Consider the following 103,348-nt stretch of genomic DNA (forward strand, 5'->3'; position numbering starts at 1 on the left):
GATGAAGGGCTTTTGCCCGAAATGTTGATCTTCCTGCTCCTCAGATGCTGCCCGAACTGCTCTGCTTTTCCAGCACCACTCTAATCTAGAGTCTGGTTTCCAGCATCTGCAGTCCTTGTTTTTACCTTTACTGAAATCAGTTGGGCTTTCCCTAACTTCAGTCAGGACTTCATCTTAACAGTGGTTAAAGGAGGCAGTACTTAGTGGGCTGCAGCGTACAGTGGGCATTAAGAGCTGTTTTCGTAACACCACAGAAATGTATGGCTAAGGCAACAGATGAAAAGTTCCCACATTAGGTAACTAAACAGAACAATCAGAATTGGTGGCTCTGTGATGGAAGACCAGGAAACATGAATGAGAAAACAAATGCACATTCTTAATTTCAATTGCCAGTCACATTATTATTGTTGTAAAGTGAGTGCATAGGAGAATGTTGGTGAGAACACCACCAATTAAAGCTGTATTGTCTGCTACTTGTGTGTCAACCAGAGCTCAGTTTGTAGCACACTGGCCTCTGCATCACAAAGTTCCAGGTTCAATTCCTACTCCAGCACTCAAGCAGAAAACGCATGGCTGAATCTTTAATGTAGTACTGAGGGTGTGTAATGCTGTTGGGAATACTAGTTTTCAGGCAAGATGTTAAACCATGCCCAATCTATTTGGTCAGATATAAAAGATCCCAATATTGCCGTCACCAATATTTATTCTGTGATCAATGTTCCAAAACGATTATCTGTCGTTACCCCCATAGCAGCACAGCTCAGCATTCCTCCGTCTGTGTGTCTTTTTCCCCAAATGACTGTGACCTAGGAATAGTTCCTCGGTAACCTTTGAACTGTTTGGAGTGTCCTGTTTAAAAACCTTTCATAAACCCCGTCTCTATTGCTTGGCAGAGTTGAATTCAGCAACCCAAATACAAAACCATCTCTTTCCTTAAATGTTACAAAGTTCAACAAGTGCTGGCTCATACAGCACTCACTGGATGCACCAAAACAGAATTATCACACACCAATCTCTTTTTCCCTTAAAAGGAATTGCATCGAATGCAGTCTGCTGAGGCTTCTACAGGTTGAGTGACAATTTGAATGAAATACTGGCAAGAATTACTTCAGGGAAAGGGACAAAAAGCACTGGTTACACAAAAAGAAACCTTTCTCATCAGCCCGTGCAGTATCACTGGAAGGCTTCATATCCATGATTGAGAGATTCAGGCCAGGATATGCAGCCACTGAGCCAAAGTTAACACCCTCTTTCTCCCTGCCTCCATTTGCTTTAAAGCTTTATATCTATCATCTTCCCACTCTGAATGAAGGTCATCAATTTGAAACGCTGGCTGCTCGGTTAACACCACAGGTTTGCTTGATCTGCTGAGCATTTTCTGATGCTTTCTGTTTTTATTGCAAAATTTCTGCCGAAATGTAGGCTGAGTGTGGATAAACACAACCCCTGGGGGAGAAATAAAAGAGTATTGATTAAATGCCCTTAAACCTCAGGAAAATAAGCTGGTCCTTGACATTATTAAAACTGAATGAAGGGGAAATAACTGCTGCTGAGTTCATGTTATTTCTTTTATTGAAGAAGAGAGGCAGTCTCTATTGCTATACAGCATTAAAATGACTAACAGAACATCTTCCACTTATTATGCATTCCAACTTTACTTCCACAATTCTGTACTTCTGCGACAGTCCAGCACATTTTCACATTGATGATTCTAATGTTACAAACATAACATGCACAGGTGTAGGAGAATGAGTACTTCATTCTAAGAGTTGAGGGAGCCCGATTCTGTTAACTGCAATCATTGTACATTTGTTAAGGTATTCTTGTACATTCCTTACACACGTTTTTATTTTGTGGTTTTAAAAAGATGCAGTCAGTTAGAGTCATAATTCCTTCAAAGTGCAAGTTCAACTTAGATCAGCCACAGTTGCAGTTGAGATTTACATGCACATTTAAAAAATAAATTAACACAAAAAGAAAGCTCAAGGGAAAATCCTGTTAGGAACAGAAAAGTCACATTCTGGCTAATGCATGGTTTCAATTTTACGGAACATTCCTTCGAGGCACATGCTAAGGAGAATGGCTTCAAATGATCAATTCAATCAGACTGTGGTGCAAGAGCAATTAGTCAGTCCAACAAGCTGTGGACCAATTTTGCATTGTTTACATAACTGAGAATAATCAGCTGCACTTTTAGTGGAATACTTCCAAGAAGTTTGACAAGATTCACATTTATCAGTCCAAACCCAATAGGTAGAGGCTCCTTTTGTTGTGGATTGAAGTTTACACCGTTACTGTGATGAGAAATTTCTCTTTCGTGTTGGTCCGTGCAATGGGAAGCCCATGGATTAATGACAATATCACTTAAGTTTATTTCAACCAATTGGCAATTGGGTTTTGAGTCATGATGCTCCGGCCATCATAGAGGCCAGGGAAGGCTTATGGGACCAATCAGCCTTTTCACTACCTGTCACCTCTGTACGTTCAACCCCAGGGATGGTACTGAAAGCTGGAGAAAGGAGACTCTCTCACTTGTGGCATTTAGAAACAATGTTCAGAGAATTGGTGTGACAAGATTCCAGTTGCAACATAGGACTCAATGTGTTGGAGAATATATCAAGAGAGATGTGTCAAACACACCAAAATGCTTTGCTTACAGTGAATTACTTTCGAAGGGGAGTGGCTCAATGTGACTGAAGACAATTTTCACACAGCAAGAACCCAGAAAGATCAAATTGAATATTGATGAAAGTTTTAAAAACTGCAGATGCTGTAAATCAAAAACAAAAACAGAAATTGCTGGAAAAGCTCAGCAGGTCTGGCAGCATCTGTGCAGAGAAATCAGAGTTAACGTTTCGAGTCAAGTGACCCTTCCTCAGAACAGACTTCTCTCTACAGATGCTGCCAGACCTGCTGAGCTTTTCCAAAATTTCTACTTTTGTTTTAAATATTGATGAAACTGGTTAGGTCTGGATCCACTGAAAACTGACTTGATGAAATAATACTTTGAACTCTTGCCTACCTAGACTAAAAGGATCCCAATTGAACATTCCATTTGTATCATATATTGACTGGATATAAAGTTGGCTGAGCGACAAGGGACCAATAGTAGTGATGGACAATAGTAATACTGCCTGAAGGAAGCTTTATAGTGGGTTTCCTAAAGATTTGTGCTGCAATAATTGTTCATCTTGATCGCAATGAATAACTTGGGCTCAGTTGTATGGGGCATACTATCAAAAACTATAGATGAGACAAGGAAGGATTGTGAACAGTGAGGAGATAGTTTTGGAAGAGGACATAGGTTGTTGGAATAGACACAGGTCACATCTGATGCAAAATAAAGTGACAAATATTTGGTGATGATTCCTTTCTGGGGAGATAGTGAGGTAGTGGTAATCCAGAACCCCAGGCTGTTCAGGGGACATGTGTTCAAATCCAACTTTGACAAAATTTAAATTCCATAAAAATCTGGAATGAAAAGACAGCCTTATCAAAGCCACATAGCTACTGCTGAGTGACATGCAAACACATCTAATTCACCAATGTCTTTTAGGGAAGAAAATCTGTCATCCTTATCTGGTCTGGACTGCATGTGAATCCAGGGATTGGTTGGCTCAGTTGGTTGGATAACTGGTTTGTGATGCAGCATGAGGCCAACAGCACGAGGGCAATTCTTGGACCAGCTGAGGTTATTATGAAGGAATCTCCTTCTCAAATTCACCTCTCACCAGCAGCATGGTCACCCTCAGATTAAACCACACCAATTCTCTCCCTCTCTCTCAAGCAGCCCTATGGTTTGGTAAGACAATGGCAACCATATTTCAGGAACGATGCACTGGCCTTAGAGCGTGTTCAGAGGTGGTTCACAAGAATAGTCCCAGGAATGAAAAACTTAACATATGAGGACTCTGGGTCTGTACTCGATAGTGTTTAGAAGGATGAGGGGGGATCTAATTGAAACATACAGAATACTGAATGGCCGGACAAAGATGTCGGAAAGATGTTTCCATTGGTAGGACCCGAGGGCACAGCCTGACAATATAGGGAAGATCTTTTAGAATGAAGATAAAGAGAAACTTCTTCAGCCAGAGAGTGGTGAATCTATGAAATTAATTGCCACAGATGACTGTGGAAGCCAGGTCATTGAGTATATTTTAGACTGAGGTAGATAGGTTCTTGACTATCAAGGGCTACGGGGAGAAAGCAGGAGAATGGGGTTGAGACACTTAGCAACCATGACTGAATGACAGAGTAGACTTGATAGGCTGAATGGACTAATTTCTTCTCTCTCTAACTTCACCTTTTCCATGTGAATCCTGATCCACAGCAATGTGGTCAATTCTCAACTAGGTATTTAGAGATGGGCAATAAATGCTGGCCTAGCCAATAATGCCCAAAATTCCATGAATGGATTAATGTAAAGAGGTTATATAAACTGAAGGATATGATTCAAAAAGCAGTGTAGAAAGAGGCGCATGGGGTACACGTGCATGAATCATTGAAGAAGAACAGGTTTAAAAAATGGATTAAAAATGCTGGGCTTTAAAATCATGGCACAGAGTACAAAATCAATTAGGAGAAAGTGAGGACTGCAGATGCTGGAGATCAGAGCTTAAAGATGTGTTGCTGGAAAAGCGCAGCAGGTCAGGCAGCATCAAAGGAGCAGGAGAATCGATGTTTCGGGAAGGGCTTATGCCCGAAACGTCAATTCTCCCGCTCCTTTGATACTGCCTGACCTGCTGCGCTTTTCCAGCAACACATTTTTAAGCACAGAGTACAAAAGCAAAGAATATCAATACAGTTACAGGTCAGGATGCTGTGCTACTTTGGAGGGAGTATTTCAGTTGTTAGTGTTCCTATACATCTGCTATCTTTATTCTGAGGTGGTGGAGGTCACAGGTTTGGAAGGTGCTGAACGAGCCTTCTAGAGTTAGTGCCGTTAATCTTGGAGATGATACTCACTGCTGCTTATGGTACACCATTCGCGTGTGTTTTAGTGGATCTAGTGGTGGCTTCTTTTTGAATGACATCTTTGTTCTGAGAGGTGACAAGCCTAAATGTTGTTGGAGTTGTACTTATCAAGATAACTGGAGAATATTTCAGTTCTGAAGGGTTACTGGACCCAATTTCTCCACAGATACTGCCAGACCTGCTGAGTTTTTCCAGCAATTTCTATTTATGTTGGAGAGTATTTCATCACTGTCCTGATTTGTACTTTTCAGATGGTAGACAGATGGGAGTCAGGAGTCAAATTGTTCACCATAGAATTCCCAACTGCTGACCTACTCCTGTAGCTACAGTATTTACATGGCTGGTCGAGTTCAGTTTCTGGTCAAGATATTGTACTGCCATTGAACGTCAAGGGGTGATAGTTAGATTCTCTTCTGTTGGAGATGAGCATTGCATTTTACAAATGTTACTTGCCACTTAACAGCCCAAAACTGAATGTTGTCCAGGCCTTGAGGCATGCATGCAGGCACTAACTGCTGTCAGTATTGGATGTCATAACCTTAGTGCACAGAAAGAGGCCTTTCGGCCCATTATATCTGCATTGGTCATTAAGCACCTGTCTACTCATTTTCCAGCATAGGGCCCATAGCCTGTGTGTTATGGCACTTCAAGTGACAGATGTTACAAAATATACTGAACATCCCATCTTCTGAACTTATAATGGAGGAAAGGAAATTGATTAAGAAACTGAACATGGTTGGGCCGAGGACATGTATCCTGAGAAAACTCGCACTCGCGATCTGGGTCTGAGAGGGTCGCTGCTCAACAACCGCAACCATCATTCTTTGATGTCATACTTGGTCAAATAGTACCTTACTGTCAATGACATTTACTGTCGCCTAACATGTTCCCATTGGCAGAAGGGTCAAGAAACAGAGGATATGGTTTTATGGTGAATTGTAGAGGAGTGAAAGGCAGCACGCTGGGGGTGAAAATACTTCCAATGCTTTAAACAATGTTATGAAATTCATAAAGTTAGGTGAAGGTGGCAGATTTAATTGTGGTTTTCAATACAGAACTGGATGAGCATCTGTAAGGAGAAAAATAATTATATGTCAACAGGATAAGGAGGGACAGTGGAATTGGCTAAATTACTCAGTGTGCAAAAGGGGCTCAGCTGGGCAAATGGGCTCCTGTGCTGTAACCATTCTATTCAGTTGACAATATCTTAAAGTGCTCAGTTGTACACTGGATAGCCAGCAGAGAACAGTGACAAAGGAGGATCCTGATGGCACCTTCAACAATGCAGCAATTCAGTCAGTCCCAGCCCTGATTAGGTGTTCACATCTGTAGATGGGGTTTGAACCCACAACCTACTGACTCAAGAGGTTGGAGTATTCCCAATTGAGGTGAATCAGCATATATTCAGATAAATTGCCCTGCTAGAACAGAAGCTTTTCAATATTGTGAAAGCTTAGTAAACGATGAAAGGTGATTTCTATTCGTTTTCAAATTTGTAAAGTGAGCACAGAATTCAGATTAGAGAAGAAATTTTCTCCAGAAAACAGGAAGTGTTTATTACAAGTGGCTACTGATGTAGAAATATTGAAAACAGAAAACAAACATTTTAAAAACATAGTAAAGTAAGAAGAGGATTAGAAATTAACTAGTGTCAAACAGTTAGCGCTGGCACCAATGCAATGGCTTTCTCTATTGCTTCTAACGTAGCTGAACACAATACTGCTGGTTAGCCTGTACCCCTCATTGCATTTAGCTTCAATTTTTGCAAGCTCTCCTGAGAATATTCCTTTAACAGCTTACAGTAGCATGGTCAACAGTTGTGAAATCTTTGAATTTTCATCTACAGTACAGTGCAAACAAAAAGATATCAGTGCTTTCCTGAGTCAACTTAATATTAGCAACCCATTTCACACTAGTACACTTTTAGTGTGTGGGCCTATCACAGATCAAAGCTACATCACATACCACGAGAAAACACCTCCAACCTTTCAGGACAGTTTGTCAGACAAACCAAAAACCTATGTCAAACAATTTTACATAACAGGGTTTGATTGTCCCTAAAACACAAATCATTAATGCCACTGCAGAAATTGTTTTTCAAAAAAAAAATATATCACACCCTGGAATGCTTAGAATCCAGCATAATTCATCACAGTTGTAGTACTTTTAAATATTTCCTTTGACATTATTGCACCGGACGGATTTCGACCTCTACTTTCTCTTCAACACACGATGTATCAGGATGGCTTACATTCTGCCGCAGGGTGATCTCTGGGCCCCCTCCATAAATTGTGCAAAAGTAGTACCAGGTCTCTTCTGAGATCTGGCCGGAATCAGCTCCTGGATAAGAAATTAATGAAACATGACTTTGTATCAGAACACAAGATTCCCTTTAACACCACACAGGACTGCTAATCTAGTAAAAGGCACCCACCCAAATAAAATAACCCAAAATGTTTTCAAGATTCCTAGTGTTCACTAGGACAGGATGAGACTGGACAATCAAATCCTTCACATGGCCTAGCTGGTTGGTCCACTGTTCTGGACTCACTGCAGATAATTTGCCTGGGTACTGCACTAGAGTAGTGAGGTGGTTGTTTTTGATTGGCACAGACTTGATGGACCAAAGGGCCTTTTTTTCCTGGACTGCAGACCTCTGACTCTCTGAGACTCATATCATAGATATTCAGATAAATAAAGACTCCTTGAGAGGCTTACTTCTTAAATAACTTCCATATTTGCAATGCATGTGCAAACCTCATACCATACAATGACGATGCTTTAAGCATGGTGTTGGTTGCAAAATGTTCCAACGGAGATTACAAAAAAAGAAACACTATGTAAATACAAGCTTGTTTCTCTTGACTGCCTTGGACTTTAGACAAATATGAAGTACCACCACAAGCTTGCTGACTGTCATATTGTGTATTCAAAGTCACTTAATATTAACTCTCAGAACAGTATGAGCACTATTTTGTGTCCCCTCCCTATAACACTAAATGGATTTATTTAACAGTTGGCTCAGAGTTAAAAGAGCAAGGTTTGGATATTTTATAATATGCTGAATACATACATATAATTCACGGCCATGACTTCAGGTCTTTTTTTAAAAATTCACTTATAGGATGTGGGCATCTCTGGCTGCCGGCTTTTATTGCCTGGTTTGCCCTTGAGAAGGTGGTGGTGAGCTGCCTTCTTGAACCGCTGCAGTGCATGCATGTGCTGTATATAAATCCACAATGCCATTAGGGAGTGAATTCCAGGGTTGTGACCCAGAGACACAGCAGGAATGGCAATATATTTCCCTGCTAGAATGGTGAGGGGAACTTATCAATCATGGTACTTGTTGCACTATCTAGATGGAAGTGGTCATGGTATGGAAAGTGCTAAGGAGTCTTGGTAAATTTGTACAGTACAGGGCAACCGCCATATCTGCAGGTCTGGTTACCGCGGTCTGAATATATTACATGGAACATTCCAGAACCAGGGACCAGGGGGCTGCTGAATGGGTCCGCTACTATCCATGGTTTCAGTCATCTACGGTAGGTCTTGGAACGTATCTCCACGGATACAGGGGACTATTGTACTTCTTGGAGATAGTCCAATGCTGCGAACTGAACATCAGTGGAGGGGGGAAGCAGATGTTTAAAGATGTGGCACTAGTCAAGCAGGCTGCTTTGTTCTGGATGCTGTAAAGCTGCTTGGAGCTGCACTCCTGACTTGTGCCTTGATGATGACGGACAGGCTTTGGATTCGAGCGGTGAGATATTCACTGCAGGATTCCTAACCTGCTCCTGTAACCACTGTATTTATATGGCTAGGAGAAAATAAGGACTGCAGATGCTGGAGATCAGAGTGGAGAGTGTGGCGCTGGAAAAGCTCAGCAGGTCAGGCAGCATCAGAGTAGTAGGAGAATCAACGTTTCGGAAAAAAGCCCTTCATCAGGAATGAGGCTCGTGGGCTAAGGGAGCTGAGAGATAAATGGTGGGGAGGGGGTGGGAAGGTAGCTGGAAATGTGATAGGTAGATGAAGGTGGGGGAGGGAAGGTGATAGGTCAGAAAGGAAGGTAAAGCAGATAGATGGGAAGGAAAATGGGCAGGTCAAGAGGGCGGTGCAGAGTTCGAGGGTTGGGACTGAGATAAAGTTTGGGGGGTGGGATGAGGAATTGGTGAAATCTACATTGATTCCATGTGGTTGGATGGTCCCAAGCCAGAAGATGAGGTGTTCTTCATCCAAGTGTTGAGTGGTTTGGTGATTGAGGGTCCCAGGACCTACATGTCCTTGGTGAAGGCTAGTCCAGTTCGATGGTAACTCCCAGGATTTGATGATAGGAAATTCAGTGATAGTAACACAATTGAATGACAAAGGACAATGGCTAGATTCTTTGTTAGAAATGGTCATTGCCTGCCATTTGATGGGGGACAAATGTTACTTGCCACTTTTCAGCCCAAGCCTGGATATTATCGAGATTTTTCTGCATTTGGACATCAACAGCTTCAGTACAAGAAGTTGCGAATGGTGTGGAAAATTGTACAATCACTGACCTTACGATGGAAGTAAGGTTGATGAAGTAGCTGAAGGTAGTTGGGCCTGGGACACTACCCTGAGGGACTCCCAGAGATGTTCTGGAACTCAGATGACAAATTTCCAACAACGCACCATCTTCTTTTGTACCATGTAAGGCTATAAACAGTATTCCCCAATTATATCAACTCCAGTTTTGCTAGGGCTCCTTAATCCCACACAGAGTAAAATAAGGCATAGATGTTAATGGCAGTCACTGTCACCTGACCAACTCTTTTCCCAAGACATTTTCCAAGTTTGAACCAAGATTTTATTGAGGTCAGGAGCTGACTGCCCCGGTTAAACCCACACTGGGCATCACTGAGCAAATGCTGATTGACAGCACTGTTGATGACACCTTCCATCATTGTACTAATGATCAAGGGTAGATATTGCATTTGATCCCAATAATGCCTCCAAGATTCTTCAAATATGAAACTGCAGTTGAAGATATGTGTGGAGATAGACAAAATTTCAGGTCTGGAATAATTTTCCTTGATAATCAATTCAGGAAAGCTACCCATATAGAATTTACAATACTGAAATAGGTCTCTTAGCTCATCTCCTTTGAGTGCTCAATTTAATCATTTTCAGGGTCAACCTTCACTTGATTATCCACGAGTCTAAAACCCTACTTCCTTCTACCTCTTTCTCCATTATGTATTTATAGTTTCTAGTTTTGGACTACCACAACCTGGACACATTTTCTTCATATCTATTCCAGTAAACACCATTATGCTTAAGGCCTTTATTATTAGGTCACCACTCAACTTTCCCTTTTCTCGGGATAACAACCTCAAATCTTTCAACATTTCCTTTCAGACTATTATAATTAGAAAGCTTTGTACTTTCTCTAATCCCTTTTTATCCATTTCTTAACAGAGACCAAACCTACACACACTACCTCACATATGTCAAAGGTCAACACAAAGTATAAATAACATCGATCACTTTTAGTTTTAATAAGAACAATCTGTGCAAAATTAAAAAAAGAGTCCTACCTTGTTTTAAAGACATGTGGTTGCTTTTGCCAATAGCTATCTTGGCATTATCAATTGGACCAGGAGGCTCTAAGACATAAAAATAATTAAAAGTGTATTAAATCAGAGAAGACCCTTTGAAGTTATGCATAATCACTTATTGACTGGCCTTTTATAGAAATGGTGCAAGACAGGTTTATCTATCACTATAAATGCATTTTGTAAACAACACATGTTGCTTTTTCTCATATGAAGTGAGATAATAATTTTTGTCTTGAAACAGATCTAGCCTCCACTAGATCTAAGATGCCCAACTTTAATTCTAAACAGACTTGTTTTGAATCATATGAAACCTGAAACTGCAAATACCTAAATTTTTGAAAAAAATCATACTTATTGTAGTAACCCACAAAATTGGTAAATTTATACTTCAAGACATATCACAAATAAATCTGTTTAATTTAGAAAGCAGTTATTTTACTTTTAGCTTACATGATTTCACAATTCCAAATAATACTTCAAAACATTTGCTCTACATGAACTTATAAAACACATCTTCTGTTAGAAGAACTGCAAGGCTATACTGAGAAATCCAGACACTAAACTCAGGATAACAAACAACTTCCTTGTGCTTAGTACGTTAGTTTGAGAGATAGTATTTCTGCCAGGAAATACTTCGGGAGTAAATTGAGAAACTGCAGTCCAAAGTCTGAGGAGCAGGTTGAAAGTAAACAGAGATGAGATAAAGCAGCAAAGGGGACATTAAGTATTTTTTCAAACATCAAAAGTTGTACTGTGCAGAGAAGCCAGATGCAATAAGTGGCAAAGTTGAGCCCTTGAGAATAAACATACTGAGTGTGTGAATGCTGCGGCAAGTCTGGCTTTCAACACAGGTCAGGATTTAAACACCGACAACATGAAAATATTTAAAAGGAAATTTCTGAAGCATATGGACATTTAGAACACAGGCTTACCAATTAACGTGATTATTTCAACTTGCAACTATCTGCATTATAGCCCTTGAATGAAATCTCTCATTAATCCAATTTGGTACAGATTGGACACAATATAGCCTAGCCTATGTTTTATAGAAAGGATGTAGAAAGGGAGTGCAGAAGATGCGAGAGAGATTTCCTAAACATGATAACAGAACAAAGGGGAAATACCATTTTGTAAAGGTTGAACAGGGTCTAGGAAACGGAGGACTGAGGAGTGGCCTAATAAGAGGATTTGAAGATTCATGAAAGAAGTTGGTAGAATATACGCAGGGCAGATGGTTACACTTGCAGGGGAGTCTCCAGAACTAAGGGGCTATAAATATAAGGCAGTCATTAATAAATCCAGCAGGGAATTCAGGAAAACCCTGAATTGTTGAGAATGCAGAATTCATTATCACAAGGAGTAGCTCAGGTCAATATCACAGATGCATCATGGAGAAGTTAGATAACAGCGAGGAAGAAAGGAACACACAGATACATTAATAAAGTTAAAACAAGAGAGATGGGGGTGGTTACTGTACAGTATAAACACTGGCATTGACCATTTCTGCACTGAAGACTTTGCAAAATGCTTGGATTGCAACTTCAACACATGATCGCCCTGTCAGACCAGATACAGAAATCCATCAAGGGTAAAATCCTGGCCTGTCTCCTGTCCGGACGCTGAATTTTACCCAGAAACCCAGTATGCCTTCCGGTCATCCTGGAGAACTATAGACATGGGTCTTCACGGCGACGCAAATCCAAGAAAAACATTGCGAGCAAAATCTAGAATTGCTCCTCACCTTGACTGCCCTAACTGAAGCACTTTATGTTTTCTATATCATGAAGGCCGAGAATTTGCCTCCCGCCTTAGGATGGTGACGAACTTCAACAGCCAACTAGAGATGTTTGCATGACAACATGACTGCTGCTATCCTGTATGGAGGATCAGAAACTGATACCTTTTACATCCAGACCAGGTTCAAAACAAGGTTACGTAAATAGCTCCCACCTTATTTTATTGAGTGTTTTAATTCACCTCATCTGAGGTGACCACTCAGCGTCAGCGTCCAAAGTTTCCAAATGGGAAGCTCTTCAACTTTTGGTCTATTCCAGGTAGAAACATGGTGCCTGTCCACCATGGACATGCGCAACCTTCAGTTTACAGATATTGGTGCATGATGACTCCTTTCACACAGGACCTGCCAAGCTTGCTTAAACTTTTCAACACCTTGCACATGATGCCTGGCCTGCCCTTCAACATAGCTAAAAAGAAGGTCCTCCATTAAACTCTCCAAGGCCAGGCGAGAATCAGTTACACCACCTTAGCTGGGCCCTGGAGTATGTGAAACATTTCCCGATCTCAACAGCTACTTCTCCGAAAAGGGATCACTACCATTGAAGAAATCCAACATCAGGTCAACTGTGCCAGCACTACCTTGAGTTCGTGGCAAGCATTTGAAAACAGGGATCTTTGGAGGTCAAAGGTCCTGGGCCATAAGACCATGCTCTAGATAGAAGTTTGCTCACTGAGCTGGAAGGCTTGTTTTCGGACGTTTCATCACCATACTAGGTGACATCATCAGTGAGCCTCCGGTGAAGCACTGGTGGTATGCCCCACTTCTTATTTATGTGTTTAGGTTTCCTTGGGTTGGTGATGTTATTTCCTGTTCTTTTTCTCAGGGGGTGGTAAATGGGATCCAAGTCAATGTGTTTGTTGATAGAGTCCTGGTTGGAGTGCCATGCTTTTAGGAATTCTTGTGCGTGTCTCTGTTTGACTTGTCCGAGGACAATGTGTTGTCCCAGTCGAAGTAGTGCCCTTCCTAATGAGAGGGGGTCATGTCGTTTTGTGGCTAGTTGATGTTCGTGTATCCTGGTGGCTAGTTTTCTGCCTGTTTGTCCAAAGTAGTGTTTGTTACAGTCCTTGCAAGGCAGTTTGTAATCCTCCCTGAAGGTATGGTCTAGCAGATTTAAACCCTGCTCTTAAAAAAAAAACAGTTCGGATGGATAGACCATTGCTAACAGATGTGTGAAAACTGCCTTCCTTGGCAGGTTCTCTTCTTCCAGCTCTTCACAGGCCAACACTCAACACTCATTATCCAAAGGAAAAGATACAAGGATAGGCTTTAAGTTGCCCTAAAGAGATGGGACTGATTGAGAGGAAAAAGCCACTGACTGCTCAGCGCAACCTGTCTTCATCCATCGGGGCTTTAAGCCATGAAAACACTCAGTGACTTGACTGTGGAATGGCAGCAACGAGGCAGAGATTGGCGAAGGAAGCCAACCTGAGACTGCAAATTTCATTTCCCTACTTTCAAAAAACAAATTGTGGATCCAAAACTGGGCTCCTCTCTAATCTGAGGTCACACCTTGCCTGAGAGAGGTCATCCTCAATTCTGAGGAACCACTGATGGAGATGGTCTGAACATTAAATCTGAACCAAACTAAAGGCTCTGAAGAATGGATAGATCAAACATTTAACTGCACCAATATATCTAAAATGGATGCTAAAAACGAGCTGCTTTACAGCCCTGGCCAGAGGAGATATTTTTGTTTCTGCTCCTGTATTTATATATTCTAATGCCAAGTTATTCTCAAAGCATCATCTACTTGGAAAGCAAACAGGAGTTTAAAAAAACATTTCTGGATTACAAATTAAGACAACTGCCAAAATAACCAATACGTTAGTCAATATTACATGCTTACCATATTATAGTTTACATACCATTTTCCTTGCCTTTGACAAATCCTTCCCATTCTCTAAACCAATGCATGCTAATACAGTAGATAACAGAAGGTGATTCTTCTTCCTGGAAGGCTTTGTTTAGCTTTATTAAAAGAAGCAAAGTTTCAATTATTTTATCTGTCGCACTTCACAAACTTGCCAAATGCAAATAATGCAATAACAATGTGAACGAAATAAGCGTTAATTTATTAAAAAGATAGAACAGTTTCATTTATGACTTGAGGATGTCCTAATTGATAGCCAATTAAATATTTTTATAAATGCCTGTTGGCATTTAACTAATGTAGGAAAATCTGTAGTCAATTTGCACACAGCAAGGCCCCACAAAGAATAATATGATCTGATCAGTTAAATAGCTTTGAATTATGTTGAATGAGGGGTAATTGTTGGCCAGAATGGAGAATCCCTCTCATGTGAAATAATTCCATGTGATCCTAGTTTACCCGACAGCAGAAAACGTGACATCTCATGTGCACATGCTCTGCTGTGTCCACTTAGAATACGCACTTAGCTCCCTGGAACAAGAAGTGAATCAACTACCTTCTGACTAAGATATAGACAGCTGGAGGCAGAGCTGTCTATGTACATGTGTGCAAGTGGCATGTAAAATGCCACATCGTATTTCTTATGCTTGCCTGCCTGAATTACTTCCTAGAAATAGAGAACAGAGAAACAAGAGGATAATAAGTCGAAATGACACAACTCACTGGGGCACAGTGTATTATGGAGGAAAGTGAAAATCAAGATTGGAGGGGAGAAAAGACAAATTAAACAGATATTTTGGGGGAAGAATTCAGATTCAGAGGATGCAGCAATTAACAAAAAGTCAAGGGTGCATTGGAATCAAGTGACAGATCAGAGAGCAGGATGCAAAGCTGGGGAGAGTTGTTTAGACACTTTAGTGGAGAGGCTACAGAAGAAGAAATTCAAAATGATAATGTTAAAATTGGATTGTTGGATAGAGTGAGGTAATACAACCCAAGGTGGATTGAAGTTATTGTTAAAATGGGGAAAATCAAAAATAAACAAACAGTGGTTAGCTTGTGTAAAACATGAAGATTGTCGAGAAGAGAAACAAGTTGCTGAAGGTTTTGTTCTGAACCCATCGAGACGAATGGAAAAATGCCAAACTCCCAGAATTTATATCACAACAGAAAAAAGGCTCTGATGGGTTGCCAAGTTGACTCTGATTGGCATAGGCGTTGCTTTGGAGAAACCAAGCGGCTCACCTTGCAAACTGAAAAAAAATGTTCAAGATTGGAATACATTATTTTTGTTGCAGAGAGCAGGCCCTGCATACAAATGCATGTTGCTTCCAGAGTGTGTAAACGAGTGGCATTACTGATTATCTTAAACAGCTATTAATGTGCTCAGGATTGTTGAAATTTGGCAATCTTGAGTTGGTCCTACTGAGTGCAAGACAAAAAAGCTTTGACATCAAGACAAAAAGTTTCAGCAAAATCAAAAAGATCAAATCTACACTTCAGTTTAACAGACAAGTATGCTACAGTTTTATGGCAACATATCTTACTCTAATGCTTCAGCAATTTCAAGATTTTAAAAATATCATGCTCTATGGGCACCTCCGGCAAAGTCAGGATTCATTACCCATTACTAATTGCTCTGTGAAAAATGATGAATAACCTTTTTGAACCACTGTATTTACTGATCAGTTCACCCACAATGCGTTCAGCAGCATTTTCCCTCATGCAAAAGATTCCCAACCTTCACAAATTTTGATTTGCCCAAAACCCAACAGACCAATTTCCCACAAATAAATGCAAAATACTGTGGATGCTGAAAATCTGAGATGAAAAGTAGTGCCGGAACAAGTCAGCAACTCAGCAAATCCAAAAGACCTTTAGACACAGCAGGAGAGGTAGGCCATTCAGCCGAATGAGTCTGCTCCATCATTCAATGAGATGACAACTGATCTGATAGTCTTCAACTCCACTTTCCTATTTCCCATAACCCTTGATTTCCTTACTGATCAAAAATGTTGAATATACTCAACATGCTGACTTTAACAGATGCCCATAGGAAAAAGAAATGCATAGATTCACTACTCACAGAAAAGAAATTCTTCATCTGTTTGAAAATGTGTGACCCTTTATTCTGAGATTACGCCCACTTGTCCTAGACTCTTCCAAAAGGGGAAACAACCGCTCTGCATTTACCCTGTTAACTCCCTTAAGAAGCCTGAATGTCTTAATAAGGTCATCTCTCATTCCCTAAATTTCAATCAGTATAGGCCCAAACTACTCAACATCCCCTCTAAAAACCACTATCTTTTATCAGCCCAATGAACCTTCTCTGGATTCCTCCAACTCTAATTTTTCCTTAGATTAAAGGGGCCCATGACTGATCACAGTATTCCAGTTGTCACTGACAAGTGTAAAATTTCTCTGCTTTTATATCCCATTCCCTTTGAAATAAAAGCCACATTTTATTTGCCCCCCCCCACCATTACCCATTAAATTTAGATGCCAGCTGTGATTCATTCACAAGGACAAATCTCTCGGTTTAGTAGCTTTCTGCAGTCTTCTCCATTTAAATAATATTTAGCTCCTCTGATCTTCCTCCCAAAATGCACAATCTCACATTTTCACACATTATAATTCCATCTGCTAAATTTCTTCCCTACTTGCTTAACCTGTTTTGATCCCTTTGCAGACTCTGTCACACTCACCATTTGCCTTCCTACGTATTTGTGTTACCAGGAGCATGGGTGGAGAGAGAAACAGTCAATCTTTCAAGTCCTGCATAATTCCTCTTCAGAACTGTAGATTCCAAAAAAAAATGTCGCAACGGACTCGAAACAAGTTAAATGTTTCTCTCTCTCCACAGATGCTGTCAGATCTGAAGTTTTACAATATTGTTTTTATTTTAGCCAGATTCCTCATTGAATTGAATTAATTGTCACGTGTACTGAGGCACAGTGAAAAGCTTTGTCTTGTGAGCAATACAGGCAGGTCACAGAGTTAAGTAGCAAAGACAAGTAAATAATAGGTAAACAGCGGCAAAAACACAGGTACAGGCGAATGTTAAGAGTTTGTGAGTCCATTCAGTATTCTAGTAACAGTAGGGGAGAAACTGTTGCGAAACCGGCTGGTGTGTGTGTTCAGGCTTCTGTACCTTCTCCCTGATGGTAGAGGTTGTGGAAAAATATGGCCAGGGTGGGATGGATCTTTCAGAATGCTGGCGGCCTTTCCTTGACAGTGGGTCTGGTAGGTAGATTCTATAGATGTGAGGTTGGCCTTTGTGATTTCCCAGGCCAAGTTCACCACTCTCTAACCGTGTCCGACCTTGAATGGTACAGTTGCCATACCAGGTAGTGATACATCCAGACAGAATGCTCCTGATGGCTCACCTATAAAAATTGGCAAGGGTATTCGCCGTCATGCCAAATTTCCTCAGCTGTCTGAGGAAGAAGAGACGTCGTTTGGCCTTTGTAACAAGTGCGTCCACATGAAGAGTCCAAGAAAGCTTGTTGTGGTTGACCACACACAGGAGCTTGACACTCTCCTCTCGTCCCACCTCTGTGTTGTTAAGGCGTAGGGGGGAATGTGTAACATCGCCCCGAAAGTCAATAATGAGTTTCTTGGTTTGCCGGCATTGAGAGCTAGGTTGTTCTCCATGCATCATTTTTCCAGGTCTTCCCCACCTGTCGTCTGTAGTCTGTTTTGTCGCCATCGGAGATTCGAACGACTAGGGTGGCGTCATCAGCGAACTTGTAAATGGCATTGGTCTGGTATTTGACGACAGTCATGGGTATACAGTGAGTACAGTAAAGGACTGTGTATGCACCCCTGGGGGACCCCAGGGTTAAGTGTTAGTGACAATGAAATATTGCCCTCAATCTTCAAATGATTGTGGCCTGTGGGTCAGGGAACTGAGGATCCAGTTGCAGACAGTGTGGCTTAGTCTGAGATCACTAAGTTTAGTAATCAGTCTTGAGGGGATAATAGTGTTGAAGGCTGAACTGTAGTCAATGATAGGATTCTTACGTAGCTGTTCTTGGTGTCAAGATGTTCTAGGGAGGAGTGAAGGACAAGTGATCTGGCATCTGACGTGGATCTGTTGGTCTGATAGGTAAACTGGAGTGGGTCAAGAGTAATGGGGAGGCTGGAGTTGATTAATGCCATGACTAGCCTTTGAAAACACTTCATGACCACCTAAGTTAGGGCCACTGGACGGTAATCATTGAGACATGTTGCATGAGCCTTCTTTAGGCACAGGGATGACGTTGGCCTCTTGAAATAGGCAGGGACAGTGGCCTGCTGCAGGGAGAGGTTGAAGATGTCCAAGAAAACGTTTGCCAGTTGATCTGCATATGCTCTGAGTGCACGGCCTGGTACTCCTTTCTTGTGGCATAGCTTTCCTTGGATTCACACAAAGGAGAACTGATCTGACCTCTGATGGAGTGACTGTTGGGATAAGTTCGGCAGGACTTGTTGGAACAGGTGTTACCTGTCCATCAAAATTCTGCTCAAAATGAGCGTAGAAGGCATTGAGACAATCAAGGAGGGATGTGTCATCATCTGCTATCTTGCACTGTCTCTTTTTAGACACTGTGATGTCATTCAGTCCTTGCCATAGTCGCCGGGTATCTGTTTGGGTCTCTAGTTTGGCTCAGTATTGGTCCTTGGCTGTCTTGATCGCTCTGCGAAGGTCATGCTTGGATTCCTTATATTTGAGTGGGCTTCCTGAGCTGAAGGCCTCATGCCTTTAGCAGATTCTGTTTGGCCGGATTCATCCAAGGTTCCCTGTTGGGGAACATGGTGGGGGTGTTAGGGCGGCACGGTGACTCAGTGGTTAGCAGTGCTGCCTAACAGTGCTAGGGACCCAGGTTCAACTCTAGCTGCGGGCAACTGTCTGTGTGGAGGTTGCACATTCTCACTGTGTCTGCATGGGTTTCCTCTGGGTGCTCCAGTTTCCTCCCACAGTCCAAAGATATGCATGTCAAGTGAATTCGTCATGCTAAATTGCCCATAGTGTCAAGTGCATCAGTCAGAGGGTGGGTTACTCTTCGGAGGGATGGTGTGGATTTGAAGGACCTGTTTCCACATTGTAGGGGAATCTAATCTAAAAAAACACCCGGATTTACTTCCTTGGTATGCAGTCCTCCACACACTTGCTGATAAAGTCTGTGACGGTGGTGGTGTACTCATCCAAGGTACCTGCGGACTGTTTGTACACGGCCCAATCAGCTGATTCCAGACAGCACCAGAGTTGATCCTCTGCCTCCTCCGACCAGCACTGGACCTGTATTCATGAGGCCGGGGGGGGGGGGGAGGGGGGGGGGGTGGTCTCCTGCTTAAGATTTTGCTTGTAAGCCGGGAGAAGAAACACGGCATTGTGGTCGGAGTTCCCGAAATGAGGGCGGGGGATGGAGCAGTCAGCATCTTTCACAGTGGTGTAGCAGTGGTCTAAAATGTTTGAGCCCTTGGTGGGGCAGGTAATGTTCTGGTGATACTTGGGCAACACCTTCCTTAGATTGGCTTGATTGAAGTCGCCAGTTACAATAAACAGAGCCTCGGGGCGTTCCATCTCCTGGGTGTTAGTGGTGAAGTATAACATATCGAGAGCTTCCTCAACCTTTGCTTGTAGTGGTATGTACACAGCAGTTAGTATAGCAGTGGTAAATTCCTGTGGCAGATAGAAGGGGTGGCATTTTATGGTGAGGAGTTCAAGGTTTGGGGAGCAATGGCTACCCAGGGTTGCACCACAATTTACTGATTAAAAAGCAAACCCCTCTACCCTCGGTCTTACCCGAGGACGCTGTATGGTCCATACAATGGATAGAAAAACCATCAGCCTGAAATGCACAGTCGGGAATGGATGGGTTGAGCCAGGTTTCTGTGAAGCAGAGTGCGCAGTAGTCCCACAATTCATGCTGGAAGCTGAACAGTGATCCGAATTCGTCTAGCTTGTGCTCCAGAGATTGTACATTTGCTTGGAGTAAGCTAGGAATGGGGGTCTTGAAACTGCTTCCGGTTAAGTGATATTTCCCAGGATCCTGTGGAGCAGGTAGGTTGCAGTTTAGTGTATTTTTGCAGAGGGTCTGCTTCAGACCCAGTGTAGCAGGTAATCTACAGAAGAGCAGGTGCTCTTCTACACTCAACACCTCCATTGTCACACAACTCTATTAGCTCCCTAAAACACTGCCATAACAATTTCATCATATACAAATCCCTTAGTCTTGGACTGCTGTTTGAAATGTCAAAATCTCAGATACCGCTTTTTCTCAATTGAAGTTATTGGTAGATCCACAGATTTTCTTATATGAGGAGAGTTATACACTACTGTTAGATACAATTCAATGAGAAGAAGTTATCCAGTTAAATAGAAACCAAATTGCACTAGAAACCAAGAGGCAGAATCATCTGTTCTGTAGAGTTTAACCATGCCAGATTGTTGAGGAAGCAATATGACTAAAACAAAATAGAAACAAACACAAGTTTTTCACTTTCAATGAAAGACAGAAATAACTTTTTATACCCAACCCTGAAAATTATTTAAGCCTATTTCATGACAGAGCTGCAAACGGCATTTTTAATGAACTAAGCAAGTTCATGCATTTCACTGATAAAAGATTATTTTTGTGAATGAGCACATTTATTTTTGGATTCCTGTAGTTAATTATTTTAGTATAAAATACTACGGTACAATTGAGAGCAGACATGCTATTAATAGCTAGTTCACAAGGGGGGAGTGAAAACCTTTCTTCAGAAAAAAAACATATCTGAAATATTAATACAAATAATTTTCTGGCTTTTTACTGTTCCCAATACAAACAAATGACATGAGACAGGAGAGGGCAATTTTATTAAAATTACTGGTAAGATCCTTAATCTATTTTTGCCCAGGTTAACTGCGAACCATTAGTCATGTGTACTTAAGTACACAAATGACGCACAAACATGAAATCTTATAAAACAGAAACCAATCAACTTCATACATTATGCACAAAAGGGAACATGGGTGGGAATTTCCAAGTGAGGTGGGAAACAAAAACTGCCATAACCAAAAATTGGAAATAAAAGCTGAGGGTCTGAGAAACACAAATTGTATCCATAGCGCAGCACTCATAGCATCCCTCCATTGCAAAATGAGAGGCCATTCAGCCAATCAAGTCTGCACCGACCCTCCAAAAGAGCATCTCAACCAGACCCAACCCTCCACTTTATCCCTATAACCCCTCATTTCCCCGGCTAATCCAATTAGACTGCACAACCCTGGTCACTATGGGGCAATTAAACTTGGCCAATCCACCTAATCTTTGGACTGTTGGAGAAAACTGGAGAACTTGGCAGAAACCCACACAGACACAGAGAGAACATGCAAACTCCACAGCCAAACAGTCAGCCAAGGCTGGAATCATACCCTGGTCCCTGGGGTTGAGAGGCAGCAGTGCTGACAACCAAGGCACCGTGCTGCCCTATAGTCAGTTAGCACTGACTACACATTTGATTCAATTCAATTTATTATTGTCACATGTACCTAGGTACAGTGAAAAGTTTTGCTTTGGAGCAGTACAGGCTGATCATACCATTCAAAGTGCATTAAGGTAATAAAACAGAATGAGAAACGACTGTAGAGAAGGTGCGCATAGAGAGATCAATATTAAATTTAAAAATTGAGAGGGCAATTAAGAAGTCTAATAATTGTGGGGAAGAAGCTGTTTGACCAATTTAGATTGGATTTCTGACTTCAAGGCTGTTCATGCAAATTGGAAGCCATCAGGGTTCCATGGCTGAGGCACTTAATACTTGTTCCACCATAACATTCAGTCATTTTATTACCCTTTTACAAAGCTTTGCTATTAGGTTCTTTGTTTATAAATTCAAATAGACATCTGGACAACATCCCGATGTGGAACCATACAGCTGGTCCTTCATTGCTGAGGCAAAATCCTCAAACTCCATTCCAAAACAGCTCTGTAGGTGTACACATATCAGATTGCTCTGCAGCATTTCAAGAAAGGGGTTCGTCATCGTTTGCTCGTGAGGCAATGAACAACAAGTGCTTGACTTGCCAATAATACTTGTAACCCATGGAAGAACTAGAAAAGTTTTTTTTTAAAAAGTTTACAATGCAAGAGTTCCCAGTTATCTACAGTGGCTGACTCTTAGGATCATCACTTCCCAATTTGAATACTGCATTTTTTAGTTCCAGGGAAGTTGATCTCTTGTTTTTTTTTGCTTGTGTAACTTTGCTTCTAATCTTGACCTTTTCTTTGAAAAAATTGTGTAGTTTGATGTGATAAGGTTTATTTACTCACTTAGAGGGGTTAGGACAGGATGCAATCCAAATGCTTTCCAGTATAAAGTAATTCCATAAAAAGAAGAGTTGGATAAGCACCTAAAGAGTAACAAAATTGCAGACTAGGGGGAAAAAGAGCAGGGCAGTGGGGCGAGTTCATCTGGTCTTGTGGAGAGCCAACACAGATACAGGCTTCCTGAGTTCTTGTGACCATTATGATGCCATGAAAATAATTCATTACTAATTCTGCAACAAATTAACCCATTTAATTTTTCATAGTTTGAGTAAGGCATGAAGTTTGGGATAGAAACTTGATCATTTTCAATGACAAAGGAAAGTATACAGCTTAATCAAACCTCACCACCTCAACTTTTGACATGTGGGTTGCAGGCAGCTTTAAGCAAGATAGGCAGATACATGCAGAGAGTAAACAAGCTGAGATTGTGAATTTCACAGTATAGAAGGCTAAGGGGAGAGGTGCTCAAAAGTATGCATAGATTCGACAGATTAAGTAAGGAAAAATGTTTTCCACTCTCAAGGAGGTTGGTAATCAGAACACACAATTTTACAATGACTGGCAAAAGAGTTAATGCAAAACCTTGCAGAGATATGGGAATAGCGTAGGAGTGAGGCAAACTTTTGCCTCACTCCTACGCTGTTCCCATATCTCTGCAAGGTTTTGACAAACCTTGGATAGCTTTGACAAAGCCTCCATAATGGATTGAATGGGCTCCTTCTGTGTTGAAATGATTCTGCGTTAGGTATTCGGGTTAGTTAATGATACCTGATAGCTGACTTTGAAAAGTTTAATATCATTGTTCCTATATAACAACATCGCTGAAACGACATGACATCTCAATGCTTTTTCTGTTTTTTCCTTCCAGAGACTACACTTCCCAAACAGCCAAAGTATCGCCACTACCTCGCACTAACAACTCTTAACTATCTATTCTGCAGAAGCCCAAATGCCCTCACTTATCTTCAGAGACCATGCTAAGGACTTAACTTGATTTTGTTCTAATATTGTTTGAATAAAATGGAAGCCAAGATGTTTTAGTGCAACCAAATAATCAGCCACAACAAAAATTTCCAAAACATCGAATGTTTTCAAGAACGAATTAGATATCGTTCTTAGGGCTAAAAGGGATCAAAGGCTATCGGGAGAAAGGCAGAAACAGGATACGGAGTTGGATGATCAGCCACGATGGTACTGACTGGCCCACACCGCCTCCTATTTTTGATTTTTCTATGTTACAGGTTTCAATATTTGGGTGAACTCATTTCAGAAAAAATGTAGCACAAAACCTTGAGATGCTGAACAAGACATTTGTTTCCTTACTCGTAAGAACATTTCCAGCTCCACCTTCCTTCTCTTTTCTAATTTTTCAATCTCGATCTGACAGGTTTGGCAGGTGTAGAGATGATTGACTGCTGGCCCCCCTCCATACCTGTCGGGACAGCAAAGCAGAAATTCTAATTTCCATAAAACCTGTAAGCTACAAGTCAAGTCAAGAAAGAAGAACCAACTTCAATATAAATGGAACTTCAGAACAGGCCTAAAGTATTTTATAGCCAATGAAATACTTTTGAAGTGTTGCAATCCAGGGAAATAAGAAAACACAAGAAGCTCCTACAAACATCAAGTTAGTTGTCAAGTTAACTTTTAAAAAATGAACACAGGTTTATAAAATGCTCGGAGGTGCTACACAGAAGGATTAAAATCTAACACCGAGCCAAGGTGATATTAGTGAAGATGCCAAGAGTTTGGTCAAGGAGGTAAGTTTTAGGGAAAAAGACAGGTTGTGGTGCAAAGGGGTTAGGGAGAGGTAGAGGGGTAGCTAGCTGAAGGCACAATCAGCAAGGTGGAGCAATTAAAAAAAAAAATCAACAATGCTCAAGAGATCAGAATTCGATGATCCTCAGTGGGCAAAGGCTAGAACAGAGCAAGACAACATGCACAGGCTAAAGGGTGGGTGAGTGGAAATGGGTAAATAAGACCTGGCACAAGTGACAATGAGTTTTGGTTTGGATGACCATATTTAAGGAGAGTAGAATGTGAGACCCCAGCTCGAAGTCGGTTGAAATTGTAAAGTTTTGAGGTAACATAGGTGGGGATGAGGGGTATCAGCAGATCCGATGCAAGGGAAGGGGGGGGGGAAATTAGGCAATCATGGGTGGCTTCAAGGAAATGTTACAAATGCACAATAATACGTTTGCCCATTTGACTTTGAAGTAGTTTATTTTAAATTGCATTTGCAGGTTATCATCCAACATTTTAACTGACTGCAGCTAAATTTACTTCAATTATTCAAATGCCAACAGTTACCATTGCTTAACAGAAATCAAACCAAGGTCTTTAACATTCTAAACAATAGTGATCCAAAATGAATTACAATTTTGCCTTCCATTAATTTATCATGTTCTTTTTTGAACAGTTATTTGAAATAGATTCCACACTTAACTTTTCTCTATCACAAACTGTCTTATAACCAACTTTATTTTTGTTGAAACAGACCAATTTAGTGAGTCATAATGCAGCATATTTAAATAGAAAAGATGGCTCCAGGTGTTTCACAGTAGCATAAACTGTATGAAAATTAACACCAAGACAAAAAAGTAAAATAACTGGGGATATGGAAAATCTGAAATCCAAAATGAAAATGCTGGAAATACTCAGGCAGGTCTGGCAGCATTTGTGGAGAAAGAATTGGAGTTAACATTTCAACTTGGATATGACTTTTTCTTTAGAATCAAAAGTGGAATTTTAAGGATTTTATGCAATGAAAGGGCATGGGGGAAAAGAAAGATCTTAGGTAGGGTAAAGGGTGAGAGAGATTAAATGATAAAGCTGTCATGGAACAAAAGGCAAAGGGAGAGGTAGTAGTTTTTGTAATGAAACAGAGTACTGTATTGCTTTACAGTTGCTTACCATACAAAGTGCCAGGAAATCACATATAATTGGAGATGTCCTGTCCAGAACTTAGTGACCCACTTGGAACTAAAGAAATAACATTGACCAAGGCTAGGAGAATCAAAGTAGGAGTGTGTTCATTATTTATATTTTATAGTCTCTTTCTTTTGAGAATGATCAAACTGTCAATAGCATAAAACCTGAAGTTCTGAAGAAAAATCATATTCAACTTGAAATGTTTATGCAGTATGTCTGAAAAAAAAAAGGAAATATTGGGAGGCGAGTCCAAGAAGTTGATTTAAGGAATGTTTGAATAGGAAGAAATACAAAGTGCATGAGGAGAATGAAGAGATAGCAAACATTTGGATTGGATTCAAAGTGCAACTAGCTTGACTGGCTCTCAGTGTATTTTGCTCCATTGGTGGAGACCCACTCTTAATAAAAACATTGATGCATACAACTTGGGTGGGGCCAGTCAATAATCTGAACAAAAGAACCAAGATCATTGATGCACCAGATAAATGTTGCCACAGCTCAAAAGACACATCAGCTACCAGACAGGTATCACCATAGAGTGCAGGAATTTGAAAGAAGGAACAAGTTCAAACGTGAGACTATAAAATGGTGCCCTGGTTATGGAGGACTTCAGATAATGAGCTTTGTACTCTGTCAACCTTTTAAAAGTTCTTTTAAGATAGAATGTTAGGCATTTGCAAAAATGGAAAAATCAATTCCTTACATACACCGCATAATTGGATTTGTGTATCAAATTCCACTTCAGCAGTTCTGATACTGAATGTTTATAAGATGGTCTTGCGTAACTGTTTCCAGGATCAAGTGTCATGATTCCATTTGCTTTCCTTTTGCAAGTATGTGTTTATCATGAAAAGCAGATGCCTTGTGAAGTGCAAGTCTGAGCTGACAACCTGAACACATTATTTGGGGAAAAGATTGCCTCCTACAGAAGGAAAAGGACAAGGTGCCACATTACTCACCTGCTGTACAGATAGTCCCAGACATTCTGAGGCAACATCACAACAAGGTCTTCAATGTAACTGGCCTTCTGAGGTGGAACACCTGTAACAGATACATTTCAGTCATTAGGATGTGTGTTGAATTTCCAGGACGGCCTATTTCTATGTTTCTTTAATGAGAAATATGAAACAGGAAAACTGCAAAGCTGCTTATAGCAGCAATTTATGTTTTAGGGATTTCCTTCCCTCCTCTTGAAAACATTGACTCTGCTGGAGTGAAGTACGACAAACAGGCAGCACCATTTAGTTTTAAAAAAGAAAGCTGAAGAGCTGTGGATGCTGGAAATCAGAAAAAATTGTTGGAAAAACTCAGCAGGTCCAGCAGCATCTATGGAGAGAAAGCAGAGTTAATGTTTTGGGTCCAGTGACCCTTCTTCAGAATGCACCATTTTGGTACTTTGCAGAGCCCAATCTAGTGTCATTTGACATCTGACATCTGAATTTCCTTCAAAAAAAAAATCACAAATAGATAACTATTGGGAACATAGAACAGAACCCCTATCGGGTGGCAGCAGGCCATTTGGCCCATCGAGTCCACACCAAACCCTAAGTAGCAGCCCACCCAAACACAGCCCCCTACGCTATAACCCTGCATTTCCCATGGTTAATCCACCTAGACTGCACATCTTTGGACTGCGGGAGGAAACCGGAGGACCTGGAGCAAACCCAGGCAGACACAGGGAAAACATGCAAACACCACACCGACAGTCACCTGAGGCTGGAATCAAACTCTGGTCCCTGGTGCTGTGAAGCAGCAGCGCTAACCACTGAGCCATCGTACTGCTCTGCAATTTGCCCTGTGCTACACCTGGCAATGCAGAGATTAATTTTAAGAGAAGCTCTAACTGCCACCCAAGAGATCGGTTATCGCTACATAAAGTGGGTAATAAGCCTGGGATCTGTTACACCAAGCTTGACTCCTCTCTCCCCCCCCACCACCCACCACCATCCCTAACCCATGTCCTTTCAAAAGCACTCCTATCAGTTGCTTACAGTTGGCAGGGCTAAAGCATCACTTTACCTCCATGAGCACAAAGAAACTCATTGTTGCTAATAGGACCTGGCTCAGCAAAAGTCTTGAATTTGTTCAACCATTGGCGCGATATGTAGAACTGAAGGAGACTAGGTTCCATCATATTCAGTAGGTGAGCTACTCTCTGCCTTTCCTTCTGCATCTCCTCACTGCTTTTCCTGTGAAACAGAAACGACAACACAAGTCGGCATTGAAAATTTGGAGTAGCTGAGATTCCTGCTGCACAATCATTTCATTGTCTCCTTGGACTATTAGCACTAATATTGATGGCTTCTGCAATGGAACACTTTGAAAGAATAATTCAGTTCAAATTATTGTATGCTGAGCAATCCACTATCAGAGGTCATCATCATAACAGAAATCTCTCCCGAAAGAAGATTTGTAACTACAGCAAAGTTCAAATGGACCATACAGAATTGATGAAGGCCAATTGACTTATCATGCTTGTGCCAGCTTTGGGAAAGAACTATTCAATTCTTTCCACCCCTCTGTCTTTTACTACTACACTACAGAAACATTTCCTCTTCAACTTTCCCACTTTAAAATTATTATTGAATTTGCTTCCATCCACCTTTCAGGAAGTCAATTTTAAATCATAAATAACTACAGTAAGAGTTTGGGAGAAGATTTGTAGCTCGGGTGCTCATTGTTATAGTTCTGTTCGCCGAGCTGGGAATTTGTCTTGCAAACGTTTCGTCCCCTCTCTAGGTGACATCCTCAGTGCTTGGGAGCCTCCTGTGAAGCGCTTCTGTGCTGTTTCCTCCGGCATTTATAGTGGCCTGTCTCTGCCGCTTCCAGTTGACAACCGGAAGCGGCAGAGACAGGCCACTATAAATGCCGGAGGAAACAGCACAGAAGCGCTTCACAGGAGGCTCCCAAGCACTGAGGATGTAACCTAGACAGGGAACGAAACGTTTGCAAGACAAATTCCCAGCTCGGCGAACAGAACCACAACAACTACAGTAAGAAATACTCTTCTTTGCATCCTTTCTGGTCTCCTCTATATCCTTCCTTCCAATGCCCTTTTCCCTGTGCTCAAATCCCAGTGACATCCCAAATGGTCAGAATGGAAAAATAAAAGGAAGGGTATACAGGAGGGTATAAATCTCTTATTAATAGATTTTCATTAGCACTACACCTAAAGACATTCTTCCTCGTGAGCGAAATATTCAGACTACTTTTCTGTCAGACAGGAATAAGTTATATTCAGAAGCAAAGAGTAGTTGTTAGTTTGTTACGATCCCTATGAAGGTTCACTGAATGATCCTGCCGTGAAGAAATTACCAGCAAAGTTTACTAAGTACGAGTTTTTACAATTTTTTTTATATGAATCAAAATGACCACAGTAATTGCAGTCTTAACTGACTAAAATGATCCCTTGAAAACAGTTGAAGATGAGCAGGTACATTTTCCCAGGTTCCTGATCAACATGGATTGCTCAGCCAGAAATTATTTAATCAATTATCTTATTGCTGCTTGTGGGAGCATGTTGTGCACAGACTGGCTGCTACAATACCTAAATTTAAGCAGCAATGACATTTCAAATGATTGCACACTGGTTCTTACGTACATTGGGAGGTCCTGGTGAAAGACACTGCACAAGGGCAAGCTCTTTCTATCAGTTATGTTAAAGGCCAAGTTACAATTTCAAGGCACTCTAATGCTGTCTAATTTTCTTAACCATTACACTAGCAATAAAGAATGGGAGCACATGCATAATATATATTACTTCATACACAATCAGTTACTTTTGAAGTGCAGTGTCTTCCATATAGGCAGACCATTTTGCATAACAGATAATCAATCTTACAGCTTTTGTGGTCTCTGATCAAAGGAGCAATGTTTTCTAGTAGATGAGGATTCAACCCAGTCCTCTTCAAACTTAAAATTTAACCAGTGGCTTGTTCATATTTTTAAAGCTCATTGCCAGAAAACCACTCCAAACTGGAGTAGTGGTATTTCATATGAACTGTGTCACAGCTAAACTGCTTGACCTAGAGGCTCTATTTTCCAGTTACAAAAAGATCACCTTGATCCTGCTGTGGTATGATATATAGGCCAAGTGTTCACTTTGCTTTTCCATGATATTGGAGTATCATTAAAAAAAAAATGACCTTAACAGAAATGATTCATTTTTGTCGAGATCTCCTAAATTAAGTCTTGAATGTTGTCATACCACTTTGCCAGTCAATAGACTTAACAACCCCTTTGTTATACTATTCTATATAGGAGAAAATGTTCTCTCTTCTCCTGTAGTGCAATTCAGTCAGTGGCTGTTATTAAGGTGGTGCCCCAAGGGAAAAATCCTATTCAAACACAAACATCATGTGTCATTTGTTCGAATGTATTTTTGATTAGAATCTTTTCTTGTTGATTTAACTTTTCCAATTAACTTATTTTGCAGTTTATTCTCAACCTCCTTCCCAATTGAAGTCCAAATCAAGTGTAATTATTTTAGCAGCATTATTCTACAGTCTTCATGACTAATACGTGCGGGCGCATGATAAAATCATTAGTTGGAGGAAATGGGAAGTGTTTTGTTCCCTGCATATGTTGCAAATTTAAAAAGATATCCTGCCAAGTGAAAACATTGACACTGGGATCACCTGAAAAGTGGTTTCAAGCAAACAGAAATATTGAGAGAGAGTGTACAAATATCCAGCACAAAACTGCATTTTTGGAAAGAGTAATTACTTATCATCAGCTCAAATTAGCTTCGTACTTTAAACAACAGATGTTAAAATTAGATGATTTTTCAGGGCTTTGACAGAGAAATACTGAAATGCAACCTTAATCAGCTTTACACTTTAAAAATGGCATTAAAATACAGCATTTATCAGTTTCATACCATCCCTACAGTGTGGAAGCAGGCCATTCAGCCCATCAGGTCTGCACTAACCTTCCGAAGAGCATCCATCTTCTTACCCTATCCCTACAACCTTGCATTTCCCATGGCTAATCCATCTAGCCTGCACATTCCTGAACACTATGGGCAATTTAGCACAGCTAATCCACCTAACCTTCACATCTCTGGACTGTGTGAGGAAACCTACACAGACACAGGGAGAATGTCAAAAAGCGTGGTGCTGGAAAAGCACAGCAGGTCAGGCAGCATCCGAGGAGCAGGAGAGTCAATGTTTTAAGCATAAGCTCTTCATCAAGAATGAGGGAGGGGGCCCAAGGGGGCTGAGAGATAAATTGGAGGAGGTGGGGGCTGAGGGGAAGATAGCTGGGAATGTGATTGGTAGATGAAAGTGGGGAGTGATGGTTATAGGTCAGAGAGGAGGGTGGAGCAGATAGGTGGGAAGGGAGATGGACAGGTAGGACAGTGTCGAGTCAGAGGCTTGGATCTGGGATGAGGTGGCGGGAGGGGAAATGAGGAAACTGGTGAAATCAACATTGATCCCTTGTGGTTGGAGGGTCCCTAGGCAGAAGATAAGGCGTTCTTCCTCCAGGTGTCGGGTGGCTAGAGTTTGGCGACGTCGGAGGCCAAGGACTTGCATGTCCTTGGCAGAGTAGAAAGGGAGTTGAAGTAATCAGCCTCTGGGCTGTGGGGTTGATTGGTGCGTGTGTCCCAGCAATGTTCTCTGAAACATTCCACAAGTTGGTGTCCTGTCTCCCCAATGTGGGGGAGACCACAGAGAGCAGCGGACACAATAGATGACATGGTTGGAACTACAGGTAAATCTCTGTCAGATGTGGAGGTTCCTTTGTAGCCTTGGACGGAGGTGAGGGGGGAGGCGTGGGTGTAGGTTTTGCGCTTCTTGCGGTGATGAGGAAAGGTGCTGGGCGGGGAGGGTAGGTTGGCGAGGGGCAGCGTGAACCTAACAAGGGAGTCATGGAGGGACTGGTCTCTGCAGAATGCAGATATGGGTGGGGAAGGAAAGATATACCTGGTGGTGGGGTCGGTTTGTAGGTGTTGGAAATGGGGGAGGATAATGCATTGTATCTGGAGATTGGTGGGTGGGGGGTGGTGAGGACCAAAGGGGATCTGTCCTTGTTGTGATTGGAGGGGTGGGTTTCAAGGGCAGGGGTGTGGGAAGTGGAGATGTTATGGAGTGTATCGTTGATCACGTGGGAGAGGAAATCATGTCCTTGAAGGAGGCCATCTAGGATGCTTTATGGTGGAATTGGTTCTCCTGGGAGCAGATGCGGCTGAGGTGGAGGAATTGGGAGAAAGGAAGCAGGGGAGGAGGAGGTGTAGTCCAGGTAGTTGTGGGAGTCTGTTTGTTTGAAATTTATGTCCATGTTGAGTCCGTCGCCAGAAATAGAGTTGGAGAGGTCCAAGCAAGGCCTAAGACCATAAGACATAGGAGTGGAAGTAAGGCCATTCGGCCCATCGAGTCCACTCCGCCATTCAATCATGGCTGATGGGCATTTCAACTCCACTTACCCGCATTCTCCCCGTAGCCCTTAATTCCTCGAGACAACAAGAATCTATCAATCTCGGCCTTGAAGACATTTAGCGTCCCGGCCTCCACTGCACTCTGCGGCAATGAATTCCACAGGCCCACCACTCTCTGGCTGAAGAAATGTCTCCGCATTTCTGTTCTGAATTGACCTCCTCTAATTCTAAGGCTGTGTCCACGGGTCCTAGTCTCCTCACCTAACGGAAACAATTTCCTAGCGTCCACCCTTTCCAAGCCATGTATTATCTTGTACGTCTCTATTAAGTCTCCCCTTAAATCTTCTAAACTCCAATGAATACAATCCCAGGATCCTCAGCCGTTCCCCGTATGTTAGACCTACCATTCCAGGGATCATCCATGTGATTCTCCGCTGGACACGTTCCAGTGCCAGTATGTCCTTCCTGAGGTGTGGGGGCCAAAACTGGACACAGTACTCCAAGTGGGGCCTAACCAGAGCTTTATAAAGTCTCAGTAGCACAACGGTGCTTTTGTATTCCAACCCTCTTGAGATAAGTGACAACATTGCATTCGCTTTCTTAATCACGGACTCAACCTGCATGTTGACCTTTACAGAATCCTCGACTAGCACTCCCAGATCCCTTTGTACTTTGGCTTTACGAATTTTCTCACCGTTTAGAAAGTAGTCTGTGCTTTTACTCTTTTTGCCAAAGTGCAAGACCTCGCATTTGTTCACGTTGAATTCCATCAGCCATTTCCTGGACCACTCTCCCAAACTGTCTAGATCCTTCTGCAGCCTCCCCACTTCCTCAGTACTACCTGCCTGTCCACCTAACTTCGTATCATCTGCAAACTTCGCTAGAATGCCCCCAGGCCCTTCATCCAGATCATTAATATGTAATGCGAACAGCTGTGGCCCCAACACTGAACCCTGCGGGACACCGCTTGTCACCGGCTGCCATTCCGAAAAAGAACCTTTTATCCCAACTCTCTGCCTTCTGTTAGACAGCCAATCCTCAATCCACCCCAATAGCTCACCTCGAACACCATGGGCCCTCACCTTGCTCAGCAGCCTCCCATGTGGCACCTTATCAAAGGCCTTTTGGAAGTCTAGATAAACCACATCCACTGGGTTTCCCTGGTCTAACCTACTTGTCACCTCTTCAAAGAATACCAACAGGTTTGTCAGGCATGACCTCCCTCCCAGGAGGACCAATTCCTCCACAGAACATCCCAGACAGCCTTCTCCTTCTCCCTACTGGGAGAATGTGCAGATTCCACACAATCTATCCAAGGCTGGAATCAAACCAGTGTCCCTGGTGCTGGGAGGTAGCTGTGCTAACCACTGAGCCACTGTGCCACCCATCATTGTTACAGATAGCAGCAAAAGAAAGATGTTGACTGCCTATAATGTATAGTGTTGATTTTACTCCAAACTAAAATTTATTTGCAAGTTGGAAATAAATTACTTTGGAAGTAATGTTAATTATACACATCCCCACAAGGCATTCTGATTCAATGCAGCTGCAAATGAATTGGATCAGTTTTTACTGCAGAACTACGTGGCAGATTCAAATGAATTTGCATTGTAACATTTGAATTGCTGCCAGGTGAGCTGACTTCACAATTACCTTCTTTCTGCAGCACAGTTGTAAATTTAATTAGCTGGACTTTATGCAGAAAATTCATAGCTTTTTGACTTTCAAATGTTTATTCAAGACCATTTTGTAAGATGCAATAAACTAATTTTAACACAATGTCTGGGAGCCCTGCATGATATGCATAACAAAGTCAGGTTGCTGCCAAAGCTTTATCACGATGTCACAATTATTATAGTGCTTTAACATACGCTGAAGAGCACAGTGACTTTATAGAGGCATACAAAAGTGAGAAAGGTACAAATTCAGAACCATATTTTGAAGGTTAGCAATGACATCAAGACAAGTTCCAGCTAACAAAAAGCCAAGTTAAATCCAATAGGAGATATATTGAATGACAGAGCTAAAAATGAATGTAATTGACCAGAGTAGTGTAGTTAAAACAAAATTCTAGAATCATTTAGGTAGCAGCTTTTTTTCCCCCCAAGAGGTAACCTGAACTCTAATAGCTAGACAACACACGGACAGCATGTAGAATTTATCACTTTGTAGAATCAACCCATTTATGGCAGCTTGTCTGGATCAATATTCAACATCTTTACAATCAATGTTGCACCAGTAATTTATGCATCATCTTACAGTATAATGTCACCATCTAGTGATTAACATTCCCAAATGCTCCAATTGATACATCTAAGTATTCTTCAAAATCTATCAATATCCTTAACTAAAACAACCATGCGAGACTCCACAATAACTGCTGATGCTCGAAACAAGTTAAAGCTCAAAATAACCACACCAGTCTAAAATACATGAAGTTACCAACTAAATTTTTGCTTCTTATTGTTACTTAGCAATTTACTTATAACTTCTGTCAATAATACAGGCACCATGGTACTGCAACTGATAACACTTTTCATTGTATTTTTCTTGTAAAAGTATAACAATAAATTCTAAATTCTACACCACTTTAAAACCGAGCTATGTCTGACTAAAACTTTTTACCACACAATATTTTCACATTTATTATCCCAAGTTTACATACCTTGAGTCATAAAACAACTATAAAACCACAAACCCATGAACTGACATTTTTGCTGGAAGCATGGCTATTTTTCCTGACAATTAATCCCAATTAAACCTGACTAAGCGATGGAGAAATTAAATATCAAAATTATTAAATATTAAAAATAAATCAAACTATATTGGAAAGGGGAGAAAGGTACAAATTCAGAACCATATTTTGAAGGTTAGCAATGACATCAAGACAGGGGAGAGTGACAGCTGGATTGTCCTAATTGGAACAGTTCTGAAGAACCAATCATCGTTCCTTACTCGTACCCACTACCTATGCAAATCACTGGTTAGATATTACCTGTACTTCAGTCTCCAACCACTGAGGATTTGCATAAATAGTGCACGTACTCTATAAACACAATCTTTTTAGATTTAAGAACTTTAAGGTCAGAAAAATTCAATGTAAGAATAGAAACTGTGGAATGAATACATATATATTTTGTTCAGACATTACAGACCAATTTAACTTGTATGTTGAACAAGATGGGCTGCAAAGGAGGGAGAATGAAGACAACTTCAGAGAGATTTTTTTCGTGATGTAACTTGGCCACATCATAAAGACCAAAAATAATTAATACCAAAGCACTGCACTAAAGAGGGCCCCAAATAATAAATTAAACAAAAAATAAGGCAAAGAATTAGGAACTGTCCAGTCAATGAATTCTTTCAGGTGAGCTGACACATATGATTAGTTGGTTAAGAACGGGATCAGGCACAGCAAGCTCCCACAAGCACCGTCAAAATGACTTGATAATTTGTTTTCAGGACGTTGATTAAGATGGTGATTGCATCAGAACTAGAACTTTCTTCCCACAGTTGCAGCCAGACCCACAGATTCTCCAGTGATTTCTGTCTTTTCACCAGGAGAACTCCTTTGATCTTTCAAAACTGACGAGGTATATATGGTCCCTGTTTAAAATCCATTGTAAAGATGGGAGATTTGGCCTGGACTTTGTGCTCAAGTGATACTGTATCTCTCAAACTTCTGATCAAAGTGCAGATATTACTATAATTACAACCAGGCCCATTAGGTTTCCTCATCCAAACAGATCTTTTCATGACTTACATGCCTCAAATACAGATATAACATTTAAAGTCATGAACTGGCAGCATTACTGGTTTGCAGGGTTTGGGATAAATCAAAATCTGTTTGAATACAGGACTACTATTCTACATGCCTTTCTACAGAAAACAAAGGAGAAAGTGAGGACTGCAGATGCTGGAGATCAGAGCTGAAAATGTGTTGCTGGAAAAGCGCAGCAGGTCAGGCAGCATCCAAGGAGCAGGAGAATCGACGTTTCGGGCATGAGCCCGAAGAAGGCCCGAAGAAGCCATTCCTGAAGAAGGGCTCATGCCCGAAATGTCGATTCTCCTGCTCCTTGGATGCTGCCTGACCTGCTGCGCTTTTCCAGCAACACATTTCCAGTACAGAAAACAAAGCACCAGCCATCAAAAGTTACCTGTAGAAGAGCACATAAGCTTCTGCATTCTGCACAGTTGATTCAGACACTTCCATCACACTCTGGTCATCAAACTCAAACCATCGATTATTCAGATCATTTAGGCAATAAGCTGTATAATGACCACCTAGAGTTAGAATAATACAAACATCTGTAAGTTGTATGTGGGGGAACTGAAAAATCACAGATTAGAAATTATGACCACTGGCTTAGTGATAGAAAAGCTTGACTGTGTTGTTGAACTGAGGATCTTAAATAACATTTTTGAAGGCCTGAAACCAACAGTCTTCAACAATACTACTTCACCACAAATGCAGTGAAGCAGGCATAACCTCCCTCTTTCTCTCCTCTCAGCAAACTATAAAGAAGTGAGCAGTGAGCAGTTTCCAAAGTCATAACCTAGAAGATCAAGAACTTGATTAACTTCACCTTCAAGACTTGGCATCATATCCCATACAAGGTCCAGTATCTTCGGGCCCCTTATCAAAGGAACATATACTGGCCTTTGCAGCAGTCCAGTAAAGGTTCACTAAGTTGATATTAAGTATGGAGGGACTATCTTAGTAGGAGAGGTTGAGTAGCTTGGGCCTGTAGTCAATGAAATTTAGAAGAATCAGCGGCGACCTTATCGAAACATTCAAGATTCTTAAGACACTTGACAGGTTAAATGAGGAAAGATAGTCTCCCTTGTGGGAGAGTCTGGGACCACAGGGCATAATCTCAGATCAAGAGGTCGCACATTTAAGATGGAGATGAAGTTTCTACTTCAGATGGTTGTAAATCTGTAGAGCTCTTTACTCTCGAGGGCTGTCGAAGCTGAGATGTCAAGTACGTTCAGGGCTGAGATAGACAGATTTTTAATCAGTGCGGAGATGAAGGGTTATAGGGATATGGCAGGAAAATGGAGTCGAGATCAACCCCCAGGATATAATTTCGTGGTGAAGCAGATTTGATGGGCTGAATGACATATTTTTGCTCCTATATCTTATGATTACCCAATTCATCCTCTTCCAGCAAATGATTTCTATTGTTTCCACAGTGCTGATACAATACCAACTTCAACCAACCTCTCTGGCAATTCATTCTATAAGCAGATGAAAGCAGGGTCACCCAAGATTTAATGCTCTCCTAATCCTTCTTTTACCCCAACACCCATCCTTTCTTTTATCTGTTGGACAGCACTGCAATGAATGATTACAGTTCTTAAATAATAACTTGGGTAAAGTTGAAAAGCACCACGAAATAAAGGAATTTGGGTATTCCAGCTTTATATATATTTGGATTTGTGAAGGGTAGGTCTTGCCTTACAAGTCTTATTGAATTCTTCGAGGAGGTGACCAAGCATGTGGATGAGGGTAGAGCAGTGGATGTAGTGTACATGGATTTTAGTAAGGCATTTGATAAGGTTCCCCATGGTAGGCTTATGCAGAAAGTCAGGAGGCATGGGATAGAGGGAAATTTGGCCAATTGGATAGAAAACTGGCTAACCGATCGAAGGCAGAGAGTGGTGGTAGATGGTAAATATTCAGCCTGGAGCCCAGTTACAAGTGGAGTTCCGCAGGGTTCAGTTCTGGGTCCTCTGCTGTTTGTAATTTTTATTAATGACTTAGATGAGGGAGTCGAAGGGTGGGTCAGTAAATTTGCAGATGATACGAAGATAGGTGGAGTTGTGGACAGTGAGGAGGGCTGTTGTCGGATGCAGAGGGACTTAGATATGATGCAGAGGTGGGCTGAGGAGTGGCAGATGGAGTTCAACCCTGCCAAGTATGAGGTTGTCCATTTTGGAAGAACAAATAAGAATGCGGAATACAGGGTTAATGGTAGGGTTCTTAGTCAGGTGGAGGAACAGAGGGATCTTGGGGTCTATGTACATAGATCTTTGAAGGTTGCCACTCAGGTGGATAGAGTTTGTAAGAAGGCCTATGGAGTATTATCGTTCATTAGCAGAGGGATTGAATTCAAGAGTCGTGAAGTGATGTTGCAGCTGTACAGGACTTTGGTTAGGCCACAGTTGGAGTACTGTGTGCAGTTCTGGTCGCCTCACTTTAGGAAAGATGTGGAAGCTTTGGAGAGGGTGCAGAGAAGATTTACCAGGATGTTGCCTGGAATGGAGAGTAGGTCGTACGAGGATAGGTTGAGAGTTCTCGGCCTTTTCTCGTTGGAACGGCGAAGGATGAGGGGTGACTTGATAGAGGTTTATAAGATGATCAGGGGAATAGATAGAGTAGACAGTCAGAAATTTTTTCCCCGGGTACAACAGAGTGTTACAAGGGGACATAAATTTAAGGTGAAGGGTGGAAGGTATAGGGGAGATGTCAGGGGTGGGTTCTTTACCCAGAGAGTGGTGGGGGCATGGAATACGCTGCCCGTGGGAGTGGTAGAGTCAGAATCATTGGCGACCTTTAAGAGGCATTTGGATAGGTACATGGATGGGTGCTTAATCTAGGTTAGAAGTTTGGCACAACATCGTGGGCCGAAGGGCCTGTTCTGTGCTGTATTGTTCTATGTTCTATGTTCTAGATACTGAATATAATACACATGTGGTTAAAGTGAATTTATATAAAGCATTGATTAGGTTCATTAAACTACAGCATGCTTTATACAAGGTCAGAGTTCAGGAAAACAGCAAAGTTTAAATAGCTATGTAGAGAGATATAAAGTATTTCAGGGTTTTTTTCACCAGAAACGAGAGGAGATTAAATCAATGAAAAGCTTACAGTGATTAAGAAGCAACAGAACATTTCCACTGATCAGCAAACTCTAAAGTTGAATGGTCATTAGAAGATGTTCAATGGAGAAGTTGGAAGAGGCATCAAATGAATGTATAATTATTTACCAACATTGGGACAGGTGCTACAACATTGAAAATTGAGGGTATCACAGACAAAATGAGCAAAACCACTTCTGGAATTTCTACAGATCTATGAAACATATTTTACTACATAGCAACAAAAATGACTTGCAGACATAAACCACATGACCATATGACATTCAAAAGCTCTCGGAAGTATAGTTACTGTTGAAATGTAGGAAATATGAGAGCCAATTTGCAGAGACTTTGCTGAGTAGTGAAATAATCACTAATAATCATCATTCGGGAGTAAATAATGGAAACAAAAGATTGTTTGTTAGTCTAAGCAAGTTGTAATCAGGTGAAGAAAACCTGCAGAACAGCAAAATGTAACAGATTAAACCAAAAAAAAAAGCATCTTAATGCAGCATGAAAAGGTACAGATAATCAATCTTTAAGTGACTGGGTCAAATTATTAGCCATACAACACGAGAACTCTTTACTCTTCCAATGTTGAAATGGGACTCAAAAAGATTCCAACTCAATTACTAGAATATGCAGATGGGTCCTCAGTTTTGGACTCCACCTGAAGCAAATTACACTGCCTTTAATTAAAAAAACTTGCAATACCTTTCATAACAAAGCAACAGTTTGAGCACTATTAAAAGCACTACAATATTACAAGATGACATATTGGTGATACTCACAACTGGCAGTGCCATGATGACAGATTATTGATAAGAGATTATAAGTTGTGATTTGAGGCGAGCTGTCTTTAGCAAGGAAAGGTTGAAGATCAAGACCTTCTAAAGGGAATGACACATGGCTGTTGATTTTGGTGGAAAACATGAGCTCATGTCTGAATCGCTTCAAGTGAATGCACAAAATCTACAATAAAGTAAAGCAATTACAACAACGTTATTAGATCTCTGATGCACTTGACATATAAACAATTAGTTTAAAATGAAGTGATTTATATCAGCAAACATGGCAGACATTCTGTGCAAAACAAGATTCCACAGATAGCAATAAGATAACTGGCCTCAGCTTATATGTTCAAGTACTGAAATGGGGTTTGAATACACAACTTCTGACTCAGGAAGAATGCTACCACAAAATAAAATGGACATATGGCACGCAGGTTCACCAGTGGGAAACCCACCGGCTCAACCATTATGATAGGAATCTTCCACAAACTAAAAGTAGTGGAAATGGATTGATTGGTAGTTGTGCTCCCTCATGTGTCAGAGTTGAAAAGTGTGGCGCCGGAAAAGCATAGCAGGTCAGGTAGCATCCAAAGAAGCAGAAGAATCGACGTTTCGGGCATGAGCCCTTCATCAGGAATGTGGAGGGAGAAGGGGGATGACAGATTAATATAGGGATGGGTGGGACTGGAGGGAAGGTAGGTGAGATGGTGACGGGTGGATGCAGGTGGTGGGGGGGGCATAATTGTGCTACGTTGGTAGGGAGCATACAATGGATAGATAGGACAGATAGGACAGGCCAAAAGGGTGATGCCAAGATGGAGGGTTGAATCTGGGATGATGTGGGGGGAGGGAACAGGAGATTTGGAAACTGGTGAAGTCAATGTTGATGCCGTTGGAGGGTCCGAGGTAGAAGATGAGGCTTTCTTCCTCCAGTTGGTGGGCGGCTTTAATTTGGCAGTGGACGAGGCCCAGGATGTGCATGCACTTGGGGGATGCGTGAGGGGGAATTGGAGTAGTTAGCCACAAGATGGTGAAGTCGTTTGGTGTGCAGATCAGAGATGTTCCCTGAACCGCTCCACAAGACTGCATCCTGTCTCCTCGACGTAGTCTCCTCTACATTGGGAGCAACGGATGTGGTAGATGAGGTAGGTGAATGTGCAGGAAACTCTCTGCCAGATTTGAAATGACCCTTTAGGGCCTTGTGAGGGGGGAGGGTTGACAAAAATCAATTTTACTGCCTGGCTTGAAAATGATCTGGGATCCATGATTGAACCTTGAATTTTCTGATCTATAGAACAAAATACTGAGTGCTACCTCCATCCTGTACATCAACAGGACAATGCTTACTGTGTTCCCTTTAATTCTGATACATCCCTGCAATTATATAATTGGCAAAGAAATCACAGATTAGTTATTGCTTAGGGATGAAAGAGAAACAACAGCTCAGGATTCTCCATTATTGTACTGAAATCCCAAAGATTGCTGAGCTAAATTTTAAAAATGGAAACATAGGATTTAAAGTGATTAAAAATATTTACCTCCGGTAACTTCTGCACTTTGCAGAATTTAACACCATTTCGCAATCTGGAAGAGGAAAAATAGTGAAATAAGAAAGCACAGAAAATACAATGGGTCACCTTGCACAGACCATGCACAATTTAGGGATAGATTCAATTGACTGTCAGCTTCCCACCAAAAGATTCGAACAAAACACATTAATTCATCCAAACAACTCAAATGTTCAACAATGGTGCAAATTTTTCTTCACAAATATATCCTTTACACTACTGCTCCATGGACAGCTTGGTCACACAACTCTATGCCTGACCTATCACTTCCAATACACCTTTGCACCATTCCCAGTGCTGTGAACAATAACTGCTTTTGGTGAAAGCCTTTTCACAAGATAGCAATGGATGAGAAAGGCGATTTGGCATGTCCTCTCTCATCCATTAATTAAGTGACGACCTCACTTGCAGCAGAGTATTAAACGTCTTAGCTGCACGTGTTTTTGAGTAGTGTATGAAATTCTTCCTGACATTTCCTACCCCTCATGGCAGGCGAATCCAGTATTCTCTTGTTTTGTTACAACTAACTAGAGGTAGTATTTAATATATACAGAACACTTAAAAGATATTTGTGCAAATGTAATCATTTTAGACATATACATAATATAGAAGCAAGGTGTAAGCCAGGGAATCTGGGACCAGGGGGTCACAGCCCAAGGATATGGGATAGGTTATTTAGGGCCGAGTTGAGAGATTTCATCACCCAGACAGTGCTGAACCTGCACAATCCTCTGCCACAGAAAGCAGCTAAGACAAAAACATTTTTTTTCCAAGGAGTTAGATATAGTTCCAGAGCTAAGAGTACAGGGTGAAAGCAAGCACAGGTACTGAACTGGATGATCAGCTTTGATTATGAAGGGCTTCAATGGAGGAATCTATTAAGTCTGTACAAGAAAACGTTCTTAGTCAGTATGTGGATGTACCTACTTGAGCAGGAGCAATACTTGACCTTCTGTCGTGCAATAAGTCAGGGCTAGTCATTGAGGTGTCAGTCAGGGAGTACTTTGGGGCAAGTGATTATAATTCGATCAGATTTAAAATATGATGTGGAGGAGCCAGTATTGGACTGGGGTGGACAAAGTTAAAAATCACACAGCACCAGGTTATAGTCCAACACGTTTATTCGAAAGTACAAGCTTTCAGAAGCACTGCTCTTTCGTCAGGTAGATAGTGGGGCAGGATCATAGGAATTAGAATTTATCGTATAAGATCAAGGTGTCATACAACTGATGCGATGTACTCAGCAAACCTAGATTGCTGTTAAGTCTTTACTAACTTGGAATGCGTTGCAGGTGATCTCTCAGCTCAGACAATGCATTAAAGGTGTGAGGTTAGAGCCTGTCTGTATTCCAATCTTGAGTCAGACTGGTTCTATTTCCAAAGTAGGAATTTATAAGATATCAGACAGACTGACTGCCTACAGATTGTGCACTGTTTGAACCAGACCGAGAGAGAGAGAGAGAGAGAGAGACAGACAGACAGAGAGAGTACGCGCCTGAGAGTGTAAGAGTGTGACGCCGCATATGCCTGTTAGAGGGTGTGCACGAGTATGAACGTGGGGGTGTCTGTGTGTCTGAGATAGAGTGCGTGCATGAGACAGAGTCTGTGTTCATGCGTGTGAGAGAGAGAAAGAGAGAGATCAGATTGATGAGAAGTTAGCTTGCTGAGCTTCAAGGCTTGTTTTCAGATGTTTTGTCACCATACTGGTGAACATCATCAGTGAGAGTCTCCAGTGAAGTGCTGGTGGTATGTCCCACCTCTCTATTTATAGGTCTTGGTTTGTTAAGGTGGGTGATGTCATTTCCAGTTTTTTTTAAAGGGAAGGTAAATAGGGTCTAAATCGATGTGTTTATTGATGGAGTTCTGGTTAGAATGCCATGCCTTTAAGTATTCTCGTGGATGTCTTTGTTTCGCCTGTCCAAGGATGTGTGTATTGTCCCAGTCAAAGTGGCCTCCCTCTTTGTCTGTACGTACAAAAACTAGTGATAGTGGGTTGTCTCTTTTGGTGGTCACTTGGTGTTCATGTATCCTGATGGCAAGTTTCCTGCTAGTTTGTCCGATGTAATGTTTTCTTTTTACAGTTCTTGCACGGTATCTTGTTAGTTTTGCTAGTATTATCTATTGGATCCTTGCGGGGTGTGCGTGTACATGCGTGTGTAGTGGGGTCATCTGTAGTGTGACACAAATCCAAGATTCCAGTTGAGGCTATCCTCATGAGTACCAAACCTGGCTATCAGCTTCTGCTCAGTGACTCTGTCTTGGTGTTTGAGCTGAGAGGTCAATTTTTCTTTTGTAAAATCTTAAGTTATCTCAGGAATGTCACTTGAAAGAAGTTCTGGGATTTACATATTAATGAATCAAAACCTGCAACGCATTCTAAGTGATTAAAGACTTTTATTGCATCAGTTGTATGACACTTTGGTCTTTTACTGCAAACTCTGTGTCCTATGATGCTGCCCCAGTAGCTACCTGATGGAGGAGCAGCGCTCCAAAAGCTTGTACTTCCAAGTAAACTTTTTGGACGATAACCTGGTGGTGTGATTTTTAACTAGCTTTAAAAAAGTTATTGGAACAGATAGAATTGATCAAAAGTTAAAGTTCTAAATTGGCGTAAGGCCAATTTTGACAGTATTAGACAGGAACTTTCTAAAGTGAACGGGGGAGGCTATTCACAGGTAAAAGGGATGTGGGAAGCCTTTAAGAATGAGGTAACGAGATCTCACTAACAGTTATGTTCCTGTTAGTGCAAGCAGCAAGGCCGATTAGGTGTAGGGAATGCTGGATGACATTCCCTACACCTATCCCTTACAGCATAAGGACTTTAGGAGTATACTTAAGAGGGAAGCCAGGAGGGCAAAAAGGGGACATGCGATAGCATTGGCAAATAGAGTTGAGAATTCAACATGATTCTGTAAGTACATTAAAGTACATTAGGAGACAATAGGGCACTTAACAATCAGTGGGGTGGTCTGTGTGAAGCCGGAGATGAGTGAGCTAACCAACGAATATTTCACATTAGTATTTACAGTGGAGAAGAGCGTGGAAGCTAGGGAAATAAATAGTTTTGTCTTGAAAAGAGTTCCTATTATAGAAGAGGAGGTGCTGAATGCCTTCAAACACAAAGGAGAGAAACTCCCAGGACCTGATTAGGTCTTTCCCAGAGCTTTGTGGGAAGGTAGGGAAGAGACTGCTGGGCCACTTGCTGAGGTATTTATATCGACAGACATAGGTGACGTGCTGGGAGACTGGAGGTTGGCTGACATGGTACCATTTTTAAAAAAAATTCCCTGTCGTTTCCTTCAGCCTATAGACTGGTCAACCTTACAATCACTGGATGGGCAAGTTGTTGGAGGGGATTCTAAGGAACAGGTTTTACATGCACTCAGAAAGACAAGGACTGATTAGGGAGAGTCAACATGTGTGAGGGAAGTCATGTCTCATCAACTTGACTGAATATTTTGAAAATGTGACAAAGATGATTGACGAAGGCAGAGTGGTAGGCTTTGTCTATATGGACTGGATTAAAGCATTCAACAAAGTTCTGCATGGTAGACTCGTTAGTATGGTGAGATTGCATGGGATCCATTAGATACAAAATTAGCTTCGAGGTCGGAGACAGAAGTGATGGTAGAGGGTTGTATTTGGAGGCCTGTGACCAGGGGTGTGCCACAAGGATCAGTGCTAAGTCCACTGCTTTTCATCATTTATAGAAATTATTTAAGATGTGAATATAGGAGGTGTGGTTAGTAAGTTTGTAGATGATACCAAAATATTTAATGCAGTGGACACTGAAGATGATTACCGAAGAGTTCAAAGGGACCTTGATCAGTTTAAAAGAACAATCACTTCAAAGGTTTAAACATGCATGTCACTTAAAATTATGCAGCATGCACAGGGAGTTAGAGTTCTGTGAGGCCGAGCAACTTATATGGCTAATTACTTCAGAATTTTATTATTCATTACTAATGCTGATTTTAATAACACTGCAACATTATATCAGTTCTACAACTTGGCCAACACCCAGCAAATTAAATTGGAGGTTGGTAAGCATTTTAAAAATAGAAATAAATATCATTAAACCATATTGAGGACTACCATCCATGCAATGAGGAAATGACTTGAAGTCAGCAGATAAAATGCGTAATAACTTGGAAGCACAGAATTTCAACTGGGCTAAATAGCCTCCATCTGTACATCGAGTCTGCACCAATCCTCTGAAGAGCATCCCACCCCCTCCAGCCTCTCCCCACAGCTTCAGATTTTCCATTGCTACCCCTGGATACCAAGGGGCAATTTTGCATGCATGTTGCCACGTACTGAGGTTTTGAAAAAAATAGGCTGATAGGCTGGGACCTTTTTTCACTGGAGCATAGTGAGGATTGACCTTACAGATGTTTACAAAAACATGAAGTACATAGACAAGGTGAATATCATGGGTCTTTTCCCTAGGGTGGGGGAGTTCAAACCTTGGGGGCATATTTTTTAGGTGAGAGGAGAAAGTTTTAAAAAGTACGAGGGGCAACATTTACTCCTACTCTTGCTCTTTTTTGTTATGTTTGTACACAAGTGGGAAGACTTAACAATTTTAAAATGTTAATATTGTAATGCGATATTAATGATGCTGAAATGGATTAAAGATGACAGAAGGCAGCACAATCAACTGTTGAAAAACCGATTGAACGACATACCACGAGTGGCTATTATGCTAAAAACCTAGAATTTGAACTGCTTTCATGTGTCAGGTACACTTTGCTTTTACCATGTATATATCCAAAGTTATTTAAGTTTAAAAATTAGACAAGTATATGAACACTCTAATTATCAAATTGTTTACTCTATGCACATAAATATAGTTTCTACACTCAGTTGTTTCTCTTGACATTCGAAGTTGGCCTAGTCCCGAGTTTCACTGCAAACTCCCAATGCTGAACAGCAATATTTTCTCAGAGTCTCATATCACGGCAGTTCATTCTTAACTGCTCTCTTCTCATTTGTGTCAAGCCTGCTAACAGCGAGACAGTGGCACACAACCACCTTCTCCGGATATGGAATTAAGTACCAAGACTTTGACAGCTGAAGGCACCGGATGTTACTTGCTGACAAGGTTAAGTTTTGAAATTCCCTCAAGCTCTCTGCCTCTTTCCTTCTCTTCCCTCCTCTAAGATGACCTTTAGAACATTCCCCTTTTGACTCGATGTTTGGCTAATTACCCCATTAGCAACTTGTGTAGTTCAGCATTGAATTTTGCTCCTGTACAGTGCCTTGAGATGATGGCACCCTGTAAGTGGAAACTGTAATTATGTGGAATAAATATATTTTACAAGAGATGACCCTGGTGTACTCCCAGTGTGCCCTGCTGTATTTCAGACCCTCTATTTTTGCCACTTTTCCTTATCATTTTACTTCTGCATTTCCTTTGGGGATGTCAGCCTTCAAGTGTGCTGTTCTTTGTTCTGATTTGTTTCCTCTTCCTGATCATTGTTTATATCTTCATTTCGAATGAAAATTTACACAACCAATATTTTTACTCTCAGCTCTGAACTGACAAACTGTGGTTACTAGATCATTCTGTTTTATTTTCAAATTTGTTTAGATTTTTCCTCTTAGCTACTCGACATACTTCTGGCCAACATATCCCCAGGAGTGTGGGAAACGCATGAGTAACCCAAGTGAAAATTGTGGAACTCCCTACCTAATAGCACCATGGTTGCACCTTTGTGAGCAAGTACAAGAAGACAGCCCATTACCAACACTTCAATGGCAACTAGGGATGGTCAATGGGTTGGCTGTTCTAGTAATGTTCATATCCCCAGAAACAATTCCAAAAGCTTTGGATACTCAGTGCAAGGTGGTTTGATAGTTATTCATGAGCAAAGTTCAGAATGACAAACATTGCTGAATGGAAGCACAAAAATCTGTTTAATAGAGATCAAATAATTCAAGCCAGATCATTGACCATAGAAATATGCATTGTACTTACTTTTTACATTTTTCACAGCTGTACATGTTATCACCTGCAATATTATAAAATTGTTTTATAAAGTATATAAAACAAAGCAGATTTTAAAAGCTTTAGATACTCAAATGAAAGATAGTTTGATATTTATTCATAAGCAAAGCTCGGAATGACAAACATTGATGAATAGATGCACAAAAAAACTGTCTAATAGAGATCAAATGCTTCAAGCTGGATAGTTGGAATTTAGAAGAATGAGGGGAGATCAAATTGAGATATTCATGACGATAAAAGGTGTGGATAAAATAGATGTGGAGTGGATGTTTCCTCTTGTGGGGCATCCTAGGACAAGAGGTCATAGTCTGAGGATAAGGGATAGCACATTTAAAACAGAATGGAAGGAAACTACTCTGCCCAAAGGGTTGTGAATCTGTGGAATTCACTACCCCAAAGTGTGGTGGATGCCGCAACAGTGAGTAAATTCAAGGAAGAGTTAGACAGATGTTTAATTGATAATGGGTTGAAGGGATACAGAGAGAAGGCAGGAAAATGGGGGTGAGGGGCATATCAGCCATGATTGAATGACAGTGCAGACTTGATGGGCCGAATGGCCTAATTCTGCTCCTATATCTGATGAACTTCTAAAACTTCCTTCTGTTTGCCATTTGTGAACAACCACATTCTCGTTTTGCAAACTGTCAAATTTTACCATCCAACTGCTGGATTTAAAACAGTGATTGACACTAAATTTTGTGGCAAATTCAGAATACAGCAGGCTATTATTCAACTACAGTATATCAATTTATAACATTGCCTCCCGTGGACACGTTTGTTGTAATCTATTCGAATGGTAAAAACCAAAAGAACTGAGGAAGGGTCACTTGACCCAAATCATTAACTCAGATTTCTCTTCGCTGATGTTGCCATACCTGCTGGGCTTTTCCAGCAATTTCTGTTTTTGTTACTGTTTGAATGGTATCTGAAACTACATCAAATTCTGCCTTCGCTACAAGGGTGTAAGTTGGGAGCTTGAATTTAGCTTGATATGATGCACTGCACAGATACTGGTGCTGACACAAATGGTCTCCAGCTGAACTGTAAAATTAAATGATTCCATTTGATTATATAATTCAGATTACCATGAAACTACTGGATTGTTTGAAAACTCTATTCAATTAGTTAATATCTTTTAGGGAAGGAAATCTACCACTCTCACTTGTTCTGACTTATATGTGAATCTGGACCAACAGCAATAAGATGAGGGGCATGGATAGGGTAAATAGACAAAGTCTTTTCCCTGGGGTAGGGGAGTCCAGAACTAGAGGGATTAAGTTTAGGGTTAGAGGGGGAAGATATATAAGGGACCAAAGGGACAACTTTTTCACACAGATGATGGACCATGTATGGATGAGCTGCCAGAGGAAGTGGTGGAGGCTGGTACAATTACAATACTTAAAAGGCATCTGGAGTGGTTTAGAGGGATATGGGCCGAGTGCTGGCAAATGGGACTAGATTAAATTAGAATATCTGGTTTGCATGGATAAGTTGGACCGAAGGGTGTGTTTCTGTGCTGTACATCTATATGACTCTACGACTGATTAGCAAATGCTCTCGGAAATGGCTCAACAAGCCATTTGGTCATATTCAAAATGACAGATCACTCATGTCTCTACAAGGAGGACTGAAGATGTACAATAAAGATGCTGACCTCACTAGCAAAGCTCACATCCAGTGAATGAAAGTGTCTCTGGACAACTAGTAGGAAATAAAAAAGGTAGATTTTTAAAAATCTCCCTCCTTCAGCCCAGTGATACACAAGCCATTTGTATCTTTCAGGGTTCCTCTTCAATCCTTCAACACTCGAGCTTGAAGTGTACAAATTCTACCCTGGACTGTACCTTAATACTCAGACTTTGGCCAATGTAAACACATTATGCTAGCAAATTATAACATATGCTTTCAAATAATCTTTGAGATAGAACATATCTGTCAACATAACTGATTCAGAAAGACAGCTCAAGAGTGAGAGAAGTTATTGAAATTCACTTTTATGGCAGTGTACAGATGTCATTATGTCCACCTCATCATTCTTCCAACAACTATAAAAATATTTTAAGTATAAACAAAATCCTTACTCACCTTTGAGCTCGTCTCTGGCGAAGAAGGCAGTCAGACAATCCTGCAAGGATACCACAGGACCCCAGAACCAACTAAGAACACAAAAAATAATAAACACAAAGATATTAAATTCAAAAAGCTTGCAACTGCTTCACTCCCATAGACAGAGCAGTTTTAAAATAATTTTAATTACATTTTTATTCCCTTCCTCTTCCAAAGTACAAAGTACAACACACACCTTTTAATGTATTCCATGACATATGCTATCCAACCTTGTGGAGTATATGCTTCACCACATGACCCTGCCTTCACTAAGGACATCTGGTGACTTGACGAATGCAGCTTGGCCAGGTCTTCTTTCCCTGGGATAGGCAGGGAGAGATCCTGAAAGGTCTCCAAGGTGGTGGATACCTGCAGGCAAAAGCAGAGATCGAAAAGATTAGAAATTTTAAATAAAGCAAAACGAATTTGGATTTTTAGTCTCCAAGAGAAATGCAAGGGTCACATTCCAATTATAGACCATACGTCAGTACTGACAACTCAAGGGAAGCAATCAACACGAACAAAAAAGAGTGGCAGAGGAGTGGGCATGGTGGTGAAGAATAGTGAGAGGCTATCAGAGAAATATGTGCAATACTAGTGCAAACAGGTAATGCTACTGGATAGCATTCGTAGTTCTACTAAGCCTTATAATTTAATTAGATTCTCATCACACCCCCACATATTGCATACACCATTTTGCAACCCTAATATCTCCATACATATACCTGGATTTTTTTAACAATACAAAAAGGTGCATCATAAACTAGGCATGATCTAACTGACAAAAATAATTCACTGATTTTTGTGATAAACGAAAGAATGACTCTGCTTAGCAATCAAATGGAAGTGGTGTCAGCAGTGATTAGCAATGCCAAGGGTGAATGACTTATACTGGTTTAGAAACAAGCAATTTCACTAGCTATGATTACATTGTATTTGCAAGAATTCAGCAGCAGATCGCTGTACATGGTAACTGTATACAACATGATTCAAGTCTCTTGCTTCCAATTTATAATATAGGCAGTCCACAGCTGTCCCTGGATCACCATTCAGATCTCAAGCCCAATTTCATGGTCATTGCTATACCAATACAATATCTCGAGTTCCACTTCAACCACCTGCCTATACTATGGGTGACCGCCATTGTTTAAATGTAAAGAATGGTTTAAACTAAGGGGCCTCCTGTGTCACGTTAGTTTCTCTACTTCTAGACGACGAGGCCTGGGTTTAAGTCCCATCTGTTTCACATGGGTGTCATAACAACTCTGAACAGATTGATTTAGAGAGAAAAAAGATTTAGCCCAGCAGAATCCAGATTATTTACCAATACAAGAATGACTCAATTGATAGAAAATATCTAAATCTGTCTGTCAGCTAAGTATTTAGATTTTAACGCCTCCTTGTCTGGTCAGGGTCAAGAATTGATTTGATAAAATAAATTCAGTTTATTTTGTTGAAATACCATTTCATATTGCGAGTCAGTGGGTTTTCTACTCTAACATCAATAGGATCGTGGTTTAGGCTGGTGTTCACTTTTTAGTACTCAGAAATTACTGATTCCTAATTATTCTATAATGGAGTGGGCCCAATCAGATGGCAAGCCAGGGGGCAGAGTGTCTCTGTGGTTAAGTGCAGAATTACTCTGGGAATGACCAATTTTGATTAGATAGTTCTGTTTTGAGATAGGTGGGCAGCAATTCTGACAATTAGAAGCGAGTTTACAAAGCTGAATAAAAATAAAATACATTGTGTTCCTATTGATATAACCTTGGGTCACCAAAGAACAAAACTGAAGAAGCAATGCCAAACGTGGGCGGCACGGTGGCACAGTGGTTAGCACTGCTGCCTCACAGCGCCAGAGACCCGGGTTCAATTCCTGCCTCAGGCGATGACTGTGTGGAGTTTGCACATTCTCCCCGTGTCTGTGTGGGTTTCCTCCGGGTGCTCCGGTTTCCTCCCACAGTCCAAAGATGTGCAGGTCAGGTGAATTGGCCATGCTAAATTGCCCGTAGTGTTAGGTAAGGGGTAGATGTAGGGGTATGGGTGGGTTGTGCTTCGGCGGGTCGGTGTGGACTTGTTGGGCCGAAGGGCCTGTTTCCACACTGTAAGTAATCTAATCTAATCAATGAAAATCACTGGTTGAGATCCCTGCATTAAGGTTGGGTACTCTAACAACATAGGCCATTCAGCACCTCATTGCTGGTTCACAGCTCATCAATATATCAACTCCATTTACACATCTTAGATTTCCGTTGGGCAAAGTTTCTCAGGGATATTGATCAACCAATCCATCTCAAGTGACTGTAGCAGGGAATGTTTGGAACAGGAAGACAATTCCAGATCTGCATTACTTAGCGAGTTTTGAGAAGGTTTGTAACTCAGGTTGGGGTTCTGGATGTAGGTTTGCTCGCTGAACTGGAAGGTTCATTTCCAGATGTTTTGTCACCCTACTAGATAACATCTTCAGTGGGCCTCAGGCGAAGCACTGCTGATAAGTCATGCTTTCTATTTATATGTTTGGGTTTCTTTGCATTGGTGTTGTCAATTCTTCTGGTGATGTCACTTCACCACATGAAATGACATCACCAACCCAAAGAAACTCAAACATATAAATAGAAAGCATGACTTATCAGCAGTGCTTCGCCTGAGGCCCACTGAAGATGTTACCTAGTAGGATGACAAAACATCTAGAAATGGACCTTCCAGCTCAGCGAGCAAAACTCCACCCAGAATCTGCGTTACCCTTTGCAAAAATGTCTTCTTGGTTCATTCAAACAGATGAACTAGAGTTTGAAGATTGTATTCTGGATTCCATTTTTGCAGGAATTACACTTTCTGTATCTACTCCATCAAAACCTTTAGTCTTTTAAAAGCAGCACAACTGGACTATCTTTCAACCATTTAAACTCAGTGATATACAAGTCAAGTTTATATAATGTTATTCAAATTGGCCTTTTAAAGCATTGGTAACATTCAATTGCACTGAAGCACCTCCAAGGTCAACTGTCTGAGAGGCAGTGTGCAAATGTAGAATGTGATACTCAAGATGGTATGCGAATATAGTTTGCTACAACTGAAAGGAAAGATGGTAAGGCCATGAGGGGTATACAGAAGTGAATCATTACAAAGCAACATAAAAAGCTATGGTTAGGAGACACTGGAGGAACTCAGATCTTTGCATTAAAACAGAAAGAGGCCAAATGAGATGAAAGCACCTTTTAGAAGTCAAAAGTTGAAAAGGACGTTATATCCACTGATCAGTATAAGATTTTCAGCAAATCAGGTTATTTTGCATTAAGACATAAGATGACCCACCAGACCTAGTGGTGAAAACACACCTCGTTACAGAACTTAAAGTGGATAACATTTGAAGAAAAAACTGAGAGTACATGAAGGAGAATCAGATTGGAAGATGGTAAGTACTATACATTAGCTCAATGGACTTCATAAAATAGTATTTTAAATATAGAAAGATAAACCTTCAACTGTAGCAAACAATGGACACACATACAACATGCCCATTTTACAGTCATTGACATGCAGGAGCATAACACTGCTCCCTTTTTAAAGGCAGACTGACATGGGATAGGTTAAAATCTGGCAACCTTATACTTATAACTGTCAGTAAAAAGCAATAAAAGAAAAAGGAGGAAAAGCCCATGAGCTATTTGTGGTTTGAGGTCTCTACAAGCTTTATATATTGTTAAATATAGGCCATATATTATATTGGAATTGCCACGAGTTGCACACTTACCCGATCACAGGTCAAACATTGCACCGAGCTTACAATCGTGCCATCAAAGACATCAGAAATAACACTTCTGTACTTCACCTGCTTTCTCTTTTTAAGAGGTGTGAAAGCGGTAACTAGAAATAAAAAAAAAAGGAATTCCATATTAAAACAATTTTATAAATTGTGCATTTTAATAAAAGCATCACTATCTTTACTCCAATTGCTTTGGTTGGATAACAGAAGAGAACAGTGGCAGAAAGGTTTCTCAGTTCATTGGAACTGCTTGGGATTAAATCAAGCAGTCAGATAGGAAGCAAGTCAGTCATGCGATGAGAGATTGACCAGTCACACTCCAGATCCACAGAATGAGCTTCCAGTGAAAAAAAACTGCCCTAATTTAGTAATTTTGCCCAGGATGCCAATGGGAATCAAAAAATTGCAGCAAGTGATGGTGGTGGGGTGCACCTCTGTTAACTACAAGCTAAAGCTGAGCAGAGTACAGTCCTCTCGTCTGCAACCAAAGCATGGAGCACTTGCGTGCTTAAGCAGGAAAGTGGTCCATTTGTAATGAGCATAAGGTTTCACAAAAAAAAAACACCCATAGTTACATTCTCCCCCAAAAGTAAACAGAACTTGTTTGTTGGTCACTATCTAAACATTCCTGGCAACAGCATTTACTTGTGGAATTTCATCCTCTTCCCCTTTCATCAAAACTGTTTGACACCACAGAATAATAATCAATGCTGCAGTTTTTATCTCTTTCATTTTACTTATTCTGAAATGTAGGCATTAAATCCAAACACATTCTGATTTTAGTATCAAAATGACAGATTACCTCTCTTCCTCTCCTAAAGATAAAAATGTCAAACTTAACAGTTCAAAAACGCTGACATTTCTCTTGTACATCCTCAAAATAGCCATTCTTCATTCATGAAGGAAGTGTCAACATCCAAACTGGCCATTTACTACACCAATCTACATCACTTGACCAATGATCAAAAGTTAAAGCGTCAACTGTGCTATACAGAACCACCTCACCAATGATCAACTTATCAATGCTAACTTTGCATTTTGCAATAACTAATCAGCTCCTGACCTTATTTCAGCTTTGGTCTAAACATGGCCAAAGCATGTACTTTCCAGAGGTTAGACTACTACCCTTGTCTTGAAGGAAGCATTTAACAAAGTTGGCATCAAGGAGCACAACAAAACTGGGAACAACAAGAATCAATGAAAAACTGATTGAAGTCATTCTCAAAGGAAAATGGTCACAGTTGTTGGATCCCAATCAGTTCCATCCCAAGACCATCACAGCAAGAGATTCTCATGGGAATCAGGAATGGATAATACATCTTGGTCTAGCCAAAGATGCCCACACATCCTGTGAGTGAACGAACGAACGTCTTAGGCTCAACATTTATCAGGTGAAAGTGAGAACTACAGATGCTGGAGATCAGAATCTAGATTGGAGTGGTGCTGGAAAAGCACAGCAGGTCAGGCAGCATCCAAGAAGCAGGAAAATCGACTGCCCTGATGAAGGGCTTTTGCCCGAAACGTCGATTTTCCTGCTCCTCGGATGCTGCCTGATCTGCTGTGCTTTTCCAGCACCACTCTGATCTAGATTTTGATCTCCAGCATCTGCAGTCCTCACTTTCACCTGGTTGATTTTATCCTTACTGCAAATCCTCTTGCAAGGATGCCTACCTTGAAGTTCTCCTCTCTCTACAAGAATCTCAGTGAGTCGCTCTCTCACTGCAACCCCCCGGTCATCTCCTCTGCCCTGAAACAGACTTGCTACCACACCTGAACATTTTTCAGCTGCTTTGTTGATCACATTCCATCTATCCATTCATCACAAGTAGAAGGGTTTATCAGAGATTGCACAGTACTCAGAAGAGCGCAGCTTAGAGGGAACATTGATGATAAATGGCAATAATATGTGCAACTCAGATGCCAGGCAAAGACCATCTTGAACAACAAAGAATGGAACCACCTCCCCTTGACAGTCAAGTGAGTTCCATATGAGGATAGGGTTCTGTAAGTCTGTACAGTTCAGTATGCTGTTGATTCCACACACTGGGAATAACATCTTTCCATGCAAACCTTCAAATGAGTGTGCACCTTTTCTGTGTGAGGAAACAAGCCCTCCCCACACTGAAGTGGATCGGGGTGGACTGCTGGACAGCCTTGCATTTGTTGCATCATTAGACGTAGAACTGTTTGGCCTTGAGGGACTGCGCATAGACACATCAGAGGCAACATCTAAAAAGGAATGAAAGCAAAAATTAGCTGTCTTGTAAAAATAAAGTAATTTTATTATACCTTGAGTACCCACAAACATGATTTATTCTTGATGAATGACGTGGGCATGACAGTAGAAGTATTTTGACCCAAACTTGGTTAGTACTGGCAGCAGTGCCTTCAAATACCAAGGCCCTCAGCCTCTGGAATTCCTTCCATAAATCTCTCCAGTCTCTATTCCCCTTTAAGACACTTCCCAAAACCTTCTTCTGACAAAGCCTTTGGTCATTTATCTCAACAATCCTTTACAGAGCTTGGTCAGATAACCAGTGAAGCACCTTCAGATATTTAACTACAAATCGTACTTGATAGAGACTTGAAGCTGTACCCATACACCTGCTTCCTTATTGTCCAAGGTAGCTCAAGTGTCTGTTCAGCTCAAGCGCTTAAAAGTGACGCACATATGAATATTTCAGGGTGACAGGTCTAAATCCAAAATTAAGTGTCCAAATTGTCAAGTTGGTGGATAAGTTGTGGAAGATTACTTCCACCAGTTGCTAGATAAATATTACAAGAATATAAGGCTACGCTTCGAACTAGAAACTTAAAAGAGGTATTAGATGGAACTTCTTTAGTGCCGAAGGCACTTGACGAGTTCAAATGGCTACTAAATCAAACAGAACTGTTTAGAGGGAATTTGATTAACATTTCAAGAAGATTAAAAAAAACAAAAGGTATGGTAATGAGGCAGGGATATGGATTAGGGTATCAATGCAACCAGGAAGAGCATGTTGGGGAAAATTGTTTCCTATGTTTATTTTAGAATTTCAAGAATGTCAAACAGAATCTTTCGCAGTCGTGAAGTCAACACTCAAGATGGGAGAGAAGTGAAGCATGACTTTCAGGACAATAACAATTGCTTGTTTATGAAGTGAAAGATTACTCAGGGGACAGCAGAAATCCAGGAAACTTAATGAGGCAGCATGTTATCTAAGTCTGCACTTAATATCATACAACAGGTTTAAAGATCAATACTCACAGGGCAACTTACAGGCAGCAAGAGTAAAGCTGCAGGCTGCCAATTGTACCCAACTGACAAGAAACTGTTAAACACCTCAAAAATGTAGGTGAAAGCAACCCAAATAAAAGAAAAGCAACAAGAAATTAAACATTGTCAAAGGTCTCATAATATTGCAATGCACATTCAGTTACAGGTATTGATGCAAGGCTTTTGACACAGCTTCTAGTACAGTAATTATTTAAATTGAGCAGGAGCCAAGTGTTAAATATTTGAAATTCACAACCAATCTTTTCTGGAGAAGGACTGAACTAAACTAAACTATACAGGCTCAGTTTATGTCATCAATAGTATATTGCTGTTACCTGCTCAACAGTAACACAAAAAGGAATAATATAACTCCATCCTCAGACATGTGTTACTGGATTAACAAAGTACTTCTAATGGGATTTTGACTCTACACCAGAAGATTGGCAGAGCAAGGCACACTCCATAAACTTCTACAAGGGAAGCTGCAAAATTAGAATAGGCAACACAAAATATTTCATCCAGACAGAGATTCAGACATGACCAGGAATTTAGTTCTCAATTAAAAGAAACTGACTATGATTTCCAAATAACAAACACCCTGTGTGGTATTGCTATCTTTTGCATAAAGCAGGAAACTCTAGCTAATGGTGCGCTCAAAGTTGGGGCTGAACTGGGGCAAGAGTGCAAAATATATCAAAAAACCAAATTCTTGCCTTACTAACCATTCAAAAATTCAGTTCAGCCCCAACTTTGAACACACCATTAGCTAGAATTTCCTGCTTGATGGAAAAGACAGCAATACCACACAGGATAATATACACCCACGAGTAAATGCTGGGATCCTTTCTGCATTTATTTCCTCAAGTTACTGTTTCCATCGGCACAAGAGTCCTACTTGGTCCAGCAGCAAGAATGTACAACAGAATCCTATGCCTAGAAGCTGTGTGATCTTCCTTCATTTAACTCCAACAGTAAACCAATGCATTATTTGTGATCCCAAAACAAAATTAGTCCAAGCGCTTTGTCTCCCTCTTGAGAAAACAAGAATCTAGCGTATCAAGAAAATAGGTACATTTGTGAATTTCCTAGAAGGCAGCTTTGGAGATTCTCATGAATACATTTCCCAACTTCTACATTCCCATTTGACACCCACCTCCCTCACAAAAAATGGACAAACCTATAAAGTTTATTTTGAGGAAGAACTCAAGTTCCACAACAACTTTCTACCACGCTAAATTCTGTACCATGGGGAACATTCATCAACAAGTATAATTAATTAAATCTTCAGTGAGGTGATTCATATTGGTAGAAAGAATGTGGAGACAACGTAAAATAAGGGTACTACGCTAAAGGAAATGCATGAGCAGAGAGACCTTGGTGTTTATGTGCACAACTTATGGAAAAGGTGACAGGACAGTAGAGAGTATGATTTTAAAAAAACCATATAGTATCCTAAGTGTAATTAAAATTGACCTAGAGTATAGCAACATGGAGCTTAGGCTGAATCTGCACAAGACGTTAGGGAGATCTCACAAGTACTCTGTACAGTCCTAGGCACCACACTTTAGGAAGATTGTGAATGCTTTGGAGGGGATGCAAAGAGATTTATAACAACGAAGTGTCTTATCCCTGGAACCAATTAAGAGGATCGATTGGAGAAGCTGGGTCTGTTCTCCTTGGAGAAAGGAAATGCTGAGAGGAGATTTGAATGAAGTTTTCAAAATCATGAAAAGACAGGACAGAGTAATCAGGGAGAAACTGCTCTTGCTTATAAATGGATCAAAACAGGAGGGCAGAGGGGCATGGATAAGGTAAATAGCCAAGGTCTTTTCATTGGGGTGTGGGAGTCCATACTAGAGGGCAAAGATTTAAAAAGTACCTAAGGGGCAACTTTTTCACACAGAGGATGATCCACGTATGGAATGAACTGCCAGAGGAAGTGGTGAAGACTGGTATAATTACAATATTTAAAAGGCACTTGGATGGGTATACAAATAAGAAAGGTTTATACTGGCAAATGGGACTAGATTTATTTAGGATACCTGGTCAGTGTGAATGTCTTGGACCAAAGAGTCTGCTTCCGTAATGTATGGCTATATAAAAAAAGAGAATGGAGTCACAGACTTAGTGAGGTCATTCTATCATGCATGAAGGCCACCAATAATGGACTGATTAAGGTCAGAAGTGCTGAAGAGGAGCTCAGCAATTGGAGGGTTTTAAGGCTGGAGAAAATTAGAGATGTGGATAGGATGACACGCTAATCTGCAAAGAAAAGAATTTTAAAATTCAATTGTGGCAAGACTGGGACTCAGTGCAGATCAACAAACACAAATGGGTCCACAGGCAGATTTTGAATGACTTCAGCATTTGAGGGTAGAACATGGGAGGCCAGCAAGGGATGTATCAGAACAGTCAAGTCACAAAGGTCTGGCTCAGGGTTTTGGCAGCAGACAAGCCAAGGCTGTTGACGCTATCAAGATGGAGAAAGATAGCATACACTTTCACACAAATGCATGATACGTTGCTCATCGCAGTGTCAAAGTCATATTTCATTGCAGGTTCAATCTTATTAAAAACACTCACCATTTGTTCACTATTGAGGAATGAACATTTAAAGCGTGGTAGTGGTTATTTAAGTTGTACAGATTCTGTGATTGAGAATATCTGCTGCCTTATTCTCATCTCAGACTTGTCTGTTCACCTTTCAAATTTTAACCACATATTGCTTACAAATTGCACTACTCTTGCCCCAAATAGAACATAGAACATAGAACAATACAGCACAGAACAGGCCCTTCGGCCCACGATGTTGTGCCAAACTTCTAACCTAGATTAAGCACCCATCCATGTACCCATCCAAATGCCAAATACTTCCCTGACAAAAAGAAAATCCTCTCGACGGCCTGACTCCACATTTGCAACAATTAAAGTTGATGATCCTCCTCATCACCAACTCTTCAAGAGGAAGAAATCTTTCCTCGTTCTTTATTAAAACTTCTGAAAATTTTATTAATTCGCATTTCAATCCTCTCCAATAGAAAAACAAAGTCTCAGTTTCCCAACAATCCCAGTATCTCAAGCTTCTCATGGTTGGTTTCCCATTTCATACATAATTTTGGTAATTCTGTATGGTCTGTAAACACAATGTGGTTATAAATGACATTTTTACAAAGAACAAGTAATACTTTGTGGCCTAAACCAAAAGGTTTCATATGCATTTACTTATTTTTAAGTAATTTTTATATTTCTGTTTATAAGAGCAATTGTAATTAGCTTTTGTTATGACTTTACCTGTCTATATACTCTCTTCTAGAATATTAGATATTTAAAACCCCAACCCCATTTGCACATTTTCACTACTTACTTTGGAAAGCATGCCCCTTTGTCTGGTTTTCACCTCAAAGTACCAGTACACTCAGTTGTCATAAACTGCATCCACCACCTGCCTGGTTATTCAAATTACCAGTGTGTCTTTCTCAAGCCTGCTATTGTCTTCCTTGCTATTTGTGACATTTCTTCTGTTAGTACATTAAGCACAATATATTTTAACAAGTAAAATGTTGCGTTATAAGTAAAAGGCTCAAATTGACCAGCCGGGCAGCCGGGAAGGAAAGCAGTGACCATATATATCAGCAAGGCGACTAAACCTGAGACTCCACTACTGTAGAGTCTCCCACCCGCCCTCCTCCTCTAACCTAGTTAATAAGGTAACGTTCATTCTAAACTTCCTCTATTGAATATAAGTTTGTTATTAATTTTATAGCAACTTGAACTAAGCTTTCTACTTTAGTACTGAGTGCGTGTTCAGATAAGTCAGGTATGGATGCTAGGGCTCTTCCTGCAGAATGTGGCAGGTGAGAGACATGGCTCACATCTCCGTTGGCTACATCTGTGGGAAGTGCACCCAACTCCAGCTCCTTGAAAACCGTGTTAGGGAATTGGAGCTGGAGCTGGATGAACTACGGATCATTCGGGAGGCTGACAAAGAAGGGAAGAGGTCAGAATAGAAAAGTACTCGTGGTAGGGGACTCGATAGTTAGGGGAATCGACAGGAGATTTTGTGGTCAGGATCGGGATTCCCGGAAGGCATGTTGCCTCCCTGGTGCCAGGGTCCAGGACGTCTCCGATCGGGTGTATAAGGTTCTAACAGGGGAGGGCGAACAGCCAGAAATCTTGTTACATATTGGCACTAATGATATAGCCAGGAAAAGGATTGAAGATATAAAAAGTGATTTCAGGGAGTTAGGATGGAAGCTGCAAAGCAGGACGAACAGAGTAGTGTTTTCTAGTTTACTACCTGTGCCACGAGATAGCGAGGCGAGGAACAGGGAGCGGGCACAGCTTAATACGTGGCTGCGCAGCTGGTGTAGGAGGGAGGGCTTCAGATATGTAGATAATTGGGATGCCTTCAGGGGAAGGTGGGACCTGTACAAGAAGGACGGGTTGCATCTGAACTGGAAGGGGACCAACGCCCTGGGAGGAAGGTTTGCTCGAGTAGTTCGAGAGGGTTTAAACTAGTATGGCGGGGGGGTGGGAACATAAGCTGTATACCGGAGGTGAGAGTTGATGCAGATGAGGCAATAGCAAGAGGTAGACCAGCTAGTGGGAAGGATTTTCCTGGCAAGGAACCAAGGTATCAGTTAAAGTGTGTTTGCTTTAACGCAAGGAGTATCAGGAATAAAAGTGACGGACTTAGAGCATGGATCAATACCTGGTGCTATGATGTTGTGGCCATAACAGAGACATGGGTTTCTCAGGGGCAGGAATGGTTGCTGGATGTTCCAGGGTTTAGAGCATTTAAAAAGAATAGGGAGGGGGGGAAAAAAAAAAGAGGAGGGGGTGTAGCACTACTTATCAGCGAGCATTATCACAGCTACAGAAGCTTCGATTGTCGAGAAAGGTCTGCCTACCGAGTCAGTATGGGTGGAAATTAGGAACAGCAAGGGAGCAGTCACCTTGTTAGGGGTTTACTACAGGTCCCCCAATAGCAGCAGGGAGATGGAAGAAAGCATAGGTCAGCAGATTTTGGAAAAGCGTGGACGTAGTAGGGTTGTTGTAATGGGTGACTTTAACTTTCCCAATATTGATTGGAACCTCCTTCGAGCAGAAGATTTGAATGGAGCTGTTTTTGTAAGGTGTGTTCAGGAGGGTTTCCTAACTCAGTACGTTGACAGGCCGACGAGGGAAGAGACCATTCTAGACTTAGTGCTCGGAAACGAGCCGGGGCAGGTATCAGATCTTGTGGTGGGAGAGCATTTTGGAGATAGTGACCACAACTGCCTCACATTCTACATAGCTATGGATAAGGAGAGGATTAGGCAAAATGGGAGGATATTTAATTGGGGAAGAGGAAACTATGATGCGATTAGACATGAGTTAGGAAGCATGGATTGGGAGCAATTGTTCCAAGGTAAAGGCACTATAGACATGTAACAACTGTTCCTTAAACAGTCTCCACAAGTGATGAATAAATATGTCCCTCTGAGACAGGCAAGAAGGGGTAAGATAAAGGAACCTTGGATGACGAGAGCGGTGGAGCTTCTCGTCAAAAGGAAGAAGGTAGCTTACATAAGGTGGAGGAAGCTAGGGTCAAGCTCAGCTCTACAGGATTACAGGCAGGCGAGGAAGGAGCTTAAAAATGGTCGGAGGAGAGCCAGGAGGGGGCACAAGAAAGGCTTGGCAGAATGGATGAGGAAGAACACAAAGGCATTTTACACTTATGTGAGGAATAAGAGAATGGTCAAAGAAAGAGTAGGGCCAATCAGGGATAGCATAGGGAATTTATGTGTGGAGTCTGAGGAGGTAGGGGAAGCCCTAAATGAGTTTTTTGTTTCTGTCTTTACGAAAGAAACGAACTTTATAGTGAATGAAACCTTTGAAGAGCAGGTGTGCATGCTGAAACGGATAGAGATAGAAGAAGCTGATGTGCTGAAAATTTTGTCAAACATTAAGATTGACAAGTTGCCAGGCCCGGACCAGATTTGTCCTCGGCTGTTTTGGGAAACGAGAAATGCAATTGCCTCGCCACTTGCGAAGATCTTTACATCCTTGCTCTCCACTGGAGTTGTACCTGAGGACTGGAGAGAGGCAAATGTAATGCCTCTCTTCAAGAAAGGAAATCCCCGGCATTTACAGACCAATAAGTCTCATGTCTGTCGCCTGCAAGGTGTTAGAAAGAATTCTGAGGGATAGCATTTATGACCATCTGGAAGAACATGGCTTGATTAAATGCAGTCAACACGCTTTGTGAGGGGCAGGTCATGCCTCACAAACCTTATTGAGTTCTTTGAGGATGTGACTAGAAAAGTTGATGAGGGTCGAGCTGTGGATGTGGTGTATATGGACTTCGGCAAGGCATTTGATAAGGTTCCCCATGGGAGGCTCATTCAGAAGGTCAGGAGGAATGGGATACAGGGGAACATAGCTGTCTGGATACAGAATTGGCTGGCCATCAGAAGACAGCGAGTGGTAGTAAAAGGAAAATATTCTGTCTGGAAGTCTGTGGTGATTGATGTTCCACAGGGCTCTGTCCTTGGGCCTCTATTGTTTGTAATTTTTATTAATGACTTGGATGAGGGGATTGAAGGATGGGTCAGCAAGTTTGCAGATGACACAAAGGTTGGAGGTGTCGTTGATAGTATGGCTGTTGTAGACTGCAGCGGGACATTGGCAGGATGCAGAGATGGGCTGAGAGGTGGCAGATGGAGTTCAACCTGGATAAATGCGAGGTGATGCAGTTTGGAAGGTCGAATTTGAAAGCTGAGTACAGGATTAAGGATAGGATTCTTGGCAGTGTGGAGGAACAGTGGGATCTTGGTGTGCAGGTACATAGATCCCTTAAAATGGCCACCCAAGTGGACAGGGTTGTTAAGAAAGCATATGGTGTTTTGGCTTTTATTAACAGGGGTATTGAGTTTAACAGTCATGAGATCTTGTTGCAGCTCTATAAAACTTTGGTTAGACCGCACTTGGAATCCTGCGTCCAGTTCTAGTCGCCTATTATAGGAAAGATGTGGATGCTTTGGAGAGGGTTCAGAGGAGGTTTACCAGGATGCTGTCTGAACTGGAGGGCTTATCTTATAAGGAGAGGTTGACTGAGCTCGGACTTTTTTCATTGGAAAAAAGGAGAAGAGGGGACCTAATAATGAGAGGCATAGATAGAGTCGATAGCCAGAGACTATTTCCCAGGGCAGAAATGACTAACACGAGGGGTCATGGTTTTAAGCTGGTTGGAGGAAAGTATAGAGGGGATGTCAGAGGCGGGTTCTTTACACAGAGAGTTGAGAGAGCATGGAATGCATTGCCAGCAGAAGTTTGGAGGCAGGGTCATTGGGGACATTTAAGAGACTCCTGGACATGCATATGGTCACAGAAATTTAAGGGTGCAGACATGAGGATCAGTGGTCGGCACAACATCGTGGGCTGAAGGGCCTTTTCTGTGCTGTACTGCTCTATGTTCTAAATATCCAATTTGAAAAGAAGTACTTGGATTGTTTTCTGGAAACAGCAGAACAGGATTAAATCCACACAATGTAAATAAGAATGCCTATTTACCTGGCAACCTACTTTGGATCTGCACTTTGACTGTCCCATCACAGTCTACTATTTGATCAGCACCTGTTAAAGTATCCATGTCTTTATCCAACTCATCTCTAGAATTGGGCCTATAAAGCTTATGCAGCAGATTTCGCTCCCGTTGCCATCCTTTAGCTGATGCACAATTCTTCATTTCTTCATGTACTAGCATCTCTGCTTCCATGCAGTCTTCTGCCGAGATCTTAGAGTTTGTCTCAGGGTCAGCCTTGTCACTGCCAGAACATGAATCACAAGACTGAAATTCATTGTCAGACAAGTTTTCTTCTTCCATTTGATCTTCCATAGTTGCAGATACAGCGCCCTCAATCTGCTCGACAATTTGTTCTTTCAATTCTTCGTGAAGTTGATCCATTAAGCAACGCAGAAATTCTTGGGCATCCTGAAAAAGAGTGAAATAAGAGTAGCTTAACAAAGCTAACATTTGGGGAGTCAGAACCACTGCTTAAGTTTACAAGATAGCAACTTGCAGTGGCTTTTGGCGTCCATTAAAAATTATGATTGAAGATCTGTAACATGAAAAGTTACACTCTCCCCTGAACGAGAGTATTTTCAGCATTTTGTCCATATTTTGAAGTTCCTACATTCACAAGAATTTACATCTGGACAGAAGTGACTGGTTCTATATTTTCCAAATACATAATTTAAAATGTTAACCTGTAATTGAATAAATTAAATTAGTCACTTTATGGTTCAATTACTTGCTTAAAAAAAAAACAAATTGCCCCAAAACCACCTTGATGATGACGACAGGGGAAAATTAAGCTCAGTGCCAGAGACTGTTTCATGTAGGAAGAGTAACAGGATGAGAATATTTATCTACTTGAACCTGATCCATCAATTAGATCAGTAGTGATCATCGAGATTATTACAGATCTTTCAGGCAATGGATTCAAGATCAGTGAGTACTTTGTTAAGATATTCTTGTTTCCGCTCGCTTGCTGTCTCAAGTGGCCTCTTTGACTTCCCAGCCCACCCTTCAGGTACTCAACCTCCAATAAACACCAGCATAAAATTCTTACAGAAGGCGGCACAGTGGCTCAGCGGTTAGCACTGCTGCCTCACAGTGCCAGGGACCCGGCATCAATTCCCAACTCGGGCGACTGTGTGGAATTTGAACATTCTCACATCTGCTAGGTTTCCACCGGGTGCTCAGGTTTCCTTCCACAATCCAAAGATGCGCAGGTTAGATAGATTGGGCAATTTAGCATGGCCATAGTGTTAAGTGCATTAGTTAGGGGCAAATGTTGGGAATAGGTCTGGATGGGTTACTTTGCAGAGGGTTGGTGTGGACTTGATGGACCAAACAGCATGTTTCCATACTGCAGGGAATCTAATCTAGTCAAAAAAAATCTAATCAAAGTCAATAATGAAATCCAAGCCTCATTACAGACAGCTTTTTTTCGAGAATATTCTTTCCACAGCACCCCCCCATAATAAAAATGACTTTATATCTACACAAGGTAAAAACAACGACTGCAGATACTGGAAACCAGATTCTGGATTAGTGGTGCTGGAAAAGAACAGCAATTCAGGCAGCATCCAAGGAGCTTCGAAATCGACATTTCGGGCAAAAGCCCTTCATCAGGAATAAAGGCAGTGAGCCTGAAGCATGGAGAGATAAGCTAGAGGAGGGTGGGGGTGGGGAGAAAGCAGCATTGAGTACAATGGGTGAGTGGGGGAGGAGATGAAGGTGATAGGTCAAGGAGGAGTGGGTGGAGTGGATAGGTGGAAAAGGAGATACGCAGGTAGGACAAGTCCGGACAAGTCATGGGGACAGTGCTGAGCTGGAAGTTTGGAACTAGGGTGAGGTGGGGGAAGGGGAAATGAGGAAGCTGTTGAAGTCCACATTGATGTCCTGGGGTTGAAGTGTTCCAAGGCGGAAGTTGAGGCGTTCTTCCTCCAGGTGTCTGGTGGTGAGGGAGCGGCAATGAAGGAGGCCCAGGACCTCCATGTCCTCGGCAGAGTGGGAGGGGGAGTTGAAATATTGGGCCACGGGGCGGTGTGGTTGATTGGTGCGGGTGTCCTGGAGATGTTCCCTAAAGCGCTCTGCTAGGAGGCGCCCAGTCTCCCCAATGTAGAGGAGACCGCATCGGGACTAACGGATACAATAAATGATATTAGTGGATGTGCAAGTAAAACTTTGATGGATGTGGAAGGCTCCTTTAGGCTCTTGGATAGAGATGAGGGAGGTGGTGTGGGCACAGGTTTTACAGTTCCTGCGATGGCAGGGGAAGGTGCCAGGATGGGAGGGTGGGTTGTTGGGGGACGTGGACCTGACCAGGTAGTCACGGAGGGAACGGTCTTTGCAGAAGGCGGAAAGGGGTGGGGAGGGAAATATATCCCTGGTGGTGGGGTCTGTTTGGAGGTGGCGGAAATGTCGAAGGAGGATTTGGTTTATGCGAAGGTTGCTAGGGTGGAAGGTGAGCCCCAGGGGCGTTCTGTCATTGTTACGGTTGGAGGGGTGGGGTCTGAGGGCGGAGGTGCAGGATGTGGACGAGATGCGTTGGATATCTACACAAGTCAGGTACTGCTATACATTGTTTGTTTGCCTTGGAATGGAATAGTGTAGAATAAAAAAGGCTTCAGATTGGTTCCACAGGTTGGCGCAACATCAAGAGCCGAAGGCTGCTCTTACTGCGCTGTAATCTTCTATGTCCTTCAGCACGTCAACTCCATTTTCCCCACTTTTGATCCAGACCTTGAAAACCATAACCTAATAAAAAGCTCCTGATCTGAGTTGCAAGAGCTCCAAATGTCTCAGCATCCACAGCCTTTTGTGATAAATGTTCAAGATTGCCACTGCTTTTTGTAGGAAGATGTCCTTTCTTATTTCCCCACTTAATGTGGGAGAATGCAGGAGAATGGCACAAGTTAACGATTCTCGTTTGAACAGCTAGTGCAGGCATGATGGGCTGAATAGCCCCATACCGCGCCAGAACAATTGTGAAAAAAAATTAAATTCTCGAGAACATCTTTGAACAAATGTCGAAATTGGGATCATTTCAGGTGACAAAGCAATGAACTGAAACTGGATCGAGCTGATCATTTGATCATCTGATTGAAACCAGCTAACATTACTCAGAATCGGAAATTTCTATCCTGATCTCTATGGCTCAGCTGCATGGAGGTTTATTTTTGCATTCAAATACATTACAAACATCATGGGTTCATAAATGAACATTGTTGAGAAGAAAATTTATAATCACAAAAAAAATTCAATGAAAATATTCCTCAGTGATAAAGTTCTCACCTGTTGAGAATACCCCCGAAACATTGGATTCACTGTTTTAATCCCCTGGAACAGGCTTGTAGGCACAACGTAGCTGGGACTGGAGAAACACAGTCATGTGAATGAAAAGAAATAACATTGCTTGATTTAAACCATACCTTGTACGCATATGCCCCAACAGTAATGACTGCTGAGCTCACATAAATACAGTTTTCCCATTATATACATTGATTGAAAAGGTAAAGATGACAGGAATAATGTTATTCCACATTAGTACTGATAGTTCCATGAATGACCTACTTGCTGAAGGACTCTTCACTGTAAGGCCTCAAGATTCAGTGTACCAGTCTCATCCTGGCAATCAGAAGTAAACGAAGGAGCAGTTTCCATCATTCAGAAACAAGCCATGAGCAAGACCCAGGGAGAAGGAACACACAAAACTCTTTTTCCACAAATGAAGGTATTAAAATATATTTGCTGGGATTGTTGGGCGTGAACTGTTATGTTAAACATAAATTTCAACAAATTTACATTAGTTTTTCACTTCACCCCAACAAAAATACAAGAATGATTACAGAAACCAGCTGATTCTGTGCCAACTTTGAACTCGTCATTAATGAAGCTAGAGAGCAAACACCACCATTTCCAAATAAATGGAGTGTTAAGACACAATAATAGGCCATAACCACTTTGAAACTGAATTTAATGCAATGTGATCATTGTTGATTTTTGGAGAATAGAAGCAGTTGCACATTTTGGATTTGGATGGATAAATGGTGGAAACAATATTTACAGGTGCTGCCAAAAACTTACTAGTGCTTATGTAGTTCTTCCAGGACTTACTGTCCTGATTTGCTCCAACCAGATAGCCCATCCCACATTACAGTTCATTCCCACTCATCTGGTTCCATCATTGGGGGTAATATTCAAACTCCTTTGAAACCATTTCTGCTTTATTATTTCTCTTGCTTCCTTCAAGACACTTAAAAAAGAAAAATAGCTCTCTCTAAACGTGCCTTTTCCAATATGTCCAGTGTCTTCCTCTTCCTATTATCCGGCGCTTCATTAACTGTGGAACGTGCTATAAAATGTTGTGTGGCTTACCGATTCTTGTGCCATATTTCCGCCATCAACTTTTGGTAACTTTTCGAAAGAGCTGGTTTTTTAACTGTCTGCGCCAAGCCTCCACATTCAAGGAAAAATAGAGTCAAGGGAGGGCTGGGGAAGAAAGAGATAAAATGATCTTCACCAGGAAAGTTCCAGTTTGCATCAACTCAGCAATGCTGCCCAATCCCATGATCTCCACCACAATGAAAGAGAACACTAGCTATAACACAAGGAATAGCACCTCTAATTTCTCCTCCAAGTCACATATCATCTAGACCTTGACATATATTGCAATCTCTTCCCTGTCACTGGGTTAACATTGTTGTCTCTCCATACTAAGTCTATTGTGGGAGCACCGTCATCACAAGGACTCCTGCCGTGCAAGGAGATGGCTGAACATCTCAGAGCAACCAATAATAATCAACCAACCCGCTGGTCTGCGTGAACAAGGAGTATCCGATAAGCGCAGTCCACCGATTCCTACACAACATGCCCAGAAACTCCAACCACCTGCCATACTTTAAAGACATCTTGAAGATGACAATCAGACTACTCCGACCCCTCGGCATCATGGTAGCCCACAAACCGACAACCACAATGAAACAGCTCCTGATTAATTTAAAGGACCCTGTATGAACAACCAGCAGAACAAACGTCATGTACAAAATACCCTGCAAGGACTGCAAGAAACATTACATTGGACAGATGGGCAGGAAACGAGCCACCAGGATACATGACCACCAGCGAGACACCAAAAGACATGACCAACCATCACTAGCATCCTTACACAGACGAAGAGGGACACCATTTCGATTGGGACAGTACATCCATCTTGGGACAGGCTAAACAAAGACACGCATAGGACTTCCGAGAGGCCTGGCATTCAAACTGGAACTCCATTAACAAACATATCGAATTGGACCCCATTTACTAACCTCTCAGAAAAAGAACCGGAAGTGATATCACCCACCACGACAGACCAAGATGCATAACTAGCAAGCAGGACAGAATACCAGCGCTTCATTGGAGGCTAACTGATGATGCTACCTAGCATGGTGATGACATGAAACACCCGAGAACAAACCTACCAGCTCAACAAGCAAATTTACAACCTGCTTCTAACATAATTATACAATTTTTAAATAAGGAGATTAAAGCTATACATAGTACTTAGATGCTGTCTCACCAATGCTCAAAACTGCTCGTAAAAACTTTCGTACTTTAATATTTCATCCTTAAGAACTAGAAAAGACAGACTTAAAATCTTTTTCAAAGTAAAAAAATACAAGGTGAGAAAAAGCTGTGGCATGCAGCGTGTGGTCCAGGCTTGGAATGAACTGCCTGAAGGTCTCGTGGAGGCAAGTTCAATTGAAGCATTCGAGAGTATTGGATGATTACTCAATTAGAAACAATATGCCGGGCTATTGGAAAAAGGCAGAAGTTTGGCACGAAGTCAAAATGCCAGAAAGACAGTGGGCTGCATGATATTCTTCTACACAGGAACAAATCTATGATTCCGATTCTCTGTAGGAAACTATTTCTCTCTGTACTGCAGAGTTTTGCAAACCCTCTCCATTTAAATAACATACTTCACTCAAACTGAAGATAATCGCACATTACATCATTTGCCAATTTTGTCCACTTACAACCTATGTCTGTTTGCAGACTCTCTACCACCTCTTGACAGCTGATGATTTTGCTGCTCCTCGGATGCTGCCTGAACTGCTGTGCTCTTCCAGCACCACTAATCCAAAAGCTGATATTCCAGTCAGTTTTGGTGACAGGAGCAAATTTAGGTACCACTCAGCATCTTCGTCTAAGTTATTGATATAGATGAGAAAATCCCTGTGGTACTCTGCAAGTTGGCTTGCCAACATGAGAAAGACCTATGTTATGTCTCCTCCTTGCAGCCTATGAGCTAACCAATCTTTTATCCATGCTAATGTCTCTTCCACAACACACACAGAGAAGAAACTCCCCCTCATCTCAAATTAGTGCTCCTTAGTTCTGAGACTAGGCCCTCTGGTTCGAAACTCTCTCACAAGAGGAAATTTCCTCTCAGCATTTACCCTGTAAGCTCATTAACAACTGTACATGTTTCAACGAGATCACCTCTCATTCTTCTAACCCTAACTCATGAGATGATCCCTTCATATCAGGGATCATCCCAGTGAACCTTCTCCAATAAAACAATATATTTACTTAAATAAGGGGACCAAAGCTGTTTACACTACTTTAGATATGGTCTCACAACTTAAACTCATTGTAGCAAGACTTCCCTATTCTTATACTTTGAAATAAGGACCAACATTCATTAGCCTTCCTGATTATCGACTGTACCTGTGCGCTCGCTTTCTGTTTTGAACGCAAATACTCCCAAATCCCTTTGCTACAATTTTTTTCCACTTAAATAAATACTGTTTTTTGTTCTCCTTTCCAAATAAACAACATTACATTTCTCACATTATATTCTATTTGCCAATTTTTTGCCTATATACTTAACCTATCAATATCTCTCCGTAAACTGCTTGTATCCCTCTCTCAACCTGCCTTTCCACCTATTTCTGTGTCATCAAAAATTTGGCTGAAGTACATTTGCTTCCTTCCAACAAGTTGTCAATATAAAGTAAATCCTCTTTATCCATGAAAACACAAAATCTTCTATCCGTGCCAAAAAATAACAAAAATTAATATATGCCGGCAAAAATTTTGTTTTCGGGATTTTTAAACAAGCTTCTCACTCACGAATTTCATCATTCGCAGGGGTTCTTAGGAACTGAACTCTCCCGGCTATCAAGGAATTGCTTTTATCTTTGCATTCACTTTAGTGTGGTACCTTATGAAATGCCGATATTTATCAAACACAATTATTTTTCAGCTCAAAATGGAACTCGATTAATAGTTTGGATCACATTTTAAAGGGACAATGGAATTTAATCTTCCATCTCTCAAGGGTGAAATTCTTGTGCAGTTCCATTATGGTTATCCTCACGCAACACATAAAAGTTGTTCTTTTGGAGATGACCACAGACAACAGGTTTGACCGATTGGAAAATGACACGCTGAACCCGACCACACTCCTATCAGATGTCCATACACTGTCTCAGCCATATTGATCAAGGACTGCGATCCCAATTGACTTTCTTTTACACAGGTCAGTAACATCGCTTGTAGTGTCTCGAATTGATAAAAACATTTGTACACCACAGGCTACAATTGAAGCTGTGATCAGCCAGTTCTTAATGACTCAGCTAGTCATTGACCTTTAGCAACGCAGAGAAGAAGTGAAGACTGAAGATGCTGGAGATCAGAGTTGCTGATCTCCAGTCACCGGAGATCAGTGCGGCGCTGGAAAAGCTCAGCGCATTAGACAGCATCCGAGCAGTAGGACAGTCAACGTCTCGGGCATAAGCCCTTCCTCCCACTTGTCGCCTGTCTTGTCCGAACAGGATTTTATATGTTTCTTATGAGAACCCCACTTATTCTTCTAAATTCCAGTGAATACAAGCCCAGTCGATCCAGTCTAACCTCATATCTCAGTCCTGCCATCCCAGAAATCAGTCTGGTGAACCTTTGCTGGACTCCCTCAATAGCAAGAATGCCCTTCCTCAGACGAGGAGACCAAAACTTCACAGAATCCTCAAGGTGTGGCCTCACCAAGACCCTGTATAACTGCACCAAGACATCCTTACTCCGATACTCCTATTCTCTCGCTATGAAGGCCAACATGCCATTAGCTTTCCTCACTGCCTGCTGCACCTACATGCCAACCTTCAGTGACTGTTCCACCATGACACCCAGGTCTTGTTGCACCTCACCTTTTCTTAAACTGCCACCATTCAGATAATAATCTGCTTTCCTGCTTTTGCCACCAAAGTGGATAACCTCACATATATCCACATTATACTGCATTTGCCAAGTATGTGCCCACTCAGCCAGTCTGTCCAAGTTACCTTGCAGCCTTTTAGCATCCTCCTCACAGCAGACACTGCCACCCAGCTTAGTGTCATGTGCAAATTCCTTCATCCAAATCATTAAGGTATATTGGGAACAGCTGGGGTCTCAGCACAACCCTGCAACACCCCAGTCGTCACTGCCTACCACTCTGAAAAGGATGCATTTATTCCAACTCTCTGCTTCCTGTCTGCCAACCAGTTCTCTATTCATGTCAATACATTACCTCTGATACCATGAGCTTTGGGTTTCCTTGCTAAGCTCTTGTATGGAACCTTGTCAAAGCCTTTTGAGAGTCCAGATACATATCTGCTGATTCACCCGTGTCCACTCTACTGATCACATTCTCAAAAAACTCCACAAGAATTGTCAAGCGTGATTCCCCTTTAGTAATCCATGCTAACCTGGACTGATTCTGTCACCACTTTGCTCAGTTACTGCATTCTTAATAATTGACTCCAGTATTTTCCCCACCACTGGTGTCAAGCTAACGAGCCAATAATTCCCCATTTTCTTCTCCCTCCTATTTTAAAGAATGGGGTTACATTAGCTACCCTCCAGTCCATTAGAACTCTTCCAGAATCTACAGAATGCTGGAAAATGATCACCAGTGCATCTGCTATTTCAAGGGCCACTTCCTTAAGTACTCTGGGATTCAGAACATCAAGGTCTTATTGGGTTTTAATCCCATCAATTTCCTCATCACCATTTCCAGAAATAAGGATTTCCTTCGGTTCCTCCTTCATGCTTGACCCTCTGTGCCCTAGCATTTCCTGAAGGTTACTTGTGTCCTCGTTAGGGAAGGCAGATCCAAAATATTTGTTCAACTGGTCTGCCATCTCTTTGTTGTTCACTATAAATTCACCTGAATCTAACTGCAAGGGACCTATATTTGTCTTCACCAGTCTTTTTCTCTTCACATATCTAAAGAAGCTTTTGCAGTCAATTTTTGTGTTTTCCGCAAGCTTACTTTCACATTCTAATTTCCCTTTGTCCTCCTCTGCTGAATTTTAAATTTCTCCAAGTCCTCAGGTTTGCTGCTTTTTCTGGCCAATTTAAAACATACGACAAGACAGTATAGCACTCCTGAGTACAGGGAAGAAACTTTCAGCTGGATTCTCAACAAGTGAATGCATTCTAAGGGTTCTCAGAAAGCTTGTCAGAAGTTCATCTTACCAGTTAGAAAGAGCTTGAAGAGCTGCATTCATATAACAAGTATTTCCAATGTTTTTCAATCCAGTGAGACCTGGAAGGACAACATACGCAGGTTCGAAAAAAATCCAACTTTTTACAAGGCAATTTTGTGTTCAGAATGTTACTTATAAGGCAGTACACGTACTTTCACTGCTCATTTCATTTAAAAAGACTGCCCCAAATCAAGGACTTTTTCAGGGAGGAAATAAAACAAAAGTGGGAATAAAAAGTAGCAGAGGTCCACAGAGGGAACTTAAAGCAGCAACTCTGAATGACCAAACCTCTTGTTTTCATGTCATCATATTCTGCATCGAGGTCATGTCCCACTAGAGTAATAGGAGCTTTCAACATCTGTTCACAGGGAGAGGAATCCTAGAATAAAACACACAAGGGCATATATGTAAAGACAAGAACAACTTGACACATAAGACAGCAAAAGACCAGTCAATTATAATCAGGAACAGCACAGAATTAGAGAAAGTAATTCTAAGCGTCAAGTCAACCATTACCATCACATTCTCAGAGTGACAAAGGATGTAGCCTCAATGTCCCCTTTACTAAGAACAAATATAATTCTGCAATAATACCCCAAGTACAATCAGCAGACTTTGCATCTTAATCTTTCTGCATTCTAGAGGGGAAGCTACTTTAGTGAATGCATGAATTGTAGCCATTCAAACAGAACAGAAGTGGTTTTAACACTCTCAAATTTAAGTCTGACTGATAAGTTTGTGTGCATACATTTCATCTCCTCTGACCCAACCAAAGAAGTAATTTAGATTCATAGTTTCAGTGAGATAAATAGTTCAAAACATGAATTGTACCTGAAGTCAATATCCCTGTTGTAATACTTAAAAACAGTACCTGACATTCATGCACTTAGGGTCATAGAAATGTACAACATGGAAACAGACCCTTCAGTCCAACCCGTCCATGCCGACCAGATTTCCCAACACAATCTAGTCCCACCTGCCAGCACCCGGCCCATATCCCTCCAAACCCTTCCTATTCATATACCCATCCAAATGCCTCTTAAATGTTGCAATTGTACCAGCCTCCACCACATCATCTGGCAGCTCATTCCATACACGTACCACCCTCTGCGTGAAAAAGTTGCCCCTTCGGTCTCTTCTATATCTTTCCCCTCTCACCCTAAACCTATGCCCTCTAGTTCTGGACTCCCCGACCTCAGGGAAGGACTTTGCCTATTTACCCCATCCATACCCCTCATAATTTTATAAACATCTATAAGGTCACCCCTCAGCCTCCGATGCTCCAGGGAAAACAGCCCCAGTCTGTTCAGCCTCTCCCTGTAGCTCAGATCCTCCAACCCTGGCAACATCCTTGTAAATCTTTTCTGAACCCTTTCAAGTTTCACAACAGCTTTCCGATAGGAAGGAGACCAGAATTGCACGCAATATTCCAACAGTGGCCGAACCAATGTCCTGTACAGCCGCAACATGACCTCCCAACTCCTGTACTCAATACTCTGACCAAGGAAAGCGTACCAAATGCCTTCTTCACTATCCTATCTACCTGCGACTCCACTTTCAAGGAACTATGAACCTGCGCTCCAAGGTCTCTTTGTTCAGCAACACTCCCTGGGACCTTACCATTAAGGGTACAAGTCCTGCTAAGATTTGCTTTCCCAAAATGCAGCACCTTGCATTGATCCGAATCAAACTCCATCTGCCACTTCTCAGCCTATTGGCCCATCTGGTCCAGATCCTGTTGTAATCTGAGGTAACCCTCTTCACTGTCCACTACACCTCCAATTTTGGTGTCATCTGCAAACTTACTAACTGCACCTCTTATGCTCGCATCCAAATCATTTATGTAAATGACAAAAAGTAGAGGGCCCAGCACCGATCCTTGTGACACTCCACTGGCCACAGGCCTCCAGTCTGAAAAACAACCCTCCACCATCACCCTCTGTCTTCTACCTTTGAGCCAGTTCTGTTTCCAAATGGTGAGTTCTCCCTGTATTCCATGAGATCTAACCTTGCTAACCAGTCTCCCATGGGGAACCTTGTCGAACGCCTTACAGAAGTCCATACAGATCACATCTACTGCTCTGCCCTCATCAATCTTCTTTGTTACTTCTTCAAAAAACTCAATCAAGTTTGTGAGACATGATTTCCCACGCACAAAGCAACGTTGACTATCCCGAATCAGTCCTTGCCTTTCCAAATACATGTACATCCTGTCCCTCAGGACTCCCCGCAACAACTTGCCCACCACCGAGGTCAGGCTCACCGGTCTATAGTTCCCTGGCTTGTCTTTACCGCCCTTCTTAATCAGTGGCACCACGTTTGCCAACCTCCAGTCTTCCGGCACCTCACCTGTGTTGAAGAGTCTGGTGTTGGAAAAGCACAGCCGGTCAGGCAGCATCCAAGAAGCAGGAGAGTCAACGCTTCGGGCATAAACCTTGTACTAAAATCAGCAATGTCCAGCTCTTTCACATCTTTGGTATTATTTGAATGAAGCCTTACCTGGTGTTCGCACATCTGTGGTGATGTCCCATGTTGCACTGTTGGTGGAGGTCCAAGTTTTCGCTCCAGAAATACCTCTTTTCCGCATGCATAACACCAGACTCTCAAGGTGGTAAGGTTAACAGTGAGATTGTGCCTGGTTTCCTGAAAAACGATGTATAATTCACAAGAAAAATCAGATTCTATATAAACATGCCAAGACTTAACACTTACATTTCATGTCCTCTCACTAATCAAAAATTCATTGTACAAGTTTTGCCAAATACTAGTGTGGACATGAACTCGCTGCACAATAAATCTCGACATATAAAAACAGGAGCTCTTCCCTAGTTAGTGTCAGAACTCACTACCATCAACTATTTCTGGGCTTCTACTAACTTTTATTTCCTATTGTAGCAGGAACACTTATCTCCCACAAGGTGGCATATGCTTTCTAGAAACTGGATTATATTTTATTTTACTTGCCCCAAACAAGTTCCACAGAGACATTCACTTTTGCACAGTGCATTTCTCCACTATCACAGAAAGAGGAGGCCTGCACTGACATCACTCAGTTACAGTCAGCTTAATTTGCACAGAAGCATCAGTTATATACATCCTCGAGTTTGAAAACCACATGTCAGTGACTTACACAAAGCTGGACAAATAGGGTGCTGGAAAAGCGCAGCAGGTCAGGCAGCATCAAAGGAGAAGGAGAATTGACGTTTCGGGCATAAGCCCTTCTTCAGGAATCTTCTTTGTTACTTCTTCAAAAAACTCCATCAAGTTTGTGAGACGTGATTTCCCACGCACAAAGCCATGTTGACTATCCCGAATCAGTCCTGAAGAAGGGCTTATGCCCGAAACATCGATTCTCCTGCTCCTTTGATGCTGCCTGACCTGCTGCGCTTTTCCAACAACACATTTTTAAGCTCTGATCTGCAGCATCTGCAGTCCTCACTTTCTCCTGGACAAATAAGGTCACAGGATACAGTAGGAAATGTGAGGGGAAGGAGAAGGAATCTACAGACAAGTTGCACTGGAAAAAGATTTGGTCAGATAGTTCCTATTTCCTCTCAGTGTGCCCGGTTTAAACTGCAAAAACATACTACTGTCAAGCTGCAATGTTACAGACAAAAGGCAGAAAAGAAAATGGTGAGCGACACTACAGTGAAGGAACTAGAGAAGGTAGGAGAATCTTTCAAAAAGCAAACTACAGCCAACATGAAAAAAAAATTACTAAGTCCCCACATCTGAAGACTATCCACTGACTCCTGCTGAAAAATTAGGTAAATATCAGGGTTGGGCTCAGTTGTGTCTGACCCTTCCAGCAACTATGAGCCTGCTATCAACAGCTTTTATAATACTCTACTCTACTTGCAATGCCACTTGTAAGAAAACATGAAAGAATCACTGAAAATAGCTGTCGCATCCACAAATTATATCCAGTCGGAAAAGACTTCACCACCACGAACCAGCAGCTCTTACTGGAGGGCAAAACATTCCATCGCTCACTATATTGTTATTATTTGTCTTTTCGATTCCACACAACCTCCGCCAAAACACAAGATAAAACAAAATCGCAACCCTGTAAATATATGAAATTTGATTTTAGGAGATAATCAGACAAGTATCGCTACTTTCAGATGAAGATGCCAATTCAGCTCCCACAAAACCACCTAAACTTGTCCTCCCATTACCACTTGCACTCCTCCCTACCTTCCCCCACCCACTTTAAATTATCAATTTGCCAGTTGGATGAGATAATAGGAAATCAGTAGCAACTGTGGACTTACAAACCAGTGTCGACCACTGTCTTGAGGCAGGTAAGGGAAACAGTCAGTGATTCACTTGTATCATCACAGTTTGATAGGAATCAGTTTTAGTATTATTCTAACTGACAGAATAGGTTTTTGCATCAATGATGAATGAGATGACCTTTTAGCCTGCCATTTGCAGCATCCAGAAAATAAATTATGGATTTCTAAAGCTTTGAAGAAATAGTAATCATCAAGCTTTGGCAACCCGGTACTGAATACAAATATATCTCTCTTCTTGCTGCTCCCAAAGTTGGAAGACACACTGCCACATAATAGTAGAGATAAAATGCAATGTGGAACGCATGATAGAAAGTTCAATAGTCTGCATTTTGTCCTGATAATACGCCTGAAGAATTCATGCAATGTTTTATGTTAATTGACATTTATGTTAATTTTAGTTGCTCAAAAGGTATTTTAAAGAATAGGCATCAAATTAGCATTTAGATCAGAGTGGTGCTGGAAAAGCACAGGAGGTCAGGCAGCATCCAAGGAGCAGGAAGAATCGGCATTTTGGGCAAAAGCCCTTCATCAGGTCGATTTTCCTGCTCCTCAGACGCTGCCTAACCTGCTGTGCTTTTCCAGCACCACTTTGATCTAAGCTCTGGTTTCCAGCATCTGCAGTCCTCATTTTTTCCTATCAAATCAGCATGACAAGGAAGAAGAAGAATTGAAAATGGACAATAAATGCAGTAACAACTTGACTGTATGGCATGTATCATGTAATAAATCATCAAGCTACTTTACAATAGCTTCATAAAACTAAAGTATGACAGAGAGATATCTCACCAACATTTGGTCATCAGGCCTAAGAGGTAGGATTAATAAAAAAGGTGCCTTAAAAAGGAAGAAAGCAAGGTAAAGAGGCAGAGAAGTTTATGGAGGATGCTAAACAGCTGGGGATAGTAGTTGAAGACACAACCACCAATGGTCGAGAATTAAAATTGGGCATACACAAATTAGACCAGCACAGATATTTGAGAGGATTGAGACCCTGAGAGTGATGAGGGAGTTAGGGAGGGCTGAAACCATGGAAATATTTGAAAAATAAGGATGAGAATTTTAAACTCAAAACGTTGTTTGATTGGTTGCCAAACGCTAACGAAACAATGTTCTCGAGTGAACAGACACCATGATTAATGCAAAATACCAGTGGTGGTGGTGGTGAAGTGGGGTGAACAGAGAGAAGAGCAGTGAATATGCAGGAGAGGAAGCCGTAAACAGCATAGAGACATTTGTAAGCAAGGACTTTTGAAACCCAAGGACTGGGTAATAAGGAGCAAGACTAGTAAAAGAGCAGCTGTGGTAGGCTGATAATTCATAGTCTGGACTGTAACCATTAAAAACAAAGATTAATTTTTAGTTTTAAAGTCTAAAACAACTAAAAAGTTGTTAAAGCAAATTGTTACAACACTGGGTAAATCCTCCTGCTTAATTTACAACCAGCAACTCAGAAAAGATTTATCCCGTGCAGTAATCTGTAAAGCTCCCAAGTGGTCAAGAACTGTTTAAAGTAAAAATTAACAACTTTATTCCTTAAAGTATAACAGAGAATAATTAACTAACCACGATTTACAATTTCTCCCAAGACTTACAAAACCACACTTCCTATCTCAAAACCAGGCAGCTTTTATGCTTCTATTCAGATCTTCCTGTGTCTTCATTCCTTCTTAGGAATTTCTGCGTCACAGGTTACTGATCGAAAAGGTACTTTTAAGAGAGCTATTTTTTCACGCAGTCTGTTTACATACTGTGCTTAACATTTCTCATAGGGGTCAAAACAATGACTGCAGATGCTGGAAACCAGATTCTGGATTAGTGGTGCTGGAAAAGCACAGCAGTTCAGGCAGCATCCAACGAGCAGCGAAATCGACGTTTCGGGCAAAAGCCCTTCATCAGCAATAAAGGCAGTGAGCCTGAAGCGTGGAGAGATAAGCTAGAGGAGGGTGGGGGTGGGGAGACAATAGCATAGAGTACAATGGGTGAGTGGGGGAGGGGATGAAGGTGATAGGTCAAGGAGGAGAGGGTGGAGTGGATAGGTGGAAAAGAAAATAGGCAGGTCAGACAAGTCCGGACAAGTCAAGGAGACAGTTACTGAGCTGGAAGTTTGAAACTAGGATGAGGTGGGGGAAGGGGAAATGAGGAAACTATTGAAGTCCACATTGATGCCCTGGGGTTGAAGTGTTCCGAGGCGGAAGATGAGACGTTCTTCCTCCAGGCGTCTGGTGGTGAGGGAGCGGCGGTGAAGGAGGCCCAGGACCTCCATGTCCTCGGCAGAGTGGGAGGGGGAGTTGAAATGTTGGGCCACGGGGCAGTGTGGTTGATTGGTGCGGGTGTCCCGGAGATGTTCCCTAAAGCACTCTGCTAGGAGGCGCCCAGTCTCCCCAATGTAGAGGAGACCGCACCGGGAGCAATGGATACAATAAATGATATTAGTGGATGTGCAAGTAAAACTTTGATGGATGTGGAAGGCTCCTTTAGGGCCTTGGATAGAGGTGAGGGAGGAGGTGTCGGCGCAGGTTTTACAGTTCCTGCGGTGGCAGGGGAAAGTGCCAGGATTGGAGGGTGGGTTGTTTGGGGGCGTGGACCTGACCAGGTAGTCGCGGAGAGAACGGTCTTTGCGTAAGGCGGAAAGGGGTGGGGAGGGGAATCTCAATTATTTAATTTTCCTTGGTCTTATATCCCCAAAGCATCGGATTGGGTCTCTGGCTTTTAAGACTCTCAACATACTCAATTCAAATTGGATTGGAGTTTGATATTTTTCGGGGTATAATTTAAACTGGTTGGCCAAATTAGAATTTGTGCTTTTGTCTCATAGCAACACAGCGAGTGGTGGTTGTTCTGAATCAAATGTTACTTTGTAAATTCTCCAGCACTCTGTGTACTTGCCAGGTCCTTCACTCTCAAATGTACACCCATATCTTCATAACAAAATCAACTGAATTATAAACATAGCATTTAAAGGAGGTATTGACAACTGTCTTGTCAAGTTCAAATGAACTTTGCAAATCAGTGGTTAGACCTCAGCTAGGGCACTGCACTTCAGGAAAGATGTAAAGGCTTTAAAGATTATATGACAGGTTTATCAGAATGTTACTGAAAATGAGGGGGTATGGTTTCAAGGACAGGTTGGAAAAGCCAGGAAGGTTAGAAAAGTTGATATGGTGATCTCAGAGCTTTCTGATGTTGAGGTTCACAGTAGATAAAGAAACATTATTTCCTTTTCCAATAAAAAAAAGAGATCACAATTTTAAATCTGTTTTATAAAAAAATTTTAAATCTTTTCAAGGAAATTCCTCATCTATACTTCCCTTCTACATCAGGAAAGCAACCAACATAACCAGACGCCTCCTACACTGGTTATATCCTTCGCTACCCTCTCCCATAGGGCAGAAGGTATAAGAGTTTGCATACACGTTAAACAGCTTCTTTCCGAATTTTATTAGACTTTTGAATGAACCTCTGTAATGTTAATGTTGATTTTTCTCTGCACCTTCGCAGCAGTTGTTTTATTGTGTTCTGCACCCTGTTACCCTGTTGCACTGGTATAGTACAATCTGCCTGTAATGCAGGTAAAACATCACTTTTCATTGTACCTCAATACATGTGACAGTAATAAAGCAAATCAAATCAAATCAAATCACCCGCTCCCTCTTCACCAAACAAAAAACAAAGTTGTTAGGATCTGGAACCCTGTACTAATGAATGAAACATATTAAATATTAAAAAGATGGATAGAGTCATGAATGAAGAATACTGGATTAGTGGTGCCTGAACTGCTGTGCTCTTCCAGCACCACTAATCCAGTATTTGGTTTTCAGCATCTGCAGTTATTGTTTTTACCTCATGAATGAAGAAGTTGAAGGGTAACAAACAAGCAGGAAAACGGAGCCAAGCCTGACGGCTCTTTCAATGAGCCAGTGCAAGAAAGACAAACCAAATGACCTCTTTCTGCAAATAAGCTTCTATAATTATGTGAATGCGGCACAGAATATTACCATGAAGCTGACAGTCACAGTTATAGTCAGAGTCATACAATGCAGGGAAGGCCCTTCGGCCCATCGAGTCTGCACTGACCTAACTACCACTAAAGAGACAGACAGAAGTGAAGACTGCAGGTGCTGGAGATTAGAGTCGAGAGTGTGGAGCTGGAAAAGCACAGCAGGTCAGGCAGCATCTGATGAGCAGGAGAGTCGACGTTTGAGCAAAAGCCCTTCATCAGGTCCTACTAATGACATGCTAATCCCAATTTCCTGCACTAGTCTAATGCTCTTGAATGTTATGATATTTCAAGTGTTCATCCAATTTTTTTTTGAAAAGATTTAACATTTCCAGCTTCCACTACCTTCTCAGGCAATGTATTCCAGATTCCCACCATCCCTATGTGAAAGAGCTTTTTCTTAAGCCCCTTACCCTAAAACTATAGAATCATTGAATCCCAGTGTAAGCTCTTGAGTACACACCAACACTCCAAAAAGCAAACTCTACCCTATCCCAGTAGCCCTGCATTTTCCATGACTAATTCACCTAGGCTGCATGTCCCTGAACACTATGGACAATTTAGCATGGCTGATCCACCTAACCTGCTCTTAGAGTCAGAGTCATAGAGATGTACAGCATGGAAACAGACCTTTCGGTCCAAGCCAACCAGATGTCACTCGGTGGAAACCCACACAGACAGGGGGAGAATGTGCAAACTCCTAAGGGTGGAATCAAACCCAGGTCCCTTGCACTGTGAGGGAGCAGTGCAAACCACTGAGCCACCATGCTGCCCATATGTCCCCTCATGATTGACCCCTCAACCAAGGAGAGCAGCTGTTCTCTATACGCCTCATAATCTTATACACCTCAATCATGCCCCCCTCCTCAGTTTCTCTGCTCTGAAGAAAACAATCCAAGCCTATCTAGTGTCTTCTGATAGCTCACTCTCTCTATCCCAGGCAACTCATCCTGGTAAGTCGGCTTTGTACCCTTCCCAGTGCTATCATATCCTTCCTATAGTGAGGTGATCAAGACTGCGCACACTACTCCAGCTGTGGCCTAACCAACACTTTGTACAACTCCAACATTACCTCCTGGCTCTTATACTCTATGCCACAATTAATTATTCCAAGATTCTTCAGTTTCTCTTAGCTACTTCCCACCACTCTTTAAATACTCCCTCTTCCAAAGTACATCATCATCAGGGTTAAATACCATCTGCCACTGCTCTGCCCATCTGACCAACCCATCTGTATCTCTGTGTAACCTACAACCATCTCCTTAACTACTAACCATTCTAGCAATCTTGTTTCACATTCCTTCCACATTTTTATCTCTACCATTTATGTATATAACGAACAATAAGGGGCCCAGTACTGATCTTGTGGTACACTGCTGGACACTGGCCTCCAGTCACTTGAGCAGCCTTCTGTGATTACCCTTTGAGTCCTAGTACCATAGCAGTGTCTGATTCATGTCACCAAGTTTCCTCAATTCCATGAGCTTTAACTTTCTCCAGTCTCCTATGTGGGACCTCGCCAAAAGCTTTGCTAAAATCCATACAAACTGCATCAACTGAACTTGCCCCCTCCATACAATTGATCATAATTTCATAAAATTCTCACAAGATTGTTTGGCATTACCTCCCTCTGACAAAGCCATGTTGACCATCCCTAATTAACCCCTGCCTTTCCAAGTGGATATTAATTCTCTCCTTCAGAATTTTCTCCAATAGTTTCCCTACTACTGACATGAGACTCAGCAGTCTGTAATTATCTGGTTCATTTCTACCATTCTTCTTGAAAAGTGCAAACGCATTAGCTGTCCTCTAGTCCTTGGCATATCCCCGTGGCCAGAGAGGAATCAAAAGCTTGTGTCAGAGCCCCTGTAATTCCCTACCTCATCTCCAACAGCAGCCTGGGATACAATTCATCTGGGCCAGGAATGTCTGGGATACCTCTGTTTCCTATATCAAACAAGCTATACGTAAGCTCCTCATTGTCCCTTGACCTGAATTCTGCAACTACATTGTTCTTTTCCAGAGTCAAGACTGAGGAGATGTATTCATTTAAAACCCTTCTAACATCCTGAGGCTTTACCTATTGCCTATTGGTCCCTGTTAGTTGCCTATTGGTCCCTAATGGGACCTATCGTTTCCCTGGTTAACCTCTGCCCTTTAATGTAGTTATAAAACATCTTAGGATTCTCCTTGATCCTGTTCACAAGTCCTTTTTCATGTTAGTATCACTGCTTTGGCGAAGTTATTGCCTGTTCTTAACTACCCTGGAGAAAGCAGCTGTGAGCCATCTTGACCTCCACTACATGTGGTGTAGGTCGAACTGCAATGTCAATATTATACAGTCATGACCAAAGGTGGTTTAAAAATATTTGGTAAAAGTACTATCAATATATAACTTGGAATGATACTATACGCTGGTGGTGCCTTTCAAAAACTGATGACCTATTTACATTTTGCTTCATCTGTCCCCCCTTGGACGAACATAAAATATCCCATGGCACTCTTCTGAAAAATAACCATAAGCGTTTTATGGCTTCTTAGTCAATATTTACATTAACCGGTCATTTGTCACGTCATTATGGGAGGGAGCTCGTTTGTGCACCAATTACCTGCAACATTTATATCATAACAGTGACCACATTTTAACAAGTGGCCAGGATTGTTTGAAGGTTTTGAAATACACTATAGAAATGATTGTCTTTCTTATTTACTCATAAAAGCAAAACTCCATGTCTACCTGCGAATGAATGGTGCTGTGATCAGAGTGGGATTCTCCACAACCAACGTAGGAACAGCCATTCTGTTAACAAAGGAAAGGAGCTCAGAATGAGAATGAACAACTTTCAATACCACTCCGAATACACTGTAACCACAGACTGCATATAATCTTACCTCCAAACATGCCCATAAGTTGGGCCCTCCAACTTTACAGTCTTGACAAGTACCCTACACAGAGACAAAAAAAAAAGAGAATGTAGATACTATTGTAGGAAGATAGGGATATAAAAGTGCTCAAGTTAGAAGTAAGGTTCCACATACAATGGAACACACCAAGTGTAATTTAGGAAAGCTCAACCAAACCTTCTCATGCTCTTTTAATTCAACCCACATTCCCTAGAATGCAAAAATTGTGGTCCTAATTCCTTCTCTTCCTACAATCTCCAGGATTTTAATTGACAAGTTTGGGATCCTTACATGATATTCTCTGTGGTGATCCATATAACCCTGAACCAGAACATGGCTTATTCACTTTGTTCTTTTACATAGTGATCCCGAATTGTTTTTTTTTGGAGGTAGACAATATGAAGGTGCCTCTATGCAGATCTTGCTTCATTCAAACCCACTGTACTGGCCAGCTTGAAGGTTTTGAGAACTGGATAAGCACACAGCGAATTCATGGTCTCAACTGTTCCAGGAACAAAAATGTAAGGGATTCATCATCTCAGGTATTCTGTTGCCAGACAGAAATTGCTAATTATTCAATCTCCTTTCCATTAGCACTGGACTCAAATAATATTTAGATGTCAGTTCTGGTTCAATCATTGAAGACGTGACGGAGACAAAATTGCACTGTGTACAAAATCTACAATAGGAATCAACGCAGTACTGGGGAGTGCTACATTGTTTGGCATGCTGTCTTTTAGAGGAACCAAACTTAAACCCTTCTGATGGGTATACATGATAGCAATGGTTACATTCAAACAAAATGATTTCTCTCCAACATTTATCCCTCTTCTTGCACTATATAGATTATTTGATCACTGTTATATTGCTGTTCACAGGGCTTGGTATGCAAATTCCCAACTGTTTCCCCTACATTATAGGAATAACTATATTTGGAGAGGGTTCAGTGGAGATTTACCAGGATGTTGCCTGGAATGGAGGGCTTATCATACGAAGAGAGGTTGACTGAGCTCGGACTTTTTTCATTGGAAGAAAAAAGGAAGAGAGGGAACCTAATTGAGGTGTACACGATAATGAGAGGCATAGATAGTGTTGATAGCCAGAGACTTTTTCCCAGGGCAGAAATTGTTAACATGAGGGGGGTCATAGTTTTAAGCCGTTTGGCAGAAAGTATAAAGGGGATGTCACAGGCGGGTTCTATATGCAGAGAGTTGTGAGCGCATAGAATGCGTTGCCAGCAGCAGTTGTGGAAGCGAGGTCATTGGGGATATTTAGCAGACTGCTGGACATGCATATGGTCACAGAAGTTTGAGGGTTCGTACATTAGGTTTACCTTACATGAGGATCAATGGTCGGCACAACATCGTGGGCTGAAGGGCCTGTTCTGTTCTGTGCTGTACTGTTCTATGTTCGAATAGTATTTCACTGCTATAAAGCAGTTTGCAATATTCTGAGGTTTCAAACAATGCTTTCTTCATCCTAGTTGTATCATACCAAAGTGTTTAGAGCTGGTTAGATCTGTGAACTTACTCTGTAAAAGGAGACGCATTTTTAAAATGCAGAACGGTACTTTTTTAAAAAAACATTAGATTCTCATTCAATATAAAGCCAATTGCTGCTCTGATGTTATAAAACAAGTCACCATTTGTCTATTGCTGGTGGCTCAGTGCATTTTTCCATTGATATTGCTGGGACAGTGGTGATAGGATTTCATGAGTGAATCCCAGAGTTCACATGGGCATCAGTCAGAGTGAAGACCATATTCTGTTGAAGTGGTACTGCTCATTGTCCTCCACACAATACAGTGGAGCAGTTTGCCTGGTAACAAGGAATCCACATCTTCCCAAGGAAAACACAAATGAATCGACAAACGAAAAATAAATTTACTAGGTGTTGGAGGATGTGTAGGTTGTAAAAGATTTGTTCCCGACAATGGTGATTTAAGCAACTTACATGAGATTTCTCAATTAGTTCGTCTTTTGTTACTTCGCCCACTGATTCCAAGTGTATACAGTCACCAGCTAGATGCGACATCTTCACAGCAACACCTTCCTGCAGGCTCCAGATTCAGGACTACCCACACGACAGGAAAAATAACTACAATTAAAAAGATAGCACTATTTTGAGAAGAATACAGCTGCTTGTTAAAAGCAAAGATTTCAGAAAAACACAATATCTTAAGGTTGTAATATCAGTACTCCACTAACTGCAAGCCACCTAGCAGGGAGTCTGCCACATCCTGTATTTTATAAAAAGATCAAAAGGATGGCTCCGTAAATGATCTTACACCATACAGATACTGCACCAACTTTTAACCAATGAATATTGTGAATGGGTTTACTTTTCTAAAAAAAATTTAAGCTGTTGAAGCTAGTGTATGTCACTCTACGACGTCAGCATCAACATGAAGCTCTATTTTTAGGTGTTCATATTCTGCTTTGCTCTGCAAACAAATCACATCCAGCCACTGGATTCAAACGAGAAATTCTGCAGCAGTAAAGAACCAATTCCAAAGTATTTGTGTAAATGTACGAAGAGGAGACAGTAGCACAGTGCTTACTCCATGGGACTAGTAATTGAGAGGCCCAGGTTAATTGTCTGGGGTCATGGATTCAAATCTAACCATGGCAGTTAGTGGAATTTAAATTCAGTTGATACATCTGAATTCATAGACCCATAGAATCCCGAGAGTGCAGACAGAGGCCAATCGGCCCATCAAGTTTGCACCATACAGTATCCTATCCTATCCCCATAACATTTAGCTTGGTTAACCACCTAGCCTACACATCCCTAGACACTATGGGCAATTCAGCATGGCCAATCCAACCAAGCGGCGTATCTTTGGATTGTGGGAGAAATTAGAGCACCCAGAAGAAATCCACACAAAAAAAAAGGGAAGACTGTCTTTGTAGTGTTTGCACAGTCAATGGTCAGGACAAAAGTAACAAAAAAGAAAGAAAGGGCAAAAAAAAAAGTCCAAGATCCATTTGTGGTACGAGACCTCTCCAAGCTTTGAAAGGGAACATGCTGGAAAGGAACTTATCAAATTAATGTTGTTAAATGTAGATCACAAATCGTATTGGAATTGAAAGTTATGATGAGCATGGCAGGTATTGAGAGGCAGGATCAGCTGTTGTAAAATCCATTCAGTTCAGTAATGCCCTTTCAGGGAGGAAATCTGACATTCTTTCTCGGTCTGGGCTACATGTGATTCTAGACCCAAGGCAATAGGGCTGACCCTTGACTACCTTATGAATTGGCCGAGCAAGCTAATGGCAATTAGGGATTGTCAACAAATACTATCCTTGCCAGCAAGGCTGACATCTCCTGAAAGGATTTTAAAAGCTGATAGATCTCATATTGCTATCAGTACCATCTGCTACAAGGGTTGAACAAGAACCTTCAACGTGCCCCACATTACTTCCAAGGGATATAGGAGTCAGTGGAGTTTACAAAGTCCTGAAATAGTGAGTGTTCAGTTCCAGAGAGGAAGAGAAAACAAGCCACAGTAATGTCATTTATGGAGGGTAGAGAGCAGCAAAGGAAGAGTTGTAAAATGCAGGCTTAAAATAATAAATAGTACTGATTAATCAGCAAGCAATGAGTGTGCAGACATGCTAGCCTTGTCACTGTGAAAGCTGTGGACACTCATCATCTCCACAAAAGGAACTGGCTCAAGGGATTGAACTGCCTATTCTTCTTCTCGTTAACGTTTGTGAATCACACACACCACAGAGGACTCCCAACAAGTACTTTGCCTGACAAGAACAAGATCAACATAATAGTTAGAGAAGCTTTGAGAAGGTAAACAGAGAAAAAACAGCTGGTCAGAGTCAGAGACTACCTAATGTAAATAACAGATGGGCCGATGAGTGGCAGATGGAGTCTAATTCAGATAAATGTGAGGTGCAGCATTTTGGAAAGGCAAATCAGGGCAGGACTGATACACTTAATGGTAAGGTTCTGGGGAGTTTTGCTGAACAAACAGACCTTGGAGCGCAGGTTCATTGCTCCTTCAAAGTGGAACCTCAGGTAGATAGGATAGTGAAGATGACGTTTGGTATGCTTTCTTTATTGGTCAGAGTACTGAGTACACGAGTTGGAGAGGTCATGTTACGGCTGTACAGGACATTAGTTAGGTCACTTTTGGAATATTATGTGCAATTCTGGTCTCCCTCCTATCGAAACGATGTTGTAAAACTTGAAAGGGCTCAGAAAAGATCTACAAGGATGTTGCTAGAGTTAGAAGATTTCAGTTATAGGGAGAGGCTGAATAGGCTGGAGCTGGATCGCAGTGGCTGAGGGACGGCCTTTTAGAGGTTTATAACATCATAAAAGGCATGGATAGGGTAAATAGACAAGGTCTTTTCCCTGAGATGGGGGAGCCCATAACTAGAAGGATAGATTTAGGTTGAGAGGGAAAACATTTCAAAGGGACCTAAGGGGCCAATGTTTTCATACAGAGTGGTGAGTGCATGGAATGAGTTGCCAGAGGCAGTGGAGGAGGCTGGTACAATTACAACATTTAAAAGGCATCTGGATGGGTATTTGAATACAAGGGGTTTATAGGGATATGGGTCAAGTGCTGGCAAATGGGACTAGATTAGTTTAGGATATCTGGTCAGCATGGATGAGTTGGACAGAAGGGTCTGTTTCTGTTCTGTACATCTCAATGACTCTAATTCACTAAGGGAGGGTAGAAGATACAGGCAGTGGTTTCGATATGGAATGTCCTATTGGAAATAATGGAAAAAAACAAATTGCTGCAGCATCTAAGATAAGGGGATAACGTTTGAAAAATAAATTGGAAACAAAAAAAAAATCAGCAGACTGCAAAATAAGATTAAACTGGATAATTCTTCCAGAGAAATTAAACTAGTGAGATTTGCTGAATGAATATTGAATCAATGCTAGACACAGGAATTACTGCCCAACGTGTTAGGCTAGGATGTTGAGGATTACAAGCAGACAGCAAACTAGGTTACAGACCAACCATGACCTCCAGACTACAGCCACATGATTTAATTGAATGGCAGAATAAGCTTTTAGGGTTGCATAAATTTGTAGTTACTGCTGACATCCAATGATAAGAGGCAACACAGGAATATGGTATTAAAGTCATTGATCAGCCATGACCAAGAATGGTGGAGCAGACTGGAGAATTGAATGGCTATTCCTTTTTCTGTGGCCCTACAGCCTTTGCCAGTTCCTTGAAACATAGATATGGCTTAACAGAATGGATAAGAAAACCTGAAGAGAGGACTTCCATTTTAAAATAAGAGAAAATTGAAGGAGGCATTTGATGCCATTCCAATATTTGATTGAATTAACTGGTTCATTCTTGCATCTGAATCAGAAGGTCCTTGAGCTCTAAATCACTGGAACATGCAATCTAGAATGGCAATCCAAAACAGTACATTATTATCAGAAGCAAACATCTCTAATGTTAATCTTTCTGCTTGGGCAAGTGTAAAGCTAAAACTACAATGATAAGGCTTATATTAAATCCAGAAGACGGTGATAAACTGGCCTTTCCTTGTCAATTTAGATGGTTTTCAGACTACCATGCTGTTAGGACCATTTTCACATCCAGTTGTTTCAGCATACTAACAGAGTGTACAAATAATCATGAGGTTACAAATAAACTCCATTTAATCCTCAAACACATTAGCTAGGCAATTAACGAGCTTGGTGTTTTTGGGACCTTATGTACAAAACAGTTGCCTGATAGCCACTATTTTGTTGGCAATAATAATTCAACAGCAGCAATAGACATATTTATCTCTGTCGAGAGTGTGGTGCTGGAAAAGCACAGCAGGTCAGGCAGCATCCGAGGAGCAAGAGAATCGACGTTGCGGACATAAGCCCTTCATCAGGAGAGATGTTTCCTGATGAAGGGCTTATGCCCGAAACATCAATTCTTCTACTCCTCAGATGCTGCCTGACCTGCTGCGCTTTTCCAGCACCACACTCTCGACTCTGATCTCCAGTATCTGCAGTCCTCACTTTCTACTAGGTATATCTACCTGGCCTGCTAAATGTGATGAAACATCCAGAGGTGTTTCACTGGAGTGTTATGAAGCAAAACTGAACATTGAGCCACACAGGGCAACATTGAGAACAAATGGCCAATGGTTTGCCAAGGCAGATTTTAAGACACTTTTTCAAAGAAGGAGGGTTTTTAGTAAGGGAATTCCAGAGTTTAAGCAACTGAAGACAGAGCCAACACAGGTATTCACAATATCAGAATTAATGCAGATATTTTAGAGGATAGAGAGGTTCGAAGAGACTAGAGATAGGTAAAAGCGAGAACATTAGGATTTGAAAACAAGGTTTGGAATAAAAAAGTCCAGCTGTTGCTTAACTGGAAGTTAGTGTAAGTCAATGAACACAGGTGGCTTTTGCCAGAAACATCGATTTTACTGCTCCTCTGATGCTGCCTGAACTGCTGTGCTCTTCCAGCACCACTAATCCAGAATCTGGTTTCCAGCATCTGCAGTCATTGTTTTTACCCAATGAACACAGGGGTCATGGGTGAAAGAGACTTCCTGTAAGAAAGATGCTGCACAACTGGGTTTAAAATAACCTCAAATTTAAGAGGGGTAGAATATGGGAGGGTGATCATTAGTGCATTTGGAATGGTTAAGCTAAAAGCAGTAAAAGACACAAATGAGACTTTCAGCAACTAATTAATTGAATCTAGGGGTGTAATGAAGGTTGAAGTAGATGATCTTAAATGGTGCTGTGAATATGGAGTCAGAAGTTCATCTCAACTTCAAGATACGACACTAAGCCTGCAAACAGACTGGTTCAGCGCCCAGATGATGGTAGAGAGAGGAGCTTGCTGCAGAATGGCTGCAACAAATTTACATTCCACTAGTTGTGACTTAGGAAGTCGAGACAAGAATACCTAATTGTAATTGGAGGTAGGAACTCACGACTGCAATTTAAAGGACCTCCATTCAACACTCAAAAATTGGCATCCATAAGCGGCAGGGCCTGGTCGGCAGGACACAATTAGTGCTTGAGCATGTGATCTACTTTGATGAGAGGCTAATACTGTAGTATTCTGGATTAGTGGTGCTGGAAGAGCACAGCAGTTCAGGCAGCATCCAAGTAGCTTCGAAATCAACATTTCGGGCAAAAGTGTGCCATTTTGACCAGAATTAAAATGAACAAATAGGACATAAGTGGAACATTTTAAACGAGAAAATAAGAACAGAAAAAAAAAACAGTTTGTTGCACAAAAGGTTTGAGAGAATGTGGACTACACTGGGCCAAAGGGCCAATCAGAAATTAACGTTGGTTTAAATGGGAGATCACTTGGAGAAGACAGACAAAAAAACTAGGATTAAGCCAAGAAAAGCTGCTGCTGTGGTCCAACAGCTTTAATATGACCACATAACATGCGGCCCAATGGTTCGAAGATGGCACTGGCAAGGGAGGTAGGTTTGGGCTCATCAGATCCTGTTCGCTCCAGGCTAGTGGCATTGTTTTCTCAATGTACTTTTCATCTTTTTTCTCTCTCTTCTTTGTCTCTTCAAGACTGGGGCAGTGGTGGTGAAGCCCAGAGCCTGGATTCGTGGCAGAGCCCAGAGCAAGGACTCCTGGCGGTGGCGGTACCCGGAACGAGATCTTCTGGCCATACTAGGCCCAGAGTCTGGACTCTTGGTGGCGTCAGCAGTACAGCCAGGGTGCCCGGGGGCATGAGCACCATTGTTGCTGTTCCTGGAGTGGGACTCCTTGAGGACTGGAACACCTTGCAGAGATCTCACAGAAGCTGTGCTTGAGGCCCCAGTTTGAACAGAAGGTGAACTCTTAAGTAATTTCTTTTTATCCTGATTATAACTCAAAATGGTGGCTGATTGTGGTGACAAATCAGTTTGCACAGTATCTTCAAGATATATGTGACAACGAATCATTCACTCATACAACTGCCTACTCATCGATGAAGACCGATTGAACTCGCTGATAGAAAACCAATCAAGTTTATGTCACAGTTATTTTAAACAAATAGAAATGGGGTGATTTAATAATTTTAAGGCAAAGTTAAATCAACACCCTTGTTGGTCACAAATCTAAAATTATTAGGGGAAGCAGAAATACGCATTAAAGCATGATCTTGTTAAATGGTAGAGGAGGCTAAAAAGGCTTAATGCCCTACACCTACTCCTAATGGGTTCTTGCAAGATTATTTTAATACATTCATGAGATCTAGGTGTCACTGGCTGGGCCAGCATTTATTGACCAAGCAGGTTGCCACTGAGAAAATGGTGGACTGCATTCTTGAACCACTGCAGTCCATTTGGTTTAGACAGACTCACAATGCCATTAATGATTTGGAGATGCCGGTGTTTGACTGGGGTGTACAAAGTTAAAAATCACACACCACCAGGTTATAGTCCAACAGGTTTAATTGGAAGCACACTAGCTTTCAGAGCGACGCTCCTTCATCAGGTGATTGTCCTGATCACCTGATGTCCTGACAATCACCTAATGAAGGAGCGTCGCTCCGAAAGCTAGTGTGCTTCCAATTAAACCTGTTGGACTATAACCTGGTGTTGTGTGATTTTTAACCTAATGCTATTAATAATTGAATCCTACAGTCCTCCCTTGGCTGATGAATCAGTACTCTTCCATGTTGAACAACACTTGGAGGAAGCATGGAGGGTCGCAATGGCGCACAATGTACTCTGGGTGGGGGATTTCAACATCCATCAAGAGTGGCTCAGCAGCAGCACTATTGATCAAGTTGGTTGTGTCCGACAGGACATAATTGCTAGACTGGGTCTGCGGCAGGTGGTGAGGGAACTAACATAGAACAATACAGTGCAGAACAGGCTCTTTGGCCCTCGATGTTGCGCCGAGCTGTGAAGTACTCTCAGCTCGTCCCCCTACACTATCCCAAAATCATCCATGTGCTTATCGAAAGACTGTTTAAATCTCCCTAATGGGGCTGAGTTGACTATCTTAGCAGGTAGGGCATTCCACACTCTGACCACACTCTGCGTAAAGAACCTGCCTCTGACATCTGTCTTAAATCTATCACCCCTCAATTTGTAGTTATGCTCCCTCGTACATGCTGATGTCATCATCCAAGGAAAAGGACTTTCACTGTCTACCCTATCTAATCCTCTGATCATCTTGTGTATCTCTATCAAATCCCCTCTTAGCCTTCTTCTTGCCAATGAGAACAGGTTCAAGTCTCTCCGAAAGCTAGTGTACTTCCAAGGTCTTATGAGGTCTTTCCTCATAAGACCTTCCCTCCAAACCAGGCAACCTCCTGGTAAATCTCCTCTGCACCTTTTCCAATGCTTCCACATCCTTCCCAAAATATGGGGACCAGAACTGTACACAATATTCCAAGTGTGGCAGCACCAGCATTTTCTATAGTTGCAGCATGATATTCCGGCTCCGGAACTCAATACCTCTACGAATGAAACCTAACACACCGTGTGCCTTCTTAACAGCACTATCCTCCTGGGTAGCAACTTTCAGGGATCGATGTACATGGACTCCCCGATCCCTCTGCACACCCACACTACCAAGAATCTTTCCATCGACCCAATACTCTACCTTCCTGTTATTCTTCCCAAAGTGCGTCACCTCACATTTAGCTGCACTGAACTCCATTTGCCACCACTCAGCCCAATTCTGCAGTTTATCCCCCTGCAACCTGTAACATTCTTCCACACTGTCCACCTTAGTGTCATCTGCAAATTTATTAATGCATCCACCTATGCCTGCATCTACGTCATTTATAAAAATGACAATCAGCAGTGGTCCCAAAACAGATCCTTGTGTAACCAGACTCCAGACGGAATATTTTCCATCAACCACCACTCGCTGCCTTCTTTCAGAAAGCCAGTTTCCAATCCAAACTGCTAAATCATCCTCGATTCCATGCCTTTGCATTTTCTCCAACAGCCTAACAATAAAAGGAAATAACATACTTGACCTCATCCTTAGCAATCTGCAGACTGCAGATACATCTGTCCATGACAATATCAGTAAGAGTAACCATCATGGAGTCCTTGTGGAGAGAAGTCCTGAATTCACATGAAGAATACCCTCCATTGTGCTTGTGGCACTATCACTGTGCTAAATGGGGTAGATAGCCAGTCCAGCAACTCAAGACCGGGCATCCACGAGGTGTCGTGGCCATCAAAAACAGCAATGTTGTACTCCTGCAGTACCTGCAACCCTCATAGCCTGGCAGATCCCCAACTCAACCATTACCATCAAGCCAAGGGATCAACCCTGGTTAAATGGAGAGTGCATGACGGCCTGCCAGGAGCATCACCAGACAAACCTGAAAATGAGGTGTCAGCCTGGTGAAGCTACCAAACAGGACTACTTGCATGCCAAACAGCATAAGTAGCAAGTGATAGACACAGCTAAACAATCATACAACCAATGGTGCAGATCTAAGCGCTGTAGGCCTGCCACATCTAGTCGTGAATGGTAGATGAGGCAGCTCCACAAACCTCCCCATCCTCAATGATGGGGTAGCCTAACACAGTGTAAACGATAGCTCTCATGAAGAGTCATCTAGACTCAAAATGTTACCTTACTCTCTCTCCATGGAAGCTGCCTGACTCACTGGGACTTCTAGCATTTTCTGTTTTCAAAGCCAAGGCTGAAGCATTCAGACAGAACTGCTGAGTCTTTGATGCATCTCAGCCTTCTCCAGTGGTCCCCAGCATCACAGATACCAGTCTTCTGCCAATTCTAGTCACTCCAGGTGATATCAAGAAATGGGTGAAGACACTGGATACTTTTTATTGTTTTTCACTTATTCATGGGATGAAGACACTTCTGGCTAGGCCAACATTTATGGACCATCCCTATTTGCCTAGAGGGCAGTTCAGAGTCAACCACATTGCTGTCGATCTGGAGTCACATGTACACCAGACCAGGTAAGGATAACAGTTTCCTTGCCTAAAAAAAAAGGACATTATAGTGAACCAGATGGGTTTTTCCTGACAACAAAGGTTCATGGTCATCATTAGTGTTTTTATTCAAGATTTTAACTGTATTTAAATTCCACCCTTAGCTGTGGTGGGATTCGGAGTGCCCAGAAATACCTGGGTCTCAGGATTAGTAGTCCATAATAAGACCATTAGGCCACCACCTCTCCTATGATACTGCGAAGGCTATGGGTTCAGACAACATTCCGGTAATAGTACTTCAGAACATGCCACTCCCCTAGCCAAGCTGTTCCAGTACAAATATAACTCTGGCATCTACCTGACAAAGTTGAAAATTGCCTATTCGCACACACTGTACATAAAAAGCAGGACAAACCCAACCTGGCCAGTTATCACCCCATCAGTCTACTCTTAATGATTGGTAAAGTGATGGAGGGTGTCATCAACAGTGCTATCGAGCAACATCTGCTCAGTGATGCCCAGTCTGGTTTCCACAAGGGCCACTCAATTCCTGACTTCAATATAGCCTTTGTTCAAACATGGACAAAAGAGTTGAATTCCAAAGGTGACACAAGAGTGACAGTCCTGAGCATGGCATTAGGCCGAGCATGGCATAATAGAGCCCTAGCAAAATTGGAATCAATGGTTATCAGTGGCAAATTGTCTGCTGGTTGGAGTCATACCTCGCACATAGGAAAATGGTTGTGGATTTTGGAGGTCCATCATCTCTTCTGCAGAACATCTCTGCAAGAGGTCCTCAGGGGAGTGTCTTAGGCTCAAACATCTTCAGGTGCTTCCTTATATGACCTTTCCTCCATCAAAGGGTCAGAAGTGGGGATGTTTGCTGACAATTGCACAAAGTTCAACAACATTCACTTCTGCTCAGATACCAAACCAGTCCATGTTCAAATGCAGCAAGGTCTGGACAATATCCAAGCTTGGGCTGAGAAGTGGCAATTAACATTCACACAAATGCCAGATAAATGACTCTCACCAATAAGAGACAATTGAATCACTATCCCTTGACATTCAATGGTGCTGCCATCACTAAATCCCCCGCGATGAAAATCCTGCAGGTCACCATTGGTCAGAAACTCAATTGGACTCACCACATAAACACAGTGGCTACAAAAGCAGATTAGAGGCTATGAATACTGCAGCAAGTAACACACTTGCTGACTCTCCAAAGTCTGTCCACCATCTACAAGGCATAAATCATGAATGTGATGGAATACTTCCCACTTACCTGGATTGGTACAGCTCCAACAACATTCAAGAAGCTTGACACCATCCAGGAGAAAGCAGCCCAATTGCTTATCCACAAAAATCCACTCCCTCCAGCACGGATGCGGAGTTGCAGCAGTATGTACAACTGACAAGATGCACTGCAGAAATTCATCAAAGATCCTTAGACAGCACCTTTCAAATCCGTGACCAGGGGCACAGATACATTAGGAACATCATCACCTTCAAGTTCCCCTCCAAGCCACTCATCTTTCCAAGTTGGAAATATATCACTGTTCCTTCTCAGTCGCGAGGGAGGGAATTCCAGAATTCGGCCTCAATGCCATGGTGGGTCAGCCCACAGCAGGCGTACTGCAGGAATTCAAGAAAGCAGCGCACCACCACCTTCTTAAGAGCAACTAGAGATGGGCAATAAATGCTGGTCAGCCAATACACCCACATCTCAAAAAAAAATTGATTTTGCCAGCCACAATATCAGGTTGGCAAGTGGTTTGGAGGTGAACTTGCACGTGTGTTTATGGCATTCCCATGCACCTGCCTCTTTTGTCTAAATCAAAGCAGTCATGGGTTTGGAAGGTGCTTGTGAAGGAGGCTTGGTTAATGTTTGCAGATCAGCAGCTGTAGATCACAACAGATTTGACATAACATGCATCCAGAAATGGAAATTGCAAATCACATTCTATCTTCAATAATCCAGCTCTCAGGACAAATAATGGCACCTGTTCCTAATGTCAAGACTTAACTGGGAAAATGCACTGATAACAGAGCCCCACTGTTCCACAAACCATCACAAAATATGGAAAATACCAATGAGACCACAACAATGATTAATTTACTTGACTGATTGCTATTTAGGATAAAACAATTCACACCAGGATTCATCATTAACCTAAAATGACTACTTATTGGAAGCACATTTTATTTTAACAAATAAGAAAAAAAGGATTGATAATCTCTACTATGCAACTCAAAATATACCCATTAAAGACCCCAAATACACACACATTAATTCACAATTACGGACAGTTTGAGATATTATGGGTGTAAAAAATATAGACAGGGAATAAAACTTCGTACATCACAAGTCCAGGTCACAAGAGTAGTAAATTGTGTCTCAGTTAGTTTTGATGACACACTGTTGACTATAAAGTGATTGTTCTTCTTCATTTCAATAATCGATTGGGTGGATTCAGGTCTTTTCTTAGAATTCTTTTAGGCTTCCCTGGTTTTCTCACCCACATGAAGCAAGATGTTTTCAATTCACAGGCTCTGGATGTCTCTGGCTTTTCTGAACTTAGAGTTTAGGAAATTGCTGCTGAACCAATCGGAGGGCAGTCCTTCATGAACTGAAAAATTCTTGGTGCCTTTGACTCAATTAAATACCAATCTTGCTGGAAGAGCAACAATTCCTTGCACAACTAAAAATGGCCACAACATGACTTCTCCAAGTTGTAAAACACTTCTGGTATTTTAGTTATATGTCATTCCAACTTCTATTCCATCTTATAGTTGAAAAAGGAAAATATTTGCTCCTTTATATTGCAATTGTACCGCTTAGCTTGGAACATCTAAATGTTTGGAGATAGTGAAGGGAATAGTGTCCACACTTCCAAAATATTGACTGGGAAGTGAACAAAAGTGCCCAGAAAATAAAAGTGATCCTTGTAAACGTTTTAAAATACAATATCTACCTTACATTTATTTTGCATATCCCATGTTCAGAAAACAACTCAATGTGCTTCACAAGAACAAATCCAAGAAAAATAAACACAGTCAAAGAGAAAAATATTAGGACAGCTGATTAAAAGCTTGGTCAACAGTATAAGTTTTTAATAACATCTTAGAAGAGTGAAAGGCGGAGCTTTTAGGGAGGGAATTTCAGAAGTTAAAGCCAAGACAGTAAAACGCATGGCACCAAGAGGAGGGACAAAAGTGATTGAAGCTGCACAAGAGGCCAGAGTTGGAGGAATGCAGCATTCTGACAGATTGGGAAGGGCAAAGCAATTATACACTGGAGGGATAAATGAAAGGAGTGAGTAGTAGTGATGTTATGGAGGGGTATCACATTTCAGCTAAAGTCAGATTGTGAAGTTGACTGCATGATGAGAGTTTGGAATCCCTCAACATTGACGCTTATACAGAAGTGTAAGTCTACCCTTTGCTCACGAAATTAAGCTGAAAAAATGTGCAGTATCCTGTGAATGTTCGCCATCATTAATGTTTTACAAAGTTTAGATTCCTCAGCACCTCTCATTTCAGGAGTCAGAACAAGATTATAGCTGAATTGACCTCCCTAAGTACCAAACATTAAGCATTGAATCTGCAACATATCGACTTCTGAAAAATCTACTGTTTATAATGCCAGTGACACATTGTAAATATACAAGCTTCCTCCCAGAGCTGACTAGGTGAAACACCTGCATGTTACTCAGTAATACCTAGATTCGCGTTCTGATCTATGCTGAGGACAGATGCAATGACAATATTAGAACGCCCATTTGTGGAATTATCTTCCCCAGTTATCTTATCGATTGACAGAGCAAGCATGAGGGCTCAAGCAACCCATGTCCCATTTTCCCACAATTTCTAATCTTCCTTTCTATCAAGCAATCCACTATTGACCGACACACTCTCCCGGCAGCCAAGTGAACGAAGTGCCAGAGATCTGCTGACACCCCATAGATATGTACCTCAAAATGAATCAGCATATCTAACTGAGATGGGTGGAGCAGAAAGAATTAGGAAGTGTACAATAATCTGATAATAATAACCGAAGCAGCATCTGCTTATGAATAACATCCTCTGTGAGATCTGTAGAATATTTCTTCCTTGTTGCTATTAAACGCTATCAATTTTGGACATTCAATCTCCACCTCTGTTCATTTCCAATAGTTCACAGCTACACACAGACCAGGTACTGAGCCTGCCATTCCTCACACAAACACGTAGACTTTTAACACCCAGACTTGTCACCAAGTCACCTCTGAAACTCTCAATCGCCACTACTGTATGTAGAAGGACAGCAGAGATGCAGGATTAGACAGGATATAACAGACATAGAAACAGACCAATTAGCCCAACCAACCCATGCCAGTGTTTAATTATTGAGTCCTCATCCCTCTTTCCACGGTTAAGATTGTAACCCTTCTTCCTCATTTGTCTAGTTTCCCCCTAAATGCAGCCACACTTTCAACTGCTCCCTATGCTGATAGTTTCCACATTCTTCACCACATGCTCAAAGTCATCACCACACTCCATCTTGGAAACACTGTCACTGGATCAAAATTCTGGAGCTCCCTGCCTGACAGAACTGCAAGAGTGCTTTTGTCATATAGCCGACTGCAGCAATTCAAGAAAGCATCAATTCAGCCTCCATACATTGAGGTTTAAAACAATGAAAGAAGATCTACTTGAAACATGTAGAATTCTAATTGGGCTAGACAGACAATGCAGGGAGAATGTTTCTCTTGGTTAGTGAGTCTAGAAGAAAGTGAGGACTGCAGATGCTTGAGATCAGAGCTGAAAATGTGTTGCTGGAAAAGCACAGCAGGTCAGGCAGCATCCAAGGAACAGGAGAATCGACGTTTCGGGCATGAGCCCTTCTTCAGGAATGAGGAAAGGGTGCCAAGCAGGCTAAGATAAAAGGTAGGGAGGAGGGACTTGGGGGAGGGGCATTGGAAATGCGATAGGTGGAAGGAGGTTAAGGTTGTGAGGGTGATAGGCCAGGGTGGGGGTGGAGAGGTCAGGAAGGTGGTGCTGAGTTCGAGGGTTGGGACTGAGACAAGGTGGTGTTGGGGGGGGGGGGTGGGAAGGGAAATGAGGAAACTGGAGAAATTTGAGTTCATCCCTTGTGGTTGGAGGGTTCCTAGGCGGAAGATGAGGCACTCTTCCTCCAGCCGTCGTGTTGCTATGGTCTGGCGATGGAGGAGTCCAAGGACCTGCATGTCCTTGGTGGAGTGGGAGGGGGAGTTGAAGTGTTGAGCCACGGGGTGGTTGGATTGGTTGGTCTGGTGTCCCAGAGGTGTTCTCTGAAACGTTTCGCAAGTAGGCGGCCTGTCTCCCCAATATAGAGGAGGCCACATCGGGTGCAGTGGATGCAGAAAATGATGTGTGTGGAGGTGCAGGTGAATTTGTGGCAGATATGGAAGGATCCCTTGGGGCCTTGGAGGGAAGTAAGGGGGGAGGTGTGGGCGCAAGTTTTGCATTTCTTGCGGTTGCAGGGGAAGGTGCCGGGAGTGGAGGTTGGGTTGGTGGGGGGTGTGGACCTGACAAGGGAGTCACGGAGGGAGCAGCCTTTTCGGAACGCTGATAGGGGAGGGGAGGGAAATATATCCCTGGTGGTGGGGTCCGTTTGGAGGTGGTGGAAACGACGATGGATGATATGATGTATATGGAGATTGGTGGGGTGGTAGATGAGGACCAGTGGGGTTCTGTCCTGGATGGTGATTGGAGGGGCAGGGCTCAAGGGCGGAGGAGTGGGAAGTGGAGGAGATGCGGTGGAGAGCATCGTCGATCACGTCTGGGGGAAAATTGCGGTCTTTGAAGAAGGAGGCCATCTGGGTTGTTTGGTATTGGAACTGGTCCTCCTGGGAGCAGATGCGGCGGAGACAAAGGAATTGGGAATATGGGATGGTGAGGGGGCAGGGTGGGAGGAGGTGTAGTCTAGGTAGCTGTGGGAGTCGGTTGGTTTATAGCAAAGTTTATAGTCGGTTTCCTATAAACCAACTGAGTCCCACAGCTACCTAGCCTACACCTCCTCCCATCCTGCTCCCTGTAAAAATGCCATCCCACCCCCACTCCGGCCTATCACCCTCACCTTAACCTCTTTCCACCTATTGCATTTCCAACGCCCCTCCCCCAAGTCCCTCCTCCCTACCTTTTATCTTAGCCTGCTTGGCACACTCTGCTCATTCCTGAAGAAGGGCTTATGCCCGAAACGTCGATTCTCCTGCTCCTTGGATGCTGCCTGACCTGCTGCGCTTTTCCAGCGACACTTTTTCAGCTTAGAGAGAGTCTCGAACCAGGGTCACAGTCTCAAGGTAGATTATGAGTTGATGAAATGTGGAGCTGGAAAAGGCACCGCAGGTCAAGCAGCATCAGAAGAGCAGGAGAGTCAACATTTTGGTCAGGACTCTTCACCCTGATTAAGGATGCTGTGATGCTCTGACGCCGCTTGACCTGCTGTGCCTTTTCCAGTTCCACATTTTATTGACTCTGACTTTCCAGCATCTGCTGTCCTCACTATCCGCAAGGTAGATCATTCATGACTAAGATGCGCAAACATTTCTTCACACAGAGTTGGCTTGTGGAATTCTCTGGGCCAGGTGCTGGCAGGTGGGACCAGATTGGGTTGGGCTATCTGCTCGGCATGGGCAAGTTAGACCGAAGGGTCTGTTTCCGTGCTGTACATCTCTATGACTCTAAAAGGCTGTGGAGGCAAGTCTCTTGAGTGTATCGATTATTGAGATTGATTAATGTTTAGATATTAAAAGCATTAAGGGTAATGCAGAGAAAACAGGAATATAAGGTTGAGATAGAGGATCAGATGAATAACAGAAGAGTCAAAGGGGCAAATGGCCTGGTCCAGCTCCTGGTTTGTGTTTTCTATGTTTCACTCAAGAGCAACGAGTGGGGGGGGGGGGGGGGGGGAAGAAGCAAACCACACAAGAGAAAAATCACTCACTTTGCCAGGGTGCCTACAGACCTACAGCCAACCAATAATTAATACCTCCCAATGTATTATGCATACTCAGCCTTGCAGGGGCAACCTGTATTTTAGGGCATATCAACCTGTTGAAGTGACAACTGCAAAACGATAGGGTGGGAGAGGGAAGAGCCTGATGACAAGGGTGAGGATTTGATGGCCAGAGTAGGAGGAGGGAGAGGGGAGGATGAGGAAGGTTGATGAAGGGGGAGGGTGGACCAGGGGGAGGGAGGGGATGACCTGGGACGGGTGGAGATCGAGGGTTTGGGCACAAGGGGCTCGGGTTTGTAGGTAACCAGAGGATGGGGACAGTCGGTTTTTGAGCTATCCCGCGGGGCCCTGACTCCCGGCTTGAGCCGCACCCACAGCGGGGCCTAGACAAGGCGGGCACTGCCGCCCCCTATCCCCGGGCCTACACCGAGACTCCAGAGCCGCCGGCCCGACGCCCCCCCCCCCCCCGCCGCCTCAGGACGGACACACACGAGAAACAGGCCTGCCACACGCAAGGGCAGTCTGCACTCCAGCTCCGGTTCTCACTTACCACCCCCCGTTCCCCGGTGCTCGATCCCCGATCTCACTCAACTCGCCATCCGCCACTGACTCACACCCGCCCCCAGCCGAGCGGCTCCTGTCAATCAGAAAACCCCGCCCCCAAACGTGCGATTCCTGTCAATCAGGAAACCACGCCCCCAAACGTGCGGCTCCTATCAGTCAACAGACCTCGCCCCCAAACGTGCGGCTCCTGAGAATCAGCAAACCCCGCCCCCTAACGTGCGGCTCCTGTCAATCAGCAAACCCCGCCCCCAAACGTGCGGCTCCTATCAGTCAACAAACCCCGCCCCCAAACGTGCGGCTCTTCTCAGTCAACAGACCCCGCCCCCAAACGTGCGGCTCCTGTCAATCAGCAAACCTCGCCCCCAAACGTGCGGCTCCTATCAAGCTGCAAACCTCGCCCCCAAACGTCAGGCACCTGTCAATCAGTAAACCCAGCCCCCAAATGTGCG

At 42.0% G+C, this 103,348-nt stretch overlaps 1 protein-coding gene across 2 annotated transcripts; it reads right to left on the bottom strand.

The window, feature by feature from the left end:
* Positions 1–1,550: 1,550 nt before the first annotated feature.
* On the bottom strand, positions 1,551–102,992 carry usp33 (ubiquitin specific peptidase 33). Of its 2 annotated transcripts, none has more exons than XM_072574764.1 (24): positions 102,886–102,992; positions 86,418–86,561; positions 84,453–84,506; positions 84,298–84,360; positions 75,765–75,908; positions 73,554–73,644; positions 73,255–73,324; positions 68,122–68,235; positions 67,039–67,117; positions 63,747–64,167; positions 55,025–55,165; positions 52,925–53,037; positions 49,367–49,539; positions 49,150–49,220; positions 47,035–47,068; positions 41,025–41,070; positions 39,487–39,667; positions 35,989–36,115; positions 27,475–27,644; positions 26,415–26,496; positions 23,848–23,956; positions 14,223–14,325; positions 10,539–10,607; positions 1,551–7,314 (listed from the first exon to the last, which is right to left on the bottom strand). In XM_072574764.1, exons 2-24 carry the CDS (start codon positions 86,496–86,498, stop codon positions 7,160–7,162), a joined length of 2,691 nt encoding a protein of 896 aa, XP_072430865.1. In that variant the 5' UTR covers positions 86,499–86,561; positions 102,886–102,992; the 3' UTR covers positions 1,551–7,159. The 2 variants fall into 2 exon arrangements, with proteins under 2 accessions (XP_072430865.1, XP_072430866.1); XM_072574765.1 differs by having other exon boundaries at positions 86,418–86,537; positions 102,886–102,957.
* Between the last annotated feature and the right edge of the window lie 356 nt (positions 102,993–103,348).

The sequence above is a fragment of the Chiloscyllium punctatum genome, chromosome 7 (assembly GCF_047496795.1).
Source record: "Chiloscyllium punctatum isolate Juve2018m chromosome 7, sChiPun1.3, whole genome shotgun sequence".
Classification (NCBI taxonomy): domain Eukaryota; kingdom Metazoa; phylum Chordata; class Chondrichthyes; order Orectolobiformes; family Hemiscylliidae; genus Chiloscyllium; species Chiloscyllium punctatum.

Coding starts and splice junctions, on each gene's coding strand:
- usp33 (XM_072574764.1), bottom strand. CDS start 86,498: ATGTCGCATCTAGCTGGTGACTGTATACACTTGGAATCAGTGGGCGAA. Junction 67,118..68,121: donor GAAATATGGCACAAGAATCG/GTAAGCCACACA, acceptor GTGTTTCTCCAG/TCCCAGCTACGTTGTGCCTA. Junction 55,166..63,746: donor GATCCAAAGTAGGTTGCCAG/GTAAATAGGCAT, acceptor ATTCCTTTTTAG/ATGTTGCCTCTGATGTGTCT.